This window comes from Neopelma chrysocephalum, unplaced genomic scaffold (assembly GCF_003984885.1).
Source record: "Neopelma chrysocephalum unplaced genomic scaffold, ASM398488v2 Primary Assembly neopelma1_23, whole genome shotgun sequence".
Lineage (NCBI taxonomy): Eukaryota > Metazoa > Chordata > Aves > Passeriformes > Pipridae > Neopelma > Neopelma chrysocephalum.
In genome coordinates, this window is record NW_020897691.1 from 12,626,802 (window position 1) to 12,770,980 (window position 144,179).

At 41.8% G+C, this 144,179-nt stretch overlaps 4 protein-coding genes and 1 pseudogene across 9 annotated transcripts in view; 1 reads left to right on the forward strand and 4 right to left on the reverse strand.

The window, feature by feature from the left end:
* The first annotated feature begins 20,799 nt into the window (after window positions 1-20,799).
* On the forward strand, window positions 20,800-26,622 carry LOC113967413 (annotated as a pseudogene).
* A 6,087-nt stretch (window positions 26,623-32,709) lies between these two features.
* On the reverse strand, window positions 32,710-42,990 carry LOC113969426 (solute carrier family 22 member 2-like). Its single transcript, XM_027687114.1, has 11 exons — window positions 42,488-42,990; window positions 40,438-40,541; window positions 39,284-39,438; window positions 37,001-37,169; window positions 35,890-36,004; window positions 35,686-35,792; window positions 35,355-35,569; window positions 34,991-35,099; window positions 34,517-34,629; window positions 33,347-33,446; window positions 32,710-32,853 (listed from the first exon to the last, which is right to left on the reverse strand). Exons 1-11 carry the CDS (start codon window positions 42,896-42,898, stop codon window positions 32,793-32,795), a joined length of 1,659 nt encoding a protein of 552 aa, XP_027542915.1. The 5' UTR covers window positions 42,899-42,990; the 3' UTR covers window positions 32,710-32,792.
* Window positions 42,991-43,306: 316 nt separating this feature from the next.
* Window positions 43,307-103,657, reverse strand: IGF2R (insulin like growth factor 2 receptor). Its single transcript, XM_027687106.1, has 48 exons — window positions 103,554-103,657; window positions 95,831-95,964; window positions 91,258-91,382; window positions 89,508-89,606; window positions 88,974-89,103; window positions 87,781-87,901; window positions 85,822-85,936; window positions 84,170-84,332; window positions 83,834-84,014; window positions 83,001-83,104; window positions 82,445-82,609; window positions 81,648-81,788; window positions 81,134-81,280; window positions 80,197-80,328; window positions 79,657-79,804; window positions 78,163-78,340; window positions 77,474-77,589; window positions 76,902-77,064; window positions 75,267-75,446; window positions 74,138-74,239; window positions 73,356-73,457; window positions 72,528-72,702; window positions 71,039-71,206; window positions 68,972-69,115; window positions 68,126-68,304; window positions 67,680-67,767; window positions 66,025-66,231; window positions 65,517-65,647; window positions 65,081-65,178; window positions 64,128-64,264; window positions 63,335-63,525; window positions 62,596-62,722; window positions 62,118-62,240; window positions 60,891-61,153; window positions 59,074-59,286; window positions 58,016-58,165; window positions 56,834-56,995; window positions 56,118-56,325; window positions 55,261-55,407; window positions 54,893-55,127; window positions 53,828-53,964; window positions 52,701-52,815; window positions 51,632-51,778; window positions 50,088-50,272; window positions 49,490-49,676; window positions 48,241-48,405; window positions 47,600-47,669; window positions 43,307-47,122 (listed from the first exon to the last, which is right to left on the reverse strand). The coding sequence occupies exons 1-48, from the start codon at window positions 103,655-103,657 to the stop codon at window positions 46,721-46,723; spliced, it is 7,404 nt and encodes a 2,467-aa protein (XP_027542907.1). The 3' UTR covers window positions 43,307-46,720.
* Window positions 103,658-115,430: 11,773 nt separating this feature from the next.
* On the reverse strand, window positions 115,431-116,420 carry MAS1 (MAS1 proto-oncogene, G protein-coupled receptor). Its single transcript, XM_027682999.1, has one exon. It carries the CDS (start codon window positions 116,418-116,420, stop codon window positions 115,431-115,433), a length of 990 nt encoding a protein of 329 aa, XP_027538800.1.
* Window positions 116,421-139,108: 22,688 nt separating this feature from the next.
* PNLDC1 (PARN like, ribonuclease domain containing 1) overlaps window positions 139,109-144,179 on the reverse strand; it is an 11,535-nt gene continuing 6,464 nt past the window's right edge. For 3 of the 6 annotated variants that reach the window (XM_027687142.1, XM_027687126.1, XM_027687152.1), the window contains 9 exons: window positions 143,931-144,016; window positions 143,627-143,682; window positions 142,524-142,591; window positions 141,624-141,677; window positions 141,368-141,410; window positions 140,730-140,829; window positions 140,121-140,296; window positions 139,856-139,954; window positions 139,109-139,285 (listed from right to left, as the gene is read on the reverse strand). In XM_027687142.1, the coding sequence (XP_027542943.1) occupies window positions 139,213-139,285; window positions 139,856-139,954; window positions 140,121-140,296; window positions 140,730-140,829; window positions 141,368-141,410; window positions 141,624-141,677; window positions 142,524-142,591; window positions 143,627-143,682; window positions 143,931-144,016 (755 nt within the window). In that variant the 3' untranslated portion in view covers window positions 139,109-139,212. Of the gene's footprint in view, window positions 139,286-139,855; window positions 139,955-140,120; window positions 140,297-140,712; window positions 140,830-141,367; window positions 141,411-141,623; window positions 141,678-142,523; window positions 142,592-143,626; window positions 143,683-143,930; window positions 144,017-144,179 lie in introns of all 6 variants that reach the window. The other 3 variants (XR_003534861.1, XR_003534859.1, XM_027687134.1) reach the window with 3 other exon arrangements.

The window sequence follows — 144,179 nt, forward strand, 5'->3', positions numbered from 1 at the left end:
GAACATGATTTTAAGGGAATTCTGTTTGATGCCTGGTTATGCTGTTTTGTAGTAATCAAGCTTAGAGGCCATGAACGCATCACCTTTGGGTCCAGGTCTGTGCCTGAGGAGATGGGGAACTCCAAATTCAAACAAGAGAAGCTCTTTTATCCCAACAGGGCTAGTTAACTAGGAAGTCAATCATGGTGAGATGTCAAAGGTAACATGTTTTTTTCTGACAGCTTCCAGTGTTTGGGGAGAAGTCTCTGTAGGGACCACCACAAAGATACGAAATGGGGACAGAACCCGATAATCAGCCTGTGCACTGCTCTCACAGCTCTGCTCTAGGGTTTATTAAACAACCACTGTTCTTCAAGCCTTACCCCAATAAGAAAATGTTGTTTGTACCCCTGTTGAATATTACCATAGAATCATAGGATGCTTTGGGTTGGAAGAGACCTTGGAGATCATCTAGTTCCAACCCCCCTGCCATGGGCAGGGACACCTTCCACTATTACGCTAAAGAATACTAGCTCAACTCTGAATCATGAGGGATCATGTACACCATATATGACTGTAGCTGTGCCTGGCATTCTACCTGTTTCAGAAACCCATTGGCCACTTCTCCTCAGTGGAGTTAGACCAGATTCATTTGAGGGAAAATTCAGTCCACTTTTGCAACATTGCTTCTGGGGCTACTTTCTTTCCCAAAAGAAAGCATGGTCTAGTAGCTGGTTGTCAAAATTTCACACATCTCATCCATTTTGCTCTTGTCATGCATAGGATATGCATTGCAGTCTGTCAGACCAGAAGCCAGAAAGCCTAGCAGCTGAGAGAGATCAGCACTAAGGTCATGGCAGCAAACATCTGGGAGTCTCCCCAACATTCCCCACAGCTACACTGATGGTCCTACAGGCAAAGATTCATTCAGCTAAATCATTTCAACTGTCTGGCATATGTGATGTCAAAGTGACCTTGGTTCCTCAATGTTAACCCGCGTTTTCAGTTCTCTGTCCAAAAAAGCACTTATCAATATTTGCCACCATATCAGTGCACTGCAAGGCTCCACTTTGTCAAATAAATCTAAAATATCCCAGTGACAACTGCACAAGAGTGTACATTAGTGAATTTATTCTATAGAAAGCAATTCCCAGCTTCCACATGGTTTTCCTGGAACTTCAGTTTTGCATGCTGTGAGAGCCGAACACATCTAAGGACAGGAAGATGATGGGTTTGTATACAAAGCCTGTAACTGTAACCTCATGAAAGAGTGCCTTAAAATCTTTGAAGACAGATCTCAGGGTCAAAGCATCATTTTAAACATTTTAATCTATGCATCCAGTAAAAAATTATGCTTTTTAATACTAGGAAAGAAGCAAGGGAAGAAAGAGCTAAGGAAGATGACCGGTGAAAAAGTCAGAAGCAGTAAAAATAGATGTGGAGAACATAAAGAGGGGGGGGAACAGTGGAAAGGCAGCAAGCCAGGGAAAGAGCAGTTGCAGAAGTGGTGATGGAAGAGGAGCAGAGGAGAAAGAGATATAGAAGTAGAACTAAATTACAATCATGCACATCTTCACTTGAAGCTCTGTTTAGAAGCCCAAATGTCACAGCTATTTCAGGCACAGAATGAAAACTATGTCGTGTAGAGAGGAAGGCACATACACTCCCTGTACACACGTGGCACTAGACTGCCATTTATACATGCCTAGATGACAGCATGAGATATTTGGATCAATACCTACTCTGACTGAATCCTGGAAAGTTAAAACTTTACTGCAACATCCTGGATAACCTTTGCCGGTGCATCAGATAATCGCTTAAAAACCTCAAAGTTCTCTTTGAGACACTGTAGGCAACAGGACAGTGACATCAGCCACTTTGCAGGCACCTGAGGACACCATCCTACATAACAGCACTGATAGAGTTATGCGGTTCCATGATAAAGTTACGCAGAAAGCCATGATCTAGGTTTGTGATCCCCTACAAACACATGCCTCTTGCTAAACAAAAGAGGGCCTGTGAACAAGCTTGGGCAGTAATCATTCACCCTGACTGTTATCTCGCTGCTTGATAAAGCCTCATATTGCACCAAATATTTGTCCCCCAGACAAAACTACTAAAGACTAGATAGCTCTAAGCAGCAGGGGTGCAGACCAGTCAGCTTCACTCCTAGGGCCAGGAGACTGCCTACACCATCCTTTTCTCCCACTCTCCATGCCAGGAGTAGGGGTGCGGATCTCAACAGCCCTGCATTTGGGGACTACCCATGCCTACCCTAACTGGTGACCCTGTAGAAGAGACTGCAATAGGGAGCCAGGCAGTAGCAGCTCAAAGTACATGTTAATGGCAAAGCTTGGTTCACAGCAGAAGATGGCAGGAACAGAAAAGATCTAGGAGCACAGTGTTGGAGATTAAATAAATAGTGGATTTTTTCAGATCAGAGTGAGCCTCTTCATGGGGCAATTAGAGATGTTTACACTCCCCTCTCTCACACATGGTACAACTACATTCCAGGTCAGGACACTAAATTACATGCAGCTTTTTCTCTGAGAGTTCCCGTATTTTGGCTTTTGTTGCTGGTTTTTTCCCCTTCACTTTATTATCTTCCTCCCACACCCACTTTCACCTTCTTCTTTTATCTACCCCTTTCTCTTCTTCCAGATTTCCTCTTTTTCTTTCAAAAAGGTGGCAACTCTACTCAATGAAATATGTCCTTTCCCAGGCCTCCAGCTCAACTTAGTGAGCTGTAGGCTGACTTGGAGACATGGGAAAAGTCAATTCCAATCAACAGGGTTTCCACCTTTTGGCAATCCATGAAAGCAATGCACAATGCATTATACTCCCCTCCCTCACTATTTCAATGGACTTTAGGCTATTTTTACCATCTTGGTTCCAAGAATAAATATAAATAAATTTAGTTCTAGGAACTGTAGCGTACAACAAACAACAACCAGCGGGATCTGTACTCATTGTTAAGACAGCAGCTGAAACAGCAGAGGAAAATGGGGACATGGGAAGAGAAGGGAAAATCCAAACAAGGTGGGGGGGAATGTAGAGAGTGACAGGAAAAACAACACAGGAGCAAAGAGGTTCCTCTCCTCACAGGAGAGGAAAAACCAGACCAGCAGTGGCCACACCGAAGACATATCATATCTGTCATTTGAACACATGTAGGTAAAAATCTTACAGCAAGAAAGGAAGCCATTCTAAGTTGTTAGCCTGTGCTCATTCTCTCAGCCTCTGCTTTTCCTCCTGCTGCCACGGTGCAGAGGATGGGAGGCACGTGGGGTTTAGGTGCCCACAGCCCCTCAGGCTCCCCCAGCCACATTACCAACAGCAAGGTCTCCCTCCCTAACACACCACACCTCTCCTTGCACAGGCTCTTTCTTGGAGTAAAGCATTCTCTGCTGCAAGGCAAGTGGGATTGTGGTGGGTCTGTGCTTTATTACCCAAACCCAGTGCTGTTTCATCACCACAGTGCTTGCAGTGTTCCTCTTTGCCTGTTGGAGATCAGGTACCACACATTTGGGTGCTTTCAGACAGCCTTCCTCACTGACTTTAAACCTACTTAGGGAAAGCAGTAGAAATATGTGACACTCCATGCACATCTGGGAACACCTGCTTGTCAGGATTTCAGCTCAGGATCTGAGACAGGCTGAGGAACTGAAAGGGCTCATCAGATTCTCCAAGGCCAGATGAAGGAATGGAAGACAGAGGAAAAGGGGTTCCTATACACACATTTTCACAGTCTATATGTGGCTTCCCTCATGCTTTTGCTCTTCACCCGGTCACTCTGGAGGCCAGTGGAGAGGTTACACCAGGCTCTACCTTCCTGTTCAGATAAATATATCCTAATCTCACAGCATGTTTATCAGGATCTTTGCTAATGACTCAGAAGAAACAAGTGTTTTGGCCATAAGATTAGACAAGCTGAGTTCACCAGAGGCTATTTCACACAATGGAACAAACAAGGTATTTTCCAGAGAAAGATGTAAAGGCCTCCTAAAAAAAAATTAAAACATTCCCCCCTCATGTTATTAGACAACTGTAAATCACAAGGTTGCTTCCCCTCACAGCTGCACCTGCCTGGAGTCCTACCTGGAAAGATGGAAAAAATCCCATCGATTTTGTTTGTGATTCCTCATCATTGCACATCCCTTCCCTGTGATTCAGTTTCCATCAAGTTTGAAAGCAAATATTTCTAAATACTAAGAAAACGGCTTTGCATTAAAGGTTCTAAATCCATTTTGTGAGAATAAAGGTGAAACTTTTAAACCTTATCAAGGATGGTGTCAATGCAATGAAGAGTTCTGGGAGTGCCCCTCCCTAGCTATATGCTTCCCTAGATATTTCTGAAGGGGGATTTCTATTAAAAAAAAAAAGGAGAAAAAAACGCACATGAAAATCCTTGCAGAGTTTCTAGCATTAGTCTTTTTTGTCTCCCTTCAGAGAGTTTCCCAGTGTGCTGTTATAATGAATATTCCCAACAAGCCTTTTTTGTGGCCTTTCTAATGCATTTTTATTGCTGATAACTCTCAGGAATGTAAAAGGCCACTAAGTTGGTCAGTGTAACAAAAATGCTAGCATTCATACATATGAAAAGGTAACAGAACAATTCTCCTACACCACCACTGTCCATCTTATGGGCAACTTCGGGTAGAAGCAGTATGATCTGATACAGAAGATAATTCAGGTTCAAAATACTGCATGAACCTTAATATCTAGATGATCAAACTCCTCACGGGAGAATTAATATGCATTTCATATTTATGTGAAATATTATTTAACCTCAGCAAATTCCAGTTTCTGTCTTTCCAAGACAGTAACAAATTATTTTTAACGCCACTGAAAAAGAACTGAGAAACAGCTCTGCAGAAACTGAAAAAAAACTGCAGGAGTAGAGTAAATTCAGCAGAGACCCAGCGCACTCCAAATGCATCAGCAAAAGTTCGAGTCATCCTGAAAGTATGGATGGGAACTAGTAATTCCTCAGTGCTTTTCTCTAATCTTCCTGTAGCTGTTTTTGGAAATCCTTAGTGGTAACAAGCTATTTATAGTTCACTCTGTTTTTGTAGTTTATCTCTGCTATAACATTGTGTCCTTTGTCCTAGCTGCACAATAACAACCCAAAGGAATTCTTTACAGCTAGGTTCTCACCTCCTGCTTGATTAGCATGCTTTATTAATAGGAAGATGGACTGGACCACTTTCATCAGGGCACTTAGCTGGACATACATGCTTTCTGTTCAAGATCCAGCACTTAGCATACTACTTTAAATGGGCATTTTTGGATATGTGGCCCTACCACAGGGTACTTCAGTTGCTCAGTACTTTCAGTTGTTTTAATGTTTATTTGATTTTAAATGTCAGTATATTTATTACACAAGATTTATTATATTTTCCCTTCCATAATAAATGTTCCTGAGTGTATTTAAGAAAACATATAAATATGTAAATATCTGACATAGAGATGCAAGGCAAGATTGATTCAATAAACATTAAAAAATCAAGGAATTGTTTTCATTCGTCTGAGTTGCCAAATTCTTGAGCAACTAGATGAAATGAAACAAAGGCTGGTTCAAACTGAGTGTATTTGGAAAGGGTGCAGCAGTTGTATCTACTTTCCCATGAAACAATTCTGCAGTGAGTGGATGGAAAGTGTAACACCTGCATCTTGGATTGCTGGGCCAGCTAAAATAATGCAGGTGGCACAGGAAGTCCTGGAGAAGGTTTCTGTATTTCTAAGCTGAGCTTTCAGTCATCAGGGTCTGCAGCCCAAACCCAGACCTTAACAGAGGAGCCTGCATAAGCAGATTACAGGAATCAGAAAACTTGGAAAGGTGATCCCTGGCAGTGTCACCATGACACAGCAGGTGGAAAGCCCTGGGCTCTGGGAACTGGAAGGCATTGTCTGCAAAAGACTGTTCTTCCTACTGGCAAGGTTGCTCCCATTGGCAGCTGATCTCAGCAGAAGGTGTGCAACCCTTGATTCAACCCTTGCAGCCGTGCAGTAGCCAAGAGCTGGGACTACTGGATGATGAAGGGACACTATCAACCACAGACAAGGAATGGGACCACTGCTGATCCCAGCTCCATGCTGGCCAGCATTCCCAGTGGAATGGGGAATTTGAGAGGTCTTGGAAAGTCTGGGACAGTGGGATTCACTGCCATGATGGGTAGCCCTCCTAGGGGGCAGGCCCACCATCTATCTTTCAGGATGGCTAGTATTTCCAGTCCCACATATCTGCTACTCTGCACTGAGATGAGGAGATGGGGAACAGACTGGTTTTGGTAAACATGAAGTTCCTGGACTAACCTCCAGCTCCTTGGAACTTAGATTTAGGAGACTAATCCAGAGATGAACTTTATGAAAAGATTATTTAGAGAATTGGGGACCCCTGGTGGCCTAGTGGTTAGCATGCAGGACTCTCACCTCTGCGACCCAGGTTCGAATCCCAGCCAGTCCCCCGGGCAGATGGAGCCCGTTAGCCCTGTAAGGCCATCCATCTATGAGAAGGTCACTCTAAACAAACCTACGTCCTGAGGACCTCACTGCCATTGCCCAAGCTTGCTTGGCCCCGGCAGATGAACCTTAGGATTAAAGGGTGGGCTCAGTTCAGCGCAGGCTGTGTCTCACCTAAAAAAATCCATTGCGCAGGCTGGAAAGGTAAAAAGACCTTTCCCAAAATCTTCGTTCGCGAGGACTGGCCATTATTATTATTTAGAGAATTAGTTCATATGGTATTTTCAGCAAAATGATAGCTGAAGAAAAGCAAAAGCTATTTACTTTGGGTTTGTTTAATAAATGAAAACAGCAACGTTACCATATAATTTCCATATATGCATCAGTATGGCTGCTGGTGCCATCCTGACCCCTGAAATTATTATTTCATTATTTCACCCCTCAAGTGCTATGTACAACAGCAAACTGCTTCTGGGCCAGAGGAGCCAAGATGTTTATGTTCCTGCATAGCAAGCAGGCACAAGCATGGACCTCATCCTCTCCTCAGTTGCAGAAGGACTGTGGACCTCACCACCTTCCCATTGGGTGGGGAGGAGCAGAGCCCATCCCAGCCTCATTGCCCAGTTAGCACAAGCTGGCAGAGCAGGAGTGCAAGATGACACATGGGTCGGAGCAGTTGTGCATCCGAGGAAGGCTGTCTGTCACATACTTCATGCTTTACAGGTCCTGGCTGTCATTCTCCCAGCCCTCATCCCAGCTTGGTGGAGATTTAAAGGCAAGTTCATAGACCTCCTTCTGCTTCACAATCATTTTCCTTCTGTCCTTCCTTTCAGCAGCATGATTAAAATGACAATTTATAAGAATGAGGAATGCCTCATTTTTCCTGGTAACAGCTTGGAAGCCCCTTGTTTATCTTCTGGAAGTCTAAGGTCCTGCCGGATGATCTTTCACTGATTTTTCTATATTCAGGGAAGTTTTTCTCTTGGTTTTCCCATCACATAATGTTTTGTTCTTACTTTATTCTGCTCCACTTCAATTTTTTCCTCCTCTGAGAATGCACCTTTCAAGCAAGTCCAGTTTTCTCCCGAACAAAACAATAAACTTGAAAACCTCTGTGTAAAATATGAGAAATCCATTCTCTTGTTGCTCTCCCGTTCCAGAAAGCCAAGAATCCAGGGGGAAACACTAGCTTTGTGCCCAACATAAGGAGGCCTCAGGCCTTGCAACCACGGTTCCAGCTGTGATCCCTCTTAGTTCATACTGTGCCAAGATTTTTTAGAGATTCATTGACTCGGGCCTTGTCCAGACTTCTGTGTACAGAGACTGCAGAATTTTTGCCAGGAGGGGATTAGAACACATTCTTAAGAAGCATGTTTTAGGAAGCAATGGGTACAAGCTGAACCGCAAGATGTTGCCTTTGAACATCAGGAAATACTGTTCTACTGTGAGGGTGACTGAGCGCTGGAACAAGTGGCCCAGAAAGGTTGTGTAGTCTCCATCCTCGGAGATACTCAAAAGCAATCTGGGAATGATCCTGGGCAACCTGTTCTGGGTGGCCCTGCTTGAGCAGGGCAGGGGGTTGGACCAGAAGTGCCTTCCAACCTCAACCAGTCTGTGATAATTCTGTGTTCCTTTTTCCCTGCAAAGCTCCAAGCAACAGCAGTCTACATTACCTGTGCTAAGCCATTCTCCTGGAAAGGAAAGCTGGATTTGTCTAACTTCACCTCTGCTTTCTTATGCTGTTGTCAGAAAATACTCTGTGTGTGCAAAAAAAAGTACAGTAGTGCCAAATAGCAAAATTATTCCTGCTGGTTGCATGCTGTGGTGGTGTCTTTTTTCACCAGACATTGAGTCTAACCCCCACGATGCCTGTAGAGATGGTCACACTAGTAACACCTGAGACAGACTAACCCACATGCACCTCCAGCCTGTCACAGAATCATAGAATCATAGAATGTGTTGGTAGGGAAGGGACTCAAAAGATCACGTAGTTCCAGCCTCCCTGCCACAGGTAGGGATGTCACCCACTATACCAGGTTACTCCAAGCCCCATCTTGCCCAGCCTTGCTGGCTGTCACGGCTAGCTTGCTCTGTTGGGGTACTCTGGCAAAAGGCTGACTCTGACCTGTACCTACACAAACAAAATAACTGCATGAGGAGCTCTAAAGCAGCAACAGAAGAAATGGCAGAAAAGAGGAGGATTAAGTATATGGGGAAAGGGAAGCAGTAGTTTAAAGGAATTGATGATTCAGGTAGAAAGTAGGGAGGCTATGCTCTATGCTGTCATACAGCAGGTACCAGATACTGTAAAACCAGCAAAACTGGGGGCAGGAGGTTAAGAACAAACAGAACAGTCTGTTCTGTTAGGCAGAGATGAAGATGGTTAAGGAAAAAGACATGAAAGGAGACAGTGTTCTGTGCTACTGGTTTGCTTTGCTGCGGGGTGGCTGGCTGGCTCTGCTCACCCTCACCAGGTCTCCTTGGTTTCTTCTTATCCCAGGCTGGTATTTGCTGCTGCCTCTGCTTCTCTCCCTGCCTGCAGGTGGGTTCAGCCTTGCTGAGAGCAAAGAGCAGCTTGAGGAGCAAAGACTTGCCTAAAACACTGTTGACCCATGTGAGCTGGGCAAAGGGAAAGATGTGCAAAGCAGGCAACAAGCATAGAGGGGAAGAGGGAATAGGGTAGCTGGCACAATGACAATACAGGGCCAGGTCCCCATGAGAGAGCTGCTGAGCTCCTCTGGTGACCCCACAGCTCTGCAGATCCTGAGGAGACATGGAAGAGTTGAGACCACTCAGGGGGCAGGGGAGAAAGTGGCAGTCACTGTGGACTGCTGGTCATGTCCAGCTCTGTATTAATTGCTTCCACCTCCTGCTGAGGGCAGAGGCACCGTGCTACCTTTCCTAGAATCATGGCAGCCGCAGATGTCTCCATCCTCACCAACACAGCTCACACTGGCATCTGGGCATCCTTTTCCCTGCTGCTGCAGCCTTCAACTCCTCCCATGCTTTGCAGCCATGGAGTAACTATAGAGAAGCAGAGTGAGGTTTGGAGCCACTTCTGAAGGCTCCTAGCAGGAGGAGAGCCTGGATTAGACCTCACCAAAGGATTGGAGAGGAGAAGGGCTTCCTGGTGAGTTAAGGAGGCAGGAGATGTCCTTGTCCTTTAGTCCTCCCTGTGAACAGCTCAGCAGGCAGTTCTGACTGTCAGCGTTGTGATGCCAAGCCATGACCTCAGGGTAGAAAAAGTCTGTCTTCACCAAAGCCATGAGTGTCCATGAGTCTCTCTAGCGTTGTCCCTGCAGGCAGAATTTCAGAAGTTGGTCTCCTGCGCAGGGAAAAATGACATCTAGAGCATGACAGGGAAGCTGCTGTCCCAGCATCCTACTTACACCACATCCGCTGCTGTGGTGTCTGTGTCACTGTGCCTGAGGTCAGGGATGGAGCTGATGCTCTCCTGGTGGCAGTGGGTTTCCCTTTATCATTCCTTTTTCTCAAAGGAAAAAAGAAACATTCTGTATGCATGCATACACCTGTGTGTGTGTGTGCGCACGCATGTGCGTGTGTGTGCGTGCTTTTGACTGAGGCTCACAGTTCAGTGGTGCCACACCGTTGTCTGGTGGTGGCAGCAGACAGGGGCAGGGTGGCACAGTCTGTTCTCAAGGAACGGCTGAGGTGACGGTTTGTGTGTGGAGACCTGGTGCAAGACAGGGCCTGAGGCAAAGGCCCTGGGCTAGAAAAACTGAATCATGAGGAGTGTTTGCAGAAGAAGCAGGAATGCAATAAGTTTGAATGGAGACACAACATGTGGCCAATGTGACCCTAGGATCAAGGAGAAATACGAGGACATGCAGGGAAGGACAGAAAATCCTGTGAGAGTTCATGTGCACACAGACGTCAGCCCAACTCGCACGGAGTCACATCTTCCTAACAGCAAAACCTTCACCACATCACATTGAACTCACAAGGAGCTGTGAGGGTGAGAGCAGGGGTTTACATCACCGGCTGTCACCATGGTGTGGTGGGTACCACCTGAGCACAGGCTCCTTGTCAGTTGCCATGCCATGGCAGCAGGGAGGTCTTATCCCCAGGAGGAGACCAAAAGCGGTCACAGAAATGAGGGGAAGCACAACTGCTCATCCAGGTACTTCCAGGTACAGATAAATAATGCTGAAAATCAACATCATTGACTATTAATGCAGAACTAATAATGCCACCACCTTCCTATGGCACCCATGGGGATGTGGTGTCCCGGCACACTCTCACTCATCCTGTGTCACCACTCACCCCTGGTGCCTGCCTAGAAAACCTTGGCTCATTTAGTTGGAGTTTTTGAAACTTTTCAGACGCGTTTCAGCTTCTCACTTGCTATGCAGCCATTTCATTTAGCAGACCTAGGGGCTATTTTTTAAGATTAAGATTGTTTTTTCCTAGAGCTCACTGTTCCTGGAAACTCCAAGAAAACTACAGCGCAGACAGAAGTTTAAACAAAGTTCTTGCGTGATGTCATATGACTTATTTAAAAGCTTTCCTCTTGACAGTGGCCACCTGTAATTATCTCAGAGCACACACCAGTGTTACAGGATGTTCTTGATCAGATCAGAGTTTGAGAGTCTGCAGTGTTATTTTCCCATCTTCAGTAGCTGTCAGATTTCTTCTGCAGTGGGCATGGCTTTGCTGTCTGTTGGCAGCATGGATAAGCCCAGAAGAGTGTGAACCACCACAGTGTACATCTGCCCTGGGAGAAGAGTCTCTGGTGAGGCCTACATTCCCAGCCAGACCTATCCTGCCCAAACTTACTGAAACTCTCACTGAAAATTGTCCTTGATAGCTGTATTTCCCTCTGCTATTCCCTTTGTGCCTATGGCATTCAAGAAAACAAGAAGTGAAGCCACACATACCCCAGACACCAGACATTCCTGATGTATGGGAGTGTCCACTACCAGATGGAGGTGCACTACCAGGAGCAATATCAGGCACAGAGACTCTGGTCAGTGTGGCTGTAAGGCTCCTAGTGCTGTGTAAAAATTATGCATAGATGTGCTCAGCTGTTAATGGTTTATCCAGAAAGTATTGAAGAGACTTAAAAGCACCTGCTGGCTTGGGTATGACCTGTCATCCAGGGGCTGGCCTTGAAACTGATGTAAAAGCAGAGTTGGCATAGACCCTATGTCACATGCACTAATTCCACAGAAATCTGTGTTTGCCTCCAGGTGATTTAGAGCAGCTTTGAATGCTTTCTCACCTGGGAACCAGCACTGGTGTTATTGGTGTGGGATAATTCTGCTGCAGGCTGCAGAGCAAACATACCCTGAAATCAGGAGGAAAAGCTGAGATCGGAGTATTTTGCATCTTCTGCTCTAAATGAGCGGCAGATGCAATTAAATATTAATGTTGCTATGATACAGCTGTGGCCTGGCCCTACAGTATTACATACACTATGTATGTATTAGCACATATTTTGTTGCATGTATGACTAAGAATAGCCACTCACCTGGGTGATCCCCATAGGTATGACTAACCACCCTGCCCACCCACTTCCAGCCTTAGGGAATCAGGGAGATAATGTAATGACAATGTAGTCTCATAATTTCCTGATACACTCCTAGTCCACTTACCCTTGTACTTATGGGCAGTCCAATAACTCAAAAGTTATAGGTAATCTCTACTGAATAGGCATCTTGAGCCATAAGAGATGTTACAAGGTCACTCAGTCCAAAATACCTCAGTGGAGAACAGCCTGTACACTGTAAAACTGCCTGTGCTGTTGGCTCTGCCATCTCAGTCTTGGGAAACCAGAGTGGGACCAGTGCTGTTTGCATGGCTGGCCATGCAGGTCATGGGGAGTCTATTTCACCATCACCTGCTGAGTAATGCAAGACCCTCGCTGCACACACACTTCCCCCATGTACACACACACAGGGACATGCTGCTGTTCCAGTATCTGAATCTGTGGCTCTTTCTGTGAACCCTTTCTGCACTTTGTCCTTGTTTTTATCTTTATTTGACTTACAGGCTGAGCTTCTGCAGTCACTTAGTTAATGTGCTTGACTTCATGCCTTAGTTTCAGTCCACTGAGAATGTCTCTTCTGCAGGGACCTCTCCTGCCTTCATTTAGCCAACTCCTCCCAAATCAAGAGCGGACCTGTTCTGGCTCAACAGTGTCCCCACACTGGATTTATGGTTCATCCATACAAAGTGCCAAGTTCAATGATCTTGTTCTAGCCACTCCCTTAGCTGTAAAGTGGCTAAGCTTTCCCATGGATATTTCACTTCAAAAGATACTTGTTGAAGAGGCGACCAACCCTACAGATGCTCAGAAGTCACATCATGATCTCACTGAGGCACGTGGGCAGCTTCTTCTCACCTACCACTGCCTCATTTCTTACACTGGAGGCATTTATGAAGGCACTTACTGCAGCAGGGAGGGAGGGGAGCACCAAACCTCACTGGGCAGGCAGCACAGCAGGACAATTACCACCGTGTGATAAGACCCAACCAGAAAACGTTGCTCTCTATTTCCTAAGTCCTATTACAAATGGCAAGCATTTGGTTTCAACTCTGCCTGCTAGCTAGTTTCCTTGCTCTTGAATCTGACTCCCCCTACTTCTCTGATCAACCTCTTTTGGTCTACTTCTAGTTAATTCCACTGAAATTTCAGTGTTCCTGGGGATGAAGTGAAGCAGGGCTGTCTGCATTCATGATGGGTTGGTAGAGTTCAGTCCCAATTCTCTACCAAAGACCAACTGCTTGTCTGTGAATGTTAGACCTGTATGTTTCCTTTGGACTTAAACCACTGAGGCCTTCTTGCCACTGCTCCTTGGTAACATTTTTTATCCTTGCAGACCCTGATAAATTGTGTTTATTGTGTTTGTATTGTCTCATTCCTAGCTGCAACTGGAATTTTGCCATCAGTGAACTTCATTGTCTCTCATAAACGTACACAGATGCACAAATGTTCATAAAACCAAATTACAAGATATCAAACCCCAAATATTTACAGCACAAGATAAGATATGGAAATAAAACATAAGAGCAGGAACTCTTAGCTTCTCTAGAAGGGCAGACTTCAGAGCACCTACTGTGACAAGTAGTGTTGGATACCTCCTCTTTTACTGGGGCTGCACCTCACTTGCACCTCTATGGTATCAGATGCAGCAGACCAGAACATGAAATCTCACAGACCAGTGTGCTGTTTCTCAGCTACAATAGGGCTGTATTTTAAAGCAATTTGAACAGAAGCAATAGCTTCATCTCCTGCTGAGCAGAAGGCCCTCCTAGAAACATGAATGTCCGGACTAATAACGATTGTGTAAACAAACATTGACAAACTGCATCACAGCTGTGTACTTATGATGCTTAACTCCCCAAAGATTCAAGCTTGCGAAATATAGTTGAACTCCTTTTGCATCTGGAAAAAAAGTATTCAAACTCAGAGGCAAGAAGTGTTATATTAAATCTGTTGTACTGGTTGATCCCCAATTACAATTTTTCTAGGTCAGTATTAGCTGCTTCACTGCTCTTTTTAATAAGTGTTGTGTGTTTGATTCTAGGCCTTCTGTCATGTAAAAAGCAATTTATAATCATGCTAGGAGAGATGGGGGTGTTTACTCATTTCACAGAAGTGTTAAAATGATGCTTTAGCTGAGGACCATACAGAAAATCTAAGAATGACACTGAAGCTGAAGTCTTCTGGCATGGTGTAGGGGGGGATTTCTGTAATTGCTTGTCTCTCATTAGACTGCATTCACACCAGTGATCCTAACAGCTGCAAGGTGATAGGCAAGGAGTAGGGCTGTCAGAAAAATCAGTTCTCATAACGTTATACCACTTTTTATTCTATTAGGGCTGGTTTTAGACAACCCGGCACACTGGGAATAGTATTTTGCTGCCTCAAGGATCAAATTGTATTTCAGCAGGGGTCAAATCAAAAGCAGGGGCTGCAGGAGGAGTCAGGGGGTCTGTCACAGATTGAGGCAGGGCAGAGAGATGAGTTAGGGGACTTTGAAGGCGACCCATTGGTCTTGAAGGACAAGAGCAGCCTCTTGTCCATACCCTCCTGTTCTTCTCTTTCTTCCCATGGTCAGGACACTTTGCCCTAGCACAGTCTTGTCTGATGAAATAGAGGGTCACCTTCTTCTTCACACAGCCATCCATCCATCAGAGAAGCACCCCTTCCTCCCCCTCCCAATGGGACACCTCTGGATAGGTGCTGTCCCCATTGTTTAGAGGTGAAGAAAGGCATAGGCCAGGGCAGAGCTCCAGACAGCAGGGATCTGGGGCCCCCTGACAGTGGAAATAGTGAGGGATGTGCTGTTCTCTTGTCATCTTCACTCTCCTCCCAGGCTGCTCAGAGCAGCAGTAGAGGTAGGAAGAGGACACCCCTGCTTTGATCCCTGCAGGAAGGACAGCCTCAATCCCTGACACCACTTTTGCTCCTGCTCTGAGTCAGGGTGAGGTGCCAGGGGTGTCTCCATGCCTCACATCATGCTGTATAGCTGTGACACCCTGTCTGAGCAGAGCAGTAAGTACATGTTTAATATGTGTAATCTAGGACCTTATTAAGCAATCACACTCCCAAGACCTTACTGCAAAATTTAATGTTTGCAATTAACTACATATTAAAGTCTTGCTGAACAGGGCCAGTTCTTGGCCTTTGTAGAAACACCAGTGTCTTTTGGTTGTCCTAGCAGCAATCCTGCTTGCTACTTAACAGTTTGCTTTCTCCTGTGTTTTTTTTCTTTCTTCCTTTTCAAATTCACAAGTTTTCTTTGAACTGTGTTTCACATGAAACCTACTTAATTCAGCTCTTCTTTCTTATCCAAAGCATGAACTACTGCAGGGCTGCTGGTCCAAGAGAAGAACCTATATGTGGGACAGGAGTCAATGTGTTTAGACCACTACAAGAGTGACCATGCCTGGACTGAGAATAGTGAAATAAATATCATGTCAACCCTTCACAGTATGTTGTGACAACAAAACCTACCTTTGCCACCTGCAGAAACATATGTTATGATGCAGCCTTAGTCCCCAGGTTCACTTCATCCTCACTTGTTAATCAAGTCCCCTGAGTGGGATCTAGCCTTGTAATACCAATACTATTTGCACTGCTTGTCTCATGTCGGTCCTGCTACCCTTAAAGCAGGCATTAGCAGTTCAACTATGCAAAAGAAATAACAAACCTAAGACTTAGAATGCAAGCCTTTTGGGAATGGGCCTTGTTCTTTGCAGTCATGCACAGCTGCTCAACAGGAAGCTGAAGCTCTGGGAGCATGGGCTTTCCAGTCCGGGTGGCTGTGGCTGCAGGCTGGGTTGAAATACAAGGATAACTGTGGATGGCCTGTGCTGTACTTGTACTGTACCATCCCAGAGCTGGGAAGGCTGGTCTGGCCAGGTCCATCCTTGGCTCTGTTGATGGATGTAGTTACCCCTTCCAGATAGCTCTAGGAGGAGTTTTGTGAAGTGAATGGGTGAGTGGGCTCAGAAAAATTTTCCGATCAACATTAAAAAAAACTGCATGTCTTGCCTGAAGTGCTTAGCACACCCTCCAGGCTCTGTGTCAGTAGTTACAGAGCTGCTGGGACTCCTTTGCTCCCTTTGGTAACCTGTTATCACTGCACCCTTTGATAAGAGCGGCTGTATAAACCCCAAGCACTCTGTGCGGTGACCTTGCCATCTCCTTGGGAAGTCAGAACAAAGCAATAGGACCCTGGGAACCATGGTACAGGTTCACAACAAGCCAATCTGCCCCAGGGCTGATTCTCTTTCCCTAGGCAGCACAAGCATCCCTATTCCTGGCCCAAACAGCTCCTCACACAGTGCTTCAGCAGCTCATGGAGCCAAATGCCAGTAGTACAGGAGCTCAACAGTGTTCCTGCTCTTGGCAAAAGCCATGCCACCTCACGACTGCAGAAATAGTTTTGTTCAGAGAACAAACTCCAGAAACACATCATGCTCTATGCCATGGTAAAAGCCAAGGAGTGAGGACTGTGCGCTGAGTAGTCTTTGTCACCAAGGGACATATTCCTAGGTTACACAATACTAAGTGGTAATTAATGTTCAAGGAAGAAATGAGCTCAAGCTGTGACTTTTGGAACTAGACCCAAATAACCTTAAACTAGAGGGTTTTGCCAAATATAGTGTGATTATCATCTAAGAAAAATGTGTTAGTAGCATATGAGCCAACCATAAAGTACACTTTGTTTCTCTCCATTACAAAATAAGTTCTCACAGTGCAAATAAATATCAAGTGCAAACACGAGCTTTTTGAAATAACTTGAGCAGCCTAAAAACAAGGTACATAGGCTCCCTCTATAGTCAGCTCAGACATCTAGCCCTCAGTGCTGACCTGAATGGCTAAGATCCCATGATGCAAAGCACTGGTGTGTCACAGATTCTTTGGCAGTCCAAATTTGCTTAAACATTTTTTGACAGGCAGGATTCATACAAGATTGGGTGTTGTCTGGCCACCTGCCGTCAGTCCCACCATGAGCTCAGCACTTTGTGCCCTGGTTAATTTGTCAGAAATGTCCCCATGTGTCAACACCTTGTCCAGATCAGCTGTCCTGAGGGGTGTTCCAATGCTATTAACAGCTCTGGGTGCACAGATCTGCTATTAAGCACTGCTGTAGTCTCCTGCTCTACATGCGAATATATATCTGGAGGTACCTCGGTGCTAGATGTTCAGCTTTTACATGGTTGACATTAGCCCAGGTGAAACCCTACAAAAAGCTACAAGACAGCCGGTCTCTCCTTCACCACAAGGAGGACACCACCTTGCTTCTTCCCTCTCCTTTCCAGCTTCCTTCTCCCAGCAGCTCAAGCCATGTGGTCCTGTGCCTTCCCTTGTGCTGATTCTTCTTCATCCCTTTACTGAGCTCCTACAACCGACTACTGCAGATATTTGCTAGGATCAGCCTCCGCCTACTTAGTGAGTTGACTGAACTCACAGAGAACAGGACCAACAAGTTCCAGAACAAGCTGTAGGAAAGGGGATGGGACCTTTACACCAGGAAATCAGATTGACTTAGCCTAGCTGATGCACCTGCACCCAAATGCACAGACAGTGCACCTTGCTGTTTGTTTGGATGTTTCCAGTGATTCTCCATCACATTCCTCCAAACCTAGTATGTCCTGCTCAGGTACATGGTAGCATGTGATTATGGCAAACAGCATCATGCTCAGAGCTCTCTATTAAACATCTATGCTCTTAATATATTCACAGGAATCAGAGCTGTGATAAGGTCCATATACATAGGTAAGCACTGAACCAAAATCATTACCAAATGGCGAGGACAAAAGAATGGTTCACTAGAAGGAAATCAATGAAGAAATGCTTACTTGTGCAAGAATAACATGTCAGGAGGCACCAGAATGGAAAATTGGTTTAGCCTAAATTCTCAAAGATCTGAAAGCCAGTATCTCTGAAAAGCTAGCCTGCTAGATCTCTCTGCCTCAGTTTCTCAGCCTTCAGGAGTGATTTTGTGAGAACATTCTTTCAGATCTTTGAATTGGGGCTATTGTTTGGTAGCCAGCAGTTATATATACTAACATAATCAGTATGCTTTTGATCTGTTTGGGGTTTTGGTTTTTTTTACAGCTGTATGGTAGGCTTTGCTTTGCTTCAAATTTCACCCAACCCTTTGAGCCTATATCTAAAGCTCAGGAAGGTCAGAGTACAGGAACGTTTACCCCAGCTTTTGAAGGCTGATGTGTTTTAAAGCAGGCATGGTAATGCTTCGCTACTGCAGACTGAAGGAATTACTGATTATAGCCAGTAGACCTGTCACACCTGACACTGTTTCATGAACCTGCCACTGCAGAGCATTGTGGGTCTTCTGCGGAGGCACAGATGTCCTCTGCCAGCAGAGCTTCTCTGGCTTGGCATGGCTTATATCTGTATACACCATTCCCAGTCATAGAATCATTGAATCATAGAATCAAGTGGGTTGGAAAAGACCTCAGAGATCATCAAGTCCAACCCTTGATCCAACACCTCCGTGATTACTAGACAATGGCACTAAGTGCCACATCCAAATCAGGGTGATCTTTTCCCTCCTGCCTACCAGAAACATAGTATCACTTCCCCAAACCTGCCTGGCCGTTGTGAGGTGCTAGCAACAATCAAGCAAAACAGTACTAGGGAGGGTGGCAAAGTTTAAGAAGTGTGGATATGGGACAATGCTTGATCCCATACACAGTCCAGTTTAGTTTTTCAGTACAGACGTCATCCCGGCAAGCTCTCATGCTGCCTCCATTCACATACACTCAGATACACCAGCAGAACTGCCTGTGTGCTTACTCCCTGCTTTGTCCCCAGTGAAGTGGAAAAAACCACACTTAAAGACATCATACGGATGCACTCATCCAGGTGACAAGAGTCACATGCCCTTATGTTGGTGAGATGGACTGCTCAATTTCCCCAAGACTGGTGACACCATACACAGGAGAGAGTCTTGTCAGGATACTCAACGCCAGCTTGGGTGACAATAACAAAAAACCTTTAGACATCATCTTCAGTATGTGAAGATACTCGTGGTCACTTCCACTGTAGGACAGTACTTTGCTTCCTGGAGATTAAAGAGAATGCTCAAGTGACAGTGGAGGTTTTCCAAAAGAAATAACATTAATCTGCTGCAAAATCAGACATACAACCTTCTGCCAGAATAACTGGCATGCGAACACCATACTTGCAGAATTCTCTCTTCTGACTTTCCCCAGCATGAAACTACAGTAGGCAAAATCAGGAAAGGGAGTAAAAAAGATTTTCAGATTTTATGCACTTCTTCTTGCATTTAATTCAGTTTTGGCTAACACAGGCTTTAGCTGATAACCACTGCATCACATATGTGCACTGCTGAGTAGTCTGTGTGCAGGTGGGTGCAAGGTTTAAAAGCTGCTACTGCAGTGAGCTCTTTAACAGGAGGAATAGTCCGTTCTCTACTTCTGATGTAAATCAGACCTGAACAGAGATAGGTAAACTGTTCAGTTGTACATGGTCAAAGGTCTGGTCTTTTCTTAGCTGCAAAAGATGTTTATTGCAAAGTAGCAGTCCCATTTGTGATTCATGACATTTCTTAGGTATGCTGGTCAACGGCACTTGTTATTAATAGTCCTTTAAAATATCACATTACTTATCACCTCTGTTTTCCTCATCATTTAGTTTTGTGCTTCATAAAACTCAGAGAGGTCACTGAGTGCTCCTCGGAAAAATTAACCCAGGGACAGCAGCCTACTCAGAGGTTCCCTTCAGAAGCACTAACCAAGATACAAAGTTGTTAGTCTGTCTTAGAAAGATTTGCAGATGGCAGAAAGATGTCAGAAAATTTGCAGGCATAATTCTTTGCCCATAGATGTTTTTTGTTTAAATCCACACTTTCGTTGTTCACCTGCACTGAACCTCTTGTAGTCCTCCATCATTGCAGGGAATGGGGAACAACATGAATGGACCTTATGCAACCACAGCTATAGAAACACGAATCATACTTCTCAGCAAAGGAGGCTGAGGATGCCTCCATTGCTTAATGACACATTTACATATTAGCATTGTCTAATAAATTCACGTTAAACAGTTGTAAAATGTTCGTGAGACAGGGCTGTAGCTTGCAGCAGCTTCAGCCCTCTGTCCCCCAGGGTGCAGGGCAAGAGGAAAAGGGCAGGATGGGCATATAAAGGCTGGTCACAGGTCTCAGGGCCACTCTAGGCTCCCTGAGTGTGGGACAGCTGCCTGTAAGTTCGATTTGGTCACCTCTGACTTAGAAGTCCCAACTCTGCAGTCTCAACTGGAGTGACTGGTCTGCTTCCTATTTGAGGCACAACACTGTTCTTTAGCCATTAAGTGCCTAAAAGAAACCTGCCCTGTTGTGTTTTCTCTGTGTTGTCTTCTTCTATGTCCACAAAGCAGCAGGCAAGCAGTGATCTATGTCCACCATAATTTTGAGGATAAGGTTTTTCAGTTGTACATATACACATATATGAGGAAGAGAGCCATATTGTTTGTATAATATTTATGGCTTCTGAAAATACTGGACAGCGGAATTACCACCTAACCCTTACTGTGCACTGATGGACTCAGTGACAGACTGAGATGGCCATAATCTAAGACATCAGATCTTTTATTTCAAGTATGTCAGATATAAAACAAATTAACAGCAGAGGCAAAAGAAAAGAGACAAAATGTGTTTAGAAATGGCATTTAAGAAACAAAGGCTGCAATGCATGGCTTGACAATTGACAAAGTTAATTATTAGTTTGTTTGTGAGTTTGGGGCAAACACTTCATCTGTTATTTAAGCATGCAGTGAAGGTCAAAGCCCTGGAAAGCAACAGAGGTAGATATTTTAATGAGTCGTGACATATGAAGATGCCAACCCTGAATGACTTTTTAGAGCAGGTAGGAGAATTTGACTTCTTCCAGAAAAAAACCTCTTTGTTTTATGCCTGCTTTCTGCTACTTTTTTTCCTATTTATGTGGGGATTTTTTTCCTGGGTTTCATCTCTGAGCACCATTGCCGCAGCCCCGGGGGTGGCTGAGCTAAGCCAGCAGTGTGGCTGGAGTCTGGAGAAGCAGCTGAATCACACAGTTCCCAAGTGGGATGGGTCCAGTTACAACAGCCGCTGCAGGAGGTACAAGGTGGACTGGAACGCAACAGGCATCAGCTGCACCGAACCCCTCAGCAGCCTTATGGGCAATGGAAGCACTGTTCCCCTTAGTCCCTGCTGGGATGGCTGGGTTTACGACTTCCCAGGGAGCTCTCTTGTGACCAAGGTAAGACATAGTTTGCTCCGAAAATTCACTCTTGTCTGCAGAGCTTAAAGCTAGAAGAGGCTGGATTAGTAAAGTTTGCTTTTGGTGTACAGTCTGAGTCTTACTGCAAATAAGTATTGAATACCAGAACTTGGTAGGCACTTGGAGCAAAGATTTATATACAGAAATAATGGGAAATTATTGCTTTTTCTGGGAGCATAATACTGCCATCTTCTCATCAATTAAGCCTTTCATCAATGGCTATTCTCATAATTCATTATTTCCATCAGCAAACTGAGGGTAGCACCCCATAGCCCAAACTGAGAAACTGCACATTTGTGTGATAATCCAAACAGATACTCACTTAAAATGAATAAGAAGCAGAGGATGCTTTAGCAACAGCAGTGTTCTTTTCTCTCAACTTGCAGTATCTAAACCAGATAACGTAAAATATGAAAAACTGTGCAAACCAATACCAACAGTCTAAAAGCCATGTAGAGACCTGAAGCATAGGAAGGACCTCAAAACAGATCTCTCCTACTTCTCTACCAGTCCCAAATCTGTATTAGCTGTACCTGAACCATGCCTAACAGATGTTTCTGTAAGTTGTTCTTAAAAAAGTGCAATGTTGAATACTTCACAGCTTCTTTGGGCAGGATATTCATATTTCCTTGCTTCACTATAGTCACTCTTACAAAGCAAGTCCATCTCATTTTCCCTTGGGACAGATGGGCTGGGGCAGAAAAAAGCACTCCAGCTGTTCTCCACACCAGGGAAACAGAGCTGAGTTGTTTGGTATGGCCCCTGCAACCTTGTCTGTGTTAGAAAAAGACATACATGCTTCTTCCTGGGCTGAAGTCTAACCCCACCTGGGTGAATATTTCCAGCTGTAGAGAAGCTATTACCAGTTTGTCCTCCTCCCGTCACTTGGTGCACAGTGGTAACCTCTTAATTGTAAATCAAAAGCAGGTTCCCAAGTATTCATTCACTGAAAAGTCAGCCAAAATCCACTTTTGACAGTGCTAATGATGTGTGAGACAGGTATCTTGTGGCTCCACCCCAGCAGGTCTCATAGTAGCACCTCCATTTCTCGCACCCAGCAAGCACTGCTTTTATACAGCAAGATAATGCATGGTTTGAGACAGATCTTGGCATCTGGGAAGGAAATGATGCTCCAAGTGTCCTCCAAATTTCAAGCAGATGGGTGGGGATGAGAAGAGAAGATTTTTCTTAAATTATTTATTTGTTTGTTGGGAGTTTCTCTCCCTTTCTTGCTCTCCTTATGTGTCATTATGCAATCATTTTTCAGGGTGTAACCTTTTTCACAAGGTTTGAGAAAATCTGGACAAGATCTATTGCAGATGTCAGTTTAAGAGGTTAGAAGATTTCTTTTCTGGAGTCTGTTTACTCATTAGTGTCATTGGCTTCCTTGCTCCTCAAAGAGCCATGCTTTGTGGGGAATGTTCCTGTGCTTCTAACTGCGGTTGCCCTTGCAGTTTAATCTGGTGTGTGAGGACTTGTGGAAGCTGGACCTCTTCCAGTCATGTGTGAATGCTGCGTTTTTTATTGGCTCCATGAGTGTTGGCTACATAGCAGACAGGTAGGTAGTATGTAGCCAGGTATGAGATTAACTGTTTCCTCTGGTTATCTGCTGTCTGCATGTTGTTGAATAAGATTCATGATTTGAAGAGAAAACTAAATGCAGTCAAAACCTGATTCAAAAGGTCTATGTGTCACTTACAAAGGGGTGGATGGTAGTTTCTAAGGCCCCGCTTTTAAAGTTGTGACTCAGGAATCCACGGAAATGCAATGGTGCTGCTTCATTATATGGCCCTGGGGAATTTGCACATTCATAAGTGAAGGGATTTTATTTTCTCTCACAGCTACAAACTGCAATGCAAGCTCAGAGTTCGAGATGAAATTTTAACTTGTGCACCAAAACTATTTGCTCATCTTTGAGATAAATTTGTTTCACATTAATTTTAACCATATCCAGATGGTCATAAATCAGTTAATATTACTGTGGAGAACAAAAGATATTTATTTTGGCTGGCATTTATTATCATGCTATTTTTGTTAGTGGATATTTAATAATTTAATGGCTTTCATAATTCATACTTTTAACTGAATATATATCTCTGCCAGCTAGAAAAGAAATGCCTTTCCAGTGTTCCAGTAAGCTTGTTTCTTTTGGAAACTGCCTATTTCTGACTATCAGTGAGTCACAGTGATACAGGGAATGACAAATAACAGGGATGTACAAAACTCTGTTCAAGAAGAGCTCAATACTCAGCCAAGGTTGATAAAATATGTAAAGATCACAGTTAGCAAACAAGATCCCCATAAAAAGCTATTACAGCTTTGAAACATGGGTTGAGGAGCCATATCAGAGCATTCTTGAACTCATTAGCTAAATCATTAACCAGAAGTAAGCAATGACCTGAAGACAAGACAGATGAGTCCTGTGAGCTTCTACTGAGATGGAAAATGTTGCAAAAGGAAGAGCTGATATGAACTCCTACTCAAAATGAACAGAGAAGAGGGGGACAGGGACCCTCTCCAGCCTCTTCAAACCATTTGGTTTGCTACCCTATCCCATCAGGGCTGAGTCTTGTTCTTCTCTTCTTTCCCTCTGCAGGTTTGGCCGCAAACTCTGCCTTCTGGTCACAGTCCTCATCAATGTGGTTTCGGGGGTTCTGATGGCCTTTGCACTGAGCTACGCCTGGACAGTGATCTTACGCCTGATACAGGGATTGGTCAGCAAGGGGGGCTGACTGACAGGCTACATCCTCAGTTAGGGCGGTTTGCAATTACACCTTCTGTGCAGGAACCCTCTCTTTAGCAGCAGGGCTGACCCCCGCTGGTGCCATCTGATTTTCAAAGCACTGTATATTATAAGAGCAGACAGTGACATTGTGCTATTCACTGCCAAACTGCACCTCTCTGCTTAAATGCAGGTGCTTATGACCCAAGCTTGCACCAGCTCATAGACATAAATTGAATAATTAAGAGGCAGCTCTGAAAACTAGGGAATGTTCGTAGCTGGAGAGCACACGCCAAAATGAAGGGCAAGGTCTAGAGACAAGAACAACTTGAAAATATTGTGAAAATCTATGGCACCTTCCTGGGAAAGACAGCAAGTGGTGCTGTGAAAGGTAACACTTGTGTTTTACAGCCTTGGTGCCAGAAGGATTTTTGCTGCCCTGCATCACGTGCTTGGTGGATAGAGAGGCTCCCTAGCTGTGTGGGAGAAGGGAGATGGAGGCAAGAGAGTGACATCTGTGTTTTATTTTGCCATTTGATTCTTAGATTGAAGAAGTGTGTTGAGGAAAGCAACCTTTGCCCTGTGTTGCTGGGTGAGGGCCTGACACTCTCGAAGGCAGGGGTGAAGTCCCCAGCTGACTGGTGGAGGAGTAAGAGTTGGGACTTGCCCTGTGATTTACACCAGGGACCAAGACCAGCTCTGCTTTCCCAGCCAAACCCATGCCAGTGTGCCATGACACAAGGGCACAGCTGAGCATGGGGGCTACATGGGGTCTCAGTTGGTAAGAGTTATGTTCCCCTGGCTCTCCAAACCAATCCATTTCTGCTCATATGACTTGTCTTTGCAGTTGCAGAATTTGTTGGCTCAGACTACCAGAGGGCAGTGGGCATCACTTACCAGCTTGCCTTCACCCTGGGACTCCTCATCTTCACCGCCCTGGCTTATGCACTTCCACACTGGAGGTGGTTCCAGCTTGTGGTCACGCTGCCCAATTTTTTTTTCATTCTCTATTATTGGTAAGTGCCTGCTCTTGCAGCTGCCAGTAATGCCACACCACACTGATAAAACCAGGGGACTGTAGCTGAGAGGTAATGTTTCTCCCTAGGGATTGGCTATAGCTCTACATGTAGGATTTCCAAGATGATACTGGATGAGATCGGGTGTTTTTCTGCTTCCTCTGCCCAAAGGTTTACTCTGAATCATCTAAGAGGAAGGGACTACCTTCAACACGTTGTAATGTTTCTGTGTTTGGGGTCCTTGCTACACATCAAAAAATAATAATGATTTTTTGAATAGTAATTGAGCTACTGTGAGAACGGAGTTTTTTTAATAATTGATTATAATTATTTTTTAATACAATCAACACACTTTTTTTTTTTTGAGTAAAAATTCTCCTTAGAAAATTCCATAACTAGATCAGGGAACAGAACTGGGAGGGTTTTTTGTTTGATTTTTTTTTAAAGGTTATTTTTAACATGGAAGAAATTAAGGATCAGGTTTACAGCTGTTCTTTTTTATATCCACAGGCTATTAGCTATTTCTAAAATATGTCAAGAGAACTTATCTCAGACTAATGTTTCCACATTATAATAAACTGGGTTTAGATTTTTAAAAAAAAGAATTAGATTCAGGCTACCTTGTCATTCAAGTGAAGCACAAATCAGAGTGCCATCACTGGCAGCCACAGCTACCACTGAGTTCAACACTGCCTATGGATCCTCAATACACCTTGGAATTCTAGCCTGAGCAACTCAGTTCCATTTTCATTTTCCGTGTACCAGTAATGTGCATTTGCCTTCCCTGTAGCTGTCATGCTTATATGTGTTGCAGGTGTCTGCCTGAGTCTCCCAGGTGGCTAATAGCTCAAAAGCAAAATGATAAAAGCTATGGAAGTTATTAAGCACATCGCCAAGGGAAATAAGAAGAAGTTACCTCTTTCTTTCCAGGTGACTGCACTGCATTTGCTGCACATATACCAGCCTTAAGCAAAATAATGCTATGACTTTAGGATGGTGTTGGGTTTAGAGTAGGGAGCAGGTTGGTGGTCAAAATCACTGCAGTTTCCTAAAGCAAAGGCAAGTGAATTTTCTTTACTTTGACTGCTTGGGACCCTTGCAGAGCATATTTGGGAAAAAGAGGCTTGCAAAAATATCCAGCAGATAACAAAATTCTTCTTTTAAGTAGCACCAATCAGGAGGAAACTTGTCAAATCTCATTACTTAAAATTTCAGAACAGCCTTATTTATTATTTTTTTAAACGCCGCTTCATGCCATACACATGACTACAGAGATACGAAGACTGCCTGTATAAATCTTCATATTTCCTTTCCCCACAACACTCTGGAGAAGTTATTTTGCCCTCAGTTACTTAACTGGCAAAATGAAAACTCTTATCCTCCCATCAATCCAGAGGAAAATACTCATTATAATGCTCACCACCCTCTCCCCCACCCACTGTAATCTCTTGTCCTGTCATTTATGCTCTCAGAATCTCAGCTCTGAAGATGAAGATGGAGAAAAGTTGAAACCTTCATTTCTAGACCTGGTCAGATCACCTCAGATCAGAAAATACACATTCATTTTGATGTACAGTTGGTAAGGATGGGAAAGCTTTTGCAGACCAAATGAAAGTGTGTGATCTGGTGCCCTTAAATCATCATTGTTGATTTAAGCCTATTTTGCTCCTGACCAGCAAAAAGCAGCTAACAGAAATGGATGGACAAAAGCTGAAAATTAACTACATTCTAGAAATCACAGACAACTTAAACTGGTTACTTGCAAAGGATGCTAAGTTTCAAGCTGTGTTAACATATTATAATAATAATTTGTTTTATATACTGTGTTATTGTGATGATAACTTAGTCTAATTGTTTACAGGAGATGCTGAGTTTTAAGTTATGTTAACATATTGTGATGATAACTTTGAGTTTATTAACTATTGGTTTTCTATAACAAAAAAAAAGGGAGGGGAAGACAGCAGGTAAGACATGATATAGGTTTGTTAAGCCTTATATTCTTCATATTAATTCATTTTCAAATTTTCAAAACAGGTACAGTTGCCAGATATGACTACCAGAAGTGACAGATTGAAAAACATGCAACCAATAACCACTTATAAATCCTAAAATGTGTAGTTAAAAAATAGGGACATAATAAAAATTCTAAGTATGAATAGGTGAGTATGAATGAGGTGGCCACTTCTGTATGAATAAGAGAAGCTGTGTGAACATGCATGTGTGTGAACGGAGATGCTTCATGTGCCTTGAACAAATTACACTTGCATCACAACACTGGTTCTCTAAGGGCCCTTTTCTAGAAATGGAGTTGAATTTCTCCTGGTTACCAATTACATGCAGGCCCTTGGAGAAGTGAGTCGATGTTTTACCCAGTTATGCAAAAACTCTCAGGTTAATAAAGTTGTTGTTTATCCCAAATACACACAAACCCTTAAGAAATGAAAGTATAAATTTATATCAAGCAAGTCTCAAAGATTACAGGTAAAGGTTCAAATAAGTAAGTTTGTTGAAAGATCAAGGTGATGCAGTGGTAATTGTTAAAGGAGGTTTACAAAGTTTAAAATGTACTGTTGTTGTTGCACTGTTTTCCTGACTCACCTTAAATATTTAGAGTCGTGGAGACGTAGGAGTCGCGTTCGGGAAAGGTGCCGAACAGCACCCTGGGAAATGTAGTTACTAAGTACTCCCATGCACATGGGCAATGAGATGATCTTGGTGGTTGGTCAAGAGAGTCACTTTGAACGAGTGTTACTTTGAACCGATGGTAAAAGGTGTTGTTTGAATTGAATAAACGGATTTGGCTGTGCACCCCCTAAGAAGCTAGTCAGGTCCGTGTAACTTATTTATGTATTATAATACACCACAGAGACGTACCTCAGAAATATCAGCAATTAAACTGAAAAATAAGAATCATGTAGATGAAAAGTGTTATTACCACTGCGAGGAGTCCTTATTCTATCATTAGGGCAGACATGTCTTAATGAGAATTAATTAGTGACTTGGACTTAAACATAGGCATGACCATTGCATTGCCTTTGCGATCCTTGCTCTGTGCTGTCATTGTTCTAATAGACAGTGGCTTAGTTTTGCTCCTACCTGAAATGAAGGGAAAGGCTCTGCTTGAAACTATTGAAGATGCTGAAAATCTGCACAGGTATGGCATTAAGTAACTTCAGGGCCGAGAAACTCTCCTTTACATCTGCAAAATCTGCTAAAAAAGCCCTGGTTTTTATACATCTCTGGGGATCTAAGGGGTTTTGTTGCACACAGTGGATGGTTGGTGTGATAGTAATATCAGGCTCTGGGCTCTCTTGTATGATCTGACCACAATCCACAAACACCTTACGCATGAGCCAGACATTAAGAGAAGGCATGAAAGGTGGTGTCATGGGCCATCTGAAAAGCACTGATTAGTGAGAGGACTGCTGATGCCCTCAGAGAGGCTCCCACTTGACAGGGACAAAGCTGGCTGAGATGTGGTTTTAAATTTGTGGAGCAATGCAGTGAATGTCCTGTGATTTCAGTGCTTTTGACTTCTGGCAAAACTTGCACCTCCTGGAGTACCTCCCAGGATGAGGGTAGAGCTCCACAGATACTGAAAAAGTCACTTGAATTTACCAAAGCTCATGTGAAGCCAAAAGATACTTGTCCTGGTAAAAACTTGGGTGTGGAAAAAAACGGACCTAGCCTGGCCAGAAAGAGATGGCAACATAGCACAGGGTAGAGCAGGGAGAGTTTACCTCTAGGAAACATTAGGAAAATCATACATGCAACCACACACACAGATGTAACTTTAGAAACCACCTACAATAGGAGATTTTACAGTAGGAAATGCCAGAGTCAAACTTACTAAAGGTACCATTGTGATATGATTTCCAGACAGCAGCACAGCTGCAACAAGGCCACAGAAAGTCTCCAATTTACTCCTTATTCTGCTGCTCTTCAAAATAACCTAACCTCATTTGAACAATTGCCAGTGATGAGATATCAGTTAAACCTAATTTTCAATGAATGTAAGCATACGGGATTATTTGATGGATCACACTGTTACCTGCCTTTTCCCCTTTCATTCCACAGGCAGGAGAGAAGTAAAGAAAAAATGATTTTATCTCCACATTCTGACTTCCAAAGCTGCCCCCAAGTTATGGCCCATTTTACCCTGGTTCTGCCTTTGTTGGGGCAGGGAGGCAGAAGGGGGCCAGGAGAGCAGCCACAACAAGCCCAACCCTCAGACCCACATGCAGGGGATGAGCCGTCCTACTCTGGTGATCTTGTCGCTGTTGCACTCCCCCAGCTGCCAGCACTCTGAGGCTTGGGGACTTCCCAAGCCAGAGGTTGTCTGCTCACATTTCTGCTTCACTCCCTCGTGGACTGTCCTGTAAATTTTTCTATTTGCCTTCTGAACACATTAATGCTTTTTGTGTCCCAGGGCATCTGGCAGCAGCAACTCATATGTCGTGAGTGGGAAATTCATGAGGGAACACTTTCTTCTACTTCTTATAAAACTAAAAATCTCTTTGGGCTGCTTACTCATAGCTCATTTCTATAGCGAGCAGGAATTAAGTCATGAGCCCAAATCACCTGTTCCAAGCTCCACCTGATTCTGCATGAAAGTAAGCATGTAGGCAGTAGCTGATTTACTGTCATAATTTCCTCTACATTCCTAAAAATCCTGGTGCCATCGGCTGCTCTATGGCTCCTGATGCCCAGCAGATCAGCTTTGTGAGACAGCTCCTGCTACCCAGCAGCAAGCACTGCCCACTTCAGGAGCCCAGAGCATATAGAAGCCCCTTTTCTCTCCTAGGTTGCTCCTCTTCTTCCGGAGAAATAAGTACAAAAATAAAGCCTTTTAAGCCCAGGTTAGCTTTTAAGATTTGGCATTCCAAAATTTGACTGGATATTAGGCAAGCTGGAAAATGAAAAGGAAGGCGATAAGGAGTTGGAGGCAGTGAAGCCTCAGGATGTGGGGGGGCTGCATACAACTACATCGTCATTAGGGATCAGTGATGGAGTAGGCAGAGGAAGCCCCATCATAGACACCCCCTGGGAGCAGCATGAACAATAACAGGACTCTGTGCCCTGCATATTAAAGCATATTAATGTTTTCTTAATGCCCTGAGTTTGGTTATTTGCATGGCCAAACTCCCAAACAGCTGTTAGGAATAAGGACTGAAGCAGGGGGGAAAGATGAACCAAAAAAAGGGATATAGCTTTTGAAGTAGATCTCCCTCAATAACATGCTGGAAAATCAGTGTTGTAGTTCTTTTGAAGGTTGAAGGGTCCTCTCCACAGCCCTTAGGAAGCGCTTAACATGTGATTCACATCATATTCATCAACTTGTATATATTCTTGGGATTTGAGTTTGTATCCTGACCAGTCATTCTAGTTGTGAGAAAAGGCCCAATTCCTTAATATTTTAGAACACTAATAGGATGTAGGATGACACAGTGCCATAGAGTAGGGATGGGATTGGAGCACTGAAGTGTCCAAATAACGGCTATACTTGCATGTTGGCATCTGGATTTAGGTGCTGACAGCAACAGCAAAGGACAAGAAGAGTGCTTAGAAAGGGCTGCCTCTGGCCACAAGATCATCTGCCCATCAGATGATGCCACAAAGAATGCTACAAACTTTGTAAAAATAAACAGCAATTCTTTCCAAAACCCAGTTAGTAAGGGCTCGGGGGTACCCTGAAACATGGAGATTTTATGTTCTCTTTAGGCAAAGCTCTTATAAAGTCCAGGTTAAAGTACTTGGGCGAGGGACAGGGTCTCTTTAAAGGGCCAGTCCCACCTTCATTAACCTGGGCACTGCCCTGTTTGCATGCTCCTTGGGTTGCCAGAGTCAGATGGTGGTAGGCCCTTCCTTGGAAAGTACTCCTTCCCAAGCTCCAGAGACAGCCCTGCCAGTGAGCTGGTTATGCTCCAGTAGCCCCAGGAACAGACAAACTTCAGCTGCTATTGAGAGGAAGGGAAGCTGGCAAACTGTTTTATCTGAGGCAGGATGTGAGCTTGTCTCATGCCCTGGAAAAAATCTACTCCTACCACCCACTCAGGACACAAAGCCACTCCACCTTTTGAGAGCAACCATGTGCAACTGGGCCTGATTTTACATCTCTCTTAGACTTCAAGTCCAGGAAGCGATCCATAAATAGACAAATGTCACCAGTAAGGAAATGAATGAAGCGCATTTGCTCTTGTGCTCATCAAGGTGCCACCAAGAAGCAAATGCCATTATCACTTGTAGGTGACTGCAAAGCAAAGGCACACCACAGCCACAGTTGTAGCTCCTACTGTGGTAGTAGCAGTGCTCATGGAAATAAAAACCATGCAATGGGTAAGGGTTTTGAGAGTCAGCTTTTGTAGTTACTAATTTATTAATCTCAGTATTTGTTTTGCTTGACTTGTTGCTGCCTCCTCCATTTCCTTTCTGCAGAGTTTTCAACAGTTTTTGCATCAATGAACTGTAAGTCAGCTGTTCTGACAGATTTATTTTATTGCAGAGCAGAGACATTTCTACAACCACAACAGGACACCAGCTCTGTAAGACACAGAATTACATCCCCACTGTCCCTCTTGCCCCTCTCAGGACAAGCTTGTTCCCCTCTGACCCTGAAACAAACACTAGTTTTGCAACTGCCTGGGCCAAAGTCATGTCATTCCTGATCAGTCCCTACCCTTCTCAGGGCAACCTTGTCATGGCTCTGCCTCACTGGACAACATGCTTTCCTGCCTCTGAGGCCCTCACAGCAACACTGAACATTAACTGAGGCTCACGTCAGTTGAAAGCAAGGGCAAGGTCACCATACTGCCACACTGGGAGGCAATCCTGGCAGAATTTCACCCTGCCTGCTAGAGTTCAGCATGCTTTGCTCAGATGGGAGCTTTGTCCCTGCAGGTGACTATCTAAGGGTAGAGGTATCTTGTTCCCTGCTCACAGTATCCTTATTGAAAACCAGTATTCCCCAGCAGTGACAGGGACCAGCAACACAAACAGCAAAGGGGAATCACAGGACCATTGTGCTTATTTTGCTTTGCAACCACAAGTCTGTTACATTTGCTCACTGGGATGGACTACGAAATTTGTGAAAGCTGCTGAGTGTTTCCTGGCAGACCCAGTGCTGTCCCTGATGTTCCCTGAGACACAGGACCCCTGGTCAGGGTCCTGCAGGTCCCCAGGCCTGAGCCCAGCTCACTCCAAAGGAATGCCCCCGTAGGGCACACTTATAAGGCTATTACCTTATCAAATATTATGAGTCTTTCACCTATGCACTCCTTTTCACACTCTGGAGTTGCCCCGTGCCCATCTTATCCATCCCTGTGAATAGCCAATTACATAGGAGAAAATAAAATAATTTTTTTTTTTAAAGTCTGTGCAAATCTATTGCAAGTTGTAACATGAGTGAACCAGGTTTGTAGTTACCTTGATTCCCCAACAGACATAAGTCTCTGTCATATTATGCTGCCCCTTTGTAAGAAAAAACAAAGGCAGACTTCATGGAGGGATGGATCCCACCATTCCCAAGTTAAGATCTCTCCCCATGTTGAAGTCCACAGAGCTGGTAAAAGATATCCCAGCTACAAAATGTATTTATCTTTGTGTATAGAGAGGGAAGCAACTATGCAGCAATAGGGACAATCCCCTCAGAAAACCCTAAACATTGTAAATAAAGAATATGCAGAGAAATAAAAAAATAAATAAATAAAAATTAGAAAAGAAAAAATAAAATAAAAGAGGCAGAGGCAAGACTTTTCAGAGAGTATTTATTCCAATTTACTTTTCCATGCTACTGCCCTAAAGCAGACTACCCAGCAAGAGTTGCACCTTCTTCAGTCATGTTCTGCTGTTTTGACATGGAGATAGATTTTTTTGGCCTTTGGAGCACTTTGCCTGCAAGAATAACAAGACGTGAACATCAACCAGGAATGAAGGTGTTCAGTGAGCACCTAACTTCAAGTTCTTCACCTGCTCTGCCTTGGCCCCAAGAAAATTATCTATTCTTCTAGGTTTGTTCTGGCTTCTTAGTAGATGCAGGTGCTTCACATACCACATGTGAAGCTGCTATTGAGACTGTCCTTTTTTAAGTTTGCTATTAAGGTTTCTTTAAACACAAATAATGTTTATAGTTGCACCACATATGAGAGACTAGTGCAGTTTTATTCACAAGACAGTAAAGGCTTGGGCTACTTTTTTTCAGGTGCCTAGGTGAACATGTGGTCAAAGGAGTCCAAAGTCTGTCCAGTGAGAGTCTCGAAATTAACTATCAACTTCTTGGAAACAAAGAAGGCAGCCATGTAACCCCTGGGCTTCCCCAAGAGCCTCTGGACAGACGTTTTGCCCAATTTCAAGTGAAAGCTGGTAAGAGTTCATCTTCATGGCTCACCTGTGAAAGTTTTCAACATCCTCCACAGTCTCAGGCAAAACTCTTCCTTTAGTTTCAGGCAAAAGCAACACCAATCCACCGGCAATCAAACCAAGAATAGCTTCAAATCAAACAGAGACACAAAGAGCTTGTAAGCATATACCAACTACAGCCTGACAGAAAGGATTTGTCAATGGCATTTTATTATCTTCTTCATACAAGATGTGCACCTCAAGCCTCTATATGCAAAACTGCCATGCCACCTCTGGAGTATGTGGTTGCCATATAGAGACAGCAAAAAGACAAGTTCTCTTGTGAGTTATGCACCAAACTAGGACACTTCAGACTGGACAGACAATCCTTCTGTCTTTAGAGGAAGGATTTATAGTGGAAAGAACCCTTTCCATTGCAGGAGTATGCCAGAAAACATATTCTATTTCTATGCTATTCGCATAAGATTAGAAAATACATACAGAACGTATTATCTCCTAAACAATGTGATTAACTTCTCCACTGATAATTTCTTTTACCCAGTTTGTGCATCTTTGGCATATATATTTTAAATCTACTAAGCACCTTCTAGATGCCCTGTCTGTTAAAAACTGCATATTTTTATTGAAGACATTTTTCCATAAATAATGTGCTGATCTAAAGACTCAGAAAAGTGTTGCAGACCCTGAGTTCAGGTCACTAGTCTGCAAGCACTTATCTTGCATTTATTTCCAGCCTCTTTCCAAATAGCTGGAGAATAGCCAGTTAACAGACTGTAGGAAAAGCTGAAGCATAACAGCCATACTAGTATTCCATCGAACAGGCAATTCTTTAGTTATGTGAAATTCTAGAGTTTGGTTCCTGGACTGAGACAATATATCTCACAGAAGTGCAGTAATTCATCAGCTTTGAACCCATCAAATATTAATCTCAACTTTTTTCTCAGCTCTTTGCCACCTGTCGAACCTCTATTCGCCTCTGACTTCCTTTAAAATGCAAGGAGAAATAATAAGGGCAAAGGAGATATGAATGCATAAACAAGCTCCAGGTTGTCCTAAACTGAAAGCTATGGCTTTACAGACAGCAAGGGGCTTCTGCTGAACTTACAGCAGCTGACTCAGTGGCTTTTCCCTCCTTTTAAACTCGGGTCCCACTGCTGCACCCTGGGAGAGGCCAGCAAGGAGGTAAGGTGGCACTTACTGAAGACAATCAGTGGCAGATCATGCCAGACTTCCACCAGTCTGTAGACAATGAATGGGACGATGACTCCACCAACATCACACAAGGAGGAGCAAACCATCACCCCGAGATTCCTGGTTCAGTAGCAAAGGTATCATGTTAGCATCAGAGTACTTCAGTTGGAAGGGGATGGATCACAACTCTGAGCCTTACGCAGGACAAAACCAAGCACTACTGTGTGGGACTTCAGATCCCTCACCCACCCTGGTTTTCTCCACTTTTCCCTTTGTTTCAGTCATGTGTTTTCCTCTGTCTAAAAGTACATTTGTTCTCTTTATTAAGCTACCTTTTTAAAGCATTTTAATTGTGCTTCATCTATCAACAGTACTTGTGTAGCTCTAACACACTTGAGGATAACTTATCATAAAACACAACATACACATCAGCCTCAACTGTTTCCAGGCCAAATGCCAACTGGGGGGAGGATGAACCTACCTGATGTATGTTGGATACAGTTCAGTGTTTACAAAGCAAACCATTTCAAAAGCCATTGTAATTCCCATTCTCCCGATGCAAGCAGTAATCACTTTTAACCAATGTATATCTGCAGAGGAAATGCATTCAACACATTTAAAAGTATCCCAGTGATTTAGCAGGTGTCAATTAATACAACAGTGTTATTTTGGGGGACCTCTGATCCCGTTTCAGTTGGTGTTTTTCAGAGACCTTGTTTCACCTGCGTAGGTGAGGGAATGGAAACAGTTAGCACTGCATGAGCACAGAGACCCTCACTAAGCAGCATGGAGGGTCTGGATGACAGGGTGGAAAGCCCCCACAAGGTTTCATTCAGGTGACTTACCCTCAGGGATCAGGGCTGTGACAAGGCAGGCGGCCCCAGCCACCAGATTTGACACAGCCCAGGGGTAGCGTCGCCCAACACGATCAATAGTGACAATGATGATGAAGGCAGCTGGGAACTCAACAAGTGCAGAATAGAGGAAATCCAGATACATGTTCCCACCAGCTATTCCCATGTGCATGATGAGCCCCTGGTAGAGGACAGAACTTGTGAACCTGGGCAGAGCAGAAAATCCTGGATTTGTTAGTCAGTCAGAGAACAGAGATCAGTGTCCTGAAGGAGTTTTCCAAACCCGAGCTTCAAAAACAGCTCTCCCACATTATATTCTTACCAGTTGTACATCAAAATGAGTGTGTTTTTTCTTATCTGTGGTGTCCTGACAAGGTCAATTAGTGAAGGTTTCTGCTTTCCACAGTCTTCCTCCTCAAATTTAATATCCTGTGGAAGAGCCAGTACATAGGACATTAGGTTTCTGCTGGGAGGAACTGATGGAAGGTGATGCTTATTTACATGCACAAGCAAATCCTGAGCTCACCTCAAAATGGGAAGGCATCTTTTTCTGATTTTTTTTAGCCATATCACTGACAATTTTCATAGCTTTGTCATTTTTTCCTTGAGATATCAGCCATCTGGGAGACTCTGGGAGGCACCTATAACAAAAGTGAATGACATATACCAAAACATAAAGCCCACATAGTGCTTCCATGTATGGAGATTTTGGAGAGAGTGCTTTGATTGAATAGAGGCAGATGGCTTTTTTGTTTACGTGGGTGGGTTTTGTTTGTTACTTCCCACTTCCCCAGTCAGGAAAAGTAGTATATCCCACAGCTGAGATTAGAAGAGGAGCAGTCGAGGTAGTGGCTTGAATCAAAGAAGAGTTTATTAAGGATAAATCAGGGAAGGGCTTTGAGTGAGAGTAGTGCTATCATCTTAGCCATCCCATTCACCACAAACCACAAATGGTTCCTCTTAGGGAGCCATTTTTCAGTTCTGGCATTACAGGTTAAGAAGTAGCAAACAAGCTAGAACTGGTTTACCAATTCAAAAATATGGAAGAAGGCAAAATTTTTTTTTTCTACTATTCCTTACCTCTAGACACATCCAGACAATTTCTAAAATCTAAAGCACTCAAACCAAAAAATATCAATTAAAAAGAGAGGGGAGAAATAAAATTAAGGTGAGCCCACGTGCTTTTTTTTTTGTTGTTGGACCACAAAAAACTGCAAATTTTTTTCCTTAAAATAACATGTTAACAACATGTTACAATTATGTTAGCATTAAACAATATCTCAACCATATTTTCAGTGTAGAGTCCACTAAATTATGCCAAGGCACTTATTTTCCTTTATGAAATGCTTAAAGAAAATAATAAATTATATTAATTCACTTTTCCCTTAGTGTTTTTCAAATTGATCTGTCTTTTAAACACAGGTCAGGTGAGGTACACAGGCTAATAAGATCAATAAGATCTCAGTTGCTGAGAGGTCCTATATTTCCCTCCCCTTTTTGCTGTGAACCTCTTCTTTGCACCAAGAGGTGTGCACAACCAAAAAGGAATGCTAAGTGTCCTTCAGTATCAAGCCTCAGGAAGCAGGAGAAGCTGGTTTTTTGGGTTGTGGGCAGAGGTAGAACACAAGCCCATTTACCAGTAGTAGAGAAGGAAGAAGCAGGTCGGCAGGGTGACAGTAAGCTGCAGCCACCGCCAGTGAGGGATGGCATAAGCGATGGCATCGAAGACCAGGAGGCCAACGGAGAAGGCCGCCTGGTAGAGGATGCCCACCGTCCTCCGGTACTGTGGACCGACAACTTCTGTCACTGCAAACACACACAAAGACAGGTGAATGCCACAACCACTCAGAGTAGGAGTAACTTGCTATGTGGGGACACTGGAAGACCAATGCCATATTAACACCTTGAAGAAACCATCTTGGTAATCATGGGCTTCCCAGCATGTCTCCGGACAAAACCCCCTCATGCTTATACAGGAAGGTTTCCTTTTCTGTCACCCAAACTTCAGTAGAGAAGAAAACACTGCTCCTGGTCTTATACTGGCCTAAGACATTCAGTACTGCCCTCTGTCATGGAGATCTTCGAGTAAATCAAGCATTCGTCAAAGTGCGCAGATGGATTTCATTGTAAAATCTCATGCCAACATACACAATGTCTCCAACCCAATAACAAAGCAGAATATTTTGTTTCCAAAGTGCCATCTTTCAGCCTGGATCTCACTCCAAACATGCAAGAAAAGCCTGTATCACAGGATGGCACAGAGCTCCTTAGTCAGGATGGCATCACAATTCATCTGCACTTTGCAACTCCACATCACAACACAGACCCAAAGGTTAAGTCTTGTTGATACAGAGTTAAAAGTAACTATTCCAGCAGGCAATATTTTGTGTGCAGTCGTATGATTTCAAGAAAGCAAACTGATTAGGAAAACAACAGCAGTTATTTAGCAGCTAAAGGAAGCGCTGGGTTTTGGAATTACAGAGTAGCTAATACTGCTTGGCCAAACAATGCAGAAAGATATCTCCTCAGGCTCAGTAGGACTGAGCCAAAGGCAGCTGAAGTGTAGACAAGTGCCCCAGGAGAGCAGGATAACAAGGTTGTTCTGTCCTTGTACCCTTCCCTGGGCATTCAGTATTGGCTACCCTTAGGGAAAGGATACAAGTCTAAGGGGGCTTTGCGGTTGATTCTAGGTGATATCTTTTTTATGGGAGAGTTTCAAGAGAATCCAGAATTAACAAGATATAACTGAGGGAAAATGTCAGGATAGGGTAAGTCATTGTCCTGAAAGGGACTTTGTGCTCTGAAATGGCATAAAGTTCCCCAGAAGAGATGATAAGGATTTCATTTGTGCCAAGAAAAGATTTAAGAGCACCTAGATTTAAGCAAGCATCTAGAAATGCACTGGAAGGAGCAATCATGTCTTAGCAGAAGATAGTCTGCACTGTGAGATAGGTGCTTTAATTTTATTTATATCAGACACTATATAACTGCACAAGTAAGATGTCCCCACTAAAAGACTTAATGGAGGATTAGGGCATTGACATTTAAGTTTTTACCACTATCACAGTGAACTGCATCACTCAGAGCTATTTGGTAGAGCCACCTGATGTCCTAGTCCAGATAAGGCTCTATTAGTCAGCACTGAAAATATTTAATCTGCTGCTTGAGTGATTGCCTGGTGTTGGCTATTTTATACAAGAGATTGAACTCCATTCCAGAGAAATTAAAGAAGTCACATGGAGCTCTCTACCCTGCACCAGAAAACGGTCCTGAGATGGCCCCAAATCCAACCTGGCCACACAGCGGTGCTTCACCACCAGACACAATTGGTGCAGGGCACTGGGAGAGGCATCCACAGAGGCTGGCACCTCTCATGGCTTAGCCTCCATTCAGACAAGTGGATACACAGATACACAAACACTGTCTTTCTCAGCAAGTACAGGCTGTTCTTCAGTTATTTTTAGGCTGCGAAGCCTCTGTTTGGCCTTTAATGCTCATTGTGCCATAAAAATGCCTCAAATTTCCCCCACCCTCTTCTTGCCTCCTCTGTCATCATCCTGTCTGGAGCAGATGCAGTCTGCCTGGGGCCATCAACTTCCCCAGCCAGAGCCTGATGGGAGGAAGAGGAGCCCAGGTGCCCAGATCTGCAAAGGTGAGCTGTGCCATAGGGGAGGAAAAGCCTGTCTCAAGGTAACAGCCCTCATATACCACCACTTGACTGAGCTTCGAAAGCTACAATTGTTTCTCTCTAATGACAGTGCTTAAAAAAAATCCTGAGAAGTCAAAGAGGGAGAAAACTCCTTGATAAAACACCATGGGAGAAATTTTTAAAATGGTTTTTGTTCAGGTATTTTGGAGTTCAGCTTTCTCCTTTATCTTCTGCAGATAGTCTTATGCCTGGGAGAAGATCCTGAACTCACCCAGGATGTAGCCTGCAGTCCAGCAGCCCTTGCTGACCAGCCCTTGCAAGAACCGAATGATGACTATCCACAGGTAGGTGGGCACAAAGACCAGAAGGATTCCACAGGTAATGTTTGCAAAAATTGTGGTTAAGAGGCAAAATTTACGGCCAAACCTGGATTGGAAAATAATACACATGAAGCAAACCACTAGTAATGAAAGCACAGGCATTTTAAAGTAGCAAGAGCTTTGTGTATCTTTGGGGAGGAAAAAAAATCCAATTTTGCTATACAAGGGGTAGAGACATGCTTTTATTCTTTGCTTATTACTCACTTATCTGCTTTTCTAATCTACGAAAAGTTCCTATGACAGTTGCTCTGCAATTCCACACAAACTTTCAGAAAAGAAAGAATAGTCCCATATTTACATATATTATATTGGAGGTGAAAAATAAGTTGATATTATGACTCTGATATTACCACATGCGCTGGATTTATAAAGGGTTTATATATCACAATCTTAATTTTCAAAACTCTAGTAGGTAGGGATCTCCTTGTGAGGGGGCTGCATTTCACAGCTGGAGCAACTTGGAGCCTGCTATTTTAACAGTCCTAGGCAAGAGGGGAACAAGGAGGGAAATGGGCCTTCAGATACTGACAGTTGTTCCTTTATAACATCAGGTGCCTGAGCTAGGGAGTCTGACTCTGCTGGTTCTGAACAGGGAGCTAAAGAGATTTCTGCTTTTTCATAGTGAGTGCTGCTGCACCCATCTGGCAATCTCTGTGCGAACAATTTAAGTTTCTCAAAAGGAAGCAAGATGTTCCCAAGCTGTAGCCACACAGAGTGTAACAGATCAAGTGGGAGCTCCCAAACAGGAATTCCTGGCTTTGGTCAACACCCAGGGTTCTGATGTGGCACAGTAGGAAGTCTGGGGTGTATGGTACTGAAATAGTCCTTGCAGGCTTTGCAGGACTCACTGAGCAGATCTGTGCCAACCACCAAATATAATCTAAGAAGCAGGGTACTTGCTCCTCATACTGTGACTAAACATTCAGGTGGCTGGCCTTATTTTGAAAAAAGCAGAGATTATATCAGTTGCACAACCTTTATCTAAGTTTAGCTGCTGAATACCAATAATGGAGGTCAGAGGGTTTTACTGTCAGCCCACACATACCTGTCTGCGATGTAGCCAATGTTTATGGAGCCAATAAAAAACCCAGCATTCACAGAAGACTGAAAGAGGTCCAACTTCCAGGAATCCTCACACACCAGGTCAAACTAAAGGAGCAACCACAGTCAGAGGCAAAAGAGTGAAATGAGGAGCTGGCTCACAACCACAAGTCTCCTTCACTTCATTTAAAGATTTAAACTTGTTTCTGAGTCAATGCCTGTTTTGTCAGTTAAGTTAGTAGGATTTCTGTGTGCCAAGTGTCCAACACTAAAAACTGGAACAAGCCCTCGAGTGGTTTACTGGTATTTCAAATTCATGTCTCATCTCTTTGCTGGAAAGAACATAGGCGAACTATTACCTGTCAAAATTGGCACCCTAACTTGTGTTGGCCTTTGATCAAACCATCATGGACCTGATGATCACACTGGGCTTTTCAAACAGTTTTTTGTATGCGTCTGGAAAGCAGGTATTTTGTATCCAGGACCAAGCTTTATACTGCATGGGTATCCACATACATTTGCCATCTGGTCTGACTTGTCATATCATAATTGTAGATATACATAAAACCTACTAAAAAGCTACTAAGTTACTTCAAAACCCTCTCTTAATATGACTGAGGATCCCTTCTCATCCTGCTGGTAACTAGGTTTAATTGAATCTATGCACCTGAACACAAAACCAGATACTTCTCTTGATGCTCTGGGGCTTTCCATGAGAATATTCTTCCATACGCAAATTTTTCCTTTGGTCAAAGTAACATGTCTTACACTGCACTACCCTTTCCCTTGCTTAGCTGTCAGAGCAATAGGACAACTTAATAGAGCCTGAGAGCTTTCATGGGAACAGTCACAACCAGAAACTCATTGATGAAATGCCCACACAGGCATGTGACACATCTGGTTATCCCGTGAAAGAAGTGGCCCATGGGCCTAGCCCTTCACCCGCTTCAGCAGGAAAGGGAAGACTACTATGTGAGAGCATGACTGCACGAACCCATACAGACTGCAAGTTTTTAGCTTCCCACAACCTCATGAGATGATGGTGGGGTCATACGGACCACAGCACCTGCTGGAGCCTTTTGCAGCAAGATGTGCCTGCTGAGCTGCTGCTGTGCAGAAGGTCTGGGTCACCCTTCATTTGAGGTGCCTCACTTCCTCACTTTAATATCATACAGCCCATATCTTGCTGAAAGAAGTACACTTACAGTACACCACCTTATATCTACTTCCAACCTCTCACAAAACTGTAAATTCTAAAGTTGAAAGAGCACAGAATTTACCTGCTCCTCTGTTTGTGTTAGACATATAAAGGAAAGAATCCTGACCTCGATGATCCCTCAAAATTTGGTGGAACTTTCTATTACAAAATCAAGCTTGTCATCCCAGTTACTGGTTTATTTTTAAAGTTAAAGCACCTCAACTGCTAAAGAACAGCAAGTAGCTTAAGTACCATTTTCAGTTTATTCACACCCCTTCTCAGAACACAAAGCAGCCATCAGCTTTTCTGCAGTTTATTCCTGACTTAAGCTGTTTAACTGTGGGAAGCCATTACCTTCCCCCGCCCCTGCCCGCCCCTCGACTGCCATTTATTCATATTTGAAACAAACTTTGAAAGACTTTATTCATTAAAAAAAAAAAAAAAAAAAGAGGGGAGGTGATGTGGGGGGAAGAAATTAAGACCTTTGCATTGCCCAGTTTTGTTTGCAGCACTGCAAGCTGCAATGTTTACACACCTCCATCAACTGGACCTCTCATGTGACAGAAGTTGCATTCAGAACTGGACTTTATCTACCTGGGGATTTATTTGCTGAAATATGCTTTGTTCCCAAGCTGAAGATATAAGCCTCCTGAACAGCCAAGGCAACACTTCACAGCAAGGACAGAGACCAGATGACTTGCAAAGCCCCTGGCGCAAGCTCACAGCAAGAGACAACCCCTTCTCCAGGTAAGCAGGCGATATTTTAACACAGCCAAGGCTACACCGACCCCTTCCCACAACCCTCAGCTTGCCTGTAACAGAGGGGACAAGGTAAATGGGGCATATTTGTCTTTACCTCAGTCACGAGGGAGCTCCCTGGGGAATCGTAGACCCAGCCATCACGGCAGGGAGCGAGGGGAGCAGTCCTCCCATTGCCCACCAGGCTGTCAAGAGGGTCAGTGCAGCTGACACCCGTTGCGTTCCAGTCCACCTCGTACCTCCTGCAGCGGCTGTTGTAACTGGACCCATGGCCATCCCACTCAGGAACTGTGTGATTCAGCTGCTCCTCCAGACTCCAGCCACACCGCTGGCTCAGCTCAGCCACCCCAGGACTGAAGCAGCGGTGCTCAGGGATGAACCCAAAGAAGACAACACCCACATACACTGGGGTGAAGGCAGCAGAAAGCAAACATAGGACAAAAAAGGTTTGCTTCTGGAACCTGTCAAATTCTCCAACATGCTCTAAAATGTCATCTAGGGTTGGCATTTTGGCATCAAAACCACCTCAAAAACCTCAACTATGTCCTCTCTGCAGCACTGATATATTTAGTTGGCAGCAAAGCTACTTAAGTAACAAACACATTTGACCAAAAGTCAAGACTAACTCCATAAATTATTAAACTACATGTTGCAAGCTTTATTTTTTAGGTTTCATTTGAAATCAGACCTTAATTCACCCAGGCAAAATTTGCATTTAACCCCTAACAGAGCACTTATATGTTCCTTTTCTCCAGAAAAGCCCCTGACAGTCACAACCCTTTAGGTGGGTTTTTTTGTTTGTTTTTGTTTTAATTAGGTTAGTCAGCTCCTCAAATAATAGGCATTTTTAAGGAGCAAACAAAGATGGAAAATTCTACCAACATCCAAGCAACATAAAACTTTAGTGCAGAGTGGCTGGGCACCACATGTGAGCAAAGTTTATTAACCAGGATCTGTAAAGAGTAGGTAAGTATACTGTGAAAAAGAAGTGTCTAAGTGTTGACCCACGTGGCAGTAAATGAACAGCTTTTCTGAAAACTCCAGCACCATGTGTGTCTCACCTTTTACTCTCCACACTCTTCCACTTCCAGAGAATACTTCTCCCTGCCTATACCAGGGAACACAGTTGTCATCTCACCATATTTTTGCAGTGATACAGAAGAGGAAAAGCATTCACTACAGAATTATGCACTGGGAATAGCTGTGGGAAGCCATAATATACAATACTTATGATCAAAACAGGTAATTTTACCACAGAAGACCTGTAAGACTTTAGGTGGACTTCACTGCAGGCACCTCAAATAATTACAGTTATATTATGCTCCAATGGTACTTTGTCCTGCCTGTGGATAGACACCAGCAACTCCTGTATCTTTTGCTGACAACAGCAGCTTCCATTAGAAAGAAAAGCATAAGGTTAACATTCTCAAGACAGAAAAAAAAGTGAAAAATGGTCTGGAAATGTATTTAAATAGTTTAGGCAACAATGAAAAGAAAATTGAAAGACCTCATCTCAATACGCTCCAACAAATAAACCAGCTTAGAAGGCCATTCTGGCCTGGGGATTGAAACAGAACCTGGTCTCATCAGTCACAGAGCAAGAGTGGCCTAACCAGCTGTGAAAGCTGCTTTGCAGACCAACCCTTTAATATCATTCCCTACATCACACAGATGTGCTTTCTCCTCTCCTACCTCATCCTCTTCTCTGTCAAGAACACCTGTGAGAAGTTACCAAGAATTCCTCTTCTGTGGCCACTCACAGCTGTGTTACCCCAAGCCCAGCACAGCACCACCCCACACCAGACCTTCACCTCCGTAGCTGCAGGGGCTCCACATGGAGCTGGGGAGGGGAACAGGGGCACAAAAGTGCACAGCAGTCACCACACTCACAGCCAGGCCTGGCAGCCTTCCTCAGCAGGATGTGTGCAGTCACCTGGGGCCAAGGAAACTGTAGTCAAAGCTTACCTGGGAAGCAGCTGAAGTTTAAAGACATTAGGCTGTATCTTAAAAACACACCCAAAAACCCCTCACATCACTTCTTTCCTAGCAATTTTGTTTAAACAGTTGGTAATAGTGTGCATAAGTTCTACATGGACTAAAAAAGTTAGATCCAGACTGGGCCTGTTTTTCTGATTTCCCACCATCCTCTCTACAGTCAGTTCAGAGAGGGGCTGGGTGGCACTGTGTGTGGCAGGTGGATTTCTTAGAGACTCCTTTCACAAGGAGTCACACTGCTGACTGGTAAAGTTTCTGCTCCTCGCCCAGCCATTTGTACATACTCGTTTGGGCCCTGCTATTCTCATAACACTTCCCTCCCTACAGTTAAGTAGGGTATCCTACCAGGTAAATAATCCGATGAAGCAAGTCATGCATCCACCTGTAAGTAAGGTAAGATTCAGTCAGTCTACCTACAAATGCCTAGATAAAAGTGGGCAATTGTTCCAAGACCAGGCACTGAAGTCACTCATTGCTTTCAAATGCAAATTAGAAATATATCATTGATATGGCTCAAATAAGCACCCCCAGACAGAGTAGCTCTGTTCTACCTACGCCTTGTTAGGCATGGCCAAAACAAATGACACAAAGTGATTTTATGCATGGGAAATAACATCCTGCAGTGGGTTCATGGATCCAACAACTCCAAGATGCCAGCCTCGATGACTTAGGGAAGGGAAGGAGCACTCTTCAACATCCATTGAGAGAACCGCTGCAATGATAACTGATAGTATTAAAAAATGCACCGTCAAGCCTCTCATTCCCCCCAAACTCACCTCATCCTAAATATGAAAAATGCTGCTTTTAAGTTTGACAAGATGCAGCTTAAGCCAAACTGATTTACAGCTCCACTGGTAACAACACGAGAGAAAGAAACCCAAGACTGATAAAAGAAAGAATACACCACTGGGGCTTACCTATATATTCTGATTTTTGTCATCAAACATTGGTTCTCGTTTTCAGTGATGTGACTGAGGTACTAGCTGTCACAGCAGAAAAGGATATCACCAGGCTGGCAAGCAGCATTACAGACTAGTGTTAAGAAGGATTCCAGAACTGAGGCGTGGGATTTGGAATACCCACTTCATAACTTTTATTGAAATAGCTGAATTCTTTATATTACACTATTTTGATTCAAAATGGAGTTTTTATAAAAAGAAACCATTGCTGAAACTGAGTAAGCCAGCCAAAAGGAACAACGAAAAGTTTCAAAAAATTCTGACCACCACATATACTTCTACAATACTTTGAAACCCTATCATTGTCCATAATTTTATTGAGGAAACACCTGGAGAAGAGCAAGACTGCTAAAGGAAAATTGACCTGCATTCATTACCAGCAACACTTCAAATCAATGACCATGGCCAGGATTGTAGAACAAGAACATGAAATTAGAAAACCTTGGCACAATTTTTTTTTCCTTGAACTTAATACCAGAAAGAGGTATTACGCTGACTAGGGCTCCTCTAGTCATTGGGCTTTTCTTGGTGATGACCAACTGGGCAGTGCAGGTTGTATTATAGGAATTCTGCCTCTACATCCTTGAAAACTCTGGTTCTCCATGAAGTCAGTCTAGTCCAGCCATAATCAAGGGGAAAGAAAAAAAAAATCTTTGGGTGCTTGTCAGCTGCTTAGGCAAATACTGATGAAGTCAGTCATGTGACCAGTACCAAAAAAAATATCATGCAAAGAACAGCAACCATTTCAGGCTAAAGCTATACAGAATTGTACCTCTCAGTCCACACCTTTAAACCAATGATCTGTTTAAATTAGAATGGATATTCAAATTTACAAGATAAATTAGACCAGTTCCAAAATTTACATCAAATCATCCCAACACACAAAAGTTATATTTTTTTCTTGTCTTACGACGGGTGAACCCATAGAATAATACCCTGCCGGCAGGAAGAACATGTTACTGTTAAGCAAACCTGAGTAGTGAGGACCAATAAATACAAGGAGTTAAAACAATAGTAGTCAGATAACTTGAGTCTCAGAAGCCAGGGGCTTCATTGAGCCTTAATCCTTTCCTTTCAAAGCTTTCTCTTTTTTAAGTGAGTATTTAACATCTGTGCTGAGGCTTTAAAAAAAAAAAAAACAGCGTCCTGGCTAGAGAGTCAACATAACTCAGATTTCTTGTCAGAAATCCTGTAATTACTGAACAGATCATTGTAAACAACCAAGAAATCTTTCTCTTCTTCCCTTTTTAATGGTTTCTTGTTAAAGGCAAAATTCAGAAATATCTTTCAGGCTGAAGTCCTCATATTTGGTTGGAAATGCTGTCCTGTTATATATAATCTCTCTATATATATTTGATTAGGCACAAGAGGGGTTATTAAATATTCAATAAGTCCTCATCACTATCATCATGAAACGATACTGTATTTATAGAGTTCTGTGCCTGCTGCTGGCCTGGCTTGGCTTTTGCTTTCCTTTCCTTTCCACCGTTCAACAAATAAGCTTTGTTATCATTGCTAAGACTGGGTAGCTTCTTTTGTGGGTGCTTGCTCTTGTCTGGTCTTCTTCCTGTCTGAATCCTTACATCTGGAATGGTTAACACCTCATCTTCACTGTCCAGGTCATCCACATGGAGAGAGGAAAAGGCTTCAGATTTAACAGACTTGGTAGTAATGTGACCATTCTCCTGCCCTCCTTTTTCTATTCTCTGATTTGGTGCTGCGACTTCCTCCATTAGCCACTCTGTTTCATTCTCATTAGCTTCTTCTTCACTGTTTATCTGCAAGAAAAAAAAAATGCAAGATGAGACTGCATATTTACCCCTCTAGATGTTGCCACATGCTTATCTCCCCCATTATCAGACCCCACATGGCCTTAGGTTTAATGTAGCCATAAGACAGTAAAACACTGCAAGAGCATTGCTTTTTACTATATTGAAACAGACTTCGCTCTCTTCTTGTACGTTTACGTGTCATTTGGCAACTTATGGACTGCTCTTCATTTCCTCAACTTTATCCTCCTTTCCCATTTCACAATATAAATGTATGTGTGTATGTGCATATATATATATACACATATATATACACACATATATACATATATATATGTGTGTGTGTGTGTATAATGTCAGCTATGTGGCTTTCCTGAAGGCACACAGTATGGTTTCCATGCACTAAATTAACAGGGTTAATTATTTATTAACAAAAGCTTCATATTAAGAAAATTTGACAAGAAACACATTTTGTCACTGTATTACCTTTGTGTATTTGTAGGAAACACCAGATGTTCTTCTGCAGCAGTTCGTTATCTTGTTTATTACAATTTCCCTAAAGAAAGGGAAGAATACCACATTTGGAAGACTGTATCTGCTTATTAGCCCTTACTTTTCTTCACTGGATTTCTACCATCAATGTAAAGCATTTCAACAAGCAAGCTGAAAGTTATCGCATTGACCCTGAATCACTCTAACAAAATTCAGTCTGTGATGATGTACATCTTCTCTCTTACCACAGTTTCAGGGTGACTATTCTGAAACATCTCTGGCCTTCATGCCTAAACCTGTCTGGAAAGCAGAGGAACAGCAGAACTTGCACTTGTTCCTTGATGCTGTTGTATGGATCCAGCTTGACTCCATGAAAGGAGAGGGATATCAAATACTAACAATATTGTCACATTGTTTTATCCTCCACAATAGAGGCTAGCCCAACTCAATTGCATACTCCAGCCCTCTTTACATGGGCCTTCAGAGAGAAATGGAGAATTTGAAGGAACCAGCAGTTTGACAATTGATGCTGCCAACAGAGAAAACATAACTCAAGTTTACTACTTCCCTTACACTTTTGGCAGGAAACCAAGTCCTGCCAAAGAAACTTCTAAGGCCTCCTAATCATTTCTTACCTCCTCTCTTTTTTGTAGAACAGCAAGATTATTAGACATGCAGTGAGAACAACCAGGAGGACACTCAGCACAGCACCAACAGCCTGGCTTCTCCTTGAAAGACCTAAAGGTACTTGGGCCTCCTGATCTGTCTGGTGCTGATTGTTTTCTGGATCATTCGTTGACCTAATAACATAAATTGAAAAGAAAAGGATAAGTAAGATCTATTGGCCACTTTCATCAAACTGGATTAGAAACAGCAGATTCAAAGAAAACACACCACACCATCCTGTCAGTCCAATCTAACACCAATATGAACTGAATTTAGGGGATTTCATCTAAGTAAAAAATTACTTGAAAACCAGAAACATTATGTACTGTGCCTACATCCTGGTATGCTATCAAATAGTGCATAAAACTTACTACAGTCAAGACTGCAGAGCATGATTAAGCCCTCCAGATCTTACACAGAAGCAGTTACCCACACAAAGCTGCTATTTTAGAACAAAATCTGCACTTGAGCAAGCTGCAAAAGTTACAAAAATTATTTAACTTTCAGCTGACTGTGGCACTACACAGGCCAAACTCCCTCAATAGCTAATTGTCTGTTTAAATCAGAATCAAGTTTCCCTGTGCTTTCTAGCAGCCAGAAAGTAAACAGTCCTAGAAGCAGTCACTCCATTCTTCACAGTGTGGCTGCCTACATGTCAAGGATGTTGTAAGCACCTAAATACAGACACTCTGCTTTTAACATTGTTCCCTTGTTACTCCTTTTCAGATCTGTAAATTAGCTGATCATATTTAGCTGCAGAAATACCTCATTATTCCTTCAAGACCTGTAACGATTTTTAATTCCAGCATCAAGAAGTACGCAGATAGAGGGGAAGGCCAGTCTTTGCCATGGCTTCAAAGTTTTCCAGACAGTAAGGCAAGAGGGACCAAAACACCTCATTCACAAACTGTTTCCTCCTCTCAGTAACATGAAACAGCATGTCCTGTCAGCTACAGTATGTTTTATTTAGTAAAAACAACAGAATTAATTCCACCACGCCTCTCCAGTTTTAGGTCTAGATCAGTCTGACAAGCTTCTGTTTAGCGGTCACATGCCAAACACTGCATATATGAACACTAATTCCATCCATCTATCTATGAGTCTACTGCTCTTTTAGCTTTCCCTCTTTTCACAACCACTGTGGCAAACAAATACAAAAAAGCCTTTAGCTGAGAAGTGCTGACAAAAGCTGCTTTCAGAAAATGGTTAACTACTCACAATAATGGACACACAGCAGATGTGTACCAGGTAAATAAATATTGGCAATCTGCTGTCTCCTGAAGGAATTCAGGGATGCCTTCCTTTGCTCGTGGATTGCAGTGGAAGAAAATGGTTGAAGACACAAACTTTGATTTATCTTTACCACATCTGGAGTCAGATGAAAATATGACATCCAAATCATCATCTACAATGAGAAGAAAACCTTGTAGTTTACTATTTCCTTGAGAACAGTCTATTAACGTTAGACCCTGGAAAGTTAACGTATTTGTTCTGCAGTATCTACAGTTGAGCTTATACTTTTATGTAGCTGATTTAAACAGTTGCTATGGAATAGTGGGTCAAGCTCTTCATACAAAAAAAGTAGCTAGCTAAAGGAGATTCAACAAGTATCAAGCCCAAACCCCTCTTAAGGCCATATTTGCAACTGAATATGCAAATTCAGAAGAAATCAGAAGAAAAAGCAACCTAAATTATGCTAGACAGACTTTGGATAGATTTACAGAAATGCATTAGCATGGATGAAACAAGAACCATTTTCTGATGAAGTAATTCACACAGTATATCAAGCAATTCTGTCTGGTGGACAATGACTTACCCTCAACAAAATATTTAGCTTTTCTGGCAGAACCAACTCTCCGAAAGCGACGTTCATTAGTTTTAACCTGGCAGATGTTTGCTCCAGAGCATTCTGGGAAACTTGAGTTTCTTATACCAGAAAGTTGAATTTCATATACGTATTTATCACCATTTGTCCGTATGTCTCCAGAAGCTGTGTATAGTCTGAGAAAACAGAGGGCAAGTCTATTCTTAAAGTCTAAACTCACAGATTTGGATTATTCCCAAGAGATAAGATGGCGACAGTGGTAGTTGCTACCACTGGTTGATTCCAGAGCAAGCTGAGTGATTTATTCAGCAACCAGAAAAGATGCAGGACTGAGGCTTCCTCCCTCAACATTAGAAATAAAATTATATTTAGCATAAATATAATCTTTATAAGCAAGCACAGAAAGCAAATTTTTCTAGTTATACTGCCTTCAATGTGTGAGTGGATATGTAAATACCTCCAAAGATTTAAGATAAACTGAAGACAAAAGGATGATTCAGAGGCTCATACACACTACCGGCCGTAAAAACTATATGTAGCTGTGATAAATAGCACAGCTTAGACATCTTCTCCAGAAGGGTAACTACTTCTACCATCCTTTCACATTGCTGGTCAAAGTGAGAACACTTTGAGCTATTTGTACTAGCCACCTGCTTGAAAGCTGAGCTTGATCAATTATGATTTATCTTCAATCTCACATCACACCAAGTTTTTAATTTTGTCCTGCCTTCCTCTCCTTCATCCAGGGCTGTTTGATTTTTATTTCCTTCTCTATGCTTGCAATGCTGTCATCACATCTGCACAATAGGTTTATTTGCAGCACTTTTGCTCAGTTACTCCAATCCTGCACACTAGTGGTTTGTGCCCTACAAGCAGAGTTTATTCTTCCCAAAACACCAGTATAGGCAGATTTCCTTGCTAACACTGGCATTGATGTTAAATATAGCAGTTTATAAGATATTCTGGAACACGGTTATGTGCAGTGTGTAGTACAGTCAGTGTAACTGCTTGTCTTTCTCTACCACTCCTGAGTTCAGGCTTGCTTAACCATTCCTCCAGAGATGTCCTTCCTCACTTCTAAGGCTTTTGAAGCATGGGTTCCTACTTCCTGATGGATCATGTGAGCAGGTAAAAAGGTACTGTGTAAAAAGCCAAAGAGTACTCTGGGGGGGAGGAAGTTCCTGGCACTGAACTAATGTCTATACACTATGGAAGAGAGCAATTATTCACAGTAAAGAGATCTAACATCAAGGTGAGTATGTGGAAGCTTTAGAGCAGTCTTGAGTACGCCTGGACATGCTCGCACCCGTAAATCCAGCTGTGACCTGCACTAATAATCAGGACTTTAAGTCAATCATCGGTACAAGGTGAATTCAGTGCTATTTCCACTTGAGCTAAGAACTCTTAAGGCAAAACAGAATATTTACACCAAGCTCTTTTCTTGCAGTACAGTTCTACAGGACTAAGATGTTGTGGGTTTTGGTCCTTGTTAGGATTTTGTTGTTTTGGCATTTCTTTGGGTTTTTTTTACTCACTTATAATAAACATCCCCTAAAGAGAAGTTTTTCCCAGTTGCAGGATTAATGACAGTTCCGTTCACCACCTCCACCTCCTGCTGCTTCACAGCACAAGCTGCACGTGTGTCCCAAGTAATGTAGTAAGCACAGTTTTCTTCATCAAACCTACCAAACAGAAGATAGACCTGATGATTCCAGGAAAGAGTAACAAGTTTTTATCATCTTGAGAAAGGGAAGAGACAACTGCTAACCCACGTGACAATGTCCTGCCTAAGCACCATGCTGAGAGTAAGATAAAATAGTAAAGTAGCACGCAAAAAAAGCTATTTGAAGAATCGCAGAGCATTTTTCTGCAGTTCCAAGACTTTAAAAGATCTGGCTGCACTTGAACTTCCTACTTAAAGTTCCAGAATTTACACAGTGTATCAGAGGATTTTATTGAAATATTTTAGCTAACAAAATATCAGGCTGCTTTTTTGCAGCATGTGAAACCTGCCCTTTATTTAAACAGGACAAAATGTATAAGCTAGTCAAATTTTGCTACCTAGTTCTTTGACTCTTACAGAGCATCTTGCTTAGTTTACCAGTTCTACAAGCAATATACAGTTAACAATATCAAGATGGAATAAAAATTCATCAAGCCTTCTTAGCATTTTTGATCCATGCAAATATACCTTACTTTAGACAGCTTCTAGTAAAATACACTGTGTGAAGCAACAGTTTTACTAGCTCAATCGTTTAGCTACAGTAAGTGTTCTCTAATACACAGATTTTGAGCAGAGTTAAGAGTCGTTGTACTATGACTAACGTTGAAAACAAAAGCACCCCAGCCATTGTCAGATCTAATTTGGAAGTAGAATGTTTAAATTTTTGCTCAGAAAGTTCAAGATAAATACAAGTACATTTGTTTATGGAAGTGAATAGTTGAAGAAACTCCAGAAGATTCAAGCCTTGCATGTACAGGCTAAGGATTATTTTAGGGACTGCCCAACAGAGTGGACAGTCACTGTCCCAAGACTTAAGAGTTCACTAGAGAGGCACAAAGAAGCAGCCATGAAGATCACTGGTATGTTAATTTATTACTCACCTCTGCAGCATAGGCATGCCAACTGTTTTTGCGCATTTCAGTTCTATAATTGTTGTTACTTTCTTGTTTGTCCTACATTCTTGCCCACTGGTATAACTTATATACACTGTATCACCTAGAAGAAAAAAAAAATGGTGACACTCAAGGTCTTTTACACAGAAATTTCCTTTGCTCATTCTCTAGACTTCCTTGCTTTAACTTCTAGGATTTTTTCCCCTACATAGACTATATATATCAATTACAGCACTTCAGTAACTTGAGGCATTCACACTTTTGACCATTTAAAAATCCTTGGATATCTTTGCATTTACCTGTGTTCAGGTCACCAGTACGGCAATAACAAATGTTTACATTTAAGATGTCATTTTTTTAAATGTAAGAGAAAATGAAGATATCCATTTAGAAATAAGCTCAAGCAATAAACACACATAATACATGGCATTGCTTTTGTAACTGGATGGAAAATTTCCCTCGATTTTACAAACTCAGCACCAATTTAAAAATATTCCTTAAATTGAAAACTTGGGTAAGATTAAGTTGGGTTTTTTTAATTCATTTTCTTAAGAGTGAAGCCAATTAGTCATCTTTCACATGTTGCTTTAATTGAAGAAGTTAGTTGATGCAGAATAAGCCTTTTCAAACAGGATGAACAAAAACAATTCTCCCTCCCACAATTACAGAATCATAGACTGGTTGAGGTTGGAAGGGATCCTTGGAGGTCATCTGGTCCAAACCCCCTGCTCATGTAGGGGCCACCTGGAGCCAGCTATCCAGGACCATGTCCAGACAACCTTGGAATATCTCCAAGGTAGGAAACTCTACCACCTCTTTGGGCAACATGTGCCAGTGCTTGGGCACCCTCCCTGTAAAAAAGTGTTTCTTAATGTTCAGATGGACAACAAATTTCTTACAGCTTTAATGACAACACTGTTTACTGCTTCAATGTTTTCTCATGACTTAAACACCACATTTGAGTAGTGGCATTTACTGGTTTTGTTTTTAAACAAAAGATTCACTGGTGAAGATATTTCAAAATAAAGGCTTCATCATAATTTAAGAAGCAGTATAGCTAGGCTGTAAGATTTAACCTGCCATCTCCAGCTCTCTACGAGAAAAAAAGTAACTACCTGTTACATTCAGCTTCTGTGTATGAACCAGTCCAAGGACTTGAACATCTCCATTGTTGCTTTTCCTGCAAATACTGGCTCTTTCAGGGCAGCCTGTGGGTCCCATATGTACCCTCTGACAGAGATTCACATAGTACCTATAGAGAACATGGTAGACAAACGTTTAAAATTCATTTAGGCCTAACTGAAGAAGTGATACACAAACTTTAGAATCCTCATGGAAGTTAGACAGATTGCAAGAAACTAAATCTCAAATTAGTACATGCTTTATTCTGTAAGCTAAGGTTTGGCAGATTACTTCTAACTATCATTTTCAAGTAAAAGACTGTGCAAAAAAAATTAATCATTTACCAGATTAGTTCATTAGTTAATTTTGACCTGAGTCCAAACTAGAAATTGGAACAGAGTCAAGAAAGGCCCAAAAGTTTTTTCAGTTATAAAGGTTATAGTACCATCCTAAATTCAGTGTCTCTTCCAAGCTACACCAGCTCAGATATCTCAGAACAGAGGAATTGCTACTAAGGTAGTAAATGAAGCAGTTTTGTTACCTCATGGTTTATCATAAGTTTAGAATTAGATGCTGTCATCCTTGCCAGTTCATTTCTATTTGCTAACTAGAGGGGGGACGCTAGAGAGGTTGATGAATTCTTGCCATTCATATTTTCTTCTAAGCTGATACATAGAGGCTTAGAAGTTATAGACAAGAATTACATACCTGAGTTAAAAGAAAGCAATTAATTTTTTTGTTTAACATTATTAATAAAAAAAAATAGCATTTAAATGACAAAATTACATTGTTAAGATAGCAGTTTAAATAGAAAGCTTTTAAAAAGCTTTTAGTTCAGACTTATTCATCCTTTTAAAAAGGCTACCAAAGTAGGGAAGGAGTGAGAATGAAGAATGTAATTTTAAATCCCTTTGGATAAAATGGGTTCCTTTCTTGGTTTTTTATCTACATGCAATGTTAAGCACTGACAGTTTTAAGTAAACAGAAATATTATGCCACATTACAACTTCAACAGTACTGATTAGCAAGCTGCTCCCTGGGAGTTGCTCATTACTCACGAGTTTCCATTGTGGAAAAAGATCCATGACCCTGTCAGGGAAGAGAGCATTCTTAAGTCATAAGTTCTGTGCTTTTGGACAAACTTGCACTCCATTTTCTGGGGAGGACAAACAGCCTGAGTCTTCCATTCAAATGTCACAGCACAACCAAGAGTCTCACTGAGAAGGTGCGGTGTCCCAATACCAGCATTTTCATCACATGTGAAGATAATGGTAGATTCCTTTCTTGCATTTGCTATAAGGGGGAAGATTGGAAAAAAAGGAAAAAACATACTTTGCAAGAGGCTTCCAGGCACGTATGAATTCTAGTGTAGCTAAATCCCTGCATTAGCTCAGATCCTTGCACATGAAGTGTAGGAAGTACTTACCGCTACCACAAAATCCCCACTTTTCATCTCCCTGGTAGTTTTCAGTTGTAGCACACCATGGCCTATTCTTTTCTTCTGTAATACATTCCTCATAGGTCTTTCCTTTGTACTTGAAGGGGAAGACACAAAGCTCTCCCTTTTCAGTCACTGAGAAGGAAAGGTATAAACTCTTAAAAATATGCAGCAGAACAGCAGGGATATCCATATTCATGACCATACCCAAAGCCTGTACTTCAATACTAAAGAAGAGTCAGAGGCAGATAACAAATACTGAAATATTGAGTTGAAACCCAATTAGAAAACTAGATGTAGTAAACAAGTAGCTACAATCATCCCTACAGAAAAGCTGGACTGTCTCTTCTAGGGAGATAGATGTTGATGCTGCAGATTAGTACGGTGTATAATAATGGCCCATCTTCGCGAACGAAGATTTTGGGGAAAGGTCTTTTACCTTTCCAGCCTGCGCAATGGATTTTTTAGGTGAGACACAGCCTGCGCTGAACTGAGCCCACCCTTTAATCCTAAGGTTCATCTGCCGGGGCCAAGCAAGCTTGGACAATGGCAGTGAGGTCCTCAGGACGTAGGTTTGTTTAGAGTGTCCTTCTCATAGATGGATGGCCACACAGGGCTAACGACCTCCATCAGGCCAGGAGACCGGGATTTGAACCCGTGGTCGCAGCAGTGAAAGTCCTGCACGCTAACCACTAGGCCCGGTGTATGTGATTTAAGGAAACTACATGTTTCTATTAACATATGTAAAATGTTGCTTCCTCTTATCACAACAAAGCCTCATATGTTACGGAGAAAAAAATTTGGCACATTTTTAACATAAAAAATGGGGCGTGCTCTAATCTCACCTGGAGGGCACAGATCACCTCCTGTATACTGCAAGATCACTGTTTCATCCTGGTGGCTATAGTCCATTTTCATTTCCTTCATGTTTCCAAAAGATGACACACCTTTTTCAGATGTCAGACACACTGCCCCATCTTTGCATTTTCCCTGGGGCAAGCCTGTTGCCTTACTGCACACACCAATATGGTAACTGTTGGATCCAGAAAATACCTATGAAGACAACCAGAAGTATCACAAGTCTGCCTCAAAGCCTACAGTCAGTACCTAGAAAACCAGGAACGCTTTATAAAACAAGTCTCATGCAACACTTGCATAATTCAGGAAGAAAAGACGATGACCGATTTTGCAAGTCTGGCCTTCCTTAGTATGACAAAACTGCAGATAAAGCACACAGGACCACAGATAAAGTCTTGCTTTCACGTTCAAGATTTTGTCAAAGGTGAAGATTTCTCCCTCCTCTCTCTATCAGTATATTCATCAACTTCCTTCACAAAAACATTAAAGACAGTATTATATCCTCTAATATTATTCCCCTCTGTCAGAGGCCAAGAAATATGAATATTGATCAGAGCACATGCTTCGGTCTTTTCTCACATCCCAGGATGCTTAAAAGAAACCTTTGCTGCAGTATTAAAATGTTGACAGCAATAGGAAAGTATAAACAAACAAACAAACAAATAAATAAATAAGAAAGAATCACATCACCAGAAGGCATTACCTCAAATGATCTTCCAGAAAGGCTGGTCAGGTTAAAAGTATAGTGTAGCTGTTCATCAGTAACAGAGCAGCCTGAAGTTTTCACTTTATCAGGGCACACAACTGGAGTTTCCCACTCAAACACAAAACTGCACTCAAGTTTCATTATCATCTTTGGCTTACCCTGTTACCAAAGAACACAGACACATTAGGTCTAATTTTGCAAGTTCGTTGCTCTTTCTGCATTTCCCCTCCCCAGTATTTAACTTCAGTTACTACCAAGGCCAGGTTTCACTGATTGTAGGACAAACACCACGCCTTTACATTACAACCAGTAGCAAAAAACTCACACGGGAAGTACATTCTACCTAGCTCCAGAAAACAATCAAAGAAGGAACTGAAGTACCCAAGCTTTCTTCTTAATTATGGTTGAGATTTTTGATGTTCAGCTTAATTGCAAGGAGCAAAAGTGTGAGGATGCTAAGAAATTTCACTGTTAATGTTTATAGAGTATGTTTTTTACTTCCTCATATTTTAAACTAAAATGTATGGCCTGTGTAATATTCAGAGCTGTCTCAAGTTTCAGCTCATGCCCTATGTTAATGGAAAATGGTTCCACGATCTTCAGCAAGCTCTAGTTTGTCAAACATCATACCCAAGTAGTTCTCTACAGCTTGTTAAAGGCATTAAAAAAAAATTCAAGAAGCATTGGACTCAAATCGCCATGCAAACTCAATTTAGTGTTTGGGTGTTGACACAAAATAAAACATAAGTAACTAAACACAAATTTTTAAAGCTGTATATGATTATGGAAAGGGTTACAACATAGGGGAAACATTTCACCCTAACAGCTCTACACTTACACTGGTTTTCATGTTAGCCTGAGGTCAAGTACAAGGTTTTGGATCTAAAGGTGCAATACAGCATCAAGTTTAATGTCAGCAATAAGTTATTGCTATATTATGTCAGTGGAATCTCATCCTTTAAATCTTCAGAATCTGTTACTCTCAAGTCTAAAGTTCATGCACTCAATGAAATTTTGGCTTGTTAAGAATACAAATACCAAGTATATTCCTTAATGAAATAAGTCCATCCACACATTCTAGAAACAAATCCTTGATTTAGTTTTAAACAAAGCTAACACTGGTTACGACCCACTTCCCATTATACTCCAATATCAACATAAGTTTAATAGATGTCTTACCAGACTAGTTCCTTGGCTGCAGTGAAATACAATAACAGAAGTATAGTTCAATTTGTTGTTTGTCTGACAAGGAGTAGTGCTGTTGTAAGTGATGTGAACTTCATTTACTGCTTCATTTAACTTGGGAGGTTCAGTAACACGACCAATATCCTACACAAGCAAAGCTATGTATTAATAGACTTATGGGACACATCTAGATTTCAGATCAGCCCAGAGATTCAGATCAATTCAGATTCACGTTTATATGGGAGCACAAGTACTGCACTTTTGAAAACTGCATTCTATACTCAAAGAACAGTTATTTTATTTCAATCCTAACAAAACACAAGCTGAGAAGCTCAAAACACCCTTTGATTAAGCTTGACAAAAGCCAGGGAGGTTCTGCATCTTACAGGTAGATTCTTCTTTACATTATTGTGCCAAATTACCAACACATGACTTAAAACCAGCATTAACAAAGGAGTACAGTCCCTAGATCAATGTGAAAGTTCATGAAAAACAATCTCAACTTTTTATGTCTGTCTTCTACAGCTCACAAACAAGCCTTCAAAAGGTAAGAGCCTTCATCTCTCAAGGTAATAACACAGACAAGTTAACCAACATTCTGTCATAGCCTTGCTATTTATTCAGCTGCCAAAGTTTTACATGAAAGTACTAAATGCATTTTGAAGCATGGTAGGACATAGCCGGTTGCAATATGAAGCAGGCTATCATGAGATCGAGTAAGCCACAGAATGGTAAACTAAGATGTTCTGCTTCCCAATGTCTGTATTTGGCACACAGCACTACATGAAAAAAATTCTCTATAGCAATTTTTCATATTTATCACTGAATTGAATCTTCTGACATCCAGAAAAGTCACTGGGGTTCAGGACAGGAAAATACTGCTTCATAGGGAAAAATGATGAAAGGGAATTTTGCAGAGGAGATTTTAATTTTGCATTTCATTTCTTTAACCCCTTGTCAAGCCCCTAGTTCAAATCAGGTTTCTAGGCAGGGATACCATATTAAACTATTATGGAAATGCACATTTCAGTGATCCAAGGCATAGTACTTACTATTGGCGATTCATTAACAGGAACCATGCACACAGCTGCTCCAGGGGGGCAATTAACATCTTTGATAGGATTGAGAGGCTCACAAACATTGATGTAAAAGTCAGGAGAAACATCTGTAATATCTTCATCCACAAATGCCTCGTAATACCCAGTTCGATGGATCAGAGGAGACAGGTCAATAACAGAACTGCCATTCAGTACTGAGCACTTCACCTACAAGAATGTACATGTCATTGATCTTACTCTTTTATTACTTGCTTTGATTTATTGACAAGCATCCTATCCTTCTTGGGGCCAGAAGCATGGCTACATTTAAAAGCAGCATTTTTTATAATTTTTGTTTCTCTATAGATACTAAGCACATACAAGCTGCACATGAAAAACCTTGATCATTTAAACATTCTTGTGGAATGGAGTCCCTGTCAGAACAACACCAAGTCATAAAGCTCTGGCACACATACTCCAGCATACATAGTCATTATCACTTCATAAGATCCCTTCCTCTCCTCATCTCCCACACATCATTGGACCACCTCGAATAAGCAAGCTTGGTCATAACAACATAAAATTGTTTTATTGCAAGTTGATAGCTTGACTACTACGTTTCCTCAGAACCAATTTCATACACTCTAAATGTGCATAAGTTTACTGACAGCCTATGTGGAATTTGAAAAGTCTATTCTTGCTTAGACATTAGAAAAGGAATAACTAACAAAATTACCCTTTAATTTTGGGACCAATAATCATCAATGCTACCTACTTATGACCACACTGAAATAGCCGGGGTCACTGTGAAAAGTGATTGGAAGTGCACTATAACCACCAAATGGAATGAACAGGCTAGAAAGCACAATGAGTTTGGGCACTGTTGATTTGTGTTGCAGCATGGTACATACTACTGAAGAGGAAACCAGAGTAGCCAAAAGAGGGGACATGTGACAGTTCTTGTTGGGGAAAGAAACCGGAAGATGTTTTTTCCTAAATGGAAGCAAGAGCTATAGTATTGCGACAGTGATGAGGAGGAAAAACAACTTGATGCAGAGAACGACGGTCACAGTGGAGATAATCAAGGCAGTGAAAAGGATGATTAGGCAGATTTACAAAAGCAATGTACAGGTGTTAAGAAAAGATCCGAATTCACCCAACAGCTCATTTAGCCCTCTACTCCTATTACTGGCTTTTACTCCATGCACCCAATAGTGATAACAATTCAACTAGCTATATTAACTAAAGAAAGACTAGCACAAAGTATTGTCTGGAACACCAGTTCAGCTAGAGTTGACCAAATCATGCTATTACAACACGTGTTACACAGCCAAAGCAGACCCTAAATTCACGCTATCAAGGTTTATCGGTTTTTGCACTGAGCAAACTGATCATACTGGTGCCTGGCCACTAGTTACTTGCCTAGAAACAAAGGATATCCTTAATAACAGAGATGCTATCTATCCTCAACTCAACCTCAGCTCTGTTGGCCTGCTGCATCAGATGATTTTAACCATCACTTCCCAAGACAACACTCTATGGCTTCTATTTGAACTGTACAGAAAGGCAGCTAAGCAGGTTGCACAGAGGGGTTTTTATGAAGTGTTAAAAGTTTTAACTTGATTCAACATGTGGAGCAGGACTTTGCCAAGTACTGTTCATCTGCGTTGAAAATGTCCATATGAAAAGCATTTGAGAACTTCTGTATGAACTTGCATTCTCTACTACAGGAACAGACCTTTCCCTCAACGAATTTAAAATACGCTGATATAATATCCAACCACCCTCAGAAATTTAGTCCCACAAGTGTTATCTGTAAAAGTAATCCTTACCTCTTCCTCACAAGCCAAGGAAGTGTGCCAAGAGAAGTAACTAGTGCATGTCTGCTCATCAAAAGACAGAAAAACAGGCCGACTGTCATCTCCAGCATCAGACTTGCATACAAAGCTAAAATAGCTTTTATGCTTCAGCGCAGGGTCTGCAGGGCAAGGATCTCCATCTTCATAGACAAGTTTTAACACTTGATCTTCATAAGTTAAAGTTTTACTCTGTTTTCCAGCATTAACTGGTTTTCGGCCACCTGTGATGCAGACAGCTAAAGTAAAAAAAAAAAAGGAAAATGAACAGAACAGATTAAGTCTGATGTAACTGCCCTGTAAAAATCACACCTTACAGTATAACCGGTGGGAAACTTAAGATTTTAGTCTCACTTGAGTTTTCCTAAGAAAGATAGGCTTTGTCACACTATATGGAGTTCCCATTAAACTGAGCTGAACTGCACTGAAACAAAGACCAAATATTGTCTTTAACACTTCATTAACCTGTATGTACTGCATCTGTACACATTAAATCAATCACAAAGCATAGTATTTGGTATATTATATATCATTTTAAGATGCCTCTTAAAAACCAAATCGATCCAGTATTTCCTTCTAACTACACAAAAATAATCTTTACTTCACAAGCAACATTCCTAGCATTTAAGATGCCTTAATATTATCTCATATTCAATTTGTCAAAAGAGTTAGTAATTCAATCTGCAAGTTAGCAGCTTAGAAAACAAGTTAACTTCTACTGATGTTTCAGAAGCACCCAAAACAGGACAGAAAGCTAGAAAAAGGATTGGCAAAGGTTTTAAGTGCAGACACAAGGCCCAGTCCAGATGCATTCCAGCATCACTATAGAGAAATTTTTGTGCTCGGTTCACTCTAGCTGGAAGCTTGTAACGTCTCCATTTTTACAGCTGCCAAGAGGCACAGCAGAAATATCTACATTCCTGGCCTCATGTCCAAAAAAATACCCATCCGCTAGGAACTATAGAGATTGAGACTGGAAGTGAGCCCAAGTGAATGGGGTTTAGTAGAAATACATGGCTTCACTTCCTAGAACGGTTTTAGGTTCTTTTCCTAGGCAATTCAGGTACAAAGCTGTTCACTTTACTCCTTCTGCATTTGCAGTAAAACCTGCCCCTCACATTTTACTGTGAACTTGAACATAAGTATTTCTTTTGTGTACCCTATAGTCAATCGTTACAGTACCAGAGGCGATAAGATACTTACCAGCTCCATTAGCACATGAACTTTTAGCTTCAGCACAAACATTCAACTCAATCTTTCTGTTGTGTGAATCACTGATGGTATAGCCAGACTCTCGCTTCAATGATGTCAAATCAAAGAGGTGGCCTGTAGAGAGATTCCGGAACAATTTAATCTCTTTTTCAGATTCAAAAGCAAGACATTTCTTTGTATTAAAAGCTTTCAGTAACTTAATTTAGTAGGACGGTCAACCAGATTCTATTTGCCTGCTAGCTTAGAAAGGTAAAGTTACTTATTCATATTAACAGAGGAAAAACTAGTTTCAGAACTATAGACCATTTATGTTCCAAGGGACGTTGCAGTCCCTTACAAGATATTTCTACCATCAATAAGCTTGTTAGTCACCATCCAGAGGATGTGTCCCACTGCACTTTTCTAATGAAGGCCCTCAAGAACAAAAACAGTCTCTTCCACATATAATATCCTGAGGCCTCTTCCTTACCTGTTGCAGGATTGGTTACCCGACAGTCATTTTGCACATTGCTTTTAAGAGGGCAAGCAGCAGCAGTGAACCATAAGAAGGTATATTCACAATCCTCAATGGCAGTTATAAGTTCTGGCTTTGATTCCTAAACATGAAACAGTGGAGAGAGTGACAACTCTGCAGAGCGATAGTGTAAGACTCTATGCGACAGGGTTATACCTGCAGCTGAGCTCAGTTCAAACACCAGTCCTAGGACTTAAAAGACCATCATGATCCAGTAAATTAATCCAAGGACAGAGTATTTAACTCTCATTATTTCAAATATACAACAGTACAGAATCATTATCAGGAGAAATAAAATTAATGAGAGAAGAGCTAAAGGCAGTCTAGGGCAATAGAAAATAGAAGAGTACTTAACGGCAAGGCATAGAGTGTGCAAGAGCTATGAACTAAGAGCAAGAACTACACAGCAAATAGCATTATTTACTACTTGAAACACTTCCCTATCTGCACTACATTTATCTTCAAGACATAAGCAGACAATTTTATCTATTACAGATGGTAAAATCTGTGCTAGCAGATTGTACAAAAATTGCACAGCATCTAAAATTCAAGTACTTCTAAGTCAATCTGCTTGCAAGACTGGCTCCCATCCAACTACAGATGATTGGGGAATGGATAAGAGGTGCCCACATTCTCCATACACACACAGTGATATGAATAACTCATAAAACTCCACCAGAAGGAGCCCACTTACAATTCTGCTTTCATCACACTTGAGGCGCAATATTGTTGTTTTCTTGCGAATTTTATCTGGACACTGCTCTCCATTAATATATTTCAGAATGGAAATGCCATTTTCCCTCCAGGGACCATCAGCCACCTCCCCAAGACTGGTACATTTTGTACCCTCCATGAGGGAGGCAGCAGCATCAGAAGGACAGGAACCTATACAGATAAACAAAAACTGCATTATCACTCCAAACATTACTAAGGCATACTTGCCTGGAATAAAACTTTACTACTTTACTTTCAGGTATATCTCCAAGCCACTATCCAAACCATACTCAGTGGGGTGTATTTTCCCCAAAAATCACAAGTAGCAGCAATATCCTCATTTTACTTAGGGTCATGCAGAAAGTAGTGGTAGCTACTACTGGGGAAGTAGATTACTGCACAGAGTGGAAGGCTACAGTCTGTTACCTGGTCTTCTACTGCACAAAACACAGATTCAGTCAGAACATGCCATAGAAAAATTCTGAAGTTAGCAGCTTGTGCCAAGAAATTATTTTAATCTTTAAGAGCTACAGCAGACTTTGGATAAGGACAGCAGTTATCATGAGAAGATAAGAGCTCCTAGTGAATCTCACCCTCTAAGCAAATGGAAATCAGATCCACAATCTACCCTTCCCTTTGGTGATGAAATCACACCATCTCCACATACTTTGCTTCGTGATTTTTTCACTCAGAACAGCCACCAGCACTACTGTCCTACCACTTTTGCCTTCCCTAGCTACAACAGGAAGACTGTATTTTTATTTTGCTCTTACGTGCAGCGCCATATGGTACTAAGGGCTTGCAGACATTAATATAGTATTTCTGTGTAGTAGCAGATATAGCAGTCGCCTCCCAGTTCTCTCTATGTCGCATCAGGGATGAAAAGTCATAGAAGTTTCCATCATCATCCCTGTACAAAAAGATTAAGAGGTATGTAAAAAAATTAAGTATTTTAAAGTTACAATTCTTAAGTTACTGCAGTAATTTTAACCTAATAACTCCAAGCAGAGTATCATGCTGAAAAAGAAATCTGCAGGCTCCTTGTTCCTCAGAAACTTCAAATTCAGTACAGAGATATATCACTGCACCAGCTATCCCCACAGTAACTGTCCACATGCACACAGCCCTCAGATAATGCAGGAGTAATTCAACTTTTAATTGGAGCATGTCATCTTTCAGTGCATGGCAAGCACAAACAGTTATAATGCACTTTTACGTGAAGGTGGAAACCTATAATGAGGTCAGATGTTAAAACTCTGGGCCAATTATTAGCCACATTTGACCCCACTTATCAAATCTTTATGAGCTAATACTTGGTGGTGACAGATATAAATGACATTTTTTCCTGGAGCTTTGTTTGGTGGAAGTTCCAAACAGACAGCAGTTGTATTCTTGTTTAAAATTAGCTATAGTTAAATAATAACCAGATATTTGCAACAACCTAGCATACTTTGCCTTCAACCATCAATAACTGCATACCCAAAAGTTCCCTTTTATTATTTTATTATTAAGAATCTCAAAGTATTCTTCTTCTGTGAAATTAGTTTTCACAAACACAAATTGCAAAAGTTACTTAAAATACTTTGCACTGGCACTAAATGCCACATTAGCTGGTTACTAAGTCAAAACATGATAGCTAACACGGCAGCATCACACTGAATTGCAGTAAGGCTGTATTTTTGCTTTCATCATACAGCTTCATTTTAACTTTGTGGGAACAACTTACTTGTAGGAGCACTCCGTAGATTTAACAGGTGGACAAGCATACTGAGTATGCCATTCAAACATGTAGGTGCAATCTGGAGTTTCCTTCAAAAATACAGGCTGAAAGAACGCAATACGAAAGTAATTTGCTTTCTCATTTAAACACACTGAAGTTACCAAAATGCATTAGTCTTGCTTCAAGAAGACCCACGAACATATATATAATCTTAGAGCCACACTATGCCTCTGACCAGCTGAAAGCATGGCTTCTCCCAAACCTGAGTTTATCCTCATGCACACTTCTGATAAAAGGGCAGCCATTAGAAACTGTCTAATCTGGATATTATTAGGCAGTTCTTGAAGGAGGCTATTTCATATTCTTCATCATACACTTTCATACTTTAAGAGGGCAACTCTGGAAGACATTATTCACACGAAACATATGTTTTGAAACTAACCTCAGATGTAGTCTTGTCACAATAGAATAATATGGCAGTTGACCGTTCATATATTTTATGACATTTTTCTCCACTGGTGTAATTAATCATGATTAAACCATTTCTGAAAGTCAGTTTTTCTGTACGTAAGCCTAGAAGCAAGGAGTTCAGAAAAGTCAACAGCTACTCCAGTAAATACATGACTGTAGTAATGCCTCTGGCAACAGGGTTACATAAACAGCAATAAGATGCACAATAAGGTATTGATAGACAGATGTCAACCTTCCCCTAAAATTTGTGATCTAGTTATTGAATGAGTACTACTCAGTAAGGCTGAGCTCATTCATAATTGAGTGTCAGGATAACTACATATATGCCATTTTACTTGCACAGTAAGAAAAAGTGGTGGCGTGCTTTGTCTCATAAGAGGTACCAGATAAGCAAGAACCACTCTTCTATCACATAGTAGCTTCAGTTACATCCTGGCTAATCTTCACATTCTCTAAGTTTCTTCTGGTAAGTGCTGTACCTGCTACTTTTCTGAAAGTACTGTCCATCTTCTTTACTTGACACGATGCAACAGCGTCAACCTCTGGTTTACAAGATTCTGTTATTTCTCCACAAACTCTGAAGTAGTAGTCATACTCATCTGTACTCACTTTTATGTCCTTATTGGAAAGTGGTTTCAGGTTATAAACATGGCCATACCTTGGATCTTTCACCTGGCAATCCTCTCCTTTAAAGAAAAATTAAGAATTTAAAATACAATTTAAGATCTATTAGCTTTGCCAAATACACTTAGACAATTAAGGTTTACTGGAACAAATAAGGTCACAAAAGTTACTAGCTGGCTCTTTAGGGCAGTGACATTGAAGAGTCATCTTAGTTCAGCTAAGCAACTCGTCTCAGGAAATCACCAATATCTAGAACTATGTGACTACACTATAAATGGCTCATTTCTTGTATAACTGCCACTAAAGCAAGATGCAAAAGTCACACTGTAGTTCAAAAACTACTTTAAAGTTGCCTCACAGGTTCTTCCTTCAGCTATGCTGAAGGTTAAGTACAGAACCAGAGTCACTAAGTCCAGCACTTGCTTAATTATCTGGAAAGAACACCAAGGTCACAAGGCCAAAGTGCAAGGTGTTTTCGATGTCAGTCTTGTATCTTCTTTTAACAGTTATGAAGTTCGCCAAGTCAGAGAATAATTGATCATAGGAAACGTTTAGTACAGCTTACAAATCTATGAAGAAGGTTTAGGAAAATTCTAGTTTTCATGAATCTGATCAGCTGATATACCTCAGTAACTTTGTTGCTGATTAAGTCCTCAGTTTTAAAATGACTGTTTGCTCTGAAGCTTTTAAAAAAAAAAAAACATCAGGTTGGATCACATGAACAGTCTTCTCAATCACAGAAGTTGGCAGCAAGTTAAAGACACCAGTTTCCCTCCCTTCAAAAGCACAACTCAGTCACCAGTGTCCTGCATAGTATTATGTGCTACAGAGTAGTAGCTTGTAAGCATGGCTCATGCCACATGAGATCACTGGTAGTTTCAATAATGTCTAGGACTGTTACAACAGATCCTTTACAGGAAGTCTGGATGTTTTATAAGGCATTAACTACAAGCTGCAAAAAAGAGCCTGCAAGGGCAGAGATTATGCTTGCACACTCAACTTCCCATCTAAGAGCCATTCAAGTACCAGAACTTGAACTTGTGACTCCTTGTTGCACATCCTGGAGTCAACTGCAAATTCTGAGACTGTCCCCCTTGGCCCTCCCCGCACTGACTAACAAGTGTCAAGTTTAAAGTCTAGGTACCAGTCTTCAGTGAGGGACAGGGAATGAGTTGCCAGGCATAGAATCAACTGTGTTCTCATGAAATGTGATGCTTTAATATTTACTAGCAAGTCTGCCTGTGATTTAACAATATAGTACTATGATGTCTCAGAAACAGCATTATTACTTTATTTTCTTTCCCTAGATAGGATAACAGGCAAATATACTTGGCCTAACTTGTACTTTTAATGATAGATAGGATACTTAGTTGGCTTAAAGCTCATCCCTCCACATGCCAGCACCTTTCACAGAAAGACTCACAGGGCAAGAAACTGACAGAGCTTCAGTAAGTATTTACTACTTGTACAGATTTGTTTGATATTTTAAAGCTCAAATAACTACACTTACCTTCTGCTTTGTGAACAGGACATGCTGCCAAGGTTCTCCAAACAAATACAAACTCACAGTCATTCTCCTGTTCCAACACTGGTGATCCCTACAGAAAAGAGCCATATAAAAGGGGCTTATTAATAGCTGCATTGCAAGTTTCAAAACATACATGCGGGGGTTTTTTAATTGCAGTTGCACAGCCTTAAAATCTCTGCTACCTAATTTCAGCACTCATTTTCAGCAAAGAGCTGCTTTTCGTGGCTCACAGGATTCCACAATAGAGTTCACTGTTGTGTTCTACAGGTTCAGTAAAGCACTTAAAGAGACAAGGGAAAAGCCTGTATACAAGATATTACTTTTTAGAACCAGTCTCTCCATTCTAAGAGGAATAAACACTGTCTATTTTAATATAGTACCCCCAAGCACTAAAAGCCTCATTAATAGCAACTGGCATAGAAAATTACCATTGTTTGATCGCACTGGAAGATTATACGTGTAGAATAACGCTGCTTATCTTTGCATATGTCACCATTCAAGTAGATAATGCTCAATGACCCATCAGTAGCAGCCTGGGGGGTTATCTGAATGACTCCGAGGTTCTTGCTTTTATCAGCATATTTCACACAAGATCCTATGGCACCACCTAGAGGAAAAAGCCTGTTTTTTAGTTCAAAGCTTTGACAACTAGAGTTACATTTATTGTAAAATAACATAATAGGGTAGCTTTAAGAGAACTTTGAGCATTAAAGCAGACTGTCTCAAACTCCTGAAGCAGAACACAACAGAAATTAATTCATAAATACAGTTGGAGAACACTGCGTGCCTAAAGCCTCTGAGGCTGTCCTGCATTCACTAGATCTTTCAAACTGCACTAATTTATCTGCTCCCACGGACTGATAAAAGACGAGAGCAATGTAAATATATCAAACTGGCTAGAAGTTCGGTAAGACATGGCAAAAGCCTCTCATTCTGGCCTCATTCAATTAGCAGGCTTCAACAACATTTGACTTTTCTACCTTCTTGAAAAAATAATAAAATCAAAGATACTGGCAAATACTGCCCTCGACACAATTTTCCCAAATGTATTCACACACATCTCAATGCAAAAGTCCTGATAAGCATTAAGACTGCTCTCAATTTGCAGAAGTCTGTTTATTAGTACTCCTGACATGTCACCCAGGTCTTTGTGAGTTCAGTGATTAAAACAGGCAGGATTCAATTAACCCTACTAAAATAACCAGGGATGTCATTCTGCATATAAGGTCTTGCATCAGAAGTCACAAGTTAAGAAACATCGGCCATTGGCTTACCAGAACATCCAGTCACATAGGGCAAAGGCTTGCAGACATTTAAGAAAAACGTTCGCTTCTTCGCTTCCTTTGAAGTGTCAATAGCAACCCATGGCTCACCATCTTTGCTCAAGTCACTTAAATCATACTCATTGCCTGCAGCATCTGAAAGAAATGTAGTATATACCCTAAGCTCAGAGATCTCATTAATACTTGCAGCACTATTGTGTTTGAAAGGATACAGGTCTCCCCGATGAACACACAATTTAAAGTAATTTTCAGAATCATATTAGAGAACATACTGTTGCCCCCCCCCCAGATGCACAGGGCTGCAGGCGGCGCAACACCCCCACCCCACCCCCCCCCCCGGATGCAGAAAAGGTCTATGGCAGATTTTGGAACGTTTAGGTTGTCCCCCCAGTTTCCTTAAAATGATCATCTCACTCCATGAGGATCAGCACGGCCAAGTCAGATATAGAAACACACTTTCTGAGCCCTTTCTAATAACCAATGGTGTGAAACGAACCCTATTCACAGTCTTTTTCAGTATGATGCTCCAAAGGGCCACGGCAGACCTCGATGATCAGGACGGTATCTACATTCAATATCATACTGATGGAAGCCTATTCAACCTAAGGTGACTGAAGGCCCACACTAAGACCTTAAATCATCTTGTCCGGGAGCTGCTCTATGCTGATGATGCCGCCATTGTCGCCCACACAGAAGCAGCTCCGCAGCATTTAACATCCTGCTTTGCAGATGCTGCTGAGCTTTTTGAGCTGGAAGTCAGCTGAAAGAAGACTGAAGTTCTCTATCAACCTGCACCTCCAGAAGTCTTCCATTATCCCATTATCACCATTGGCGAATCAGAGCTCAAATCAGTCCAGCAGTTTAATTACCTAGGTAACCTCATCTCCTCGGACAGTAAGATTGACAGAGAGACAACAGGTTAGCAAAGGCATATAGTGTTTTCAGAAGACTCCATAAAAGAGTTCGGCGAAATAAACACTTGAAGAAAAGTACAAAAGATCAGTGTTTACAGAGCCATTGTACTGTCCACTCTTTTATATGGGTCCGAATCATGGGTCATCTACTGCCACCACCTAGACTCCTAGAACGCTTCTATCAACACTGTCTCCATACAATCCTGAACATCCACTGGTCAGATTATGTGACTAATATGTCTGTTCTAGAACAAGCAGCAATCACAAGTATTGAGGCCATGCTACTGAGAACACAGCTGCGTTGGGCAGGACACGTCTCAAGGATGAAGGATCACCGCCTCCTTAAGATCATGCTTTATGGTGAACTTGCCACTGGTTGCCGCAAGAGAGGAGTCCTGAAGAGAAGATACAAGGACTCCCTGAAACAACATCTCAGCCTCAGCCGTATTGATCAACATAACTGGTCTACTCTGGCCTCCAATCGGGAGGTCCGGAGACACACCATCTATAACGCTGCTGATGCTTTTGAGAAAGCACGCAGGATCACTCTTGAGGAGAAAAGACAAAGCAAAAAGAATCGTGTCTTGCAGAATGTACCACCTAAGGAGTCTTTCTGCTGTGTCTTTTGCAACCGGACGTGTCTATCTCGTGGCTTTTTAGCCACCAGTGCGCCTGTAACAAACGTGGGTAGAGCCCTCCCCAAATCTTCATTCACGAAGCCTAGCCATGATGATGATGATGACTGTTGCCAGTAAAACATCACTATGCCAAACACAGAACACAGCTCCCTTGACAGTTACTTCCCAAGCGTAATTACTCCACAACTCACAGGTGCATTTTTACAGAGGCCAAGAAAAATGAACTCATTTGCTTCAGAGTTGGGCTGAAGCAGTACCCAGTCACAATAAGGACTAAACATTTTCGAAGTCATTATCCAAATTAGCTTCTTGCCTGTCTTTGTCATTTAAGTCTGCTTCAAACAACTTACCTCCTCTCCCACCCTACAACTTCTACAAAGACTTTAAGTCTTACAAGAATCTTCACAACAGGTATTCTTAAAGCTCTCCTCTGAGCAAAAGTTTGCTGTTCAGTTCATCCTTCCAACATTTGTTGGACAGAACCCTTTCAAATTCCAGGTACTTACCTGTAACTTGACAGTCTACAGGAGCAGGAGCACAGGCCAGAGCTGTGTGAAACTCAAAAAAAGTATCATGGATGTCCAGCACACTGTTTACCTCCTCACGCACAAACTTAAGCTCTCCAGGATATGAATCATTACAAATGAAAGTCACCACAAACGTGTCTGATTTTCCTGTAAAACAAACATTTTTCTGCTGATGGTTCAGTTTGGAATATTTGAATTTAAGTTCAAGCTAACAATTGACTTCAGAATTTTCTAACTGTTTCTTTTTACTCACTGCTTCAAGGAAAACACTACCTTATATTTTATGGGGTTTTAGCTGTAAATATGCAAGCCTTCTTTAGAAAGCTATGATAAACTGCCTAGCAACCACAACTGACTCTCCAAATAGAACACCAAAATGCCTTGACAGATTTCAAGAACATAATTGCTTTCACTGAACTGTGTTCCCTGGATCTTCAACATATTTGAAGAAACAGAAAACCTATAAAATATCATCAGCACTACCAGCAACCTCTAAATTACATCACAAATAGCAAAGTTCTGTGTTTGGAGATTTTGTTTGTAAGAAGTTCAGTGTAATGACTGCAGAACAAATAATACTGACGCTATCTAAGCAGGATATGTTAAGTTCTGTTTAGTCCTCAAGAAATGACAGAGTTATGTCAGGGAGTAGTATTTGTCATCAAAATTTGTCAACACCATTTGTGTTATCAAAATGGTAGATGCTCTCAAAGCAAAATACACAGGAGCTCAATCACTTGTTTCCTGTTACATATTAGGAATGGAAATGTCACAACTGGGAAAACAAAAGGTATCACCACAGCAATTTGTACAGATGCAGAAGCATTTGAGGTTCCTGAATCCAAAAAGCAGTTTTCCCAAAACCTTCTATTGTTAAGGTGTCCTGTTCCTTTCTATGAAGCTCAGTTTCAGTACAATTGGAGAGCAGGTAAAATCTAAAAGCTAGATACACATTTTTCATTAGTCTTATCTCCAAACAAGACTTAAATTCATGAAGTAGGCATACATGAAGTACTAGAGCACTTATTTAAGAAATTTCATGCAAGAGAGTACACGCTTACTAAAAAAATGACCTTTCAGATATGAAACAACTTTACAGAACATTATTAATGAAACTGAAGCTTAAATCTATTACTTCACTTAGAAAAAGGGCCAGAGTTCATTTTGCTTGTTTTCCCAATTTAACTATCCATTTCTCCTTACAAGGACCAGTATTCATCTGCTCAGTAAGAAAAAAATAACAAATATACTGTATTTTAGTCTCTTTTTTATAGTTTTGAAATGCACATGTATTACTGAAAACTGAGCCATTACCATTCTACGTGATTTTATTTTCTTCTAAAATTTCCATATAAGCTAGTTTATTTAAGCAACTAACACCAAGTCAGATAGATTTCAGTATGTGACCATTCACACTAAGTTTGTACAATATGACCATCCGTTTCCACTGCATATTTCCTGAACTCACCTAATTCCACACGAAGAGGACCTCTGTAGGTAAGAGTTAGAAACCCTTCACTGGATAGATACAGGGTTTTGTCCAATTCCACCAGCCTCACCAATGTCAGATTTTCTGCTTCACATCCAGCAGCTGTTTTGCCATCAATTTTACCACAATCTGGCATGGATCCACAAATGTTTAGCTAGAAGTTTTGAAAACATGTGGATGTACATAGTATTAACTGCAGAAATTAGGTTCATGTAGCCATTTCTATATCAGTAAAACTTGCTTGTCAATAACTTTTTCAAACAACATGGTTGTCCTGCAGTCTGGAAATGACAGACATTTCAACTATAATACAGTAACAATACTCAGTCTCCAGCTTAGAGGGTCCACAAATTCTCCCCACTAGAAGTGCAGGATGTGGTTAAGCAAGTTTATTCTCACACTAAGAAAGAGACTACTATGGTAGTATTTGTGACAGCCTAGGACTACTGATACATGCAGATTGCAATAAAAAACCTGATATGGACAGATTAAATCCCTTTCTAGGCTTCCCCTATCAATTTCTTCAGCATCAACAGATAAATTGGCAAGAGAGTCCATAAGGGCAAAATCATGCATAGCCTGAAAAGCGTGGCTACCTTTTGTAGCTAAGAATCAGAAGTTCAATGCTTTTAAGACCATCTGAGGTCAATGAAGTTATCTTCCATTCCTGCCCTCAAGCACAATGCTCTCCTGCCAACTCATATTTCATAAAAGGACTGAGTCAAAGCTCCACTTGCTCACTAAGCAAGACAAAAAAATGCAAAACCAGCACCCATAAGCAACAGATTGTACAGTCAAAATCCTTACCAAGAAGGTCTTCCCACTGCCAGTAGCCATATAGCCTTTTTCAGAAGCTAATGGCTGCAGATTGAACAGAAAGCCAGTGTTTGGATCTCGCACAGAGCAGGACTGGAAAAAAATTTATAAGAGAATTATTTTCTCCTTCTGCATTTCTTCAACCAAAGTAGTGATTTACACATATTCCTAGCCTGCATACCAATCAGCAACTTAATTTGATCAATCCAAATACAGCTCAGGCAGTAGCAACACTTCATTCAATTCTTTTGCACATTTATTCAGTTCTTTTCATCTGCTGACATCAGCCACATACCATCATATTAATGTAGAATTTAACAGACCTATCAGGTTAGCTAAGAGAAAGAAAATTTTAACTGAGGGTTGTTTCCACACTAATGTGTTTGTGTTGAGACCTGTAAAGTAGAAGCAACTGAGTAGTTTAGCATGAAAAAAGAAAAGTCTCCTTTGATGATCTGTACAAAACAAGGACAATATATAAATATACCCTTACATATAGACTCAGTTTGACCAGCAACACTGTAAGGGAATGGAACATTCCTAGAGCAAGTAAACTGTTCTCAAGAGAAAGCACCTGAATACTTTGGTCAGAGGTTACACATTTCAGGAACACTTCAAAAAGAAAGCAATAAGGTATCACAAGACTCAATCATGACCTAAGACTTCACTGTAGTCAGTTTTCTTCAAAAGTCATTTAAGCACAGTAATCAGGAGTGCTAGAAGAAAAGAGGATGTTGAGACTACAAATACCATTTACATTCTTCCTTTCTTACCTGTGAATCGTCTTTTGTTTCCTTGATTGGACAAGCAGCCTCAGTTTCCCATATAAAAGTGGCCACACAATCTAGAATAGCAATAAACCTTGGGCTGCTACTCTGGAAACAGATTGCAGAGAGAAAACCAGAATAAGTGTGATAACCAACACTTTATCATGTTTGAGATACCACTTGGAAACTGTCAGGTTCTTCTAAAAGACTTCACTACAAATGCACACAATTCCCACCCTGCTTCCCTCGCCCCTATTTATTTTGAAGGTCACCGCTGAAAACTTTGTCTAGTTAAACACTTAACATGTCATCAGGCATTAGCCAAGAACTGAATCAGACATCCAAATATTCAGATTAAATTCAATGCTGAATCTAGACAAGCATAACCAGATCTTGCCTCAGTTTAAGCTTTGAAGAGTTTTGAGGTATAATACATAGTCTGTGATTTATTAAAAAAAAGTAAAAGTAAAGTAACAGAAGTCTGCTAGCTGAGGTAACAGGATAACAGGAGTATTAATTATGTACACTTCATTTCAGTGTTTTCAGACAAAAGTAAAGCAGTTCATAACCCCTCAAAGTCACAGATTTTTCACCACACCTCTTGGACTAAAGAACAGGTGAGTGAGGGGAGTAAGAACTGTAGACTCACAAAACCAGGAAGAGCAAGTTTAAGGCTAATGATCCTCTCAGTCTAAACTTCGCTATGTGGAGTTGTATCAGCAAAAACTTTAGATTTAAGAATCCTACAATCGAAAAGCTACAGAGGATGCAGAACCTAAGCCTGAAGATTCACCTTACAATATTCTTCCCCTTAAGAGGGTCCACAATATTTGTAAGTAACTCCTCAGTTTTGAGTCCCTGTGTAGTTTTCATGTTAATTATACTAGTCTGAAATATGACTGTCCACCAATGCTGTTAAGTGTTTATCTAGTTATTACTTAAGATAAAATACTCAGTCCGAGAGATGTTCTTCTCCAGCATCTACATCAGTTTTATTTTTACATCTGTTTTAAATCCTCATGAAGTTTCCCTTGTCACGAATCTGCTGTATACTACACATCTTCATGTGGTTTCATGGTAAAGGATGGAAAATCTACTACGATGAAGTAATAACTGAAAGATCATTTGTCCTTACAAGAGTGCCCCTGGAACAGACAAAGTGGATGGTGCTGGTATAAGTAGTTTTCTTTCCATCAGCATTGATGCACACAGAGCCATCTGCATAGGTTAGAGAAACGTGTCCGGGTCTTTCAATTACTAGTCCTTTGCTGGCAACACCAAGGTTGCTAATAGAGGTGACTTCAGAGTAAGAAACCTAGAAGAAAAGCATGTCAGCAATTCTAAACTCAAGTGAGGAGTTACAGATACAATCAAAAAGAAAATACCTTCTACAATATTCTTGTATACAGAAGGTTATGTTGCGAGCTTTGAAAATAACAAAGGTGTAGATACCCCCACATTTCTCTCCCATTCTGTATTCAAGTTTCACGTATTTAAGACAACCTACACAAGCAGGCATGGTTTGATCTTTGTTGTTCTTATTTTTAGTACAATAAGGTGCTTGTAGTGCTTCACAACAGCCATCTTCATCTCAAGAGCTACACAGCTTAGGAATTCAGGGAGGCCTATGTCTCGTGCAGTAGGTAGAATTTTACTTGTACAGCTTTTTAAAACACAGTATGTGGAAGCCTCCATGTGTTCTCAGCATTGACCTTAGGGATTCGCCATGCTTAGCAAAGCCTAAAAATCACTAGCAGAAAACAGTAGATGTTACTACCAAGGTCCAAAGTAATCTTCACTTCTTTGAGATAACTGGTGTCTCCTATTTTTAAGAAGCTACTTTTAGTAGCAGCACAAACAGAAGAATACACCTCCAAAACAGCTCTGTCCACAGACTTCGGCCTTTTTTAAAAGTTTTTTTAACAACTCTGCATTTAGGTTGACACAATGTTCTCACTTCTTACTCCAGTGTCTTGAGCAATGAAGTAATGAAGCCCTTAAGTGTCTCCACGTGTCAAGTACGCAGCCTTATGCAACAAGGACTATCACAAGCACAGGGAACTAGTAATAATTAGCTCAAGTACCATGATGGCAATGATCAGCTTCTTCAACAGTATGGAGGGAAGGTGTTTTAAACAAGGAATTAAGACAGTTTAGTGAGCCTCTAGTTCAACTTTCCCTGCAGCTCTCCCTACTGCAGTCAGGCCTTAGGCAAAGTGTTCATTCAGCCTTTCAGCTGTTATTAGTCCCATGACAAGTTGTTACACTTCGAGGAAACACAGAAGTAGAAGCCCATAACCATCATCTCCCTTTTTTTTTATTTGCTTGGCAGCAGCTGCATAATCTACTCCTCAGAGCCAAAGAAAGTTCGGGAGAGATGGGTGGAGGTGACAAAGAATCTTTAAACACATTTTTTTCCACAGTTCAATCTAAAACAAGCCAGAAGCAAAATAAAATATCCAGAAGAACAGCCTGTTTCTAAAGCAATGCTAGAAGTCTCTGAGACCCCAGCAACTCATACAGGAGAGATGTAGTTTGTCTGCCTCTGCAACACAGGGCAAAGAATCATGCATGTTAAACATGACACTGTAAAAATTAAAGCTTTAGCCTTTAAAGAGGAGGACAGGAGGTCTACTATGATTATGCCACCATTATGGACACAGAATACCCTTTTGGACAAGAAACCAGAATTCATGTGTCTGTCTTGCATACCCCTTAATATCACTTATGTGGCAAACCAGTTCTAAGCTGGGATGGAAAGGCTACTCACAGAATCATGCCTATATTCCATCTGACAGACAGATGCTCGCCGGTCACATCCTGGGACAGCAATCAATGGTCGACAGACATTTATGTAGTACTTCTTGAGCTCATTTGGTCTTGAATTATCCATGGCATACCAATTTTCACCTCTCTTCTCAGATTTTGCTAATCTGAGCAGGAAGAGAAAGTTCTGCTCTAAGTACACATATTTTTTGTAGTCTCTTTAGCTTTCTCTGTCAGTCTCAAGAAACAGAGCCACCATAAGGTATTTCAAAGTAACTTTTCCCCCTCATGTTTAAGTGCTACAATTAGAAAGAATACTCCTGGGAAGTAGAGCACAGTTGACAAGGCAGTAAGTTTTTATAAACAAAACCATCCCAAAAAGTCAACTTTCATCTTAGGAGGCAAGTCAACTTACTAGAGGGAAATATCCTCTTCATTTCAACATACTTACAGTTAAGACTGTCACAACAGATGAAGTTTCTAGTGCTGTCTGCACAGGAAATCAACTTCATCCAATGTTATCACCCAGAACACTAAGCTAGAACAGCCAAGTTATGTTGCATGTTACTTTCTTACCTTGACAAGTCATATTGGTCCATGGTGTTGGGATCAGTCACAACACATTCCAGCGGCATTTCAGGACAAGCATATTCAGTGTACCACTTGAAGTTGTAGGTATACTTATCTTCTACCTAAAAATCAGCAGAATAGGTCCGTGAGGCTTTCCACTCAGAACACTGTGACTCACTATTCCTTTATATGTTAAGCCTATTATTTCCCCTTGGTTTTGGGATATACCTTCTCACACTGATTCCTGTAGGTCTGTCCTGTTATAGAGATTGTCACCTGCTGTGCCATCAAAAATACTCTTTCCCAAAATAACAGAAGCAGAGCAATGTAACTGCTGTCTGCTGTGTTACAGGACACAGTCCTACCACTTGTTACTTTTCAGCCAGTTTGTTTTTTTTCAGCTAGAAACACAAGACAGTCAAAAGCACTAGTAATTACATGGCCCAGAGGCTACAGGAAAGTGAAGAGTGAAGCAGGAATCCAGATCCAGGTAAACAGTTTACTGTTGAGTGACCAAGGTAAGCTTTATGGCTGCAACAAGAGTCGGACATACCAAGAGAAATACCTTTCTTTTAATCTGCTTTATAGATACTGGATATTTTCATACATAAAGCTCTGCTTGTACTGACCTAGCAGCAATTATTGCCAGTATTTTGGGATGGATAGCCTTCCTTTATTCGGATAGAATTTTTTACCTGATATTCAGGCTGACCTATTCCAGCATCACGGTCACACAGGAATGTTATAAGGGTAGATCGCTGTGTTTTCTTCTCATCATTGTATGCTGTACCATTTTTGTAGGTCAACTGAATCAGGCCATCATAATATGAAAGTTTGGAACTGGGTAGTCCAAGACTCCAAAACTGATCCTTACTGGAAAAGAAAAAGTGTGTTTTGAGACTGAACAGAATGCAAAATTAATTCTGTCTCTAAAAGAAGTCTTAAAAATAGTAACCACACAGGCAGGTTTATAGAAGATACCATAATAAGACAGAATAATTAAATAAGTGAGCTGGGATGAATAGGATGCTGCCAAAAGTAAACATAAAACATGAACAGGTGTCGTTCTTTGAAAAAGGAAAGGAAGTTGTATGTTGCTGTATGTATCCAGACAAGTCTAACACTCCCTTCTCTATACAAGTGACAAAAACATCAAGTTCTCATTCTCCAAAGTAGAATTCAAACTGCAGACACCCTAATGTTGGGCTCAAACTGGCCTCATACAACTACATGTGCACAGTGAAGACCTAGCAGTGCACAACAGTTCTCAGCTAGGTGTTTCTTTACTCCAACTTAACACTGGCTCTATCAGACCTAGCTTGATCACCTTCCTCTGGAAAACATTTTTAGGGTCTGCAGTGAACTATCCTTGGCTGGAGAGTAACTCAGAGACAACCCAAGTACAGCATACCTCTGGCAACAGGCTGACCTGGAACCTGAAGTGTACAGATACCATCTCAGTCATAGTTTGTAGAAGATAACAGCAATGATACTGTTGGAGTAGCAGTACACACTGGCACAGCAGCTTTAGTAATGGAAATCACAGAATAGTTGAGGTTGGAAAAGATCTCCAAGATCATCAAGTGCAATCGTCAACCTAGCACCACCACCATGTTCACTATTACACCATGTCCTCAAGTCCATACTCACACATTTTTTGAACACTTCCAGGGATGGCAACTCCACCACTTCCCTGGGCAGCCTGTTTCAATGCTTGACAACTCTTTCCATGAAGAAAATTTTCTTAATATCTAATCTAAACCTCCACTGGCACAACTTGAGGCCATATGGTGCAATACCCAAGCTCTGGGCTCCACCTCTGCATAAGGCAGTCACTACTCCTCCCAATCACAGCAGTGTTTCTTTAGGCCAGCTCTTGGAATATAGCTGACCCTGAATCTCTGGATTGTAGGCTGGCTTAATACAGCTTACAGGCCCCATGGAAAACATAAGGGGGAGCAATGGGTACATTCCATCTCAAAAGCTAGCTGTAAGCAAGATTACATGTCTGTGCACTTTGCTTGAAATAGCTGACAGTGTAATTACTGCAAATTACATGTAAATTACCAAAACCTATTACAGGCAGCACAACAATTATTTTGCATGCAAATTGTTCAGTATTGCACACAGACAACGCATCATGCAACAAGAGATCTTCTACTACAGACAACAGAACTAGAGTTACTCACCTTTGCGTTACTTGGCATGCTGCTGATTTTGTGTGACACAGCTCATCAGGCACACTGCCACAGACGTTTATGTAAAACAAGTATTCTGTAGTATTAACTATATAGTACCCATTTTTCTTGGCCAGAGGTGATAAATCAAAAGAGAAGCCTAATGAGTAAGGAATAAACTTTATCAGTTCAATTTTATCCTGCCATCTCTCACAGGTTTTGATTCTGCCAGTCACATAGCTAATTCACCTCCCCTGAATAAGTCTCCTTCTATGTAATTACTGTTCCAGAAAAAAAATAGACATACTAAAAGCATATTTTCTTTTAGAGAGAGATTTACTACAGTAAAATACACATTACATCTATTTTCCTACATATACTAGGGGAATATTAAGCTCATGCTGTTCTGATCATCCATATGCATGTACTGAAAACTGTGGGTGCCTAAAGTTAGGCTGAACTCACTTTGCTCTTGAGTATCAAAATGACTCAGTGCTGAAGCTTAAGTTCTATCCCTCATGACCTTTCAATTTGCTGAACAGAAATACATACCTGCCTGAGGGTCAGAGACTTGACAGTTATCTCCTTCAGTTTTAGACAGGACACACGCAGCAGCAGTATACCAATCAAATGCATATGAACATTTACTCTCAGACATCAAGATTGGAGCACTTTCTAGATCGCCTGGTATCAAAAGAGCAATGTATTACACATTCAGACAGCCAGGCTGCCAATAGGAACTAGGAATTTAAACCTAAGAACACTAGCTTCTCCCCAAGAGCAGACCAAGACTAACTGTTGAAACACCACTGCTCTGAAAATAGAACTAAAATTTTTTTCACAAAGTCTTTGCATCCTCCTCCCCAAAATAAAAGTTTAGCCCAGAAGATGCAGTGCTCAATCTGTTCCTGAGTACTATCACAATATTTGAAAAAATGTCTGCTTTGATACACAAACCTGGCATTTTACTATAAAGTAATCGCTCTATTGAGAAGAAGTGCATAACCTGTTCCTAACAGCCAGCGCACTTGGAGGTTTCAAATTCCTCAGGTTGAGGTAGAGGAACATAGGTTTTTTATTTCCCTAGGAGATGGTTAAACTAGCAGGCTATTATATCCAGATGAACAACATTAACTTCTGCAAGTGTTTCTGCTTTCCATAACTGTCAGCAGTTTAGACACAAACCATACCTACTGGATACTTTATTGGAAGTTAAAGTATCTGATCTCCATTCAGAACCAGTCTTTCCCATCAAGGGAAAGAAAGTGCTTTGTGCAGCTTCAAAGAGCAGTTGTATAAAAGGTAAATAGAACTAAATACCTACAATTACATTGTTATCATCCTAATAAACAAATCACATGCTTCAAGCTTCTGCTCAGAAAGAGATAAAAGACAAAACCACATGCTAGTATGTAGCACTCGTGTCTGCGCTTACTATATGACCTTCAGTTTTTAGCTGGATCAGAGAACAGGGTGCGGATGTTCTCACCTGGTCTGCACATTAGCGTGATGACAGTTTTGATTTGTTTGTTAGGACCACAGCTGTCTCCATTTGAATAGATAAGCTGAATATTTTCTCCAACCTTTACAGGAGAAGATACAAATGTTCCAAGATTCTTACTCTTGTTTTCCTTATCTGTAAAGACAATAAATACATCACATTCGTTTCTCTGAAAAGAAGTGAAGCTTAGACTATTAAGACAGTAAGCCTTTCCATTTGTCTAGTTATAAAGACAGCCTATCATTAGGAGTGTGTTTTTACCTCACCAAAACCATTCTACAATGCCTGGAGTTCCTTAGCTAGAAAAGGCTACTTGCATAATTTCTTCTAGACTCTTTGAGAGCACAAAAGAAACATGCTCCTAACTTCTGTTTCCTCAAATAACTGAAGGCACTCAGGGCAGCCAACTCCACTTGCAGAGGAAGTGCCAAGCCTTCAGAGCCTTAAAAAAGAATGAATTAAAAAACTCTAGAAACATCACCAAACAAAACCCCTGACTCACCTACAGAGCAAATAGCAGCACCATCTGGACAGCTGGAAGCTCCTCCTCTCTTCCACACTTTATGGCAGACATTGATGTAGTAATGTTTCCTTTCTAACTCCGAAAAGCTACTGTCCACAGCTTCCCAGTTCTGGGCTAACTCTGAAATACAGAGGGTAGTTAAGAACAGTTCATCCAGTTTAAATGTTCTCGCCTCCCCATCCCAAAATGCCTCTTATTACAGAGGAACCACATCTGTGGGATGACCTCTCCTTCAGAGCATCCCCAGCACACAAAAGCTCAGGTTACACCTGTATCTGCTCCATGAAGCCGCAGTTGCCAAATCCTGCATTTTCTGAATGGGTCCAAAAGGTGTCCCCTTTGCACAAGCCATTGGGCAGGAGCTGCTGAGCCATGGTGAACCCTACCTGGCACAGGTTTCCCATAGAGGTGGTGGATGCCCCATTCCTGGGAGGTTCAAGGCCAGGCTGGATGGGGCTTTGAGCAACCAGGTCTAGTGGAATGTGTCCCTGCCCATAACAGAGGGGTTGGACTAGATGGTCTTTAAAAGGTCCCTTTCAACCCAAATTGTGATGCTGTGAGTTAAAACCACTTAAGATGGCAGCAACCAAGGCAGTCATGGATATGGCTACTTTCACAAGGCACTCATCCTTTTGGAATGACGGAAGCAAAAAACAACATTGCAGAAATTCACTAAGAACAGTAAAAGTTGACTGATGTTCAGCTAAAGAATTGCACCAGAGAGGGTACGTAAACTTGGGACAAAAGTAACTGAAAGGTAATATTCATTGCCATACCTGAACTGCGGGTAAGAGGTGACAAGTCATAGTGTTTTCTTTTATCAGTAACTCTGCAAAGGAGATCTTCTTTCTCTTGAATACATGCATATTTTGTATCCCAAGTAAAAAAGTAGGTGCAGTCCACTTCACCAGTGAACACTGGAGTTCCTCTACCATCGTTACCTTAACGTTGAAAATAGATAAACAGATGTAAGGTTTCTAGTGGGGGAAAGAGATAAGGAAGGAGACTTAAGGACTAGTAATGAGCAAGGAAGATTTAAAAAAAAAAAAATTGCTGCACAGAACTTGTGTTTCTGGTATTTTACTGTTGGCTAAGAAAAATAGACTCTTTCATACCTCCATCTTCTCAATCTTCAGTGTAAATTTAGACTAGCGGTGCTACTCCAAGCACAAAACAATTTTGTCAGCCAACAGAAAGTAGTGCTTACTGTAACAATATTTATTTCTTATGTTTTAGCTGTGGCTCAAAGCAAGCATTCCTTTGAGTATAAGGTCTACTAGCAAGCACAGAAGTCAAATCCTGAGCAGAGCCACCACAGCTTGTTAAACTCACCTGCTGTTTCATTGCACTCGAAGTTTATGACAGTCATTCTCTGAAAGCCAGAACTACATGCATCCCCGTTCGGATAAGTTAAAGTGAGATCCCCATCAGAGTATCTGAATAAAAAGCCAGTTTTAGACAGAAACATGGGATCAGACACAATCGCACAGTGTTCTTCACATAACAGAAAGCACACTCTCGTTTATTCATTAATTTTCTCACTCCAAGGGAAAACAAATGCTTGTTTAACATTAATACTGACATTTCTACTGCAACAAAGGCTTGCATCCACTGAGTTTTCTGGTCACTTTTCATTAATTTCTATGGAGTTCAAAGAATGCTCTAAAGCTACTCTAGGTGTGGTGGAATATGCATTCCCATTAGTTTATTGTGTGGCTATTTTTGCAGGTGAAGGAAGTCCTACTTCCTCAAGGATCACATGCTTACAGACAAAAATGGAAGATCATATCTAGGTGAATTAATCTCTGCTTCAATCTCACGCGAACTATTGTCCACGTATGCTCCTTGAGAATCAGCTTCTTCTGCTGCCACCTGACACAGAAGACTCAAGGCATGCAAGAGGCAGTACAGCACAATCTGCAATTCTGACAAAAAAAGTCAGCAAAAGTCTCTTCCTGTCTAGACAATGGCCTCTGCACACCTCATTGGCTCCTCTATTTGCTAATGCTATCCTGGTACACTGTTAAAGTTTTTCTACCAAAAATGAGCAAAAATACCTGCATTTTGTGTCAAATATTGCTTACATGACAAATAAGAGCATCAAAGTAGGAAACAAAGATCTGTCAAATCAGACCAGTTAGAAGGACTAAACAGCATTCACACACCTTAGTGTTTGGTTCTGAAATCTTCCTGCCACTTTTTGCTGGTTACTTGAAGGTTTTACTTGGCAAGATGAAATGTATTCTGTGCCATCCTTGCAGTTACCTGCAGAAGTTTTCCCACATACATTCAGGTAAAAGTAATACTCGTCCTTGTCATCTTTGGCAACATATGGCGTGACATACTCTGAATAAATGACAAACAGCAAAGTGTTCTAACACACATCAGAACAGACATGAAACTCCAGATATCTACGGAGGACATTTTTCTTGTCTCTAAACATGGAACCGCAAAACTGGTTAGTAACAACCACAAACAAAAAAGAAAAATAGCGAGCTTACCAGGAAATTGAGTAAGCGGTCTTAAATCAATGGAGATATCATGTTGCTCATTAGTCAGAAGACACTGCTTACTCTCCAGGTAATCCCTGTGACAGGCATATTCAGTAACCCACTCAATTTCATACCGGCAATTTGTTTTTGCTGTGAGTTTGGGACCTGCACTCTGATATGGAAGTGAACAGAATTTAAGTTATAAGTAGACTTATTTGAAATATAATCTTTAAAGCAATAGTGTCACATTCCTTTAGGATCAGTAACAACTACTTCACCTGTAAATTGCTTAAGATGTGCAAACATTGTTTCTAACCTCTCAGAAACAGCTGTTCAGAAAAAATAAAACAGGTCTTATAAATGATGTGGCAAACTAGTTGAAGTCTAAACAGAAGTATCAGGCATTAGCAGATGGACAGCAGAAGTAATAGTGCTTTAAAAAGCACTTTTATTTAATGTGGTGGAAAAAGTGGAGATGTGAGCCCAAATGGCTAAGCACAGCTTGGATTGCTTGGATTGTGTTTGCCGCAGAGAAGTCCACAATGAGGGGAGCAGAGATCAAGTGTTCCCTGAAGGCAAAGCAGACTTTTAGACTCTGGTGTTTTAGCGACTTTGATTCCCTCGGTCCAAATCAAGACTGAAAGACATTTGAGAACTCTTCAACCAACACTTCTGTCAGATGAGTTTTTTGTAGTGAAATATTTTTGCGCATCCTGGGAGAAGCAGTTTTCCTCGCTTTGAAGTGAAACATTAGAAATCCACTTTGTATCATAAATCTGTCTTTCTGCCATCCACTAGAACAACTGACAGATACACAGGTATGTATGAGGTAAGTTACAGGCACAAGTATCATTAGTAATACTACCATACTACAAGTGTGCATAGCTGTAGCAAGGCATTACAAAGTCACAGTAGACAAGAGCCTACGGTTTGTTTCTGCAGCAATGAGGGTGAAGTATGGTACCTATCCAGGTACATTAAACCAAGAATTAGCTAGACAAGAGTTCCTCCTTCACTAAGCTTGCAACGAAAAGCATCACTATATGAAATAGTCACTTTGGCCCAATTCGAGCTGTGTAAATTGCTGAAATTACCCAGCATCACAACAAAGTGATCATCATACTGCACTGAAGCCAGGTTAAAACAGTGTCCTGCAAAAATTGAGTTGTGGCTTAACACAAAAGATTTTACTTTACATTAAAAAGAATTCAGGAGGCTGCTCAGTAAGTCACTTTTGCTATGCAATAACACTTACTAGCTTTTCTTTTTCCCCTGAGGAAGGACAGATTAATAAAGAAAAGTTACATGAAACAGCTATAAGCATGCCCAGCCTAACCGATGAGGAAGAGTGCTCAATAGCAAGCACTCCGTGCCAAGGATTAACAATATACTAATCCCATCCTATGCTCAGAGGAAAGATTTGAACCCATAAAGGGACAACCAAATTCACTGATACTAAGAGACAACACACCTCTAGGGAAATTTTATTCAAGTTCTTGTTTATTTCTTAAGTTTTCTAAAACTTTAAGAGTATATTTACGATTTCACACTCTTCATAATCTACAAGCCATGAATATTTATGTTCTCCTCAGCCCTGAATTAAAATGAAAGATAAAAATGCACACAAAAGTCAAACAGTTAAACTAAAACAGCAAAGTTACCTCTTCTCCCCTCTTTGATGGACAAACAAAAGTGATTGTCACTGCTGGGTTATGGCCTAGGCAGAAGTCTGGCTTTTCTTCATCACTATATATTCTCTCATAACTCAATACCAGCCTAGAAGTAGAAAACAACAAACCAAAAAAAAAAAACAATTAAGACACTGTGAACTGTACAGAAGAAGGCTATTTGCCCACTCCTTGATAGATACTCAGGAAGAACATACCAAAGTAGCCCTGCTCCTGAAAGCAACTCTTATGGGGGTCCTCATTCCTTCAATCTTACAGTTAACAAAAAACAAAGACTCAAACAGTCCCAGCAAAATTACTTAATACAGTATCCTCTTGCACCCCAGTTAAGACTGTGCTGAATGCCTTTTAACACACATTGTAGCAAGAATTTAGCTGACAGTCACAAGAACACTCTCAGCTTTCTGCTCAAACTGCTGGAGAGGAGACTTGGTAAATGGTCTTGCAGCTTTTGAAAGTAATAACCACTCCAGTTTACCACATTCCTACTCTTTACCACCTCTGTATGTATAAACTCTTTCCATTCTACGCCCAGAATTAAGAGCAAGATGAACCCATCAGCAAATTGAGAGGATCAGATCAAGTGAGGCAGGAGAATGAAACATGATAATTATCTGACAAGGAAAGACAAAGAGCAAGATGACTTGTCTGAGAGAGCAAGGATATCAACACAACTTTCCAACTAAGCATTTCTGTTCTATACAGTTTAACAGGCAGAAAGCAACAGTTCACAGAAGGGTGACAGTCTGGCTTCAGGTTAGCCACACCTCCAACTGGCCTCTCTATACCTGAGGACACAGATATACAACTGCCTTACTCCCTTCCCAGGCCACCCTAGTCTGACTGAGCATATACAGTGAATGTTCCTCAAGCAATGAAGAGCTTTTTAATTCTAAAGGGGAATAAGATAAAGCCTGCTTGTCAGGCACTTTATTATAGAGTACTAGTTGCATTTAATATGAGAATAAGGTGCTTGCTCAGATGTAAGCTTCTGCCTTGGTATAGAACACGTCAGCCACTTGGTGGTAGGGCTTTTCACCCAGCATGAAACAAGGACTAACAATTTCATCTGTAAATTAAAATAAAACCTTTAACCTTATCACAGACAGGTCAGAACCTTTGGCCTCCCTATTATTTGTTTATTCTGCTTGTTTTCTTCAGATTGCATCTGAGATAAAACAGTACTGCAGCGGTCAATGGGGTACTACTGACCCTACAGACAAGGTAAGCGGGCTCAGATGACCTGAAGATCAGAAAGATCAGCATGCTAAGTAAGTCCCCTGAGCCATATTGGATTGAGTGCTTTTTTGGCTGGGTTTTTTTGTTTGCCTGTAATTTGGTTTTGTTGCAGTTTTGTTTTTATTTCAAATTTATTTCCAGCATAAAAGGCAGCAAGCAGAACAGAAGTAGCAACAAGGAAACAGTTTTTTGTAGTCCCAGCTTTGCCACCACCAGGATAATAAGCCTTGCATTGCTTATCGATTCCTTCTGTTAAGAACTCATTAATGCAAAAGACACAGAAGGGCAACATCTGGCCCTATTCTCAACTTTTAAAGTACTTCTGGGCAGCAGAGTGAGTCAAATACAGTGCATAAAACCACTGAGAGCCAAATGCATTTATCCTGTGGGCCCTCAGACAGTAGGCAGACAGGGTCAAATCTCACTCTGCTGCTTGTGGGCAGAGAACACCAATTACCCCTCAGTTGTGTAGTCCCGCAATGAAGGAGAAACTTTGATCTGTTATAGCAGTACAACAGAAGGCCTGAAAAAGACTGCCCTGACAGTATCTGAAGAATTTTTTCCCACCAATGCTTCAACACTGGAGCGGTATTACTGTTAAGTTTCAGAAGACTCATCTGTTAGCAAGAATATTGTTTCCAGCCCAGATGACTGAGAAGTGTCCACAGTAGTATCACCACAAAAATTACATACCTGTCTTTGCCGTGGAGTTTCAGCTGTTCCTTTGGATGACCAACATCGTATGCCTGACCTTTGTGTAACAAGCAAGCAGCACTGCCTGCAGGGCAGTTCTTGGTCTCTCCACTTGAACTTCCTGGTTATAGCACACAGAAAATAGATTATAAAACTCAGTTTCTAAGCCCTGCTCTACCACCTGAAGTACCTTGCCACTTTATCAGTGGGTTCACTTATTCATTGCTTTACCTTGTTCTAAAAGTACTTTTAAAAAATGGGCTACAGGAAAATGTGAGACTGACAAAACTAAACCTGGAGTGCTTATGTTCATGCTGCCCTGGTTTTGGACAGCAAATTCATCCTTTGTGCCAAAGTAGCTGCAGTTAGTTGCTTGTACAGATGCTGGATACATAAGGCTTTGAAAAATTTTAGAAGCATGCCAAGTATTTCTTTTTTTTTTCCCCTCACAACACGAAAATGATACAATTGACAGGTAACCCCTCCTCAAAGGGAAGGCTCTTCTCCTTTGGTTCTTATAAGTCATCTGATTCAAACCTGACAGCAAAAAGTTTCAGATTAGTGGGATGTTTAAGAGAATACACCTGTCACTAGAACTAGAAGTACAACAAAATACCTATTTAACTGCAGAGTAAAAAAGCACAGTGGGAGTACACAGACAAACTAGCCTTTTCAGCAAGTTTCAAATACATGATTTTGCTGGTTTAATTCCTTATGTATATAGCTCTCAACTGATACCAAAATGCTAGCTATCCACCAGTACTTATGCAAGCACCTAAACAGTATTAGAGATGCACCTCAGGACGTTCATCAGGAACCGAGCAACAACCTGGAGTCACAAGTATTAGATTTAGAGTACATGAAGCCCTATGAACCATACTGGTTCTATTTGGCAGCAAACAGACACAGATACAATATAAGCTGCGCTCTTCCACTCAGTCCAGTGTAAGTCACTTTTTCCAACAGTACCTGCCCATCCAGAAGGGGTGTATCTCTGACCACCTCAATACTTGGAGAGTAAGACTTGGCTTCACAGAAAGCAGCCTTCGAATCATCAAAAGCAGCTTGAAAGAATAGTGTAAGTCTTAAAATATTGATCTTTGGACATAGGACAACCTTAATAGAGACCCTGGCAGAGAGCCACTCTACAAGAAAGTTATACACTGACAGGTGACACAAGAAAGCATTCACACCTAAGTCCCTGCAGATGTTTATGAACAAGGAATCATCATCAGAATCATCCACCAAGTAGTGTCCTGAAACTTGGATGAGAGGATTCAAGTCATGTTTCTTCAAATCTTCATCAAACACATAGCAAGGGACCTAGAAAACAACAAAAAATTACAGGCAAACTATGCTACACAAGTAGGGAGAAGTTATGAACAGGCATACATGAAGCCCAGGTATGTGGAAAAGGTTTTTACTTCCGGAAGCTCAAAGTTAGACACGCTGACTTAAAATCAGGCATCTGAAGTTAGACTGTTTTGCTCTAGCTTTTAGAAGAGTTTTACCATAAACAACCATCCTGTGTGCAGAAAATGTTGAAGAGTTATTTAAAATTCTCAGCTCTGCCAACCTCAATGTATATGCTTTATATACCTATATATACAAACCTATATATAAACATAGGTTTATGAAGCTGTTGGGATTAATTTGGGGTAGGGGCAGGAAGGTAAAGTCATCCAATACATGAAGAGTAATTCCTGCATGGATAGTACGTAGATTACCTCTTTCACAGGTTTAAACAAGTCTTTCTTGCAAGCCACAAAGGTCCTCCATTCAAAATAGTGCACACACTCTGTTGCTGTTACAAACTCAGGGGTACCCTATTTAAAGAGGGAAAAATCCATCTTTGAAAAACAGACTTCACTTTTATTTTACAGTAAGAAGACAATAAGAAGTTCATTCAAGAGATTAAGAAAAAATGAGCACGTCACAGAACAAGGCATACAGTTTCTTAATAGCATTTGCTAACAGCAAATTGTTATTTAACAGCCTTTTTTGGGAAACTCATATGCCTGCATATGCACCAATACAAATTAACGTGTGCCAGTTGTAATATGCAGTAACTGCACTACATCTTGTAGAAGTGCTCACGATGCCAATTGATAGTGGTAGAAGCATCAGTCACATCTACTTACAAAAAAGGAAAACACCAATAGAATTGCATATAAGTAGGTGAACACAGCAAGACAATGCATGTTTACCATGTTCCCTCTCTTTTAGCCCACAAAAACAACTGATTAGCAGCCTCTTCTGCTACACAGAAAGAATACCTCTGATCTCATCTACTTATTTTTACAGGCTCATGTTATACACATTTTTATATGTCAAGATAGGAGTTGTGCCATGATTCAGGACTTGATGTTCAACTCAACAGCTCTACTTCAGAGAAAAGAAAACAATCAAATTTTTCACTTCGCCTTCCATCACCTCAGCTAGAAGCACTTCACCATGTTTAAACTGATTGCCTCTCCATTTAACTCTGCCACAAAAGGCAAGGAAAGAAGTTGTTCCAGACACTCTTACAAAATCGTTTTACTAGGTCATGTGAAGAACAGGTACTAGAACTAAGCTACCTAAAACAAGCCTGATGATTATGATCTGGTGTTACAGCTGAAGTTGAGCAATAATTTTTAATTTAGTTTGGAGAATCATGTGCTAAAACAGAACAGGAAGCATTTAAATCTCTGCTGCACTGGCACTTTGTTTGAATTGGCTAGATTTCCAAGAGAGGGTGTGCAATAGCACAGTCAGTGCCAACAGCAGCACTCATAAATACTTCTCTCTGATACACAAATATGTAAACTGATCACAGTCTGTACAGAAAACCAAGTTGTGGTATCTCTTAAGCATGTGAAGGGTGTAACTCCAAAAAACGCATCGAAGTGAACTGCATAAACATACACCCCTAGAAACTTTTCAGGGATCTCCAATCACATCAAGCAGATTCTCACAAACAACTACTTCCTCAGAAGCTCAGCTGGATGTATAAGCACTGTTAGTTCAACAACGTAAAGACAAAACCTAACACACTCTGTTGTCAACTATGCTGACCCACAACAGAGGTCAGTCATTTTCCTCAATGCTGTTCCATTAAACAGTCATGCTAGGGTCCACAGCTCAGGCAGAGCCAACATTTAAACAACAGCTCACATTGTTATGGCACCCTGTACACTGTTGACTCATTCCTCCATATTACGCTAATAAACTACTATAGTGCAATCCCTGTAAAAACATTAGCCCATGATCAGAGCTAAACTGCAGATCTGCAACTATTTTCTACTGGGACTGAATTTTGAAAGCCCAAGTAAATCATGACCTTAACACTAAAACACAACTGGCTTTTCTTTAAAGCTAGGAAGTTCAGCAATTAGTACATCCAAAAATACAGCAAGTATTTTTCCCTTTTTTTCCCTAAAAACCAAGTTAGAATTACCTTTTATTTCCATTGAAGAGCAGAGGATTTAGACTTACCAGTGTTTTCCCACACAGGAAGTTAATATTGCTTTGAATTTGGTGTTTACTGCCTTGCTGCAAGCAGTCACGTGTAGTGTTGAGCTCCAGAAGACTTTCAGAAACACTGAGCAAGCCTAAGTCACCTAGGGTTTAAAAATGGAGGGGAAAGGAAAAAGAAAGGGTGTTATCATAATATAATAGCTTCACAGAAGCTCAACAGACAGGGTATAATTTCAAGCACAAGGTATACAGACATACCAGTCTACCTGAAGACAACACAACCGAGGATGATCCTTGTGGTTCTTCCAATTTGAAAGCTTGGATCCAAGTTAAGATAGTGTTCGACTATCTCTAATCACACTCCTACCTTTTAGCAAACACTTGGAATCTTAAGCAGTACAACAGCAGGTGCTACTACAAACTAGTCAGTGCCTTAGGAACAAGGGCTAAAGGACTGCAACAGAAAGCTGTCACCAACTAGTTTCAAGCACAATTCACTCCTTCCTCCTACCAGTTTCTATTTATCAGCTTCTCAGCCTTTATGCCATTTATACAAATAGCACTGGCACAAGATGAGAAAGAGTCTATCAGAGTGCCTTGGCTTGGAAGGGACCTTTCTGCAATGAGCAGGGAAATCTTCAACTATTTCAGTGCTTAGAGTGCTGTCCAGTCCAACCTTGAACATTTTCAGGGATGGGGCATCTACAGCCTTTCTGGGCAACCTGTTCCAGTGCCTCACCACCCTCGTCCTAAAAAATTTCTTCCTTATGCATAGTCTGAATCTGCCCTCCTTTGGTTTAAAATTATTACCTCCTGTTCTATCACTACAGGCCCTGCTAAGTCTGTCCTCATTCTTCTTACAAGCCCCCTATAAAAACTGGATGGCTGCAATGAGGTCTCCCTGGAGTCTTCTCCTCTCCAAGCTAAACAACCTCAACTCTCTCACTGTCTTCATAGGAGAGATGCTCCTGCCCTGCAAGCATCTTTGTGAGCCTCCTCTGGACCCACTCCTGCAGGTACATGTCTTTCCTATGCTGAGGATCCCAGAGCCAGAGGCAGTTCTCCAGGTGGGGTCTCATCAGAGCAAAGAAGAGGGGCAGAACCACCTCCCTCAACCTGCTGGCCACACTGCTTTTGATACAGCTGGCTTTCCGGGCTGTGAGTGCACACTGCTGGCTCTACTCAATCTTAAGTCTACATAACGAAGAACCCACTGATGCCTCGGGACTGGCACGGCCTGCAGACAAACCCAGCACATATCTATTGCCTCCGTGCAAATCCCCTCCATTTCCCATTCCCTTTAGCACAGCTTGTGTGCTGCATGAAGACTAGGGTCAGTGCTGCATCACTGCATATTCCTCTCCTCCACAGCACTTGACATGAAGGGGAAAGGTGGAGCACATTTCAAGTCATGATGAGCACCAGCTCAGGCCAGTGAAATGTTCCCGCTCAAACCTATTTTGGTTAGTATTAAACACCAAGTCCTTTTAGATCTTACATGCTAACTCCAGCCTGTCCACTTTTTTTGAGAGCTGGATTTTAATTCTTCAAAGAGATTGGCTTAAACTATAGAGAACACTATAAAATGCATTTACCAGTTTCTCCCTTTCCATTTTTGTTTATGTCTACACTAAGGAGAAAGCCAGTCAAATCTGTAATCATCGCAGATAGCAGCTTTGCACCTAGGCCAAATGTTTCATCCTAAAAACACTTGTTGGAACTTTGCCCAGCCTGTTATCTCCTTATGCAAGGCAAGCAAAACTATACTGCACCCAAGTAATATAGTCCTAAAACTAAAAGAAGTCAGAAAACTGGGCAGAAAGATGACACATGTGGTTTCTACCTTTTGTATTTCCTGTGTTATCAAAAGGCTATCTTCAGGTTTTGTGAGTTCCACCACTGATGCTAGCCAAGGTACCATGCAGCTCTCTTAAACCTAAGAGCTACATATCGCTTTGAGAGCTGCCACCCCCTGCGTGGATGATATTTAAAAACAAAACAATTGTTTGCAGTGACTTTTCTTTCTGAAAGAACGAAGAGAACTGATTAAGCCCATATTTGAAGAAAGCTTACAACCTAAAGTTTATAAGCTGACAAATTGCCCTTCTCTCAAATCAAAGTCCTTTACCTGTACCCCAAAGCTGAGTGCAGCTAACCTCATACTATCTGGATTGCTTGAAGATAAATATGTGGGTTTAGCTGTCTTAAATAACTGGAATCTACACTGGGAATTTACACCGGCCTAGACGCGGATCAAAGAGATTCTTCTTCTCAACAGGAGTGACATTTTTAATTTTTTAACAAGTAAGAAGCTTGATAATCCACTAGCATGATTTAAACTCAGTGTGATGATGACAAAGTTTCAATGCAACTAGAGGCAGTATGAAGCAGCATGGCAGGCATCACTAATAAGTCTCAGACAATCATGAGCAAGAACAAAATTAAGACAATTTGACCAATAAGACAAAGCAAAATTCAATGACAACGTTAACTGCACTGCCTTGATTTCTTAATTTATTGCAGGGTGGTTAAAAACATGGCCCACTTTAATAGGATTTGCGGCTTAACCTTTGAAAGTCTGTTCAAACAGCCTCTGCAAGACCACAGTATATCTGTTGCTAAATCCTCTTCCATTCAGTAGCAGTCAGGCAATAAGATATTCAAGGTTTGCATACAGAGGAATATTTGATACTGCTCATAGTCATCACCCAGCTCTGTTCTCCCTTCCTCTTTCCACAAGAAATGTGGAACAAAACCTACACAAGCCTCTAGTTCCCACACTTTCATGGGAAGAAGAGACTTCCTCAAGCTCACTCCACCTGTCACATTACAGTCTCACTTAAAGCAGCACATAAAAACAGATACTCAGATACTGCTTTCTTTTCTAATCCACAGGCAACTGAAAGCCTCAACTGCATAGGAGCTGAGACCTACATCAGCAGGAAGCAAAATTCTTGCTGTACATTTTAGGAATGAAACATTAACAGCATCAAAAGCTCTGAGGTGTCACAATCCTCACAGATGATGCTACTACATGCAATTGTAGTTTGAACATAAACGTGATCTAACCAGTCATCCCAGAAGAATGGCCAGTCTTTGCGAACAAAGATTTGGGAAAGGTCTTTTACCTTTCCAGCCTGCGCAATGGATTTTTCAGGTGAGACACAGCATGCGCTGAACTGAGCCCACCCTTTAATCCTAAGGTTCATCTGCCGGGGCCAAGCAAGCTTGGACAATGGCAGTGAGGTCCTCAGGACGTAGGTTTGTTTAGAGTGACCTTCTCATAGATGGATGGCCTCACAGGGCTAACGAGCTCCATCTGCCCGGGGGACTGGGATTCGAACCTGGGTCGCAGAGGTGAGAGTCCCGCATGCTAACCACCAGGCCACCAGGGGTCCCCATCTCAGAAGACTGGGGTTTGGATATACCTTTATTCAGGCACTCAGTGATTCTGTAAGCCAGGGTTCCAACACTAACAGTTTGTTTGAAAAGCACTGATTGATCCCAGACTGAAACCAAAGTATCTCTGTTAGCAGAGAGGCAGGGGGAGAAAGGAAAGTAGTTAGCTGCTGTGCATTGGCATACAGGTGAGAGATCTTCCTCCACACCAGCTTCCAGTAGTTCAGGCTCAAAACGCCTTTACTGAAGACCCACAGCTTCTCGTAAGAACTGCCTGCCAATGGCAGGCAAGACCGGCAAGCATGCTAAATCAGATCTGCAGATACTAAGAGGTAGTCTGAAGAGATATTATTCTTCAGAAAACTATTGCTTTATTCTATTAGAAGTAACAGTCAGCTATCAGAAAGCCTTTTGATCAATATTCATGTATTATTGTTTCAGTAGCCAAAACAGAAAAGCAACTTTGAAAGTGACAAATATCCATGAAAATAAGTACACAAATAATGTTCAGAGCACAAGGTGCTTCTGACTGATAAAATCATATGCAAGCACGTGGACAGGAATATGCCAGCTTCGTATTTAGATCAGCATGCACAAGCTCACCACTCCTCAGAATACCAAGGACATCTGTGATCTACTGAAGCAGTCACCAGCTTTCACAAGTGTAACCGAAACCAGAGGACTGCTTGTAATTGACTTCCTTTCGGTGTGTAACAGTTTAAGGATGACACCTCAGAAGCGTAGCAATACTCCAAGTTTGCATTACAGAGAGCAACCTGACTCGGAACAAAATGCTGAAGTTTCATCAGTTTAGGCTGTGGCATAGTTTAGAGCTATAATTCAAGCTCTGTCCACTACTGTGCTCAGTATTGAGCTTCAAACAAAGCTGTGCATAGTGCATATCCTGCCACGGATAGAGGCACTTATTTCTACTTGAGATAGCCTTGCATAGTTTCACACTAGATTACAGTTAACTAGACCATAAGATATGTTTCACTGTCCCATACAGTGGTTATCCACAATCAGATCATGTCTTCCCAAATCCCAGTAAATCCGCAACAGAACAAAGTTCTACACTGTTCTGAGAAGCAAAGAAAAAAAAAATCTTTGCTAATACAGTTTGCAATAGTTATAAGACCATCCACTGACATGACTGTGAACTACCTAGAAGGAAAGACACTTGTTTACTTACCTACAGACAGATAGGTCTTCTTTTTGATGTCATAGGCACAGACTGCACTTGCGCTTCCGCACTCCTCAACACCATAACAGAAGTTTATTTTGTAAACTACCTCTTTATCTGTATCAATTGCTTTCCAAGTGTAGCTGAAAAGAAAAAAAAGCCCGTCAGTTGGTATTCATGTTGTCCTAACTGCCACCCTCTAGATACCAGTCCCTAAAATAATCAAGTTTAAAGCTAAGAGCACCACTAACTTGAGATTCATATTTGTGCTCTATATTTGTAAATACCAGAAATAATTGCTATGGTGGAGGGACCAAGAACAAAACATATTTAACCACTTGTGGAGCATACATCAGGTCTGTTTTTCCCTTTCTTGAACACCCAACCACACATTCTTCCCTATCAAATCTCTGTGAAAGCCACTCTGACTAGGTATATCACTGCAGTCGTCCTTTTTCCTTGACAGCCTTATAAATTGCTCAGACATCTTTGGCAGGCCCCACACTACTGCACTTTAGCAATACCCAATAACAGTGGCAGAAGTGCTAAGTCTAAGTGGAATAGAGCAGCCAGTCTCATCCTGCCTGTCCGCAGTGGAGCCACCCAGCTTCAGGATCAAAATTGGGGTCGAGATTCTCAGAGCATTCAGACTAAAAGATGCTAAGAGTGTTTATTAGGGCCTAGCTGCACCTTTATGCATTTTACATATTGTATATGTATATCTATATATGTATCAGAAGGACACTTTCTGAAGGGTAATGTCATAAGCTGGAAACCAAGCAGAGCTATCCACAAGAGATGCAGTAAAAGATCACACTATCTATCTACAGCCATATCAGAAAGTCAGCTGTCTAGAAACTGGGAAAGGAACAGGAAGCTCTGGTTAAATACAGCAGGGAATAAATCAGAGTAAGAGCAGAAAAAAACTAAATTAAGCATAGTTCAGAGGTAAAGCAAGTATTCCTTCCCCTCACAACAGGCACTAGGACTGCAGTGAGATGTGGTCAGTCACATGACGTAGCATCACTCAGTTTTGAGGCAGGCCCAGGTCAGCTAGTTTAGAGCCAGGAACTCTTTAGACAGCCTGGCTTACTAGCAGAGTGCTCTGGCCAAGCTCTGTTAAAAAAGCAGAGCTCAATAAATGTTTGCCATCAGCTTGGGTCAGCTACTCCTCTTCTGGCACTGGCAGCAGCCTGCATCCTCTGGACACTATGGATTTTTGCAACACAACAGATTCTCCAGCTTCCCTTCTATCCCCAGTGGAAACTTCAGTAGGATTAATACAGACTCCTCACATCAAAAAACTGAGGACAGCACGGTGACTTATTAGGCATTCCTATTATTTACAACTCACATAAAGTGAGTAACTGACCCACAGAAACATGTCTTAATCTAGAAATCTAAACTGATGTGAAGCTTCACCTGTAAGGTTCGTTTGTCTTAATTTCTGGCCCATAGGTGTTACACCACTTGCCACCATCATACTCCAGATCCCCCTAAAAAGGGAAATCATTCTTGTCCACTCTGAAGTCCAGTCCTTGGGTAAGAAAGGGGAAGCAACAGTTCAGCTACTTTACTCTAGATTTTAAAACCTCTGAGAACTCCTCTCAAACCCAGTGCATCCCATATTTAATCAAAGAGTCAGCAGTAAGATATTACATAGTTTTCCATTATAATTACTGACTACAGGTCCCCTGGCTTCCCTGTACTACAGCAGCGGTAATAATTTCAGTCTGCTAATGACTGGAACAAGTTAGGGACAAATACAAGAGAGTTCTCTCTGCAAACTCAAAAAACTAAGATGAAAATCTTCATATATAATTATATTTGAGCCTTTATATCCTAATATACGGTTCAAAAATAACTTGCCAGGTACTGAGTCATACCCAAAACACCAATAAAACTACATATTCAAGGACTGTGTCTCAATCCTAAACAAACACTTGCCATTATTCTTTCCTCATAAGCAGGCATATCTGACATTTTACAATCGTACTGATTAGTTCTCTGAGCTAGTCTCTTGTGTTTCTGAAGTGGATAAAGGTAAAATTGACGCAGGATGAAGATGATAATTAAGCTACAGAATAAACAAGTTCAGCAATGGGAAAAAGCTTGACAATACAAACATAAAAAGTTGGAAGAACCTGACTATCTTCAAGGGCTCTGAAAACAGAAAGGTTAAACCTGGTTTTACATCCAGGAGAAAATGTGTTTCAATCCAAACCCAACTTCTTCACAATGAAGCCTCAGAAAGTTACCATTTCACTGAAAATTTCTCAAGGGCTCTGGTACTCTTTGTTGACTGGTTTTGGCACATGATAAAAACGGAACAAATAATACTACAGCACAAAGTTTTTTATCAAGCTGGAGTGTTCTTCAGTGTGTTGTTTTTTTATAAGAACTCGCAAGTTAAAAAATTCTTGTTTCATTCACAAACAGATAAGTCCCTCACACAACAGAATTATCACTCAGACTAAGAGTTTGCTTTCCCAGTTATGAAATAGAGGAAATCAACAGCTTCGAGTCAGTTCACCCACAGGCCAGAAGCAAAAGAGAAACAAGACGAGCAGTTTAGAGAACAAAAGCAAAGCAGACTCTAAAGCCAGTCCTTCCCTCCACCCTTTCAGAGGCACCTGGACAGGGAAGGTTATTTCCACACAAAGGAAATAAGAAATCTGATGTTTAATCATGTTCCAAAACACAACTTCGGGGGCACATATAAATGAAAATCTAGTGCAGTTTCAGAGTAGCATTACTCTCAAGGAAGTTATAGGGACTTTTATTTTTCTAAAAATGTGTGGAAGGAGCAAGGTAGGATTTATGCATTGGGAGTAACAGCAGCCTGGAGGTAGCATAAGCAGCTGTTCTCAGAGAGATGCAAAATAAACTTTCACAGTAAAAGCAAGAATTATTTCTCTCACGAAAAACGGCTCCTGGCATTAAATCAGTACCTGGAAATAGTTTCAAGTTGCATCTGCTCTACTTTCCAATAAGATACAAGCTGACCTCTCCACTGCAACCCATAATGGAAACAATCTGTCGGCAATCACATTGCCCATCCCGGCCGTGTGAGTCACATGGACTGGCTTCCTCCAGCTTGCTGAGCACCCTCCTCCACCAGTGGTGATGCCTGATGTAATTACCTCCTCACCACGGCCAGACAAAGTTATCTTGTTTGAAGGGCTTAAGCTATCCTGCATTCCATGCAGTTGAGCTAGTTGAGCTAGTGGTCATGGGGTGGGGTGCAATGCACCCTCTGATCCAGGGGGCTTAATACAGCTGCTACCTCACAGATTAAACCATTCAAGCAACCATTTCTGGTGCAGCTCAAGATCTGGGCTCAAACATGGTGTCTGCCTTGATTAAAACTGTCAATTACTTTTGCTGAAACCTCAGCATGACTCCTGTCTTCTTATAAACCCAACTGTGAACTATCCCACAGTTACCAGGTATGAAACACGCCCACGTCAGTGCCCCCAGGGCAGGCTCTCTTCCTGTCTCCTCACAATGTTGCTGGCCCCAGCACCCGACACAAGCTGGGCTCAGGGACTGTCCTCTCTCAAAATTAACTCAGCAAAAACAACAGGTGTGTGTGAGTGGAGAAGGGACTGAGCCTCGCCAGTTCCCAGTCTGGCTTACAGTAGTTTCTGGCCATGCACCAGCAGCTGGAGGCAGGGAAGGAAGCAGGGCTAGCCCAGGCCACTGTCAAAAACAGTTGTGCAAGCAAGGTCCAAGCAAGATACTGGGAATAACCTTGCCTGCGGGTCAGCCTTTCCAACTACCTAGTGTTGTTTTAAGACACTGAAGCAAAAGCATGAAAAAGAAAATTAAACTACTTTTCATCAAGCTTTAAAATCAAATAAGAGCTCCACTTTTTTTTTTCCCTTGTGATCAGCAGCTGATGCACTGGAGTCAGACAAGGCGCAGATGGCTATCGGCTGTCACAACACGTGTCCCCACGCCAGAGAGTCTGAGCACTAGTGAACCACTTCAAATGCAGCAGAGTACCAGAAAGACTATTGCCACCATTCTCACAACTACGGTTCAAGCTTTTTGGTTCTCAAACTGTTACCCGAAGGATGACTGCTAGGAAGAACAGTACACCCTGCTTCAAACAGCTGTAAAGCATAGTTTCCTCTCTGGGGAATGCACTGAAATGGCTCCTTTTGCTGAGGGGGTGTTACACAGACAACCTGACAGAAAGACAAGGCAACCTACAACCACAGTTAGAAAGCAGCTCCATATATGACTATCATGACTATCCATCCACACAATTTTGTGCACGGAAGCTCTTCAGCTACCAGAACAATGAAGAGATTCAACAGTATCTGAAGCTCTTTATGGGCAGTTTCAACCAGCAAAATTTCCAGGATGGCCACCGCAAATTTGAAGCTTGCAGCTCACTCACCACAGAAATCACTATTAGATGTGGCTACCGTTGTCACACAAATATGTATGGTAGAGAAATCTCCAGTCAAAGCAATCTCTCCTTACAGCAAATGCAAGCTTGAATGGCACAAAGTACAGCCATTGCTATGCTACAACAGATTTTTAATACATCCCCACCCATGCTTAGTTCTGCCCTAGCTTACCCGTCACCTTTTCCAACTATCATGGACACATATGTCTTCAGACAAGTTTTCTAGAACATGCAATGTGTAATACCCTTACAGCTACACCACAAGCTCTTTGGCTTTTTCCATCCAAAAGACATCTGGTCTTTCATGCTGCACACTAAACCACATCTATTACATCATTTTACAGAATGCCTAAGAAAAGGGATAGCAATTTGAAGTACGCAAGAACTATCGTAGGCTCACGTGCTGAGAAATCACATTCACACCATTATAATGAGAGCCTCCCAGGCATGTGAAGCAACCATGCACATAGGCAAATAAGTCCAGTAATAACTTATTTATTACATCTCCCACTTCAATATGTCAAAGCACTTAATAGAACTGAGCAAGTCCACCCAAAGGTCACCTCTCTGTAGTCAGCACACGCTTCTTCACCAAGGCTGAATGCTAACCCCAGGGTTTCAAGCAGCACACATGAGCAGAGTTGTGGTTTCATGACAAAGGCTGAAGAGACGGTGTCTGGATGAACAGAACTGTACATCATACAGTCAGCTATAGGAGCTGTTATTAAAAACCACATTAAATGTAAAGTAGAATTGACTTACAACCCCAAAAATGGAAGTCTGCATGATAGCAATCCTGTGTTGTACAGCAGTTTGAGATTTCCTTCCATTCACAAGCTAAAAATCATTGAAGTTATGCACCAACTCCTGTCCTTGCAAGGGAGCAAAAACATCACCTGTCATTAAATCACCTCTCATCCAGTGTAGATTTTCAGGCAAAACAGCACACAGAGGATGCAGTTTGTATTTGCTGCTCTACCATCACAACCGAAGCATTTTCTAAAATTTTTCAGAAAGGACAGAAAGAAACTTCCAGTAACTCCCCCAATGTTACACGGAAGGTGAACCCAAACTGTCAGGCTTTCTATTGAAGTAGAGTTAATTTTGTGAACAGTTATTTAAGTCCAACTCCAGAATTTTTCCTGCATTGTAACATGAAAGACATAAAGGGAATAAGAAAAATAGAGAAAGAAACCAAACTAACTAGCAACTTCTTATATCCAACTAGTTCCCTGTATTCTTTCCCAGGTGCTCATACTACAGCAATCCTAGAGAAACCTCTACGCAGAAGATAAAATGAGAATTCCAACTGCAAGTCACATGACAGCACAGTCAGCTGTCAGAGCACACAAGAACAAAGGAGAAAGCAAAACAAAATCAGTCACCGAAGCCACGACATTAGGCAAAGTTTCAGAGAATTAAAGGTTTTCTTCTTTCCCCAGACTGTCCAAGCATACTGCAGTAAGGCTATACAAAACAAACAATGAAAACCACCAACTCAAGTTTAAGTAGCCTCATGCCACAGTTCTTGCGCAAAACAGTTTTGACACCTTTCCTCCTCCCTGCAAAAGAGCTTTCCTGTTCTTACTTACAGGAGAGCCAGTGCCTCTTCTAACTCCCAACAGTTTTCTTCCTTGCCCACTTTGACATTCACACACCAGACACAGAAGCTGCTGCAGTTTCACCAGGCCTATCTGTTACAACACACAAAAGCCAGGACGCTGTTTTCTTAGCAGTTGTAAAAAATAAAAACCTTGCCTTAAGCCAGTACAAAAATAGGTTGGCCAGGGACTTGTCCTGCACACCCTCACTGTATCTTTCAGCTGAGACATGCGATAGTAGTGTGTTTGTGTTACCTGCATCATCACTCACTTGGTATAGATTTTTGGAAACAGTACCCAAGAAGACACTTAACCACAATCCCATAGGGACTTCCCACCTATCAGACCACAGGTTCTTCTTTTTTCCTTTACCCATTCTAGATTACTAGGTATAAGTCCTTCAAAGCAGTTGGCACAAAAGCCATGGCACAACAGAAAATGCAAGTTTTTTGAAGTGGTCCATCTTAAAAGGAAAACTGCTGATTGTGCTATCTATTTGCAAACTATTTTCACTTGCCAGCAACAAAATGAAACTAGCTGAAGTAATTTGCATCCAAAAAGAGACTGCATGTCTCCTTAAGGCGATCTCAAATATTCCTCTCCTCACAGACATGCAACAAAACCAAGACAGATATTGATGGGACTTAACATACTTCTCTAAGTAGGAACTCCTTGAGAACCAAATCATTTAGGGTGTTTTTTATTTAAAAAATAGCTTGTCAGGAGTTAAATTCCCTCCAGAAGCTACAGAATAGTTTTGCACTTCTGTCCCAATTCTACAATTAGGTTGGTCATCTGACAAAATCATATTTTGCCAGCCTCATGGGTTAATTTTGCAAGTAAACCTACTTTTCCATTATTTAACAATATCATAACCCAAATTCCCCCAGGCAGAGAACCTATTCCCTCCAGCAATCCAACCTCTGCCCTCAGTGCTACATTCACCGTGTTACATTGATGTCTGCCCAGCGCCATTGATTGAGATAACATGTTCTTGTATGTGCTCTGCATATTCCACCTAAATAATGAAGAAATTAGGACCAGCAAGATATTAGTGCCAGACTAAATTCATGGCTGAAATTAGAATAGAAACATGCCAAAACACGAAGAATAGTGCCATTTCGACATAGCACTTCTGAAAGCTTTCTTAACTCACCTGTAAGTAACTTAATAGCACGTGGTGATACCCTTAGTATGAAGTGACTATCAAGTGACGTCCCTTCCAAACCACTTCCCACACTAGAATGGCCACAGTGGCACAAACCAGCAGTCCTGACTACAGGCGACTTGCACAGAGCAAGTCTCCTCATCTTCTCATCTGCAAATTCCCTGTCTGCAGAGAGCGACGCGAGGAGGTCCCGGCGGGGACCGGCCCCACGCCGCCGAAACCCTCCAGCCCACCGGAGGGCTCCTCCAGCCCCCCAGCCCCGCTGGGCGCTCGCCACGGGCCAGCCCCGGCCCCCACCCGGGACACCCGCCCGCCGCTCCCCGGCCTCACCCTCCCTGCAACCGGCCACCAAAACACCCGCTCAGGCCGCCTGGGGGGGCTGGGCCCGCCCTGCCGAGCCCACCGTGCCGAGCGCAGGCGCTGCGCTCCTGCGGCCCCGCAGAGAGCAGGGGCGGCACGGGCACCGGGACAGCCCCCTCTCCCCGCATCCCCCCGGCTACAGCCCTTCTCCCGCCGCCCCCTCCCGTCCCGCCGGCCGCCCACCTGCACAGCTGCCGGTAGGGGTCGTTGAGGGCGGCGGCAGCCGTCCCTGGCGGCGGGGAGAGCGCCAGGAGGGCGATGACGAGGAGCGGGGCCACGGGCGCCATAGCCGGCGGTGCCCCGGGACGGCAAGCGGCCGGCCGCGTCATGTGACTGCCGCGCGCCCCCGCCCCTTCACGTGACCGGCGCCATGTGCGGGCGCGGAGCGCACGTGACGCGCCCCCCCGCGGACAGGCGGGCGGAGCCTCCCTGTGATCCTGAACCGGGGCCGCTACGGGCACGGGATGTCCGGACTCGTGTGTGTCTGTCGGTGGGGGCGCCGGGAGCTCCGGGGATGAGGCATCCCTCCTCTGGAGCGCAGCCTGCGCAGGTGGGAGCTGCCAGGAGCAGAGTCGGGGCGATGCCGTGCCAGCCCCTGGCCGGCCTTTGGCGTGTGGGGTGTTCGGGGGCTCGCCCTGTGGGGAGCGCTGTGGGGTGTCCCGGAGCGGCTCCAGCGGAGGGCAACAAAGGGTTAGGGACTGGAGCATCTTTCCTACGAGGAAAGGCTCAGGGGATTCGTCTCGAGAAGAGAGGACTGAGAGCGGAGCTCATCAATGTCTAGAAGTGTCTGAAGGGAGGGTGCCAAGAGGATGGAACCAGGCTCTTGTCGGTGGTGCCAAGCAGCAGGACATGAGGCAACGGGCAGAAACTGATGCACAGGAAGTTCCACCTGAATATCTGGAAGATCTTTACTATGCCGGTGACCGAGCACTGGAACAGATTGCCCAGAGAGATTGTGGAGTCCCCCTCACTGGAGATACGCAAGAGCTGTCTGGATGTAATTGTATGCAATGTCCTTTAGGATGACCACCCCCTGTGGTCCTTTCCAACCTGACCCATTCTGTGGCTTGGTGATTGACTCAGAGAAATCCTGTTTGGAAAACTTTAATGGAGCTTTAAACAAGTCACTTGAAATGTGCTATGAAATCTTGGGAGAGAGCAGAAAACTGCCCATTAGGAATGAAGACTGAGGAAGCAACAGCAGCAATGTGGCTCTCTGGCTGCAAGAGTTATTAATGCAGTGGGAGGCTGGTGTGCTCTAGAAATTACTCCATTTCAGGAGAACAGGAGGGTGGCTTGCCCAAGGCAGCAGCCTTGTCAGGAGGAAGTGGAACACGTACAGTTCTACCTCCACTGCTTTCTGCACTGCCAAGAAAAGCCATCTGGCCCAGAGATTGTGTAATTATTTCCAGAATTTAGCAAATTTTGACTGGAGTGTTAAGATTCAAAATAGATACTTAACAGTTAATTTTTACAGAAGTTAAGAAGAACACTGTTCAGAGTGAGAAGAGGCATAAAGGTGGGGAGAGTGAAAGAAAAATAAAAATTACACTAGCTGAACAGACAGCTGTCTTACTTGTGTGAAGAAACTGTCTTCACTAATTATGAATGCTTTCCAAAACCCATTTGTACAAAGAAATGTAAAAGGCCTACAACTGAAATAGTTTTGATTTTTCTTGCCCCACTCCCTGGCACCCAAGGGAATAAGACAGCACTGAAGATCTGCCTCTGTGGCAGTTTAGCCTGATTCCAGGCTGCCGTGATCTACTCCTTTTTCTCTCTTTTCTCTCAGGTATTCTACTTTCCTCCTTTTCAGTAGCGTATGTTCTGCAGCAGGGCAGTCAGCTGGCTGAAAGCTAACATCCTATTCTGGTGGTTTTGTGTAAGTTTTCAGCTGTATTTGTTGCCTGACTGACTTGGCTCACTACATATCTGCACAAACACCACCACCAGCTCAAGAAGAGGGAGAGGAAGGCATGGCAAGTGCTGCAGGGGGAGGAGGCCCCGAGTAGCATCACTTGTAGCTGCTGTGAAGTTTCACCCAACCAGAGGAGCCAGAAGTACAGCTCAGTCAAGCCAATTGCTCCCCACTGCCTGTCTGCTTGCATGAGATGTGCTGATACTTGTGTAAAGCCACTCAATTCAACTCATTAGTCCAGCAGAAAAAAACTCCTTCTAAAAGAAACTGGGTATATTTTCCTGCTGGCTCAGCAGTTGCAGCAGCTTAGTGAAGTGATGAATCCTGGTAGAAGGGCAGGGGAGGAGGAGGAAGACCAACCACATTGATTGGTCTGTTAAGCTGTAGTGGCAATTTAGCTTTTAGAGTTATCACAGACAAACCTAATAGCATTGTCCTCAGCTCATGAAGAGAAGAAGAACTTTGGTATTTATGCTGGAAAGAGAGTTATGACATGATACAATAAGTGATCTGTCTTTGCTCATAACCCAAAAAAAAATTAATGAAAAAGACTGGGTAAATGCTATTATCCTCTATAGTTTTCTACTACTGTATGACAGATTATTGTGAATTCTTGCTCTTTTATTTTAACCTTCAGTGGATTCCTTAAGGCTCCAAATCTGATTGCTTAAGAATCTCCGTTGTCTGCTTTTAAGACTCCAGCCTGTATAGTTTAAAGACAAGCTTGATGACACAAACTCAAAGGCTCAAAAGAAGACAAATCAGGTGACAAAAGGAATACAAAGTCTATTATTTCTGTGGTTATGTTTCTTAAACTTGGCAGTATCAGCATCACTCTAAACAGAGCAGTGCAAATATATAAGATTTACTGGAAATTCTGTCTCTGCTTACAAATTAAAAATGTATTGACCGGGAAATTCACTGCAGACAGCAGAGCAGGCAAACATACCATAACTGCTGATATTACTAGCTTCCTGGATTTCTGCAAATAAAGCTTTATTCCTAAAATTATCTTTGTGTATATTTAAACATGTGAGTGACTCCACTGAAGACAATGTGACTGCTTACCTTGCTAACATTAAGAATACATGTAAAGATTGCAGTGTCATGGCCTGGCAGTATAGAAACAGTTAATTTAAATTATCTGATAAGAGTTAATTCAAAGTTGTTTACTGAAAAAAGGATGAAGATGTTTAGAGTTACGTTCTTCATTCTTTGTACCACTTTGTATGCTTAAGCCCCTATATTTCCACAAGACTCAATGACTTCAGAGCAGTGTCTTTGCATATAGAGAAAAGTATGTGGACAGTTACTTAGCAAGAATGAAAGAAATTGAAATACCTGGGGAAAAAAATCCCCTTTAGAAAGGAAAAAAACCCCAACAGAAGTTCTACTTTCATCTGCTATGCTAATACATATGCATCAGCCTAACAATGAACCAAAGTTGCAACACAGCAAGGATAGCAACACAGCTGCAGAAATACTGAAATCACATTGTAAGGACAAATACCTTTAAAACAAAATTATAAAGTAAAAGTTTGCAGATTCCAGTCCTGTGACTGTTTCCATTTACTATATATTTTCTTAGCTTTTAGGAGGCAAAATGACTATTTCTGTATCCTAAACTGTTTTGCAAATAGGCAGGAATGTTTAATTCATAAATAATAATGTAAACGTCTATTACCCATGCTTAATGATATTGGCATCTCAGCTAATCAGATACCATGGCACAGTATTAAAATATTCTGAAATTATGTAAATGTCTTAATCTTTCTTACCTTTTCCTTTTGCTCAGGAGAGGCTCAGCATAATGACTGCTAGTTACGTTGAGTAAGTCCCAGTATACCTTAAAGTCACAGTGCAACTTCCATGTTATGGATGGTTTTCAGTGGGCAGGGTATCATGAATAGGTGATGGATACATAGATCCTCTAGGATTCTTTCTTTCAGCTTGCCAGGTGTCAAATGTCACATCATTTCACATTCTCCTGACTCACAGTCTTGCTTCATGTCACCAGTATCAGCTGTGCAGTTCAGGCTGGCTGAGAGGCAGCTTATTTCTACTTTTAGTCTCAATTTCCTTTGACACTCATATCTGTTCTCTGTCTTTTCAATAAATAGGAGCAAAAAATTTTCAGCCTCCAGAGCTGTTTTTACATTTGATTGTGGAAAATTTTTTCTCCACTGAGGTCTGGACAGTTTATTTCTATCTGTCTGTAAGACTACACCAGAATAAAATAATTATTTTTATACTTTGTGAAAACTTCATAAGGCTCTTCCGTAGAGCCATACTGTTGTTAAAAAAGCACAGATGTACTGCTCACAAGGTAGTTCTCTCTTCTTTCTTGTTTTCTTGCTGGCTCCACCTATATTTTAGTCTTCCTAACATTACACTCATTTTCATAATTTCCAAATGCTCCTTTTTGCTTATTCAGTCTTTCTCTAATGCTTTCTACTCCTTCCTTTTCTGTTCTGCTTGTACTCTCTTTAGCATATTTAAAGGCAAGCTCTTGATAAGAGTTACCTCCTGATTTGTTACAATGAATTATCCTGCTTTAAAACAATTTAAAATAAGACTGTTGAGGAATACAGTGCCTGATGACCTTGTTTTGCAGACTTAGGTTTAGGCTTTCCAGTGCTGTTAGAGAGATAATTAGTGACATTTCCTAATCTAGATGATACTGTTCAATGACACTATAAAAAACCATCAACTTTTTTCGAACATGTAGACTTTATTTAAAATCTTTGTAGTGTTGGGAAAGTCCTTACATGCTGTACTTGGTGTATGCACTGAAAAGAGTACTATTTTGTACTGTGGCATAGAAGATTAGAAGACGCCCTTAGTCAAGGCCGTTCTTGAGCAAATCTGTAGAGCTTTTCTGTATTCCTCCATCTCTTTTCACATCTTTAGTCCAATTTTCAAGGCATATGACTCTTGGTGATTTATACTTGGATCAGGACTCAATATTTTATAATTATGAAGGATCTGATTCACCAGCTAGGGCCTGGGTTACTTGGTGCACTGGCACCAAGTGGAGCAAATAAGATACAAGTAAGTAAGATACAAACCACTTCACCGGAGTAAACCAGTGGTATTTTCACTGGTAGTCAATGAAATTTTACTAGCAAAAGTTTTTTATGTCAGAGGAATATGACTTGATTTCTCTGCTAATCCTGTTTCATTTAAAGCACCTACTAGAAATTTATCACGAGTGATTTAACCTCAAAGCACCTTACCAATGCAGTAAATGTAGAGCAAAAGAGTCTTCTATGTTTTAAATGTTGTTATTCAATCCTGCATGTTTTTACTTCTGTGTCTCTCTTCACACTGGTCTGTTCATCTCCTACGAGCTTTTGTCTCTGTGGTCTCTTGTTAACAGCCATCTCTGACTTAGATACCATCCTTTAGTTCTGTGGCCTGTACCAGTACCAAACTAGCATGTAATGTGGACCTGCTCTTGCTGACCTACCTCACTGTGTTCCCAGAGAGTATTCTGTCAGATGAGCAGATCTAAGTGTGGTGGTAGCAAACACAGTCCCACCTTGCAAGGCAGAATTTCAAAATGAAAGTGTCCCCAAATGTATTTGTTATTCCAGAATAATTTGCTGACAGTCCCCTCTGTTTCATTCCTGACTTATATTTGTCAGCAATCTCCCAGGCTGTTATCTGTTATTATTAACCATGTATTCCAAAAATATCACCATCTCTTTCCAAAAATGATAATCCATCATGCTTTCCTCTCCAATAACTTGATTTTTCCAATCACATTTTAACTTCTGAAGATGAAATGTTTCACTTTCCAGCATCTAGGACCTCATCTGTAATGTGATTATCCTAATGTAAATTGCAGCTCAGCACAGAAGGATGTGCTAATAGGAAAAAACAACTTCCTGCCACCTCACTGTGTGGGTTTTGGCTGGGGTAGGGTTAATTTTCTTCACAGTTGCTGGTATGGGGCTGTGGTTTGGATCTGTACTGTAAATGGTGTTGATAATACAGAGATGGTTTCATCGTTTTTGAGCAGTGCTCACATGGCATCAAGGCGTTTTCTGATTCTCACCCAACCCCACCAGCGAGTGGGCTGGGGGTGCACAAGGAGTTGGGAGGGGACACAGCCAGGACAGCTGACCCCAACTGACCCAAAGGATATCCCAGACCATATGGCACCATGCTTAGCATATAGAGCTGGGGGAAGACGGAGTAAGGGGGGGGATGTTCAGAATGACAACGTTTGTCTTCCCAAGTCACTGTTATGCGTGATGGAGCCCTACTTTCCTGGGGATGGCTGAATACCTGCCTGCCCATGGGAAGCAGTGAATTAATTCCTTATTTTGCTTTGCTGATAAATTTCTGTTTTGCTTCATTTTTCCTGGCTCTGTGTAGTGTGACTTCCTTCCCATGTAGCTGAAGGACACTAAAATCAAAATGCCATCTTCAGCATCACACATTAATAAACTTCATACACAGCAGAGAAATAATCAAATTGGTTTTGTTTAAAGCATCAAGGCTTAACCTACATTTTCTTCATAGTCCTCTCAGGGGAAAAGAAGCTAAGCAAGACATTTCTTGCATAATATGCTATTTGTCAAGGACTAAAATATGTGGTTTACTTATATTCAGGTGATTCTTCTATCACTCTGCCTTGCTAGAATTTATTGATATATTCTCATGATATATATTCTGTCTATGCATGTAATTTGTTTGCATAGCCGCATTCATAAATAGGCCAATATTAAATGTCTTTTAAGTACACATTTTATTTCCATTACATTTGTCTGTAAAACATTTTAAGATATCTGAAGTAGAAGTGCAAGAAACAAGGTTACATATTAACTCATTTAGAAGAAAAGTAACAAACTGTTTTTTTAATAATAGACACGGCATTGCCCTGTTTGTTTTATATTCACAAGTTGCTGAAGGAGATAGGGTAGAGAAAAATAAGTATCAATGTATATATGAAGGCCCAGTTAAGCCATTAGAGGATAAATACCAAATAACAGTATTGCATAAATGGTTCAATTAGAGATTCACATTAGATCATAATAATATGACATGTAGATCACAAGACAAGAAGGAGGTCTCTAAACTGCACTGTTTTGAATCTGTAATATCTTCACCTGAGTCAATGCAAGTAATCCAGATTTTCCTTGCCTTTTTTTCAGTCAGAACCAGAGTTAAACGAACAGAAAATGCGTAAATATTATAGTGAATGTGTTAAGAAATATTCATCAGATTAACATGGAATGACCATTGTTTTGAAGGGTTTTCTGGCATTTTCTCATGTACTGACATGACATTTAAAGACATGATAGATGTTTTAATGGGGAAGAAAATCTTGCAGTTCACCCTTACTGAAGTGAATAAACACTGTGATGGAAAAATTACTAGTAGTAAATACTGAAATTTTCAGACAGTTATTTCCTTAGCAGCTGAAATAAAGTAATATTAGGAAATACTGTGTATGTTCTCATCCAAAATAGGATAGAAGGTTTGTGCCAAACAAGAAAAAAAATTTTTCTCTGTATATTATTTGTCTTAACTTTTAACCTTCACAATGTTCTAATGTGTGCTCGAGCCTCAGAGCATGGTCTGTGAAAAAGGTGTTGGAGCTTTCTGACAAGCTAGCAGTAATTCATCTTTGAAGGCTTCATAAAACTGCTTGGAGGAATTTTCTGTGTCTTATTTTTCTTGCAACTCCACACAAAGCAATAATGAGGAGACTGACACTGTGTTTGATGATGGTGAAAGCTTGTTCAATCCTTTTGGCAGCGTTTTGTTACCCTAATGCTACAGGAGGTACATGGTCTCACGAGCATGGCCAAGAGAAGAACATAATGGCTGCAGTGACTCTGAGTAGACAGGGTAGGAGGCATCCAATCTCTGCAGGATTTTACAAGCCTTATGCCAAGGATCAAACTGAAGAGAAATGTGAGTGGAGTACACAGTAGGAAACTCAGGATGGATAGAAAGTTGAGAGATGGATATTTTACTGTGACTGCCCAAGGACTTAAAATAGCTGTGCTGTAGGCCTAAAGTCTTCTGCTGTAGGGATTAAACAAGGGAGAAGCACAGGATGGCATGCACAGTAGCTGAATGGTGCTTTGGGAGGTGACATGAAATCCTATGGGGAAAAGTACAGATAAAAGTTTCTCAACACTGAATGCTGCTAAGAAACAGAGGCCAGTGTTGTACTGAAATGCTGTATATGCTAGCAGATCAAAGAACATAAGAGAGCAGATAATAAAATATAGGTAGTGAATAGATATATATTTACAGAGGACCTCAGCCATGCCAAGGTTAGAAATAGAGATGTTTATTGCTCAGACACTGGTCTGACAGGCTCAGCCTGTCCTCTGGCTAAAGGCAGGTCCATTCCAGGCCAAGCCCAGGGAGGAAAAAAAATCAGTATTAACCGAAACAAAAATTACTGGTTGTATGTATTTATTCTCACAAAATAATTACAGTTTGCTGTAGTATGTAGTTGAGTATCTTCATTGAGCTTAGAGTATGTATTCATCTGAAATACTTCACTTGTAACAAAGAGAACTTTTTTCCTATAAATAGTATTAAAAAAAAGTTATATCTGAAATACATATGTCACCCTTTGAGTCAAAAATTAAATCCAGATAGACCAAAGATGACATAGAGCATAGAGCATCCTCCTCCAATGCATTTAAGCAAATATCTTTTTGTTCTGAGTTAGAATGGTGACACCAAGGTGTTCACTTCATCTTTTGCACATAGCTGTTAAAAGTTTTACATCTATTTGTAGACTATACATAAAAATACTTGCTTCTCTCTGCTTACAAAACCCATTCTGTGGATTACACTCCCCCTGAGACGGGCAGAGTGGGAGGACTTGAGAAAGAGTACCGGTGCACATAAAGAGCCAGACATCATGGGCTCCTGGACTTTGTGGGCGTTCTATCTAGGATTTTTTTGGAGAACCCTGCAATTGAACTGTTGCTCTTATTCTCCCCCCACAAAGTGACCTGAGGCATTTTACTAGGGAATGTTGTGCACTTGTAGATTGTTCTCATGCTAGGAAAGGGTGCAAGGGAGTTTTTTTCTACAGCAGCAACCAGTGCAGCTGAGAAGCCTTTTGATTTCCCTTAGAGGGTTTCCCAGGGTGTGCTCCAGGCTAGAAGTAAACTGGGCAATATCTTCTTCCTCACCTCTGTGAGTTTTAGAGGAAAGCTGCTGCATAAACTCATCACATCATTTTGGGCTTGAACCTGCACAGCAAACTGCTCCGTATCATCCTCTTCATCCAGGACATAGCTACAAATAATATACCTTCATTTTATAGTCAGGACAGAGAGGAACAGAAAAATTAGATGCCAATACTGCATTAAAAATAGAACCCACATCTCTAAACTCCACAGCTAGTACTTTACCCTCAAGACAATCTTTTCTGTTCTGCACCACTACAGTGTGTTTACACCATCTGATCTGCACAATGTTATTTCAACCTCTTCCACAGATGCAAATAATTTTTCAAAATGCAAGCTGGTGGAGAATCACATCCTTGTTGTGCAACCAATTGTCACATTTTCCCCATGTTGCCTTTTTTTTTTTAAATCATGGAATCATATGCTTATTAGTTCCCCTTGCTTGTCTGCACAGTCATCAGGTGCTGTGATAAAGAAGAAAGAACATCCCTAAGTTATTTTTACCTGTGGACTGGGAAGCATTAATAATTTTTCAACTGTTAAATATTCATTCTTATTCATCCTTCTGGATGTTCATCTCATGCTGAGTGTTAATTTTGTCTGCTCTGTGAACAGATCTATGTACAGTTTGCCAAAATTTGAGGGCATGGCCAGGCACAGGTGAAAAGGGGTAAGAAGCCATAAGTCCTAGAGCACTTATTCAGCTCATAAGCATCCAGATTGCCCTGCTGCATATTATTGCATCTCCAGCTCTAGTGCCCTGGCTGCATGCATAGTGATACTTAACTCAAACCTGGCATAGTTATCTGGGTATGTTTACATACTGTAAGTAATATGCCTTATCTCACCTGAAGGACTCTTGAGAGAACTGAGTTACATGTGTGGTTACAGTGGAAGCATGTCTTAAACATACTTCCTGCAATGTTGCCACTCTCTCTGGTTCTCCATGTGATTATTGCAAGGAGTCTTGGGGTAAGGGTAGGGAATGGCTTTAGAGAAGGATCTTGGGGGATAGGGGGGCTAGATCTATCCTAGTATTCAAGTTTATGGCATTTATCAGTGTTGACAAATTTCCCAACAGTCCCCCAGCTCCCAGCAGGTGCATGCACACCCATGTTATGTGTATGTGGACATCACAGTCACTCTTTCCCCCCTGTCCCTCCCAACATCTCCACAGACCTATTTGCCCTATTCTGCACTCACCATCAGCAATGGGGAGCTGCTCAGCTGATGTGTCATTCCAGCAGTACAGTAGTCTCTGCCCTAAGAGAGTAGCAGACTGCACTTATCTACTACCTGAATCAATAGAGGTGACAAGCCTAGGACTAGAGTTTCAAGGACAAAAACTGGGACAAGTGGAGGGGCTGTCATAGGTAAAGGTCTTAATGGAGTAAGAGACTCAGGAAGACATAAGGGTAACCTCTTCCTTCTCCCAAGTCTTTTCTGCAGTGGCATATTGAAACACTTTAATATAAGGAGAAAGGGGCACATGCACAGAAAGAACATTTATCCTTCTGAGATCTCTTCTCTGCATGAATTCCCATCCAATCCCCGGTCTTAACCTACCATCTTCCTTATTCCAGGACTGGCAATCTTTCAACAAAGGAGGGGTAGGTTGTATTTTTCTTTCCCCAGTTAGCTATTAAGTGTGCCAATGGAAACTTGGCGGGAAGCTGAAGATGCTGCTTTTGCTTGTGATGGGAGGTCTCAGCTCCTGATGAATTTGGAGCTCCACAGGGGCCAGAAGCAAACATATGTCTCTTTGAAAGTGCCACAGCACTCTGACTGCCCAGACCTCCCATGTTCTGTGTGCTAAAGCTGACCTGGCCCCATCTCCTCTTTGCTGTTGTCTTCCTCTGCACTCTGCAGCTTGGCTATAGTTGGGCAAGTGGCCCTGGGAATTAAACTCCACAAAATACCAACCCCAGTACCCTGGCATACAGCAGAAGGAGACAGGCAGCTGGAACAGTGGGCCTGGGGTGTAGCCCCAGTCACTCATTGTGTGAGGCACACCTTTCTTTTTTCTGTTTATCCAAAACCGATTGTTATAAAACAGAGAGACACATGGGGAATATATATTCTCCAGAGAACAGATAAATACTAAGTGTCTGGGACAGCAAATGTTGGGACTGATTTTCTTACAGACTCCTTGAATAACTAAACCTACAGGAACACTGACATTTTGGGGATAAGCCAACCCCACCCCTCATAATTAGGGCAAAAGCCCTCTGTGAGTTGACAACCTCCCTATATTGGCAGAAACTCCTGTGTGTCAGGTACCAATTTATTCAAGGACCCAGAGACATGTTGATGTCACTGGAAATTGTGCAACATATACTTTGAAAACAGACTCTGAAGTAGCCCCTTAAAGGCAGATGAATTAGACTGTTTAATATATACTTTGATTTCTTGCTAGACCAAAGCTACACCGTATGTGCTTGGCTAGGTATGGGGACTTACTCTCATATGTGGATTTCTTCTTCTGTTTCCCCGAGGGAGCAGCTCTTTTGCGCACTTAAACAAGCTGGAAACAGTTGAAACTAAATCCCAGTATGTAATGTGAATCCTGTGTTTAGTGGATTTGACTTTTAAAAATGCAAATACACACAGGCCCTGATGACTTCAATAGCATTTATGGGTGCTTGGTGCTTGTATAAATGTCACACTATTTATAACATATTTCTGTGTCCTTTTTTTATATTCTCTGTTGGCCTGTCTCTTTTCCACTGTGGTATCTTTGACTGACATAGTCACATCAGGATGTAGCATGTGTTTGAATAATTAAAAAAATACAAATAAAAGTTATCTTTATTCTAGTCCATATTTTTCCATTGCTCAACCACCAAAGATAACAATACCATTTCACCACTGCTTTTTACATTCTATGGAAGAAAAATACTTTTAGTTTTGCAGTGGTTTATTAGACCTTCCAAGTCCAATTATTTGCCCCTAGAGTTTTGCCCCTAAGCTTTAGAAAATTGTTTCAGCTATATCCAAACTCATGCCAACTTCCTGGCTTCTTGGCCGCAACCCGTCAGTGAGCGCTCTACTAAGAACCACTTTGAGGCTTTCCTTGAACCTCTTCTTCTTGCTGCTTCCTACAAAGAAGTAAACAAGGGGGTTGATGCTACTGTTAACGGTGGAGAGAACGACGGTGACGTGGTTCTGCTGGCTGAGCAAAGATGACCAGTGGTGATAATTCAGAAGATACAACAGCCTCATAGGCATGGCAAAGATGAGGAAGACAATGACTGTGGCCACAATGATGATGTAGAGCTTTGACGAATGAGGTCTCAGGGAGTTACGATGAATCCTGATAACTAAGATCAGGCTGGACAGAATCATTAGAGGAATGAAGATCATGAAAGTCAGGATCCATGTGAAGATGAGCAGTGCTTGGCAATGGTTGCCGTTGTCGAATTTTTCCTTTGTTGAATCATCTTTGCATGTTAAATATTCGGCTACTGTCATCAGAAAAGACAGAGTCCACAGGATTGCACACACAATTGCCGATTGGTGCTGTGACCGGTGGCATCGGTACCAGATAGGGTAAACAATAGACAGACATCTCTCAATACTGATGGCTGTCAGGAGATAGAGACCAGTATTATAGCCAAGAAGGAAGATGATAGATAGTGTGGTGGTGATATAATAGTAAAAACCATATGCAAATCCAAAACCAGCAATGTACTCAATTGACAGAATAAACGTACAAAGCAGTAAGGAGATATCAGCAATGGACAGGTGTGTGATATATGCAGTGAATGGGTTTCTTTTGATCTGGAAGCAGAGGCACCAGAGGACAATTCCATTTTCACAAAAACCCAGGAAGGAGATGATCATAATTACCCAAAGTGGGGTCAATATCTCCCAGACCCTTTCCTGTGTAGAAATGTTTCTGTGCATTGAGATGTTCTCTGTGCCTTCGCTGGGATGAAACGTTATGTTTGACTCATCCATGGGGAAAGCTCAAGTTTGGATAGCACAGCTCTTCCTTCTGTAAATATGTATAAAAATATACTGTGAGCATTGTGTGCTCCTCCCCTCCCCCTTTTCGTTCTGTTTTGCGGACCCTCAATTTCTGGTTGTACTTGAAGGCCTTGGCAAAAGGAAAACCAGTTTTGATATACTGATGCTAGCTGAAACCCAGTTAGAACTACTTTTGGCAATCTTAAAGATCGCTAAGCCCATCATGCTAGAAGAAATCCTGAGCTTTCTTCTTTATAGGGGTCAGCATATGAGATTCTCTCAAAGAGTTCTTGGATAAGCAATGTCTCAATCGCATTGCAAAGTTTCATGATATAGTCACCACAAATAGTTTTGGTGGCTCTTCTTACAGCCCTAGATTGTTCCCAGAGAGGTTTATTCAGCTCTATTGAGGCTAATGGCACTAATTTTAAGTTAAACATATGTATTTCAGCTGAATTTGGCTCATATGTTTTTTGTTTAAAGAAAAAAATTGATACCGACATCAGTTTTCCAGAAAGGGATTTAATAAGTAAATCAAAATAGTATGCAGCTACTCAGCATTGTATTCCCCCCAAGTACAGAGGTGGAGGGAAGTTGAGAGAGCAATTTTTTACCCACTTAAAATGTCATTTATCACAACATAACGTAATTTAACCATGTTTACACACTCTGAACACTTAGCACAACTGCAGGTGTCTTATGAACATTATAAATCCAACCCATCATAAGGAGATGTCAATCACATCGTGTTCATCATCATCATCACAAGTTGTTCATGTTCCCTGCCATTCTTATAATGGATTTAACTGTTGCTTTGCTGAATGATAGGGCAAGTTCTCCTTTTCTATGTCTCCTTTTATCTCACAATGGAGAATTAGTAGCATTGGCTTCAGCTGATTTTCATACAAATATGTCATGTGCCTTTCCCTGTTAACTTCCCAGCTACCTCTGTGATGATACGCAGCCACATTTAAGACCCTTGCAGATTTACTGATGTTAAGAGGGAGTAATTGTTGACAATAAGCTTGCCTAGCTTACTTGGTTTATTCATATAAGCAACCTTGTTCATTAACATGCCATAATGAGAATTTACTTATATAAGAACATCAAATGCAAGGTAAAGAAGTCTTACTGGGGCACCTTTTGCAATGGTTATTTAAACAGAGCCATTCACCCCAGTCATAAATTTTCTCTCATAAGCCTTGCATTTCCTGGTTTCAAAACAGCTTCTTAAGATATCATAGTCTAAGAAAGAGCATTCATTAAACAACCTGGGAAGCCTTAGGGCTTGCTGGCATCTAAATCTCCACAAAACTGTTAATTGTGATCCCACCTGTATGTTGACCATGCCACCATCTCAGATAGTTGAAGAAAACAAACAACCTAGCTGGCCATGTGGAACAAGTAAATGCAGTGACTAGAATGAGTGGCAAGCCTCCCAAAACCAATGTTCTGCAAAAACTGCAGAGGGAAGGAGCTCAAACAGTGTGCTGCTGGAAGTATAGTAAAGCTTCACTGGAGAAAAGGAGAAGAGAAGCTATCTACTTCAAGAGTTAAAACAAATAAGAAAGGAAAAAAAGAATGAAAATACTAAAACAAAAAAAGACTAAAAAAAAAGACTCAAAGTATGAAAATACTCAAGAAAGTTCTTGGTTTCTATTACTGTATAAAAGGAGTTTTCCTCTGGATAGTAAAACAAAAAGAAAAAAGTTCTTGACTTACTAAGGTCATTCCCACATGAGAGCGTTCAGAGACAAGGACGGAAAGAACCCTCTCCTTCCGGATACATCCATGATCTGTTGAGATTTCCCTGAAGTTGAAGAACTTCCTTGAAGAAGTTGAAGGTTACCTTCTCCAACCATTTGCCTTTGGTAAGAGGGAGAACAAATAGTGACTGTGACCATGACTCCCTCAAAAAGAAGTGTGCAGTTCTCCCATTGCTCCAAAAGTCTGAGGCATGCCAAATAAAGGGTCCCAAGCTCATCATCTGAGGCTGAGCTTCAAATGGCATCACTCAGTAGCTGGCCAACTCATCTAGCTGAAAGCCTGGGAGTTAACTCTTGTGGGAACTGAATGGCAGTATATGGAAAGTTGTCCTGAGCTGCTACAATACCAAGAGACTTAGTTTAAACAAACAAACACAAAGTGAGTAGGAAATCTATTTGGGGATGTTAAAATCCAAGGGAAAAATCTCAATTTAGAACTGTGCCACCACATGCCATCTAAAAAAAATAAAAGTTGATCTGTAAATTTTTTTTTATAATTTTAATATGAGAGAACAGGAAAGTGAGAAGGACAGAGAAAGAGAATGAAAAAGAAAGAGAGAAGAAAGATAGAAGGTGAGGAAAAAAAAGAAAGAGAAGGAAAGAGACAAAGAAAAGAAAGAGAAATAAGGAGGAAATGAGGGAGGGAGGGAGGAAGGGGGGGAAGGAAGGAAGGAAGGAAGGAAGGAAGGAAGGAAGGAAAACTAGTGCAAGAAAGAAAGAAAGCACAGAGCAAAGAAAGTAGCCCATTGTTGAGTTAGTCTCATACATCCATTCATCTAGGTAAAAACTGTATCTAAAAAAAACAAAACAAAACAAAAAAAACCAAACACTGATCCAAACCAAAAAACGGTTCTTGAGATTTAAACAGTCTCCCCTGAAAAGTTCAAACAAGCCTAGGAGCAGACAAACTCTTTGAAAAATCCCCTGAGGATGTCCCCTGCTTTTGCCCCAAGTATTAGGTTGTTTTTATATTCAGATGTTAGCAGAACAAACATTCTTAGCCAAAAAAGGAGAGAGTTTGCTTGGTCTTCTCCTTTAGATGTTTCACTAAAACTACCAAATCCCCAAATGGGAAGAGCTACTAACTGGTGTGAGAAATAAATGACCCCATATGGAGGGTCAGAATAAAGTTAGGAAAGGAACAGAGTGAAAAAAACCCAACTTCTAATTGGTTTTTGTTGGCTTAAGTTGTAATCTACCTTACTTTTAACACCCATAGGACCAAAAATTTCAAGGACCAAGAAACAACTTTTAATTGCTTTTTGTTGGCTTAAGTTGTAATCTCCCTTATGTTCAACACCTATGGGACCAAAAATTTCAAGCTACTTCTGAAAAAAAAAACTTGTTCCTTTCCCCAAAAACGAAATATACATACGAGTAACATTTTAAGATTGACCAGTTTGCAGCCCACAGCGCAAACACAATCCACACCCAACTATGCCCCGCTCTCCGAGTCTCAATGGGCCGGCTGGTTTGTGAGACCTCCCTCGTGCACACAGCATCTCCTTCATGACTGGTCCCTGGACACCATCAGTCGCCATCTACATGGCCAGGGCAGCCGAGTGAAACCTGACCTTGAGGGGAATAGGTCACAAACACAGCTTATCCTTGGTGATTTCGGGAGTAACAGGAAGGGTGAATAGCACAGTGTGACTCCATGCCTGCTGACTGCTGCAGTGTTTCTATCAGATGCTGCCAAGAGATGGAGCGGCTATTTCTGAACCAGTTTAACTATTCAGATATTGACCAAGGGGGCTAAAATAGCAAAACATGGAACCTGAACAGAACTTGAGACTAGAAATTAGTATTGACAGTAAAGACATGATGGGCAACATGGATACTCTTTTAATTTCAATCTAAACTGAATATAGAGCAAGATATGAAGTAAATGATAATTTATCCTAAAAATTTTCTCTCAGATACTTACTTGGTTGGACAGAGCAGCTTTGCAGTAGATGTAAACTGAATGTACTAACACTTGAAAATACGTTCTATGTAGGAAGTTAGCAGTGTCATTTTTTTTTTTTTTGAGTCTTTGAATAATTTCATGTTCTTATATCTCCAGTTCCTGGAACCAGAAGGTAACCTGTAAAGAACTCACAATTCATTCATTAAACAGAACCCAACAACCTAGGATTTATAAACCAAATTAGAGAGGTTTATGTGGTTGATACAAGGGCCAGCATGTAAAAGAGCCCCTGTGTACCTAGGAGTCAGACCTCCTAACTATATACTTACATGAGCCATAACAAAAACCCTTCAGGGATGAGCTTGGTAGCACTTTCAGGCAGTGCAATTTTTCCTGATGGTCATTCAGTCATTACCACTTCACAAATGAAATTCATTCCATAATTATTCAGCTCAAACACAGGTTAGGATTTGGGCTTAGGTTTCAGAGTGTAGACTGAAGATCTGGGTGTAAACCACTAACAGAGAGCTGAGGGGCACACTGAAAAACAGAGGGGTTGTAAGATGGCCAAAGCCTAATCAGGGGGCTCTAGGGTGCCGTGGAGAGCAAACAGGGGCACACTGGGGACAAGCTGGAGAGGAACTTCTTGCAAGGGCATGTAGTGATAGGACAAGGAGAAATACCTTCAAACTGATAGGGTTTAGATTAGATATTAGGAAAAAATTCTTCACTGTAAGAGTGGTGAGGCAGTGGAATGGATTGCCCAGAGAAGCTGTGGATGCCCCATCCCTGGAAGCATTCCAGGCCAGGCTAGATGGGGCTTTAAGCAACCTGATCTAGTGGAAAGTGCCCTGCCCATGGCAGGGAGGTTGGAACTAGGTGATCTTTAAGGTCCCTTCCAACCCAAACCATACTGTGACTCTCAGAAATGCATGGGTTGTAAATGTCTTAAGAACCATTAAGTCTCACAGAGTCTGGAAGAGCCATTATGACTTACAGTTACTCCTCAATAAGTGATATGAGAATATCACTAAAGTAGGAGTTCGGCTTGGGGTAAATTTAGAGTTAAGGTTACCCTAACCCAAAACTCACCACAGAACTTGCTAGACATCTTTTATCCTACTTGTATCAGCCATGATGCTAGCACATGCCAGTTCCCTAAAGGGTGGTAATTGATGGATTGTGTTTTATAGGCAACAAGTGTGAGAACTGAATTTATTGTTAGTTTCTGCAAAGCAAGGTGAAAGTATGTGTCACCAGCAAGTTTTGAGGCCAGCAGGGATCATCTGTTCATAGCTAAAAGTAAGGTTGTGGTAGGAGTTAAAATTCAAGAAATGAAAGACAAAGGCAACTAAGTCTAGAGTCTGTTAGTGTCAGTTGTAAAATCCTCTTAGGGGCAATCTTAAGATTGTGTTTTCATAAGAACAGTATGGAATAGCAGGCTCTAAATCAAGGATTACTGTTTAATCTTACTGAGACATTTTGACAACTTCAGTTGGTAAAGGTGAATTAATCATATTATTTTGTGGGTGGTTAAGACCCACCACATGTTGTTTATGAAAGTGGATTTAGAGCCTGTGGCAGAGGGCCTGAAAGCTGGGTGTACTGAAACCTGAGAAAAACCTTACCTGAGGTAAGAATAAGGTTGCTAGTAAGATATGAGCAGTTTATAGTTGCTGTTGGGATCATACAGACCCCTAAAATAGTTTGGTAAAGCTATTTTCAGAATACACTTCTATTCTTGGTCAGAGATGTTTTTTAATGATTCACGAATTTTAGGTTTTGTTCTGAAAATGCTGATGAGAAAAGGGTAGTTAATAGCAGATAGAAAGGTAGAGATAGGCGGGGCCCAAAATGGTGTGCAGATCTCTGGAAGCAAAGTGAGATGGCTGGCCCATTACTGTGTTGCCCAGACTGGTGGAAGATTAGAGAACTTGTTTATGTGTGACTTGATGGACTAACTGTCCGGAGAGCAAGGGAGAATTTGGAGATGTTCCTGCTCCTGACTTGAGCCGCACCTTCTTTTTTTCCAACCTGCGCAGTCCTGGCTGATGTGCCAGGGCCTGGCACTCAGGGGCAATGTCAGCAGGAGCAGAGATTCAGCTGGCCAGCCCCAGGGCGAGGTGTGCACTGCTCAGTAATGTTTCTGCTGGGATGTGGCGGGGACACAACTGGCTCCACATGTGCAACCCCACAACCAGAGGGAAATTGGCCAGTTTGGGTGCACAGACATATTCATGTGATACCAGATGGCCATGTTTACCCAGCTGGGTGCAGCACACACGGTGTTCTGGATATGAGCTTGTTCTTCTGTTCTGTCACAGTGCTCTGAGGAAGCAGACAGAGTAAATTGCAGGGAGTTTCCCATATCAGAGAGAGGTGGGAAGCAGAGAGAGAGTATCAGCAAGCGAGGAGCTTTTAGTGATGCTGTGAGCTTGGGAAAAGTAATATAAAATAACAAGGTTTCCTACTGTTCATGTTTATCCCCTATAGTTTTTTTTTTCAGGGGGGTCTTCAACTGTCTGTAGACCTATCCGTCAGTCCTTACATGCCTAGCAGGTGGCAGCTCTCACCTTGAAGACAGTGGAGTCTGTCTCCAGTGGAAATCTACCCTAGCTAAAATCATTATGAGTCTTATTTCCCTCTTGGTCTGGTCACTGAGGGCACAAATGCTAGCACCAAACCCAGCAACATCACGCATAAAAAGAGAAAATACACTGCACCTGTCTGCTGGCAGCCCCAACAGCAACTGAGTGTTACGGCCACCACTGCTATGTAGTGTAAGACAATACAGGAAGCAGTATTTTGTTTCTACAATTTTATTTTATATATGTAAGACAATACAGGAAACAACTGGGGAGACAACAGGGTAAGAATGCAAGTAATAACTTGGTATATTTGATTAACAAATATAGGCAGTTTAAACCATTTTAGTTTTAATTGTGCAAAGCAGAAGATACAGATCAGAAAATGTGACCCAGGCATGACAGAGATGAGTCAGAGCTTTCCATGACAAAATGTTTGAAGAAAAGCTTTGAGTGCCAAGTAGCCAGTAAACTTAGCTTTCTACTTTGTTTAGGTTGATAAGATGGTGTGGTTGTATCCAATTACTGCGTGCAGACCAAGACATTTGGTATTACTGATAAAGTTAATGAAAGAAGGGTCTGGTGCCATGGTGCTCTATCCTTCGACCTGTGTTGTTTCTGGATATTCTCATCAGTAGATGTCCAAATCCTTCTTGAAATAGAGTTGCTGGTCAGACTAAATTATATCAAGTGCCTGCTCCTAGTAAGAAAGATTGCCCTGAAATAATTTTGACTCTTGATTGTAGTAATCTGCCTGTTTTCTTTCTTTTACCCCTTTCTATTTTTGTTCTGTATCACATGTTCATCATTTACATGCATTTCCAACTTATCACAGGAGTTAGCCGTTATTCTTTATTTGCTCTCTGCACTGCAGGAATAGGTGGCTAAGAGAAACCTTAATTTCTTTGGCTGGGTTCACTGAACAGCTAGGATTTTTCACCTGAAGTCTGGTGGTCCACCTAACTCCCTGTCCTCTGCACAAGAGAAATAGCTATGCCGTTGAGGATTCCTCGTACTGGAAAATTATTTAAAGAATGATAAGTGATGTATGGAGGCACTGGTAGTTAAAAAAAATTAACCTAGATGACACAGGAATTGTTGACAGCTCTTTCTGGATACTCTTTGGACTCAGCCAGGATAGGTCTGTGACTCCTTAGGGCAACATCTTTACAAGTCATCTAATGACATGCTTGCAAATGTAACTACTGTGTATGATTGTAATTAGATAATGAGCAGTAAACAATAAGAACTTTGTAATGATGTCTGAATGAGGTGTGTATTGCTATGCGATGCTCCAGTTTAAAATAGGAATTTCCATCAGAACTGAAGTGGTCTAAAGGTCCATGAATCAATTCAGTATTTTAGAAATTAAAATTTCACTATGCATATCACATTGTTATTCTGCAGGGAAACTGTAGCCCAGTTTTCTCATGTCTCATTTCTCCTTTATTGAACTGAACCTCCCACAGTGCACCATGGAATATGACTTTGTATCACAATTCTCTTTTCTCTTGGTGTCCAACAGAGAGCCTGACTAACAGAGATGAACCAGAGCACAGTGCATCAAAACATCATTTCAGAAGGGAAATATTTCCTACTCTTTTAGGATTTTTCCCAAATGATGAATTTTTAAAATGAAACTCCCAAGTAGCTGAACATTTTCCTTTGAGTAAAGCTCTTCTATTATTTTTAAATTGCTTCTAATACCCCTCTCTTTCCAAAGACAAAATACAGACTGAGATAATTTTTACTTTTCAAGGTGATTCAGCTTGGACACAAGTGCAAAACAAGCTCAGTAGGTTTAATACATAAAGTCAGAAAGTCACTGAGTGAAAACACACAACTGTCTCTTCTATATATTAAGTGTATATATCTGGAGTAGATCTAGAGTCCTAAAATATAAAAAAGCCATTATATTTTCTGAAAAAGGAAATTTTTACAATGTAGCAAGAGTACAAAACAATGACTGATGGTAGAAATCATGAGGCCTGTGTTTACTCTGTTTCAGACTTCCTCAATGTCATCAAAATTCCTCCTCTGCAAAATGGGAGTAACTTGGGAGCACTGGGAGACAACTTCAAGTCTGTGAGACACTTACGTAACAGAGTAATATAAATACAATATAAATACTAAAAATACAAGGCATTCATCTACTACTTCAACCTCACAAACACAATAAGAAATGAGTTTGATTCTATTACAGTAAAAACAAGGGGTATTGGCTTTTTAAAATGTATTTCTACTCTTTTCAACTTCCTCCTTTATATCTTCAACAAAAATGGGACAAGATGCTGAGCTGTAGTAAGTCATCACAGGGAAATCAGTGTCAGTAAACAAGGTAACAGTTCAGACCCTGCACACGAACAAAGGCTGCTCTTGAGAACTCCAGATTAGGATTTCTAGCTCCCACGGTGATGTAGGGGTACATCTTGCCAAAGTTTCAGCAAGTTTTGCTGTGTCATCAGTTTGCTTTCAGAAACAGTATTGACTTGTCCTCTTCTATTCATAGTTTGGTTTGGTAACAGCATTTACCCTGCAGAGTTAAGGCAACACAATAAGTTGTGTAGTGAACAACAACCAAGCAGTTTGCAGCTGGAGATAGAGGACCTGAAGTTCTGCACTTTTTAGAAATTCCATTTCTTCTTCTTCCTGCATCAAAACACAAGGTTCCTTCTTCCTCTGACTTGGAAAGGTTAAAGACACCACTTTCTCCCTCCTCTTAACAGGGACTTCCAGCAACTAAAATATATTCAGTCACTTGAAGTCTCAGTCTTTTGTTAAGAGAAAGTATTTTCCTCAAAATTTAGATACTCCAGGGACTACTGCTGCCTTTATTTCCTGCTGAATACATTTCCTAGGACTACATTTTTTCTTCCTTGTCATGCCTTCCCTTTATCTTTTGATGACAAGGACACATGATTTTTCTTGTCCTATGAGAAACATACCAGCATCTTTGTGTGGCTTTTGGCCATGCAATATGTGTTGCTGGCCACAGTGGAGCCAGCCACAGGAAGGGCTTCAGGGCATGTCCCAGGTGGGCAGTCGTGTCTGCTTATGCGCCCAGGGTGAGATGGAGTGGGCCTGAGCTGGTTGTGCAGAGTAGAGCCAGAGTATCACAGAAATGTTCAGGTTACCACCAGCTCCCAGGCCAACACAGTCCCAGTAAAACCTACGGAACATAGCCCTGGCAACAAAGCACTTCACTTTAACAGCTCACAAGGCACCTAATGCTAAAAGATTGAAGGTTGGCAGCTCTGTATCATCTATCCTGTTTCTCTGCCTCATTATCATATTTTTTTTTCTCACTGTTCCTGTCTTAATCTTTTAATAACTTGTTGTGGTTTACAAGCATTCACATTCCCACTGACAGGAATATACCTTCTCAGTGAGGTTGAAGAGCAGAATTTACAAGCATGACTCAAGGCACATTTAAGTACACAATACATTTTCTCCAACTATGTTGTTATGTGGACTGTTCTGCTGTGCTACAAAGAAATCAGTCTCTGTTCTATGTTCTCAACAAAGCTATTTCCTTACTACTCCTCCAAATATGGATTGATGGAAGAAGATAGTGAGGTGTCAGTCACAGAGCTAGACAGTGCCTCCTCATCAGGCCAAATGTACCAATCATCCAGATGGCTATATAGTATACAACATGTATAATATTTATACACTTATCTTGTCAAAATTAAATTTTCTACTCTCCTAGCTGAAGAAACGCTTAGTTTCCGGTGTTGTTTTACTTGAAGGACAGGGATGGGGGAAGGAAGAAATAGTAAGAGACCAAAGTATAGTTGGCAGTGTAGAAGCCATATGAGTCAGAAGAAAAAAGTAAGTAAAAAGATTAGTAAAATAACCTGATGAACTGTATCTCTTTTTTTCACTGGAAAGTTTTGGAGACATTGTGATGGCTAAAGACCAAAATCAGAGCTATCTTTTGACACTGTATAGAGATGGAGTGCCATCATTCAGAGCTGGAAGGTAGCTCCAGCGACAGAGTCCTGAAACAGACGCTGGAAGGGTGACATGCTGACCTCTCCTTTTCAAATAAACAATACACTGACATTAATAGAGCAGGAGCAGAACTGCAAAAGCACAGGGCAAGGAAACGGCCTCACAGCAGTCAGCTGCTGGCAGGCCACCACTGTTCTGGGCCAACAGTGCCCCGTTGGCTCTGCAGAGAAGGTACAGACATACAGCACTGGTGCAGAGCCGTCGTGCCATCCTTGGTGTGCACCACCTGCCCTGCCTGCTATTGCTGTGGCTTGCCTTGGTACCAGGGACAGTGCAGATGAATGAATTTCTGAAGCTGGTGCTAAAGGGCCTACCAGCAGTCACAGCCTCACATAGCAGTGATGAGGGAGGTCATGGCACTCACCTGCTCCTGCCTCCATATGCTAGTGATGATCTGCACGGGATGGGGAACTCCAGGAAAGCTGTGGAGACAGTGGCTGGTTACCCCCCAAGCCACAGGCAGCACCATGTCAGGATGGCAAGGCAGTGGGATTCATCCCTCACATGGCAGACAAGTCACTGGAGTCCGTGTGTCTTGGATCATGACTGATGGTTTGATGACTGCACTGGGACAGAGAAGGCAATATGAGGAGATGCTGGCCAGAATCTGTAAACATGCTTTTTTTTGTTCCTATCACCTGTGATAGTCTCCACGGGCATGTGCTAATCCTGCTTTGGCAGAGTTAAACTACAGTACAGATATGTGAGCCCAAAACCAGGGACTGAGCACCAGGCTGTAGAGTGCTTCCTGATCCCAACTAACTAGTTTTACAGGGGTTTCTTGTATCTTCTCAGCTACTTAAGCAAACTGGTATGTGCACCTGAGGATAGAATCAGGGTGGAGCCTCTGAATACAAAGGCTTTGTGTGGTATATAAACCACAAACTCTTCTGAAAGGCAAGCTCAAGTTGGCATGGCGTGAGACCATGGTTTAAGTAACACCAGCTAAATTCTAGCCTGTGTTCAGGCACTTTATTCAATCAAGGCTTAAATGCTTCAGTCTTCACATTTTCATCATCTGGGAAGAACCAGCTAAGGGGGTGGCACTACCTGTCCCATAATTGCAAATGCAAACCTTTCTTGTGATGATCATTAAACTGTAGGTGCGTGATTCCTGAAGAAATATTGCGCCAAGCAAAACAAGGCCAGGCTTTTCAAGCATTCACCTCCTTGTGTCAGTGGTGAAACAGACTTCCCCAGTGGAAATATGTGATTGAGTAAGCCTAATTATACCTTCTGGCTTCCAAGAACAGTCCTTTATGTTAATGCAACAGGAGATACATTCTCTGCCCTAATTCACAACCGAGAGCACTCCCCGACTGTAGTAGCTGGTACAATCTTCCAGAGTGGCAATACTCATATTTTTGCTTGTTTCTCACATGTCTCAAATACACCATTACACCACAAGCAGATCAGCCCCTTGTATTGCTCTCGGACATGACTATTGTAGCACTACGAGACAAATTACATGTTCAGGTGCTGCAAAACTTTTCTTTCCATACAAAACATTGTATAAGAGTAAAAATTCTTCTGGAATAGGAACAGGTGGCCCCTCCCTTCTAGGGTCATTTCTTTCTCGTATGCCAAAGCCAGCTCAGATGAGGATTTGGAAACACTTCTGGGGAAAGGAGGGGAAGATTTTCGTTTTTGAGCCTCTACCCTTGTCCTTTCTGCACTTGGATAGCTTCATAATCTGATGGCTGTAGAAGCCAGAGATGTCCTCCTGGAGCTAGACAAAGGCCCAGGCTGCCAAATTGTCTGTTTGACAGCTGATTTGAAAACAAGCAGACCTTAAAACAGTAATTCTGCCATTGCATTGGCTTCAAACTTTTGTGCTGTCCTTCCAGTTACAACATCTTTGCGGCTTTTCCAAGTGCACGCGATGACCTGCCTTGGCTTTGTCTTTCGCTTTCCTCCCACATGGCTCATCTACAGGCTGTGCAACACCTGCTTGGTGAAGAAGTCATGAGCCAGATTAGCTGGGGTTTCCCTCGCCATGAGCATGGTGGCTGCCACTGAATGTCTGCAATTCTTCACATGCACAACTATCCACTGTCTGCAAAAAGTAGCATGCTGGCATCATTCAAGATAAAAGTAATAATTTCTAAGCACATATCTTTAACATTTTAATTACTGCAGCAGCTCCCATTGAAACCTCCAGCAAAGCTCACTCCTTGGCTTGAAACTTGCTTGAATCTTGACTTAAATTTTTGTCCTGAAAAATTGAAGAAAACTGCCTGTGAAGCACATTTTTTTCCTCCAGCTAGGAAATTCCATTATTACTTCTGTCAGACATTATCTAAAAATGTCAGAACACCTTGTTCTGGCTGACAAGATTGTATCACCTCTGGCACGATAGTGCATCTGGGCTGGAAACTGATCTGGTCATCAGAGGACTGCAGTTTCTGAACAAACTGGGAGAAGAAAGGCCAGAAGATCCTTAATACACTGAGGAAGGAGTATGATCAGCTTATAGATGGGATTATATTTTTTAATGTAATAACAAGAAATTGATCTTTGCAAAGTAAGAGCTCCCATCTAGTCCTGCATTCCCACTTCAGTATATTGATGATATCACTTCAGATGAGTGGAAAAAAACTCAGTATATTCTCTTCTGCATCTACTCTGCTCTGGGAATTCTGGATTCAAGTGCTTTGTCTGAAACACTGGTACTAACAAAATCTGCTTATTTGGCTTTAATCTAGTTCATGGGTATATCTCTGACCTTCCATTCCTGTACAACCAATGGAGCCTTTAGCATCCCATTTGCTTCATTTTTCAGGTCTTGCAAGCAAGAGAATTGTCTGAGAAAGAAGGTGGCTATCTCCTGATTCCCTGGAGACTAGAACAGCCTTAAACAACCATAACAGCAAGTGTTGTGCCTGCAGTTCCTCCTTCATGAGAAACGAAAAAGCACGTGAGGCTGCCACAAGGCTCATGTTCTGCCCCAGCAAGGAGAATATGAAGATGGTAGGTGTGGGTGCTGTAAGTATAAAACAAGAGTCTTTGCAAATACCTCTGGCCTACTTTGCCTACAAAAGAAGAAAAATAATTTGAATTGTAATACTTGTTGGCTTATTGTTTTTAATCAATGCCACCTAGTAGTCCATTTTTTCTGAGTCTTTTTTAATTAATAGAGTCCACAAATAAATATTTAAACAGCCTAAAGGGGGTTTGCCATTTAATTCAAAACTCAGAGATCAAATGCAGCAGAACAAAGATTTCATCCCAAACTTAATTTTTTTTAATAGGCTCATTTTTAAAGAGCAATCGTAGGGGTTTATTCTTACTTATATAGTTTTAAAATGCCCTTGCACATTCCCTATTAGGTCTCTAAAAGCAGACCAATAAGGTGGTTCTTCGCCTTTGTTGACACAAGATAACAAAGGACACACTGGGGAAGGTCATGGTGACAAAGCTGACTACCCAGCCCTTCCTCAGAGACATTGAGCTGTGTCTCAAGGCAAGGAGACACAACCTCAGGGAGCACAAGCCTAGGACACAACCAGCTTCTCCTCTTTTCTGATGAATATAGAGAACAGATTGAAGTCAGCACACTGGGACTGGAGAGATTAGTGCTGCACCCCTGGTTAGGTCCTTGGAGACAAATTACAAGAAAGTTCACAACTCATGGAAAATGTAGGCCGTAGTCGCACGAAGCATTAAGCATTATCAGCTGTTATTACCATAAATTGGGTAAAAGATATGAGCAAGCTACACTAGATAGCAAAAGGTGCAAGATCAAATGATACTGTGAGTTATGTATACATACTTGTGTATAGTTATGTATTAACACAATGCATCAATTACCATTTTGACACAGAGGGACACAGATCACTTTGATCAATGACTTTGTGTTCTGTAAAATATTACAAACTGTTCAGTTACATAAACAAGACTTTAAATGTGGTGATTTTTTTAATGGTAGTTATGATTTCATCAGATTGATTTCCATAGTAAGTACTTAGTAGCTGATGAAACACATTGTAATACAGATTATTTGCTAACATGGTCATATTTTATGGGGTTTTATCAGAAGAGAAGCATCTTTCATTGCTATGGGGCTCTGGATTCCTAATATTGATCCACAAAATGAAGATCAGTAATTTAAGCAACATTCAGAGACTATTCTGTTTCTAATATGCTGGACTCATAAAAAATTGTTTGCAATCTCTCTGAATTATAATACTCATGAACTTTTAAACTATATAATAATGAAATCATGATATTTTACCATCAGCTTCAGTAATACAAACTGGTGGCAGAACACCCTCCACTTGCTGACAGAGGAAACAGCTCTTGGTTCAAATGACACTGTGACAGAGTTGAACACTGTTGTTCCTCATTACAGACTCAGCAAAGCTTAATAAGACTGAGTCCAAGGGCTGAGAAGACAGCATGCTATTTCTGAAGGCAGTCTTTGTCAGGTGAGTGCTTCCCAGCTCCTCTTCAAGATTCTGTGGGAATGCAATCATCCTCCAATATCTGTGTTCCAGGATGCAGATCAGCAAATTTACTGTGCATTTCCTGTCTCTGGCCATCACTGATGTGACCTCCATGCACATGGAGTGAGTCTGCAGTCATCTGCAGTTTCGGAGGAGCTTCTCAGCCATCTCTTGGCACTGGGCATTGTTTTCTGCTCTGGGTACAATGCTGGTTTCTTCCTTGTGACACCTGCAGTGCAGTGCCTGAGGGTCCTGTCCCTGGCATGGCACCAGCACAGTTGGCCTGACCCCCTCTCATCTCATTAGTGTGCTCTTCCTTCGAGCCTGTCCTGTGTGCTCAGTGGGATGGAGGATTTCACCAGATGGAGAACTCACAAACTCTGCTTGCTGAGGCCTCTAGGAGCAACAATGCAATAATTATCTTCACTGCAGCCATTAATTACTTCATTTTTAACCCACTCATCCCATATCTCTCCAGTTTGGTCTTGTTCATCACTGTCTAAAAGAGCCCTCCAAATGAGACTTGACTTCGCCACCTTGGTCACTGCCATGGCATTCCTTATCTTTGCCATGCTGTCAGACTCACAACCATTGTGAAACACAGACTTCCTGAATTGCTGCCATTCAGAGTCTTGTATGTTTCTGCTTCTTTCAACATCACCACCAGCAGTGCAAACCCCCTGGTGTTCTTTCGTGTTGGGGGATTAAAGAAGATGAGACTTGGAGAAGCCATTTAAGAGCCCTTCAAAATACCTTAAAGGATGGGACAGGAAGGGCAAGGTGAGAGCAGTAAGAGAGCCAGGACAGGTTGGAAACCCAAGAATTTTGTTACAAGACCCTCTTGAGGGGATGCATGCTACACGTGGATGAGTTTTTAAGACTTTTGAAGACTATAAAGACAGCAAGTTGCTACATGAGATTATCCAGGAAGAGTTCACAGTCTTCAGCACAAGTGGATCTGAAGGTGAGGTGAAACAAGTGGCAGGTGGTGATGTCAGATTTGCTGTGTGACAAAATCAAAATATTTTGCCATTGGCAAAGAAACCAGGGTTTTTTTAAAAGTTAAAGCAAACTTTCCATATTTTTTTCCCAAAATTGTCCCAAGTTTTGTGGTGAAAACTCCACTTGTAGGTATATTGGGGATTTTTCGGAACAAACCAAAAACCACTAAATCTTCTGAGACACAGTATTTCACATCTCAAAAAATGGAGCGCAAGTGGCTACAGAGAGGGGAGGTGATGCTTGGGTATCACAGGGGGAAGGAGTGAAGGAAGGAAGAAACATTTAATCCTCCCTACCAGATAGACACTCTGCCCCTGGCTAGGAAATTAAAATCACTCAGAGTGATTCAAGGGAAATTTCCTCCCAGTCTCTGCCCCAACTGAACAAGCCAACTGAGGAGACTAAAAGGAGCAGAGAAACCAGCTCCAGTGCAGAGGGCACTGGCACCGGTCTGGGCTGGCTCTGGCACCTGTGGCAAGCTGAATGCAGAGCAGGGCAACCATGGCTGTATTCAACTTCCCAGAACACCTGCCTGAGAATAAGACCTGCAAACACAGAGCTGGCACCGCCCACACACTAGAAAAAGTGTTGGTGTCAAGGGAAATCCACAGTTATAAAGAAAGCTGCATTCATTTTTAAACTTCAGAGTTGTAGGAGAGTAGCAGGAAAGAAACTCTGACCTCTGCTGTATGTTCCTCATATCAACTGCTTCAGCCCTCCCGTCCATCTCTAGTAGGCTTTGTGCTGAATGTGGCAGATTAGAGGGTGAATGTGCAAAACCTTGAGAGACATGGTAACCTTCAGCAAGGAGAAAGTGATGTGCAGGTAAAGCACCAAAGACTAGTTTCACCCTGCAGATCATCATCAGCAAACACTTTCACATCACCTCCAGCTCCCAGTCACCTGTTCCTGCTCATTCTCTCCAAATCCAGCTTCTTCTCCCAGCCCCTCTTTCCTGCTAGGAGAGCAGCAAAGCCCATCCCTCTCCTACATTTGCTGATCCTGGAACCTGGTGGGGGCCAACAACTGGGAAGAAAGGCTGGGACCAGGGTCCTCTTGTGCTCTTGTCCTGCCAGCAATGAGGCTACTAATCCCTGCACTTGTGCCAGGAGTGCAGGGACTGCATGGCCACTGCTCTAACACAAATAATAGTAAAAATAGCTGACAGGCAAGCACATCCTCCTTATGAACTGCCTGCAGCAAGGGGATGATGCTTTGTTCAGCCTCCTGATCAATGTGAGCCCACCATGAGCCAGCAGCCACCAACAGGCACAATTTGTTCCTCCAAGTGCCTCCTCCAGCAGTGACACCACGCAGGTAAAGGAGGTTAAGCTCACTAGGGAGCAGGTGTGGAATCAGAGGTGCCAGCCAGGCTGTACAAGTACTTGGCAGTCTAAAGATGGCAAGAGGTCCTATGGGATTAGGAAGAACACTGGTTGCATTTCTGTTCCCCCATCACCATGCTCTACTCTTGTGCTAAGTTATAGCACATCTAGAACAAGACGAGGAGCAAGAGCCCCTCCACAGCGATGCCTCTGGCTGCAGAGAGCCTCCAGACACCCCTCACTGAGCAGCCAGCCCCAGTCCATCCCCTGGAGACAGCCCAGCTTCTGGAGGCTTTAGGACCCCAAGGGAGGCCCAGGAGACTAGTAAGTCTCCTGTGGCATCAGTTCCCATGACCCAGTGGCCCTATGGAACAATTACATCAAGCTGCTTCTGTCCTGCATCCCAGGGGAGTGGGCAAGTTTGAGCACTGCAGGCAGTTGTGGGAGCCTGTGGGTTTGCAAATCCTCGCATTTATGTAGGAACAGCAAAGTCTATTATAGATGTTTCACGTACAGGACAGATGAGTTCCAGAGGGTGAGTGAACAACAGCCTGTTTTGATTAAGCTAGCTGCACTTGGAGGCAAGTAGCTTGTTAAATGTTGAGAAATTAAGACAGCATGAATTTTGTTAACCAGAAGCTGGAGGCAAAGCAGAAATTTCTAGCAGCATCTTTTAGAGCAAGGTCAGAACACACAACAGCTCTGTCCAAACACTACTGCCAAGTTTTGTGGGGCAAATAAAATAGTTGTATTCCTTCAAAATTCAGACTGAGGATTGCAGATTACTCTTTCACTGCTTAGAAACCCAGGTAAACTCCAGGAGTGTCAGTGGCTTGGACTACATCCAGACTTAGAAGTACTTTAGGATTTCCTCAATTTGTGTGTGCCTGGGTGATGTTGAATAACCCATTTTTATGTTTGAAATAGCACTCTTTTTTTATTTTCCTTTTTAACTGGATGTGTTTCTTCTGCGTTGTAACCATTACCTCTTGCAGATTTCCATCTCACAAGTATTTTAAAAACCAACCTAACTTACATTACTGACATGAGGTTCTCTGCCAACAGACTTGCTGTTGGCATTTTCTTTTGAAACTTAGCTGTGGAAGGTCTTGTTTAGGTCTATGGGTTAGTACACTTACTCCAGAAACAGAAGAACCAGTGTCAATCACTCTTGCGTCTGGAGGAGGCCCTTGGCTGTCCTACATGGGGAGGGAGGGGTGCAGGAGTCCCATCTTCATCTTGCCTTTGGTGAAAGATCAATCTCTGTTCATCTCTATATGCTCACCTGGCTAGGGAGAAATTGCAAGAGCGTTCAACTACTCACCTACTTGTTAAGATGCTGATGGGAAAGGCACATTTGAATCCCCTCTCCCCAAGGATCTTGAGTCTCATTCCCCTGCCCAAGCTGCAGGGCAGGGATCTGAATGTCAGGCAGGAGTGCTTCTGCATAGAGTGCCTGTGCTTAAAAGCAAGCAACCCCAGCTCAGATACCCCTCAGAGCTGGGACTGTGCCAAGCTCTTTCCCATAAGGGAAGCCCGAAGGCACTCACATAATATTAAAACCACAAGCTTAAACAAGGTAGTTTCTGCAGCAACAGAAAGTATGAGAAGAGACACAGGGCATAAACTCTCTCTCATCCCCCACACAGCCTGGCAACTACAACTCTTCCCCATTTTTCATGGCCTCCTGCTTGCAACAAACTCACAACTCCTCAGGGGCCTCTGGAAAAAAAGTCTTTCCATCACCTCTGCCCACCTATGTTCTCCTTCCAGTTCGTGCACCACAGCAATTCTTGGTCGCCGTCTGTTCCATAAGCTCCACCTGTCTCCGGGGGCACAGGTGGGGCTTGAAGTCAGCTTGCCTCCCTCCTAGCTGCTCTGCTACAGCTTTTGTAACAAAATCTCCAGTGTTTACATATACTTCTGTAAAATACTGCACTCCTGGGGATGTGTGGGCTAGCTCAGGTGACAGCTCTGCAAGCCAGCCATCTCATTTGTCAGCCAGCCCCACCAGGAGGCCACATCTCCAGCAAAGCAAGGGATCAGAGGTCTGTGCTTTCCCCAGCATTGCTGGTCTGTCTCTCCTTAACACAGCTGCCTTTCTGAGGGGACTGTGCTGACAAAACACTCCCTTTCCAATGGTCCCCCTTGTGTCAGACTGGGTATAATCATCCCCTTTTCCCTAAGCATAAGGGTTGTTGGAAGAAATATGCCTACACCATTTCGTGCACTGCCCCCTCTATTAGTCTTCTTGGGGTGGTTCTCTGGTCCTGTAGGCTACAGCAAACAGTTGGAGAGGGGCTGTTGGGAAAAGCCATGGGAAAAAGGGAGATAAAACCAGAAAAGTCAGATTTGCTGTTGCATATAAAAGAACACCACAAAAATGTGTTAAAAGAGCAGTTGCACAGCAGGCTTTTTCCATGTTTAAGGCATATGGAAAATTCATTACTCGCTTCATCAGCCCACAAAGTTCTGACCCAGCTCTGGTGCTGTGATACAGCCAAAGACATTCTGGCTTGTGAGGGTCCCTCCCACGAGGGGGGTAAGTGATGCTGGCATTTGGCACTGGGCTGTTGCACTTGATTCATTCAGCAAGACATCTACAACTTTGCCCTTCCAAGATCCACCAAGGTTTTTGGCTGTGATGTCTTTTGAATGAAAGCATAATGTTAAGAAGAATATTGACTCACACCATTACAAAACATAGAAGTATATGAAATTTTCTTCCATATGAAAAGAATACCTTTTAAGAGCTAAATCCTGCTCTCCTCCAGTGCCACTGTGTATCTGGCATATCACCATTGAAGCCATAAGCAGCAGCAGCAGCAAGGACAGAGGAATATTTAGAGAATTTTGCCTTTTCCATACCTCCCCATTGGAGCAGATATGTTATCTCAAATCCCACATACTTAATCTTTAACATGTAAAAAAAAAAAGTCAATGTACGAAAAATCAAATTGTTCTTGGAAACAGACATATTCCAATCTACAATGCTCCATTTGCAGGGCCACACTTTTAATGTACACCTTCACAGCTTGAATTTTAACATCTTATTGCATTGAAGGTTGGAATTATCCTTTCAAACCTTACATCTAAAGCACAGATTTCTCATACTGCTAAGAGGCAGCTGTGCTGTAACTGCTGCTGCGGACCGTGCTGTGGTTTTATCACTGTCTCAGGGAGACAGGCTTGATTTTCTGAGCTGCCAGCCCTCAGAGCCACTCAGAAGTTCTGACACGCACCTCTTCAGAGCCAGAGCTATGAGGCAGATTGCACCACCTTATATTGGCCTCACATGAATCAAAAGTATCTCCTATTCCTTGCAGAAGACACACAGGAACAAGCATAACCTGAAATACTTTTGATACTTCCAACTTCAATTAGTAACAATGTCCTAGTCTGGGCAAAAGAATTGGCTGAGGTCAGAATGGCCAGATCAGCATGACATCAGCTCAGTTGGTTGGAGCATGGTTCTAATAACACCAAGGTTGTGGGTTTGATCCCTGTATGGGCCATTCACTTAAGAGTTGAACTTGATGATCCTTGTGGATTCCTTCCAACTCAGAATATTCTGTGATTCTGTGACATGTTCAGGAAGATTTTGCCTTGATGAACACCTGCTCAGAAAAACTTGCAGCTCTGTTCCCACAGCCAAATGTTTCTGCTCTGATTTGTTAGACCAGTCCCCAGCTAACACATTTCCTTCCATGGAAATTGACTGCTAGTACCTCTGATCAATCTCTTTAAGAGGCTCTGAGCAGCAAGTGACCCTCAATTATTACAGACAGGCAACTTTTTTCTGTAAATTCTCCCCTAGGAAGGAGATCAGAGTATATTCAACCCGCTCTCATTTCTTCTTCATGTATTTACTCTGCATATAAACTTAACAGATTTACAGTTGAAATCTACAGCAATTGTTACTTGTAATTTCTCCCAGCTGTAATGGAGGAAAGACAATTCTCTTGATTCACTACACTATGTTGCTACATGAGGTGTGTCTGTCCCTTGGAAAGGGAAAAGGCATGGTCAGACCCATACGCTATTTCTCCAAAAAGGATGAAAGGATCTCTACTTTCATCCACAGGGAAGTGTGTTTCTCTAGAGGGTAAGCCAAGAGAGAGAACAGCACTGCAGGGAACTAACTCATTATTTGTCAGTGTGCTACTAAGAGAAGAAAGCAGGAGGAAGGGAACAAAATTTAATGACAGAACAAACAATTTCTTTGTTCCTTCAAAGTGCACGCTCCCTTAGATACTGCTGGGCTTCTCAGAACTAACAGAACCTCTAGCTTAATGATCCCCCAATTGTAAAGATTAGATGCAAGTGAGGCTTTGTCTCCCCCTGGTTAAGTAGCCAAATGAATCCAGACCCCAGAGAACAAGGGGTCTCAGAACAACATTCCCCAGATCATAAGCCAAGAAGAGTGTTTTTATAGGAAAACACGTTACTGCATGTAACACCCAATGAATATTTTCCTAAATCTACACAACAGACAGAGCCTGTGCTCTTCTTGACACAAGAGGGGTGTATAATGATTCTAAAAGACAATTAAACATTACACTTATACTGGTATTTGAAGGAACATTGACAGAACCCCATCACTTAAGAGGTTAAAAAAAGTCATCAAGAAGTCAGCTACTTATCTTGCTCGGAGCTTGTTTATGAAACAAGAGCTGTAAACCACGAGCTGTGCAGAGCTCGAGAACCACATCCGAAGATGTGCTGTCCTTGTCTCCCAAGGAGCAGCAAAGCAGCAGCCCCTCAACAGCAGAGAGCACGTAATCCTTAGGCACACCACAGTGCCATGCTGCTGCCTTAAGGTCCCCTGTAGCAACTCCCACCTTACATTCGATTCAAAGCAGGTTCTGCCTATTAGGTGATCACAGGCCCCATCCAATTAAATCTGACTAATGACATCTAGGGACCATTATTTGGAAACCCTGCATCAGCAGGTTGTTTTTAAGAAGAGAAGGAAATTAATAAGAAAAAACTCTGAAGACCAAAGTTCCTGAACTGACAAATACTCCAGCTATATCAACAGAAACTGATCCACAAAGCATGTCTTATGCTACTTTGGGTAAAGGACTGCTCAGGTGCTGTGCACACTAAAAGCAAACAGAAATGCGTGCTGACTCACCTGAACTGTGTATATTCTACAAATTGGAACCTGATAAATTCCGCTTAGCTGTGTCAATCTTCAGCTACATGGCCACTGAAAATACCACTGCACATGGCAACTGACAGCACTGCAATTTATTTACTAGTACCCAGAATTCATCATGAGCCCCAAGAGTGGTTTCTCCATCAACTCTGCCCATTTTCATTTTTTAAACAGTGACATTTCCCCTGCTTTACAATTGAACCTAAAAATACCCTCTTTCATTTCATAACTTCCTGAACTTTATCAGAAATGTGTTTTATGCAGCAAGCACAAGCACTGGGAACAAACTGGGGTTATGAATAGCCGTGAAGAACCAACAGAGGATTGAAGTAAATTAGGCATTGAAAGAATCATCTCCCTCTTGAACGGGGAACGATGCTTTGAACAGATTACAAAATATCACAAATTGGAAACAAACACATCCTCTTTAAAAATACTTTTGCAAGAAAACAATTCAAACAGTATTCATAGTTTTGAGGTTTGGTTTTTTTGCTCATAGTTTATTGAATGAAATGAAACGGGCAAATACAAGAAACAAGATCTGTGTTCCTCATGTCTCATCTCCAAGGCAGTCCTTTAGAGTGAACAGCTAGGAGCTCCTCCAAGTACAAAGGCCAAGAGAGACCACAGTGCCACAATACCAGAGACTCTAAAAAGGGCAAGAATAATAAAATGCTGTTAATCTACTTATATTAAGGGTTTAATTTTGGTCATATTAAGCCCTGAGATTCTTTTCCAAACCACGTCAGGCCAGAAATTCTCCCTTCATGAGCATCACTGTCACCACCTCACAAGGAGAGTGCACTTGAATCTAGAAATCTCTCCCACTGTCAAGCTTTCAACTCGGCTGTAGGAAAAAAAACCCACATCCACCCCACACCTGGGAAATTCTGCATCCCTCTCATCAAGCTTTTTAGAGATGGCACTACACTCACTAAGATAACCACCTGTCTGTTATGATAGCACATACATAGTTATGTGCTACGCATGGGGTAACATTCCCAGTTAACCTTCAAGATTACAGTCCAGTTGCCCAGGGCTGAAAACTCCCAAGTAGCCACCCAGCAGTCAGCGAGCAAACCTGCTTCTGAGCCCCTCGCTCCCCTGAGGGGTTGGGGCAGGAGGAAAAAATGCGCAGCAGGCTGCTGTTGTGACAGGGCCTAGGATACTGAAAAGAATGCTTCCCCCACTCCCCATTCCTGTGCTTTCCGTAACTCACTGCAGCAGGCAGTTCACGCGCGGAGAGTGCCTCCAGTGGCGATAGACGGAAACCGGCAGGTGAGGATGGTGCTTGTAATCCCGCAGGACGAGCCTGACGCTGCAAGGAAAGCACGTGCCTTGAGCTGTGGCTTGCAGGCTGCTTACAGCATCCCACATCTCAGGGCAGGAATCTATCTAAGAGCTGTCACAGCAGAGAGAGGGTGGGATGAAGACTTGGATCAGAGGAGCAAAGGACAAAAAATTAAGACTTTCTGATCACTTACTGCTTGTATTTATTGGAGAGCAGAATGAACTGGTTCTTTGAAAGCCGTCTGACATCAAAGCGACAAAGACCTTTAAACTCCTGGTAAATCTGTCTCTCATTCAGGCCTGGCCAGCCTTGAACATGAACAACCAAGGCAGGGGGATGATCGCAGGGAGCATCTTCCCCAGAAAAATTCTGGAAAATATACAATATTGAGACATATCTGAATTCAGAAATACTACAGAAGCACTACTAATATAATCAGAAAATATGCAAAACGTGACAAATAAATGACAGGTGTTGGTGAAAAATTAATTTTCTTTTGTCCCAAGATTCATCAGTTATAAAAGCAAACTTCTTCATGATCACCATGGAGAAACCACCAGAGAAACAGCAACATAAACTGACTAGTGCCATCTTACAGAATAACAATAGGAAAACATTTCACAAAGCAGAAATTCAATTCATTTGCTGTTTCAAGAGGTCCATTGTGTCACTTGTATGATGACAATTTTCTGTCAAGGTGGGCCCCAGCACTGGTGGACTCTTCTCCTCTAATGAAGCCACCAATTAGGCTACTGACCTATGCACCCCACAAACTGGTCACAGACCTGAAATTCATACGCACAATGCTTGAAACACCACCTCGTATGAAATTCACGTGGTTCACATGCCCAGCTAACACGGTGAGATACTGTGAGAAAGAAGGATCAGCCTCCATTGAATCCCTAAATCAAAAAACAAAACAGAACAAAGTTTTGTTTCTCCCCAGTGCTGCACTGCTGCACAGTGTCAAGCTCTTCAACCAGTGACAAAATAGGTATTTTAGATCTTGGCATCTCCTACAGATGTCAAAAAGCTGCAAGCAAAAGGAAAGGTTTTGAACAGTTGCCCCTTATGAAGTTAACTGAAGGCAGTGATTCACAGAGGTTTCAAAAATGGAAACTAATGGAAAATTATTTGACCCTTACCCAAGTGAACTGAACTTGAGAGAGCTCATTCAAGGGTAAAGAAGTCACAATGTCATTTCCCAACCTCTGAGCCATCGCATGGCCCCTGATTTCATTTTTAAAATGTCAGCTTTGACATAAATCTACTACTTTCAGATTTATAAAATAAAAATCTAATTAGAACATGACATTTCCAGTAACACTTTCTTTTATCCAAAAGGAAGGACAGTCTGCAAAACAAAAAGTCAGCCACAGCAAACGGATGACTGCTTTCCATAGGACCATCCATGTAACACAATTTTCTGTAAACACTTACTCTGTGGATCTGCACAGTAGCAAATGAGCTGACATCAGAAGAACTAGAAGGAATAATGAGGTGGCATTAGAACAAAGCTAAAGAAACATACCTAAAAAAATAGAAAGCAAAAACTCACTAAAGTGCAGCTAAGTTACTAAGAGCAACAGACTGTGTATAAACAAATATTTCTTAGTATCAAATAGAGCTACAGAGCAGGAAAGGAAATGCCAAGTCCCAATACAATCTCTGAAGGAGTGTTTAAGAAGCATTTTACCTGAACCACAGAGAAATGCATCATAGCCTGCCTCATGAGGAGATTCCTTCTCAGCTGTAAGTGTCCAACAAAATCAAAAAGTAGTAAACACATTTAGCATGCTTTGAAAACTGTGGCACTGCAGAATCCTAACATTCATAAGATCTACTGTTCTAGAGGGTTGTTTTTCCCCCACCCTCAGCTGTTTCCTTCCTCACCTGAAAATTTTACACTCTGTAGAAAGTCTGTGCTTCTCCCATGCATTTTAAAACAATATCAACAAAAAGGCAGCAATTACATTAATGTCTGAAAAGCTTAGCAAGATGCACGTGAAAAAATTTTAACTTCTAGGAAGGTCTACATCAAACTGTGTTGTGTATGGTATTGATGGTATGAGAACTATTTCAAAACACAGGAGGCCCTGTGCTGCAGAGCTGCCAGGAGAAGCCAGAAAACATCTGCCTCACAGCTAGTATCACACCACATACTGGACACAACCTCCTGCACACACAGCACCACTAACCCTGCACACACACCAGCCACCAAGCTCCTCTTACTTTTCAGGACCTCCTTGTCATTAGCTCCCACTACTTTCCCTTCTAGGACGGCTGTTTCCCCACATCCCTTGCCCTTTCCAAGCACTACTGACTCTTCACAGCCTCAAGTCAGGCTCAGCTCAACTTAATGTCTGTGCTCGCAGCATGATGCAAACCTGCCCTGCATTACCCTTGGCAGGTACCAGGGACATGCAGAACATGGCTTGGGAGCCCAGGCTTTGGATCTGGACAAAAATGTGTATCAGCACCTCTGTGCAAATTCAGCTGACCCAGTGGCACCACCCATACTTTGCATGTGGTCATCCACAGAGTAAAACAAACCTCTTTTATCTACCCAGCTTTGAAGATTTGCTTAAGAACATACCATATCTTGAGCAGTCACTTGCAAGAGCTATAACTGGCCACAGTGGATCCTTGGGATTTAGGCTGCTGCTGAAGACAAGTTGATGTGTAAGATTTTTGTCTTTCCTCAATATATTAGAGACAAGTTCCTGTTCTCTAGTGACCTGTAGCTTCATTTCAGAAAAAGTTACTGAATACTTTAAAAGGAACTTTGGTAGTATTCCACGAAAAGGGTAAAATGCTTACCTGAATAATATCTACCAGTTTTCTTCCTGAAAACTAACTCCTAAATACTTCTTCAGCCTCTTCCCTCACTCAAAACTTGTAACCAGCAAATCTTGTCTAATTGCATACATTAAAATGTGAGCAGAACTAAAACTCCAAGGAAAAGGGTTGACTAGATGGTTCTATTTGAATGGGAAACCCTGAAGGATAAACAGACACCCACAGAATGACTGAAATAAAAGGGAGATCAAGCAAGCATAAAAACTCTGAGAATCTGCTAAGAAATAAGCAAACAAAATCTCAGAATCCCATTACTGTTTTGATCAAATACTCATTTTGCATCTCCTTCTTGGGAGCAGGGGGTAAGGGGAAGCAGGCAAAATTTTGCTTTTCTTAGCAAAATTAACATAAAAAAACTTAGCCACAAAAGAAGTGTCAAATAGGAGAAGCCTTCTACCACATTGGACTAAGCTCATGAGATATGGTACCTACTCATGTTCTCCATTAGAACATTGTATTTAGTTATTGCTTTGGGCTCAGAGCAGCCCTGTCTTAGGAGCAGGCATTTGAAATTAGGATGCATTTTCACCAAGAACTGAAACTTATTCATTTCAGAACATTTCAATTTTCAAATTGCATGTACAGCTGTCTGCAAACCAAACTTGTGACCGATGAAGTAATGGTGATACAATATCAGAAGTGACTTACAACAAATAATTTACTACACAATTACTTTGTAAGAAAGATGTGCATTTCTTGCTCTCGAATTTAGAAAGACAAGAAACCAATTGAAAACCACTTGAGAGGAGAGAAAATATGAACATATGAAATGACTGACTTTGAAATATCTTTCCAAAGAAAACAGAGGGATTGCCGAAGGCTATATTGCCCACCACTTACCTGCACAAAACTGCATACACCTCCGAAAGACTAGATACTCGAGGAAACAGATAATTCTAGAAAAGAAGAATGTGTTAGAAAACCAACAAAGGCAGACCTCCTTAACTCACTCGGTAACTAACCTCAACAAGAGCTCAGTTACTTGGACTGATGATTCATTAAACAAGATCTAAAATTAGAACGTCCCAGGGCAACACTGAGAACTGGTTCCAATTCTGTAACCACAGCGCACTGAGGAAAAATACCCTCTTTTATGGGTGAAAAACAAGTTTTAACTCCAAACGAAGAGACCTGTGCATCTCACCTTCTTCATAGATTTTGTTATAGTCTTGGTGTCTATGATGACAGGAAACAGGTTGTGAATGTTCCTTTTAAACTCCTCATAGCTTTCTGAAAGCAAAACACATGCGGAGAAAGGCATCATGAAACTGGGGACAAGCCAATGATATCACAAGTTCATAGGAAACAGAGGTGATGGCATAAAACGATGCACTGCTCCAGCAGCTGGGGCTCAGAAGAGCCAACTATCACTGCCACTTGTGGGTGTCTAGGG

Excerpts from the sequence above, each read along its gene's own strand:
- LOC113969426 (XM_027687114.1), bottom strand. The coding sequence starts at position 42,898 with ATGCCAACCCTAGATGACATTTTAGAGCATGTTGGAGAATTTGACAGG. Across the intron at positions 40,542-42,487 it reads GGAGCTCCCTCGTGACTGAG|TTTGACCTGGTGTGTGAGGA; the intron begins GTAAAGACAAAT and ends TTGCTCCTTTAG. Across the intron at positions 33,447-34,516 it reads TCTGCCACTGATTGTCTTCA|CTATTCTTGGTTTGATTGCC; the intron begins GTAAGTGCCACC and ends TTTGATTTGAAG.
- IGF2R (XM_027687106.1), bottom strand. The coding sequence starts at position 103,657 with ATGGCGCCCGTGGCCCCGCTCCTCGTCATCGCCCTCCTGGCGCTCTCC. Across the intron at positions 73,458-74,137 it reads AAACAAAAGACGATTCACAG|TCCTGCTCTGTGCGAGATCC; the intron begins GTAAGAAAGGAA and ends ATTTTTTTCCAG. Across the intron at positions 47,670-48,240 it reads TTCTACAAAAAAGAGAGGAG|GGAAATTGTAATAAACAAGA; the intron begins GTAAGAAATGAT and ends CCCTTTCTTTAG.
- MAS1 (XM_027682999.1), bottom strand. The coding sequence starts at position 116,420 with ATGGATGAGTCAAACATAACGTTTCATCCCAGCGAAGGCACAGAGAAC.